This window comes from Phyllostomus discolor, chromosome 10 (genome assembly GCF_004126475.2).
Source record: "Phyllostomus discolor isolate MPI-MPIP mPhyDis1 chromosome 10, mPhyDis1.pri.v3, whole genome shotgun sequence".
Lineage (NCBI taxonomy): Eukaryota > Metazoa > Chordata > Mammalia > Chiroptera > Phyllostomidae > Phyllostomus > Phyllostomus discolor.
This window is the reverse complement of record NC_040912.2, coordinates 19,358,689-19,480,584: the sequence shown is the minus strand read 5'-3', so window position 1 is coordinate 19,480,584 and position 121,896 is coordinate 19,358,689. Positions and strand designations below refer to the sequence as shown.

Genomic DNA, 121,896 nt, shown 5'->3' with positions numbered 1-121,896 from the left:
CACTTAACAAAATACACAATCTCATAGCTTAGTCTCCATGTAACTCTCTGAGAAGAACCACAGTCCAATGTTCTATTCTTTGTCTCACATAAAAAAGGCAATTTTTCAGCAAAGGGGCAATATGAGAAAAGGACATTACCTGCAATAGGTTTTATTTTCCAAAAATACAGCATTTCCCATCCTATGTGCTTTCTGCAGTGTGGCCTGTAACCTGCCCATCAAGAGGTGAGGTTGTGCCCTCAACTTGAGTGTCCTTGGACCACTGGAGAATAGTGGAGGTGACCCTTCTTTGATTCTGAGAGCTGGTATTTCCTGCTCACTTTGGAAGATCCCTTACTATTATCTCTTTACATATTCCTTCTGCCCCCTTTTCTTTCCCGTCTCCTTTCCGAACTCCAAGCACACACATTCCTTGACTGTGTCCCACAGATATCAGATGCTCTTATCCACGTGTCACTATTTTTTCCTTTGTGTTTTAGTCTGAGTAATTTCTATTGACCCATTGTAAAGTTTAATTTGCTTTCTGTTGTGTCCAGGCTGTTGAAATCACATGTTATTCTGATTGTATTTCTCATTTCATTTTCATTGTTTCCAATAATTTTGATATTTCTGCTGAATTCCTCCTGTGTTCCTGTATGTTTTACATTAAGTCCTTTAACACATTTATCATGTTGAATTTTCAGAACCTGTCTGATAATTCTAACATCTGGGGCATCTCTGGGTCTGCTTCTATTGTCCATTGTTTCTTTTGACTGTATTTCTTTCTTGATCATCCAATTCTAATTTTTGGTGTATATCAGATAATGTGTAAAAAATTGAGACTGAAGTAAAGAATATGTATTCCCAGAAAAGAATAAATACTTCCTTTATTCTGTCAGGCTGTTACTGTGGGTGCCCGAGTTAGTCCAAGGTGTAGGTGAGCTGGATCTGGGTTTGTTAAAGGCTTAGTTAGATTCATTTCAGCATATTTGGTTTCAAATATTTTTAAGGGCACTATCAAGGCTTTCCTGTTGCAGGAAGGAGGTCTGCATAGAAATCTCTATGCTTTATAACCCAGCCGTCAGCTTTCTGAGCCGTGGGAAATACCTGTGCTTTACAAACCAATTGTTACCTTTCTGTTCATTGGAAAATGTTCTTTGATCTTCATTGATGTGCTTGGCTCTAGTCCTGTCCTGTGAGATCTCTTCATATCCTGCTGTATGCCCCTGGCCTTGAAGGACTCTTGCAGTATGCCACAGAGGAATTTTTCTCTTCAGCAATTCCCTTAGCCTTTGGCAGCCACTACCTTAGGTAAAGACCAGATTAAAGTCCCAGACTGCTTTTTAGGGCATTTTCTCATCTTTCCTGCCCTGAACCTAGCTTTTGGCTACTGCCATGTACTTGGAGAAGGCCTGTATGCCTTGATACAGTTGTGGAGGGAACACTCTTGTCTGACCACAGCCTTCGGGTTTATAACCCTTATACTGACTGAAGGCCCGTGGGTTAGAGTTGGTGAGTAGTTGTAGATTCACTTTGTGGTGGGGCTCTTTGTGTAACAAAATGCTTTGTCTCTCTGATTCAATCTTGTTCAATCCTGCTTCTTCTTAGTCTTCCGTACAAACCTGCTTATCATTAGAGGAATTCTGCTTGCAGCTTGTGGAGATAGGGAAGTATGTAGCGTTTATCAAAGATTTGCAAAGACTTCCTGACACGACTCACATCACCTACCACAATACTCCTAGGACACCTCCTTGGCCACCAGATATCTGCGATGGTCAGTCACCTCTTGCCTCTCCCATCTCCCATTCCTTTGACATAAAAAAGCCTAAACTCTGTACTTTCTTAACAGGGATTTGAGGTACCACTAGGGCCTCCACCTTCTCAGTTGGGGCCTTCTTGATCAATAACATTTTCCTTACTTCACACTCTGACATTTTGAGTTTTAGCCTTTTGAAATGTCAGACTGGTAACACTTGGATTATAAACTGTCACACTAGTCTACCTTTGGGCATTAAAAGATGGTTAAAATGGTCAACTAGTTTCTTTTTATCTCTTTCTGTAGTAGTCTTCCTCCTACAGCCAATCCCCAAGAGATGAAAGCAACTCTGGGTTTTCTCTTCCTAAGAATGTCTCCTTACTTCCCAGATTTTAGTTACTTTAGATGTCTTTGGGGTATCAGTGCTCTGATAGGTTTTTTAAAAACCTATGATTTTGTAATTTATCTAGCTCCTCGTTAGCAGAAACTAAATTGTCTTTTGTAAAATTCTACATCCCAATCCTAAGGAGAAATCCACTATGTTCATTTGTTTGTCCCCCTCCACCCCGCCCGCCCATTTGTTGTAGTTTCTGTTTCCTCTATTAAAGGCCCAACTCCTGTCAACTAAAGGTCCTGGCTTCTGTAACTGCTCCCTTAAGTTGCCCCTCAGACTTAAGAGCAATGACAAGTACCTGCTTTTGCTAGGTATGAGCAGCTTCACCATCTGTTGTTGGCTTCCTGTAACCTTGTTCATACTTTTGAAAAGAATCCCTTTATTAGACTCTTCTCAGTTATGGTATTTGATGACTATCTCCTTTCTGTTGGATCCCTGATAGGTGGCATATCTCTGAGAAAATGAGATTAAACCCACAGGGAGATGGTTGAGAGTATTATGAAGAAGGCAGAAAGGAAGTTGCCATAGTCGGTCAAATCTGTTGAAGTGGTTAGCAATGTTGGTGACCTCCAGAAATGGGAAGAGGAAGAATAGATCTTCCTGTTAATCCTTCTTTAGTAAGCCTTTGGCCTTTAAAATGGAAATCAAAGCACCAAAGTATTGTTGGAAATAGAGGGTCATTTCCCAGATGGATTTTTGGAATACTTCTTGGTATATACAAAAGGTTAATGTGGAATATGAAAGCTTAAGAATCAGTAGGGCCTTCTTGATGTGGGGTTTGGAGAGGTAAGAAGTAAGAAGAGGGAGCAGAGAATTCCAAGGAGATGAATTATTCTAATCAGCTGCTATATTTTATTTAACATATATTTAGCACTTGCTATCATATAGTTTACTCAACATGAATTCTTAGGTTCCATGTATCTTAAAATGTCTTTATAAGAACCTTTTATGGTGGAAGGTACTATGAACTAGCCTGGCCTGTATTGGTTTACTTTAGTGCCTGGAACATTGTAGGTATTCAAAACTGTTAGATCTACTAATACTAGATTTCGTTATTTGAGCACTTACCTTGTGCCAGGTGCTGTGCAAAAAGCTTGACATTGTTTTAGTAACTCAATTTATAGGTCAGGAATCTAAGGATACTAGATGCCTTTCTACACTGGACAATAAAGTGATAATGAGCTGACTGAGGTGAAGACTGTCATTTACAGAATTTTCAGTTACTTGTAAAAAAAATAATTGAAATTCAGGACTGGAAGACAAAAAATAACCTCTTGATTTTATTTTGCATGCTCTCATTCATAAGTTTATTAACATTTTGCAAATCCTTGTAGGATAAATCTAGCCTGACAAGAGTCACACCTACCTTTCTTTTTTTTCTGAAAGAAGCAGAAATTTCATACTCTCCTTATTTCATCAATTACCTTCCTTTCATTTTTCTGCACTTCATTCGCTCTTTTAAATCTTTGGCATTGATTGATTGATTGATTGATGTCTTCCTTCCTTCATTAATTCAAACAAGGACTGGTGCTTTATTTTAAAATCTCATTCAAAATGGTGCCACGTCATCTGCCGGGGCCGGGAACCGCGAGGTGCAGTCCCATTTTCTCCGAGCCAGCGCGGATCTCCATCGAGCCCCGCCCTCTCCTTCTCACCTGCTTCCTGGAAAACCACAGCGAGCTCGAGTCACTAGCTCTGGCCTGCGGCTTACTTCCCCTCGCCCCAGGGCTGCCCCGCCCCTCCCGGATCCCGACTGGCTGAGCGCATTTATTTGCATATTTCTACCTTTGTTCCCTGCTGGCAGCCAATCAGCACGCGGGGCGAGGCGGGGGTGCTGGGCGGGGCTCGGGCTCCAGCTGCGGCGGTCGCAGGTTCCCGAGCGAGTCGGATCGCCGCGGACGCGCCGCGCACTGTTACCCCAGCCCGGGGCCCCACACCGCTGTCCGCGCTGCTGCCTGAGCTCCGCCAGGCCCGGGAGGCAAAGACAAAGAGGCTGTGCGGGAGCGTCCGCTGGAGCCTGATTTACCTGCAGTGCCGGGAATCACAGGCTTCAAGATGGTTTGCGGGGGCTTCGCGTGTTCCAAGAACTGCCTTTGCGCACTCAACCTGCTCTACACCGTGAGTATCCCAAGCCCGTTCTGGGCCTGGGGGCTTTGCACCTGCTCGGTCCGGTGCTCCTTGGCTTGCCTGCCTGGACAGCGTCTCTTCATCCCGCTCCCCCTTCCCATCTTCCCACGCTTTGCGCGCCCCAGGCCTCGCCATCAGCCCCAGACGACGACCAGGAGCGGGCGCTTGTCGCAGTCTCTTCCTTTCCCTTACTGTGAAGCCTCTGTCTTTCTGGCTTGCTAGCCTGGTCTCTGCCACATTGCTCTACCCCGCCCCCTCACCCACTGCCTTGTCTTTCAGTTATTTAACCAGATCTTCCCACTTTCCTCTTGCTGCCCCTTCTAGTACTCGCTCCTGGCTTCCAAATCCATCTGGGGCGGGTGAGGAGGCTGAACAGCCGCCTCGGGTCTGAGGACAGTTTTTCATAATAGAGTAATCTGAAACTGACAAGGTGGCATGTGGACCCTGTGCATCTAGGTTAACTCTACGTGCTCCTGTGATTTTAATTGAGGCCACAGAGGAGGTTCACAGGATATCCGCAGCTTCCGAAGTTTGTTTCGCGCTTACATAAAGGGATGTCTTTTTTTTTTTTTTGGTCCAATTTTGCTCATACTGGATGCGTTTTCCATATGTCTCCTCTTACCAATATCCTAACTCCATTTTAAACGAAATCTTCCAGTATATACGTGAGCCTCCACCCAAGGTATTTCTTTTCCTGCCAATCAGCTTGTGTCTTTTAGTTTTAACACTGCAGTCTCTGAGATTTTTAAGGCGCAATTCTGGGTGAACAGGAGGATGGGAGAGCAGGTTGCCTTTAAGGATTGCCTAACACGTCCCAGGCTTGACATCCAAGGTTTTTGTTCGTCATCCTGACATTCATTCCAGGCAAGGAGCATTGTTTGAATCTGTAAGATAACAGACCAAAAAGGGTCTTTAATAAGTTTACAAAGCTGATAGCTGGCGAATCAGGAGTAGAACCCAGGCCGTGGAATCCAGATCTTTCCTCAGGCTTCTCTACCAAAGGAAAAAAACAAACAAACAAACTACATCATCTGTCATCATTCCTCCATCATATAGCCTTGCTTCCTTCTATAAATACACCTGGCGTTTTGCAGTACCCACCCGGAAAACAAACCCGGCTCCCTTGCAATAGCAGTGAGCTGGGCCATCTGTGCAAGCTTAGGTTACATCTTTGGAATGGAGAGGCTGCCTTGTGGTCACCAACGAGAGAGCGGCTGGGTCAGTTTACCATTGCTGGTCCTTTGTGAGTGAACAGGAAAGCTTTGAAGGCAAGAGAGAAGCTGGGATAAAGTATGCTTTCCTGGGTACTTAGGAATCTAATCAACATGGTCACCAATGGTAGACTTGGGGAAAACAATTCCGGAACACCTTGTGATACAGCTGCTTCTCATTGGAGATCCATGACAAGTTTCAGATTAAAATCCACCTTTGTTTTACCTGAAGCATGCTTATCACATTGATTATTTATTAAGTAAATGCTGACCAATACTGGTGTTTTCTTTTATTAGCATGTATTGTCTGCTTGGAACTTCAAACTGATCATTTTGTGCCCTGACCTTTGCATTCCCTCAATGATTCAGTCACCTGATCACCAGATACATGACCTTATAGTGCCTGTTTACCCACAGTAGAAGGTCTGATTTCCATAGTTACTTGACTGAGGTGTCTGTATGATTTGTGTGTCATATGTATATTTTTAAAGAGGCAAGTTATTTTTAAGTCTAATTTTCTTGCTTTTAAATTATATCCTTTCTAGTCGTATTTACAACTGTACTTGAAAAATTAAAAAAAAACCTTAAAAATAAATAAATAAATATAAAAAAAGGAGAAAGGTGACTCTAAAATAACATATTAATACTTTTATATCTGTTTTAAATTATTGACCTTCAAAGTGTATTCTGTTGATTTAATGACTATGCAGTAAAAATTAATTGGGAATTCACAGGACTATAAAAATGGTTAGCCCTTTTAAATCCTAGACTTTGTAGACAGAAGGATATTTCTTTAAATGAATTAGTGTCTTCTTCTTATACATTGTGAACAAGCTAAAATAATGTCAGCAGTTTAAGTTGGAGATGAACAAAAGGTAAAAGTTGGACCCGGTCTTAAATAGATGCTGAAAATGTGCCACGGCTATTATTTCGATTCTGCGTTTTTCCTGGTCTCTCCCTCAGTATTTTAAGATGAGAAATGTGAGGTGGTTGGGGCAGAGTGAGGTTGAAGACTTGGGAGATGTTTCTTTTTAAGACAAGACTAGGAGGACCCTTGGTAGGTTCTCATCCCACCTGAGTCACTGATTCTAAATTATGTTCAAAATTGCAGGATTGGGACTGAAGTCATTTCTAAAAGTGTTTAGTAAAACCAAAATTGCATATGGAGTGGCAGAGGTAAAGGCCACGGCCTGCTGCGTCATCTGTCACGTTGAAGCATTTTCTTGAGGAACTTAGGACTCTGACTCCACCAGCCAAACTGTCCATGTACTCCGGCAGTCTGCTAATAAGCCTGAGATTAGAGCATACATTCCGATCAGTCCAGAACACATGTCACTAAAACAGGTTGGAAGGAATGTTCCCCAAACCTGTCATGGGCATTGGATCACTAGACAAAGGTGCAATTGATTTTTGTTGTTGTCATGGTTCAGTTGCTTTAATGAGTAGGATCCTTAGTACTGAGCAACTTTAAGTGTAGTGAATACAGTTTATAAGTATGAGAAGAAAGGGAGAAGCTAATCTTCATTGTACACCTTCAAGATGTCATACGAAAGACAATGATTTGCTTCAGGACGTCCCACATTTAAAGAAACTGAAAGTTTCTTCTTGAGTCCCTCCTATGTGCTAAACACTGTTTTCAGTCTAGGACTACAACAGTGAACCAAACTGGGCTTTGAAAACAATATGCCTTTATTAAGCCTCTTCTTTATTTTCTGTATTTCCTACATATGATCTCAAGAGCTTTATTGAGTCAATAAACGTGCTACTGGGTTTAGTTTGCTGAGAACTGTGGGCAAGAATAAACACATGTCAATACATAGGCAAACACCTGTCCTGTGAAGACAGGATCTAGTTGAGATTCATGGAGTGGGAAGATTAAATGCTCTATATGAGAGGGACTGCCTCTAGGTTATATAACATTTATGGTAGATCTTGTGGGCTAGAGAAATTGGGGGAGTGAAGGTATGATCGTATCGGGGAAATGTGGAAATAACATGGGTCTTTTTTTTTTACAGTTTTGGATAGAAATACAAATTAAAACTATTTTGGGAGAATAGCGTATTTTATTTTTAATTGTTATTTCAAAGTAATTTTGATTGAAAATATTTTGAGTAATAGTGAAAAACAGCTTCTTAAAATTGTACTTAGTGATTGGTGGGGAATTTTAGGAAATACAAAATAAATTGATGCATATTACAATATCTATAAAATTTTGAAGATTTATAACATATCTCCTTGTGCTTCTTAAGCAGAGAAAAGGCTTTTAGGAATTGCACTATTGAGGTACTATGTAGTTAAGAGTATGTAGATTATATATGTGGTTTTAATTAAGAACATAAGGAACAAGTGTCTCAGGTTCGATTCCCAGCCAGGGTACATTCCTGGGTTGCAGGCCAGAACCCCCAGCAACTGCACATTGATGTTTCTTTCTCTCTCTCTCTCTCTCTCTCTCTCTCTGTCTCTCTGTCTCTCTCTCTCCCTTCCCTCTCTAAAAAAAATAAATAAATAAATAAAATCTTAAAAAAAAAAAAAGAACATAAGGAACAGAAAATAAGTTAAAATGTGCTCTTAAAACTAGAAAAGGCAATTTCAGAAGTTCAATTTTGTGTTCCTTTCCATTTTCATGCTGACTTCTAAAAATTTTTTTTCTATTGATTTTTTTCTTTTATATTTTTCCATACCTTTGAGTGCTTTGACAAAAATCCCCATGCAGATCAAAAATTATACTGATTTCTGTTCATTCTAAGATATATATTCTAATATCTCTGAAATTGAGATTTTCTCAAAATAGCTAAACATGCCATCTTTATCAGATAAAAAATATGTATCTATGGGGAAAAAAAGTACTGGGTTCGGGAAGAAAACTCAGGTTTGAATAGTAACAGCTCTGCAGCTTGCTTGGAATGTAACCTTGGGCAAACAGTTTACTTGAGCTTGGTTTATTCATTTATTTATTTTTCAAGTATAAACTGGTGATTTTTTTTTTTTACTCTTCCTTTATGAAGTGCAAGGGTAAGTTGGGAGAACGTGGATAAATGCTTTGGGTCGATGACAGAAAAGAAAATTAAGTTGTTACACCTTCAGGTGGAAGAGTTCAATTATTTTAAATTTCCAAATTACAAACTTGCTTTTATAAAGAAAGATTTACACTGTTGGGATTTCTAACACACTAAGGCCAGTGTTAACTCATGCGGGCTCTAGGGAGACAGGAGCTTATACACTCAAAATAGTAATATTAATCTTGCAGCTATTAAAAAGACTGAGATGTCTTAGGTATAAATTTGGAATGATTTACCTGAACTTTTTTTTTTTTTTGAGTCCTAGCCTGGTTATTAGAGCTCTCTAATTTTGTTCCATCGTAACTGCAAAATAAATGAAAACTCGTAGTACTTAAGCCAAAGAAAAATCTATTGACTGCAATGGCTTTCGTATTTTTGCATTTAGCATTTTTCAAAATTCTAATCATTTTCCAAAGTATTCTTGTTTGGCATTTTAGTGTGTGGTTAGGTTTATGTTACTTCTCTCTCTGTGTGTTTGTTCAAACTACTGAATGAATTTAAAATATGTAAGTGATTACTGAATATTGACTTACATTTTGAATTTTAAAGTGATTCATTATTTTCCCATGATGCTACATGAATCTACTTTTGTGCTGATTATGTTTGTAAAATTTCCCAACTTTTGATTTAAAAACTCAGTAACAAAAATGTGCCATTTATACCATTTCTCATTTGATATGTTATCAACTTTCACAAAGTTTAACTACATAATTAAGAAGCATTTGCAAAGAAGCAATTAATTTTGGGGAAAACTTGTATTTCAGCCCATGTTTGGAAAGTAAGATTTGAACATATCAGGAGCTTAATTTTACATACAGTTTCAGGTGGTTTAAAAATGGGCCATTGTCTGCCCTGGCTGGGTGGCTCAGTTGGTTGAAGCATCGTCTCATAAATCAAAAGGTCTCAGGTTCGATACCTGGTCAGGGAACATGCCTGGGTTGTGGGTTTGAAGAGGTACCGATTGTTTCTCTCTTGCATTGATATTTTTTCTGCCTCTCTCTCCCTCCCTTCTCCTCTCTCTAAAATCAATAAGCTCATCCTCAGGTAAGGATTAAAAAACAGTTCAAACGTATTCGAATTGCTGAAGAGAACAGGCTACATTGAGTTTCTCTTCCTTTTTTTTTTTTAAATACCACATTTCACCTGAATTCATCCTTAATGCTCTCTGATCACGGTAAAATGGATAATCCAAACCCACTTGTAATAATGGATGAAACTCTTTGAAAATAAACCCGCATTCTTTAGCATGCCATTCAGGGTCTGTCACCATCTGCTCCTCCCATCTGCGTCCCTTTATAGATTTCAGCCACAGAGGATTCCCACGTATTTTGCCCTTCCTTGCCTTTCTGTCTTTGCTGATTCTCTGCCACAGCCTAGAATGCCTTGCTCTATCTTTGTCAAGTTTCTTAAATAGAGCCTTTTCTTTCTTTAGTTGGGATTGTTTGCATAAATGTTCACTTGAGTATCTTAATCCTTGAACACAACCCCAGACTAATTTAATCAGGATTCATGGAGAGAGGGAGAGCACGTAATTATTTCTTAAAGCTTATTTTCTTTCTTTTTTAAAAAAATAGCTTCCTTGCTAACTATAAGTTACAGCAAGGATAGAGAGCCCACGTTGAAAGACTTTGCTCTGATTTGGCTTTGCCATTGACCGCACCCACACTGTATTGTGGTGGCTCCGTGCTTGCTGTACCGCAGGTGGACTGCTGACCTCTTGTTGGCAGAGATCACAGCTTCTCTTTGTTGCATCCTTCAGTGAGTAGTGCTTTCCTTCTCTTTCTTTTTAACACAGACCCTATCCTCTCTAAATACTTTCTGAACTGGATTTGCAGAATTGGCTATCCCCTTATCTAATATAAATGTATTATCAGGTGAGCCCCCCAAATTTTCTTTTATTCAACCTAATAATAAATATTGATTCAGCATCAACAGCAGTGAACAAAACCAAACAGGCTGCCTTCATGGATCTTACGTTTATGGGAGGTAGATGATAACCGTTAAGTGCGTAAATAAATTATATGTCATGGTGGAAGGTGAAAAAGTGCCGTGGAGAAAGCTGGAGTGGGGAAAAGGAAGAGTCGGGGGGCAGAGGGTGGGGAGGGGAGGGTAAATACACAGTTTCGTGTATGGTAGTCAGGATTCACCTGCTTGGATGAAAGACCTGGAGGAGATGAAGGACAAGCGCCTAGGAAAGTATTTAAGGTAGAGGGTATGGCCTCTGAAAAGAGCCTGAGGGAGGAGTACTCCAGGTTCATGCGAGGGACAAAGAGAGTCCAGTGTGACCAGGGCAGAGTGAGCACGGGTGGGGTGGTAGCAAATGAGCCAGAGCAGTCCTGGGACTCAGATTATGAAGGGGCTTCAGAGCGCTCTAAGACCCTCGTGCTTTTGTACAGAGTGAAATTGGTGCCTTTGGACCTGATTTTCATTTGACAGATTGTCTGGCTAGTGAACCGAGAAGGTGCTGTAGATGGCGAATGTGGAGGCAGTGGATGACTTACAAGGCTATTGCAGTAATTGAGGCAAGAGGTGAAGGCAGCTCAGACCAGTCTGACAGCCGTCGAAGCAAGAGAAGTAGTCAGATTTTGGATATATTTTGAAGACGGGCCAACATAATTTCCTGATGGATTGAAATGCAATATGAGAGAAAAAGTCCAGCCACACATTACTCATGATTTATGTGTGGCCTAAGCAACTGGCAGGATGGATCTGCTATTAAGAAGAATGGGGGAGACAGTGAGTGGAACGGGTTTAGGGAGGAAAATAAAGGGTTCGGTGTTAGATGGGATGCCAATTGGTTACCCAAGTGGAGATCTCAGGTGGTAGTTAGACTAGCAATGGAGTTCAGGGGGCACGAATAGCTGGAGGTATAAGGCATGAAGCCATCAATGTACAGAATGGTATTTAGGGGTGAGACTGGATGGAATGAACAAGTTAGTGAGGATGGATGGAGGATAGCAGTGGTCCATGGATTGAACCAAGGATGCTCTTAATAGGAGCTTTTGGAGACGAGGAGGAGCCAGCAAAAGAGCCCGAGAAGGGATGGTTGGTCAAGTAAGAGGAAAACCTGGTAGAGTTTGGTGTTTTAGAAGCCAAATGCAAATTGTTTTAAGGACACAGGATTGCACATCTGTGTCAAGTGCAGCTCAGTAAGATGAGGACCAAGACTCGATCCTTGATCAGGGAAGAAGCCATTAAAAAGAGCAATTGCCCTTTTGTTTCTCAGGTTATAAACTGTGTGCCTCTCAGCAATAAAGGCTCTGCCTGAGTGCCCCGCATGGCCCTGGCACGTGGCTGTCACTTAGTTACTGGCACGAAGGGATCCCTGCAGGGCTGTGCTCGAGAGTCCACTCACTGGTCTGCTCCGAAGCAGTAAGCAGTAGGGCAGGTTGGAAGTTTGCTGGCAGCTGTGGGTGCCACCTCAAAGTAGTTTTCCTTGGAAAATGACAAGTCAAGTTCCCTTACTTTCGATTCCCATTGTACAATGTTCTCCCAGGGGTTACTGTGTACTGCGTGTTTTGTGCCTCTGAGTGTAAAATAATCTGCCTGGCACCACGGAGAACATAAAGAAGAAGAATGTGTGACGTAGGCGTGGTAGGCTTCCAGTGCCATTTGAAGAATGAAAATGAAAGGAAGAACTAAGGTCTTGGGTTAAACAGTAAAAATCTGGATATTTAGCAATATCTAGATTTATTTATAGAATTTTGAAATTGCCATCCAGATGTGAGGCCTCGTAGGAACACAGGCCTGATCATCACTGAAGTTCTCTTCAGTGTTCCGGTTAGGCAGAAGTTCAGAGGGGCAGGTCGGTGTGCAGGTGTAATTCCGCACTGGGACTGACTGGTGAGCCATACAGAGGGCAGATCGTCCGGGGCCTGGTTCTCCTTGTATATCTGTGGGTGCTCTTACATTTTGGTGGTGTAGTCCTTCTAAATTTTAGTACTGTTTTAAATTTCTTACCCTCCACTGCCACCAGAACTTGCTTTGGTGCTGACAAAACCTTTTTTTTTTTTTTAATCCTCACCCAAGGAAATCTTTTTCATTGCCTTGTTTTAGAGAGGAAGGGAGAGAGAGAAACATCAGTGCAAGAGAGATGCAGTGATTGGTTGCCTCTCGTATGCGCCCTGACTGGGGACTGAACCCACAACCTAGGTATGTGCCCTGACGGGGAATCAAACCCTCAGCCTTTCAGTTACAGAACGATGCTCCAACCAACTGAGCCATACTGGCTAGGGCTGACAGCACATTTTTGAATCATTTAATGATAGAATTGACTCCAGTTTTTTCAAATGGTCTAGATTCCTTTCCTCCTTAAAGTAATTCACTTACCTTGTAGAATTTGCATGTTCAGAAAAAAAAGTAGTTGTAGAAATAATTCAGGTCTTTCTTTGCCTTTTGTTTTCAAAATGTGGATATTTGACGAAGGAATGAAAATCCACTTTATAGGTTACTTAGAGAAAGAATAATCTGGAACATCATTAGGCTAGATTTTTTTCCCTGTAAATATTGTATAAATTGGAATAAGCATTTGCTGGTCCTTAAAGCATGGTGAGTGAGATTATGAGTTCATTCTTCCAGCAGTGTATTTTGAGTACCTTTTCTGTACCAGGCACTTAACCAGGTGCTGAGGATGTCAGGTCAACCCGTGCCTTGATTGGGTGGCACTTGAAGTGTAGAAGAATTCAAAGAATGGCTGGAGGTGGGGAAGAGTGACTCAAGAATTACCTCAGAGGTAATCTGGGCCCTTTGCACTCTCCAGTTTGTCAGCCTGGGATTTGGACTTTATGCTAAGATTAGAAAGAGAAGGCAGCCAGTGTGGATGTGACCTGATGTCATTGGCTTTAAAAAAGGCCATTGAAGACTATGATGTTAGGAACAGGATTCAGGCGCAGGTAACAGAAACCCAGTTACTGCCATTCGGAATACTAAGTGTTGTTATTTTCACGGAGCAATGCGTCCAGAAGTAGGTCCTCCAGAGCAGGCACACAGTTCGAGCATGTTATCTAGTCCTAGTCTTCATCCCTTTTCCTCCCCCGTCATCCTTGGCACTCGACTTTCTTCCTTGTCACCGAATGACATCTGCAACTTAGGCATCGTGATGTGTTCCATACCAAAAGAAAGATGATGCTGTAAAAGGGTGTCCTTCATAAAGTCTAGTCTTTTTTGGGGGGTAGGGGAGACAGTTGAATTGAGGTATTGAAATACAGTAAGCTGCCCATGAAGGTATCAATGGGATGAATTTTGATATGTACATACATCTGTGGACCCATCCCCACATTCAAGACCTTGAAGATATCCACCCCCCCCCCCCCCCCGACCCGCAAAGTTGTCTTACCCTCCTTGGGAAGCCCTCTCTCTGCTCCCAGGCTGCAGTCAACCACTAACCTGCTTAGCAGTAATATTTAGGCTGGAGTTAAGTTAGATACATGGAGGGAGGATGTTTGCAGAAAGAAGGTGGCCTAGGGCATTGCTGTGGCTCATTGGTTCCCTTGTTGTTTTGTCTTTCGAGTAAGAAGTTTTAGGAAGGTCTTTTCAGTGAAAAGGGAGTGCTTCTGTTTTCAAAAAGCCCATTGACGAGGTGAAGGATTTAAAGTTAGTCCAGGTAGGAAGGTGGTCACCGTGGCGAAGGTAGACAGGGTCAAAACAGATTGGCAGGTATTAAAAAATTTATGATAAGGCCTTGCAATATGGAACTTACATTAACCAGACTTCTTCATGGGTTATAGATGAGCTCAAAAGAGCATGTTGGTGAGGTAGCACAAACTCTTAAAAGAAATACAATTGGACATCCAGTAGTTGGATCATCAAGTATGGCTGGATCAAGTCATACTTACTTGGATCATCAAGTAAGGGGCTCAGGAAAGGTCCGAGCTCAGCTCACCTTGTCTCTGCTCAGATTATTTTTGAGACTAGATCTTTACATGTGCAAGGTGGCAGAATCAATTTTAATTGTCCTTACAGCTTGCTCTGCCAGAGGAGCCCATTTTAAAAATCGTCCTATATCTGTGTATTACCCTATGGGATGCACTGATGGACTCTATTGGTTTATGGGCCCATCCCATGGGTCAGTCACTGTGGATGAGAGAATGAGCACCTATGACTGATGAGGCCTAAATCCTATGTCTTGCTGCTGCTGGTGGTGGGAGGGGGCCAGTGAGACACTGTGATTAAGAGTTTTACAAGAGATGTGTGTGCTGACTTGTAAAAGCAACAGATATCTGCCACAGAGGTCACTTTTCTGGGCAGCAGTTTGTCTGGTTCTTCTATTCCTAAATCTGAATTATTCTGGCAACTTCTTTATTATTTGAAAGGGTTAGTTGTAATAGTTTAATATACTTCAGCACCCACTGAAGCTGGATTAAAAAATATGTGGACAACATATTTTTTCCTTTGTTCTGTAATGGCGTTGCGTATGTCAAGCCAAAAGGTGCATAAATGCATGTTTATGAAACCATTTCATTTGCTACTGTGAGCACCATGATAAAGGCTCTTCGTCCTGAGTACAGTTTCCTGCCGCCTACTGCAGGCACTGCATGGCTCGCTTGTGTGTAAACGTTGGCACATGTGAAGAAATTCTAGGTGAGGTAGAAGAAAAATAAAAAGCACAAAGTGCGTATGGTATTTAACTAGTAGAAAACTCGTGTGAGTTAGAGGACTTTACTGTTCTTTTATCCCTGACTGTGCGACCAGGTCTCACAGGGAGTAGGTTAAAGAGATGCTGCCATTCAAGTGCACCTCTATCTGGCTGCGGAGAAAAAACTGTGGTTTCTTATGCAGTGTAATAATTGTCTTTAGTGTTATATCCCAGTGTTTAAAAATATTTAACCATATCATTAGGTGCTATGATAATGATGCTACAGGGAGAAAAAAAATGCACCGAGTCAAAAGACCAAAAAGCCAGTTCTGCTTCTATGTCACCGTCCTGTCTGCTCTGATTTGTCACCTCTGAAGCGAAGGGAACCGATGAAGAGCACTGGCCGAAGCTCTGTGCCTTGCTGTTCTGCTCTCTCGTGAGCCTTGACTGAGAACTCTGTTTCTTTACCTTCGTCAGAATCCATACCCTGTCAGAATCCATACCCTCGCTCTGATGTGCTTATAGTTTCTGTAATCTGTCTTTTGAAAGCTGCTTTTATGGTTCACTTTTCTTTGTTTTAAAGAGAAAACAGGAAAGGTCGGCTCTTCCTGCCCACAAAAACATTGCTATCAACTAGTTAACAGATCCATAATCTGTTTTTATCGGCATTCAGTCTGAAAGGAAGGAAACTATTTGTCATAGGTCTAAATTTATTTTCCATTACAATTGCCGCGTAAGGAAGCTGTTGTTACTGTTAAACAAAAGATTCTTGCAGTTTCTTTGTCTACCAAGTTCTAGTGACAAACAGAAGCTCTTAAATTATACAGTCGGAATTAATTTTATTGGAATTAATGATGTTTAGATCACTAGTTTGGGAGACTTCATTATAACCCCATTCTCTTCAAGATTACAAACCAACCATAACATATAATTACCACTACCCAGAAATAGTATCATTATTATCTTTAAAAGTTTTCCTTTATGGTAAAAGTTAAAGACACCGATAATTAAATCTACTTAGAGGCATATCATAAATCTTCAGGTTTTACATTTAATTTAAAAAGTGAATTATGACTACTTGAGGGATTTTTGATACATGTTGGAAACACCAGTCGCATACAAGAAAACATTTATGCTGTTTTCAATTTTTTAAGTAAAAAACCCTAACATTTTGGGGGACTCATCAGAAAATTATGAACTCAAATAAGTTTATGTTTGGACAGTTTCACTGTTGTGCTTATAAATTCAAAATCTGTTTTTGGGTTGGACATTTAGATTTTTCTTCTCTCCCACCTTAGAAAGGACAGTGTGTATTTGCGTGTGCGTGCGTGCGTGCTTGGGAATTGGGGACGAGAAGGGGGTGGAAGGGTGGCGTCTTGTTCCACATGTGGAAGCACCCGAGTGTGGTAGACCTTGAGCTTTGCTTACTTTCATAAATGAGTGGAGATTCAACAGATCAGTGCCTGCTGACTGCAGGTACACGCCACCTTCGTTTGAAAGCCTTTCTTTTTCTTAAATGGAGCAATTTATCAGAGAGAATGTGGACAGTACTCGAAGATGCAGAGAGGAATTGGTGTGAAATATTTGAGAGACCAACGAAGTGTAGTGGTGTTTGGAGAGCAGGGAAAACAAAGGCGGGGGGAGGAACGCTGGACAGACTTACAGAGGGACCCAAAGTAGAAGAATTCAGAATTGGTGCCCTAGTAAGAGAGGGGCTCTCACGTTTTCGTGGCTGGTTTCGATCAGGAAATGTTTCATAGGCGCAGGGAGTGATGTGGTAGGCTCTTGTGAACACAACAGCCTGGTTTCGCAGATGCCAGTGCTGGGCCACATCTCTTTTTTAAGAAGTTAGGTGTTACATTTAAAGGTGCACTGTCCTTCCCATTTTTTCTCTCAAAAGTAGTCACCACCCCGCAATCCACATCTGTTGATTTCCATGCATATTTATATATTTATGACAATCTGACCTAGTAATCAACCACAAAGAATATATAGTATTGTTTTTTTGTGTGTATGAAAATTATATGTAATCAATATTATACAATTTATTTCATGTTTTTGATGTTTGAAGTTACCAGCTTAGCAGGAATGGGTCAAAATCATTTGCATTCTACTGTGTGATCACACCAGAGTTCATGGATTCCCTAGTCACGGTGTTTGAGGTTTACGGTTTTTACTATTTCAAACAAGGCTGCCGAAATCCTGGTATGTGTCTCGTCGGGGACGTGGTGCTCCTTTTGGGCATTAACCTAGAAGCAGAATTGCTTGTTTAATAAAGGATACCTATCTTTAATTTTTACAGGTGCTGCCAAATTGTTCTGTAAAGTGGCTTCAACAGTTTGCCCTTGCACTAGAATGTGAGGTCTAGACTCCACATCCTTGGTGTCCTCAGGCTTAATTTTTGCCGTGTCCCATAGTCCATGTGACATGGTATCTCATTATTCTAAGATTTGTTTTAACACCTTGCATGTGTTGAGTGGCATTTTGGATTCTTTTTCTGTGAATTGCCTCTTAAATTAACTTTGACCAGTTTTTAGTGTGCTTATTGTCTTTTAAAATTGATTTATAGGTGTTCTTTAATGTCTGTGTGTGCTGGAAATACCTTTTTTTTAAGATTTCATTTATTTATTTTTAGAGAGGGAAGGGAGGGAGATAGAGAGAGAGAAACATCAATGTGCGTTTGCTGGGGGTCATGGCCTGCAACCCAGTCATGCACCCTGACTGGGAATCGAACCTGCGAGACTTTGGTTCACAGCCCTCACTCAATCCACTGAGCTACGCCAGCCAGGAGCTGGAAATATCTTACAGTCCTAGGCCCAGCCTATGTTTGTCTGGTGTTTGTTACTGTATAGAACGTAACATTTCTAATGCAGGGTGTAGTGTGTAGGTAAGAACAGAGAGTCTGCAGCCGGGCAGGCAGCCCGGGTTCACATCCCAGTTCTGTCCCTTCCTTACTGTGTGACCTTGGGCAAGTTATTTCACATCTTGGTGTACAACTTTGCCATTTGGAAAGTGGGGGCTATATTACTCCCTACTTCTTGTAGTGAAGATTAGTTCATAAACGTAAAGCACTTAGGATGCTTCCTTGCACATAGTAAATGCGAAGTTGGTATTATATATGCTTTTTTTGCTTCTTGTTAAAGAAATTCTGGGACAGACTGAGCCATGTGGCTCTAGGATGGGAGGAATTTTCCTCTCGCATGCCCGACCCGTGCAGAGCCTCCCCTTCACAGGGCCAAGTCTTGGTCTGTTTGGGCCTGATAAACTCTGCTGGCCTCACCCTGACAACTCCCTGAGACCCCACCCCACCACAATAGCGTGTTAGCATCCAGCCATTGGCAGCTAGACTTGGTACATCCTGGGACATTTGCTGAGTGATCTCAGACGAGCATGGCACCGGGTTTGAACCTATATTGGTCTTGTGAACACCCCTCGCCCCTACCTGGTGACTCATTGAGAACCTATCTCATGCAACGCAAGTATTGCCAGAGGCTCTTGCAGTGCCTGACTCTAACAGGCAGCTGTCAGATGGAGGCAGGCAGCGGCTGATCTCAGGATTCCTTGGGACTTCTGCTGTCCTGCCCCCAGGCCCAGTGCTGGTAAAAGCCAGCCTTGGTGCACAGTATGGTCCTTCCTGCACACACCTGGGCCCAGCAGAGGCAGCCACAAACCATGGATCCTTTTGTAGCTCCAAGCAGGTTGCTCAGGACCAGTCATAGGCAGTACCAGAGACCCTCCCAAGAGGCCTTAGAACCAACACACCCAGGGGCCAGCTTCAGACGACATCAGAGCAGGATCCAATCAGCTTCACAAGCAGCATGTCTAAAGGGAGATTTCTGCAGGCACCAGACCCTGCTGAGGCAAATTCCGCCCTGTGTGGTCAGCACTTGCATAACAGCTCACACACTAGTCGGGGTTGATTCTTGCAGTCAGCCAGCCTGAGGGCCTACCCCACACACAAATGAGTCAGTAGCAGTTGAGATTCATTCACAATAGGAGGGCCCACATACCCCACACAGGGGTCGTTCCTAGAGCAACTAATACAGGTAGTGGAGGAGAATGTGCTGTGGGTCCCACAGGACGCCTACTACATAAGGCCCCCCCACGAAGACTGGGAATCCTAACAGATTTACATAGAAGCAAGCACAAAGAGGCAGCCAAAGTGGGCGAGATAAGGAAACCTGCCCCAAATGAAAGAACAGGAGAAATCACCAGAAAAAAGAGCTAAATGAAATGGAGGCAAGCAATCCATCAGATATGGAGTTCAAAACAATGTTTATAAGGAATGCTTAAGGAACCGAATGAGAATGACAAGGAACTTAGTGAGAGCTACAAGAACAGGAAAAAGGCCATAGAAACCATGAACAACGACATAGGAACCGTAAGCAAAAGAACCAGTCAGAAATGAAGTATACAATGTGGGAAATGAAGCATAATACACTAGAAGGAATAAACAGTGTGTTGGATGAAGCAGAGGATTGAGTCAGCAATTTGCAAGACAAGGTAGCAGAATATACCCAATCAGAGCAGCAAAAAGAAAAAGGAATTTAAAGAAAATGAGCTCAGTTGAACGGTCCTTTGGGACAACATAAAGTGAACCGACAATCTGCATCGTAGGGGGAGCGAAAGGAAAAGAGAGGCAAGCTTGGGATCCACAACCTATATGAAGAAATAAAGACGGAAAACTTCCCTAACATGGTGAGGGAAAAAGACACACAGGTCCAAGAAACAGAGTCTCAAACAAGATGAGCTTAAAGAGGCCCATACCAGGACTAATCGGAACTGCAATGGCAAATATTAAAGACAAAGAGAGTCTTAAAAGCTGGAAGAGAAAGACAGTTACCTATAAAGGTGCTTCCATAAGACTGTCAGCTAATTTCTCAACAGAAACATTTTAGGCATGAAATACTCAAAGTGATGAAAAGCAAGGACCTACAACCAAGGCTACTTTACCCAGCAAGGCTAGCATTTAAAACTGAAGGAGAAATAAGGAGCTTCCCAGAGAAGAAAAAGCTAGAGGAGTTTGTTACCACCAAACCAGTTAAAGGGCCTCCTTTAAGAAGAAGAAGGATGGAAAAAAAATAAAAACCAGAGGAACATAGTTAAAAGACTAAAATGACAAATACATACCTATCAATATCATTTTAAATGCCTTAAATGTTCCAATCAAAAGACATAGGGTAACTGAAAGACTGATCAAACGTGTCAGACGTGGTTTGTGAAATTTCGTGCTGGAGATTTCTTGCTGGACGATGCTCCATGGTAGGGTAGACCAGTTGATGTTGATAGTGATGAAATCAGGACATGAATTGAGAACAACCAATGTTATACCACACAGGAGAAACTGACATACTCATAATATCCAAATCAATAAAGTTATTGGTGAAAATAAAAAAAAATGTGTTTTTTTAATGGAAAATACTATATGGACTTTTTGGCCAACCCAGTCAAATCAATCACAAGAAAAAAACTGAAAACACATGAAGACATGGAGGTTAAATAACTTGTTAATAAACAATGAATGTGCTAACAATAAGATCAAGGAAGAAATCAAAAGATACCTTGAAAGAGGTGAAAATGAGAACACAACACCCCCAAATCTACGGGACACAGTGAAAGCAGTCCCTAGAAGGAAATTCATAGTATTACATGCCTAACTCAAGAAACAAGGAAAATGTCTGCTCTGGTCAAGTGGCTCAGTTGGTTTGGAGCATCATCCCGTACACCAAAATGTTGTGGGTCCGATTCTTGGTCAGGGCACATACCTAGGTTGTGGGTTCAATCCCCATTCAGGGCGTTGACTGGGAGGCAACTGATTGATGTTTCTCTCTTACATAGATGTTTCTCTCTTTCTCTTTCTCTTTCTCTTTCTCTTTCTCTTTCTCTTTCTCTTCTCTTTGACTCGGTGTGATGAACACACAATATAATATATGGATGATATATTATAGAATCGTACCCTGAAACCTTTACATTTTTATTAATCAGGGTCACCCATATTCAATAAAAGAAAAGAAAGGAACTGCTTTTCTTTCTATGGACAATAGCTTAGAATTTGCTTGCTTTTTTTTAATTGTCATTGTAAAAAAGAAGAAATTCTTTAAGCACCAGGTCAGGACATTTTTCTGTGTGTTTTTTCCTAAAAGTTGAAATTTTGCTTTTTAAATTTAGGCTTTAAATTTATGGTGTGAGGTAGCAGCTGCTACTAATCTTTTTGAAAATACTATGGTAGTTGTTACAGGGGTATTAATTAAAGCCTGCCGTTTCCCTACTGGCTTAGAAGTCCATCTCCCTCCAAGCCTACCCTGTTGGCTTATTGAGATCTGTGTCAGCTCCTTGGTTTTAATTACTGAAACATTAAAATAAGTGCTGATACTGATGTGGATGATTTTTAACTTCTTTAGTTCTTTGGGTTTTATTTGCATATTTACTAGTTTTAAAAATTTAAACGTGTCCAAAAGATGCAGAGTCAGCCTCGGTTTTGCAGAATATGGTGAAAACGACAACAAAGAGGGTTTGGGCTGTTTGCTGGGGGTGGTGCGTCAGAGCGGAGAAAAAATGCAGCGAGTAACATGTCCTTCTTAATCTTAAAAATGTTTGTAGCTCTTTGGTGACATTTATTCTTCCATGCAAATTAATGGATCATTGTATAGAGTTTCACCCCAAACCCTGTTGAGACTTTGACTGGAAATTGAAGTTGTAGGCTCAATTGGAAATGAATTGGTGCTTTATTATTATGAGAGTTCCCACCCAGGAACATGGTATATCTCTTCACTTAATTTAGGTCTTTTTCATGTTCTTAAATTCATTTCACAGTTTTTCTTCCGTAAGCTTTTGTAATACTTTTGTTAGATTTAGTTTTATGTGTACCTTATAATTGGGGGCCTATTGCAAATTGCATCCTTAAAAATGCATTAAAATTTTTTGATGCATCACTGTGCTGTTGATTTTGTATATTGACTCTTTTCTAGCAAATTTTCTGGCTCTTACCAGTTTTAATAATATTTGCATTTTCTTGGATTTCCTACATAGATACCCCTATTAATTTGCATAACGACAATTTTGTTCTCCCCTCAGCTTTGTTCTGTGTTCACTCCTACTCATTTGTCTAAGACCTCCACCTTAATGCAAACAGACATGCTGATAAGCTGGCACCCTTGTCTCACTCCTGAATTTTGAAAGAAGTTTTCTCAGGTTTCACTATTAAGTTGTGGTTTTTGTTTTGGGTTTGTGATAGCCATTTTCATCAGCTAAGGAAATTTGGGGGGTTTTACTGTTTTTTTTTTCTTAAAAATTAATTTTGCTGAAGGCCTGTCAATTTTTTCTTTTTCAATGAAGCTTTATCCTTCCTACTGTATGATTCCGTTCTTTCCATTTTCATTGGATTTACTCTGTGTGGCTCTTTTTCAGGGCTGCATTTTTAAATACAGTTTTTTCCCCCATGTTGTTTTTATTCTTTTTACCTTCCTAGTAAGTTGAATTTTAGTCTCATTTATTTGGTTTTATTACCTTAAGTTCTTGGGAATGCTAATTCTTGTTTTGCATCTCTGTCATGGTAGATATTTTTTCTTATGTGTTTTGTGATTTTTGATTGCCAACGTAAGTTTTCTTTTTTTCTTTGGTTATGGCATCAGGATTAGGACTCAGAGATGCCTTTCCTGAGTCATTTTGACTGTTTCTGTGATTTTTTTCTCTTCTGTCGTCCCCACTGCCTGCGTCTAGCTTTTATGTACATTGCTTGGTTTGTAGACTGCTGCGTGCCCGGGCAGTGTACATTTAGACTCCAGACACGGGCATGGTGGCCTTGACATTTCTCTTTCTTGCTGTAGGCTTTCCGAAGAGACTCAAAAATCTCTGCTGGCTTCGTGGGTGTCCTGGTGCAGTTTTTTCCATAATCCCTGACACCAAAATCATGGCTCTCTGGAGGTCCTAGCCACAGAGGGGTCTCAGTTCCACTTCCCAATTCTGCCGGGTTTAAAACTCAAGTCCTTCCCCTTGAAGGGTCCGTTCTGGTCCCAGGAACGTTTTCCCACCCGCTCCTGGGCCGCCACAGCACCAGCTACGTACTTTTAGTTCTGACTTGCAGTTCTCCCTTCCTTTCTGGCCTGTGGGAATTACCAGTAGTTTTTCTGTGCTCAGCCATGTATTTAAACATTACAGCAGTGTTCAACATTTTAATGTATTTGTAGCAGGAAGGATTCTATGTAACTCAGTTGCCCCCGTGCCCAGAACCTTCTATGGCTGGCTGAATAATATCCCTCTCCCCCATAAGGCTGTATATCCCAATCCTGGGAACCTATGAATTTGTTACTTCACATAGCAAAAGGGATTTTGCAGATGTGATTAAATTAAGCATCTCGTGCTAGAGTGATTATTCTGAATTGCCTGGGGGAGACCTGTGAAATCACAAAGGTCCTTATAAAGGGCGTGCAGGAGGGTTCATGCAGAGAAAGATGTGCTAAGAGAAGCAAGCTGTAGTCGGAGAGATTTGAAGATGCTACGCGACTGGCTTTGGAGATAGAATAGGGGGTCGCAGGCCAAGGCCTACAAGTGGCTTCTGGAAGCTACAAAAAAACCCCAAAGAAATGGATTCTCCCCTGGAGCTTCCAGAAGGAATACAGCCTTGGGGACACCATGATTTCCGCTTAGTGAGATCCATGTTCCTTGTTGGACTCTGACCTCCAGATTTGCAAGAGAATTTGTGTTGCCTTAAGCCACTAAGCTTGTGGTAACTTGTTAAAGCAGCAACAGGAAACTGGTAACGTCTTCATTGTTTTTGGAGGAGGGGTGCCTGGTATTAGTGATATGTATAGACTGAAAATTTTATTAGAGACACAGCAGAGTGAACTTGGTGAGGAATGCATACTCTCGACCGAGAGATACAGAAGGATATAGCCTCCTTCTTTTCCTACCTAGAAAAAAAATCATAACAGAAATATTTATGAATGTTCTAGTAGTGTTTTCAGTAATAGCCCAGCCTGAGACCTGAAACTTCTCATAGAAGGGATGAAGTGCCCTCAACCCCCACCATTTAGTACTAAACATTATTTTTCAGAGGGGAAAAGATTCTCATCCTGAGTGAGCCTGTAAGTTGGTAGGTGGGGGAGCAGAGAGCAGTGTTCTCGTGTTGCAGAAATGCCGCTCTTGTAAATGAAGGATTTGTTTTGCTAGGAGGATGCTGGCAGGATCCCCGAGTGCTTCACTCCAGCTGCATGTAGGGATGCATTGGTGGTAAAATGTTAATACCAGGCAGCTTCCCACGACAGCCAGACGTTCCCAACCCGTCCAACTCCAGGTGTGCGAATTGTCCTGTTAGTTTCCTAGGGCTGTGGTGACAACTAACCGCAAATGTGGTGGCTTAGAAACAACAGACGTTTATTCTCACAGTTCAGGAGACCAGGAGTTCCAAATCAAGGTGGCCACGGGATTGCAGCCCCCTCGGAAGGCCCTGGGGGAGAATCTGTTCCTGCCTCTTCTACCTTCTGGTGGCTGCCGGCATTCCTTGGCTTGTGGCCACGTCAGCCGCTGCCAGCTTTACATTCCCGTCTCGTCTCTGTGCGTCTCTCTACTCTCCTTCTGGCTCTCTGGCATATACTTGTGACGACATTTAGTGCTCCCCCCCATGATCCAGGATAAGGTCCTTCTTTTAAGATCCTTAATTTAGTCCCAGTTTTTACTATAGAAGATACTATTCATTTTTTTGCTGTATAAGGTGATATTCACAGTGGGGTCCTTTTTTTTTTTTTTAGCCTGCTACTTGCTCCTTTATTGCATTTTTGCAGCCTTTGGCCTATTTTAGTTATCTGCATATTTTGGGAGATTGCCCTATGCTCTGACCCACCTTTAGAAAGTCCCTGACAGAGCAGTTGTTGGTAGGGACTTGTAAGTTCCCACTCTCTTTACACCGACATCTGGAACACGAGTGAGCAAACTACAGCCCACGGGCTGCATCCACCCCACTGCATGTTACTGAAAAGCCTCCCCACTGAGAATGGTTTTATATTTTTAAATGATTGGGGGGAAAATCAAAAGAAGGATATTTTCATTACACGTGAAAATTGCACACATTTACATTTTGTGTCTTTAAATGAGGGGTTACTGGAACTCGGCCCTGCCCATTCAGGTGCACATTTTCTGTTGCTGCTTTCCTGTCACCACTGAGTAGCTGTGGCAGAGGCCGTGGGATCTGCAAAGCCAGGTGGGGACTCTCTGGCCCTTTACAGAGAAGGCTTCTGACCTTTGTTCCAGTCAGGGTATCTTGTCTTTGGCTTTAGTGCATAGTGGACACCAACCATTTGTTGATGGATGTTTAACTCGTGGTAAGAATCTCATTATGTAGTCAGGATTTGATATGAGTCTCAAAAGGATTCTTTAAAGCTATAGGGTTAGAAGAATTTATGCATTGTATCATCACGCTTCAGAACTTTTGGGCTCTAAGACTCAAATAAAGCAATATGTCCTGCCCCTGAATTTAATTGAATTAATAAACAGAGGTCATATCCAGGACATGAAGCTGGCACGTGTGTTGGTTAATTTCATTGTCAGCCTGGCTAGGATGTGATGATCAGGTGTGTGTTCAAACACTAATCTAAATGTTGCTGTCAGGGAATTTTTTAAGATGTGACTAACATTTACACTGAATTGACTCTAACTAAAGCAATTATCCTCTATATTGTGGTCCTCATCCACAGCATTAAATATGAAAACATTAAGAACAAAGACTGGAGTTTCCTAAGGAGGAAGGAACTCTGTCTAATAACGGTATCAGAAATCCCACCTGAATCTCCAGCCTGCCACCCTGCCCTACAAATTTCAGACTTGCTAGTCCTCACAATTGCATGAGCCAAGTCCTTAAACCAAATCTCTCCCTCTCTCTCTGAATACGCATCCTATTGCTTCTGTTTCCCTGGCGGCCCTGACTGACACCGCAGGTCACTCGGATGCTGTGGAAGCGTGGCCCGGCTTGAGTGTCTGGCACCGCAGTGCAGCGAGGGTGAGAGGCCTGTCCCTGCGGCATCTCACCCTTCTCTCTTCACACCTCCTCCGGGCTTCTGCCTCCTACACCTCGTGAAAGCAAACACGTTATATTTGGATGCCGCAGAGTCGGAAATAAGCTCGCTTGTGATGGGGCAGAGAGGACTTTTTCGCAGTTCAAGGTTGTGCGAAGTTGTCAGGAGACTGTGAGATGATACCAAGGAGAGGCACGTGGCCCTGCTGATAAGAAGCCAATGAGAAAACGGGAGGGACTGGGCAAAGTCCTGGGCGGCCCAATTTGTGAGATGTTTGCCCCTCCCCGTGCCCCTCTGCAAACGCAAGCTTTCTGGGTGTGCACACCGCACCGGAGAACGAACGCCCAGTCCGTGTAACTCCGTGACTTTGTTCTGTCGTGCTGCGGTTAGTTTCTCTCGTGCTCAGGTTTTGCTTCTTTATAATAGATGAATAACAATGCAAATAGATGCAGTCTTTGTCAATGCTTCGTAGTGGGACTTGTGTCTCTACATGTGTATGAAGTTTTATATCCCAAGACATTTGAAATTTGAGTTTAATCACCTGTGGTTACATGTATAAAAATCACACATTTGAGTATAAAAGATTCAGTGAAGTGAATTGTGGTTTGTTTGTTTTTTTATTTTGAAACGAAGCTGTTATTCAGCCTTGAAGTGGTGCTAAAAATATATTTTATACATTTTGATTTCTCCCAAGTGGGCATTATATTCTCAGCTTGCTCCGGGAAATGGTTGACTTCACTGAGTTGAGGATACTATCTCCTTCCTATTTCCCCACCCCCATCCCTCCCACATACCTGTTCGAGCTATATTTTCTGTCAGCGAATTATAATCTTTATATGGCATGCTATTTTTGAAGTGCTATTTTCAAGAAATAATTGTAACTTTGAGTTTTATAGGTAATGACCAATTCTATCTCTTGACTTGCTTTAGTTTTATAAATATATAAATAAAACTACTGGGATATGAAATAATTTCTTACTCAGAATGCCATTTGTACTCTGAATGTCTAGAGTCCCTTACACTCTTCATCCTAATCTAATGGTCTCTATCTACACAGCGGGTCCTTCAGCAATGCAGGGGTTGGGACACCATCCCTCTGTGTAGATGAAAATACATGTGTAACTTTTAACTCCCCAAAACTTTTCTTTTAAAGGTTTTATTTATTTATTTATTATTAGACAGAGGGGGAGGGAAGGAGGAAGAGAGGGAGAGAAACATCAATGCGTGGTTGCCTCTCACATGCCTCCTGCTAAGGACCTGGCCTGCAACCCAGCCATGTGCCCTGACTGGGAATCAAACCACTGACCCTTTGGTTCGCAGGCTGGTGCTCAGTCCACTGAGTCATACCAGCCAGGGCTTAACTCCCCAAAACTTAACTAGTGACAGCCTACTGTTTGGCCAGAAGCCTTACTTCAGAACATAAACAGTTGATTAACACGTATTTTGTATATGTATTTACATACCGTATTCTTAAAGTAAGCTAGAGGAAAGAAAATGTTATTAAGAAAATAGTAAGGAAGAGAAAATACATTCACAGCACTACAGGTATGTACTGAGAAAAGTCGACACATAAGTGGACCCGCACAGCTCAAACCTGTGTTGCTCAAGGGTCAAGCGCATAGGAATTCTGGTGGACTATGTAGTGGCACCCGACACAGTTTACTTCAGCAGCAACTCCATGAGAAAGTTTTATTGTTTCCCCATGACCAGGTTCTGTGACAGGTTCTGGGGAGGTAAATGAAAAGATGGGGGAAGGGGGTCCTTCCTCTCAAGTTGCCCAGAGAAGGGTGCAATTAATTCAGTTTGTTGGGGACTAGGAAGGCATCACGGAGTAAGTTACCATCCAACTGGACTTTGAAGGAAGTGATTTCCATGTGAAGAAATCAGCATGTTAGACTGAGATGTGTTGGAATCTCGAAGTTTTACATATGCTGTTACTTCAAAAAGTGAAGTAGAACTCAGTTAGACTTAGCATAAACCAGAGGACCTCTGAGGCTCCATAGTAATCATGTAGGTTATTGTTAGTTTTTTAAAAGCATGCCTGAGGATTGATATAATTTGTTAGAGCAGTGCTGTCTCCTGAGATCTTCTGTGTGTTCTAGTGTTGAGTATTAGCAATCATTCGTACAATACTAAGTGGGTGCCTGAAAAATGTTCTTGTTATTATTTTATCAAAGTGACGCTTTCCCCTCTCTCTCCCCTCCCTTTTTGTTTGCTTTTGCAGTTGGTGAGTCTGTTGCTGATTGGCATCGCGGCATGGGGCATTGGCTTTGGGCTGATTTCCAGCCTCCGCGTGGTCAGCGTGGTCATTGCAGTGGGCATCTTCTTGTTCCTGATCGCCTTGGTGGGGCTGATTGGGGCTATGAAGCACCATCAGGTGTCGCTTTTCTTTGTATCCTTTTCAAAAAGGGTTTCCCCCCCCCTAGTTGGGGTTGTTCTTTTTATTGATTGCTTCTTAATAACTGTAACTAATTAAAAATGATCATTAGGAAATTGTCAGAAACCCCTAGCCAGCCCTGTGTGCATGTGTTCAGCCAACATGAGGAGCATTCTTAAGGCGAAGTTATTGTGTGTTTACCACACGTTCCCACTCTGCACACCATGAAGAATGTGTTTTGTAAGTTCAGTATAGTTCTGTTCATATTTTGCAAGTTCAGTTACATTGAGCTGATTCAGTAACCTCTTTGCCCTTTCCAACATGGTAATATCTGGTTGAGAGTGTCACAGTGATATATGCTTACCTATTCTTATTTGCCATTTTATATTTGTAAGAATGTTACTTTACTCTCAATGAAATTCTAATACATCTTTTAGATAATATTTATTATTGTTGTCAATATTTTTCTCTCTGAACTTACAGCTCATGTGTATTATCGAAATGATACTTATGTGTAGCCTTGTTGAATTTTCTCTTAAGTGCCATTGTTTTTGTGTTTTCCAGGTGAATTCCTTATAGTGCATTCTAAAGTTGTCAGTGTGCCTGTTTTATGCTATTTTAAGAGTGTTGAGAAATACCCTTAACTGTCATTCTCAGTACATGATCATTCTCTTACTTGTATTTATCGTTCAGTTTTCTGTGTCGTGTGCTTGTTTAGCCCTGAATGAGGGCCAGCAGGTAAGCAAAGACTTTTTCATTCTACTTCTTATGCCTCATAGTATCTGTAGGGAAAAAAAGGGGAGAAACAATTGGAATATAAAACAATCGCATCTTAGGCAGAAGGTCATTTACTCTAGGTAGCTAAAATCTTTTGTTCCTGATTGTATTAATGGGGCTGATTGGAGCCCTAAACTTGTTGCCGTATTTTTGCATCTTTTAAATAGGATTTTGCCTGCACTGGGTAAAAAGTGATAATGCTAACAGATGTTCAGCAGTCTTTCCTCACTATTATGCAATGAAACAGTTACTCTAGAATGTTTTTGGTTCCATTCTAGCAGTTAATCTTTTCAAACCTATTTGTAGAAGCAAATGGGTCACAGTCTTGGGGCAATGGAAAATTTTCCTTGTTACACTCTGACAATTATGCCTTTCAGCCAAGTAAGTGGTGCTTTTAAATTGCATGCAAAATTTAAGACTTTTTATTCTTCGGATAGAAACAGTGCCTTAATTTTTGTTGCACATTGAGGGATAACCCTTTGAAAAGTTTTAATGATCTTATAAAGAGTATTTACTTTAGATACATACAGGATTAAAAATTGCAGGCTACCGATTTATACAATTTGTCCAGGGATGGCACATTTTAATGTTTATGTGAAATGGATTTCCTAGGCCCAGCTTCTGGAAGTTGGTTGGAACAATACAGCAAGTGCTCGTGATGACATCCAGAGAAATTTAAACTGCTGTGGGTTCCGAAGTTTTAACCAAAATGATACTTGTCCAGCTGTAAGTACAAAGTGTAGCATATTTTTGGGGGGAGATGTGTTATATGCAAATGAATAATGATGAACATAGAAGAAATGGACTTCCTCATGCTCAATTGTGTTTTTGAAATGCTTTGCCTATTCCGTGTACACTACAGGACCACTGGTACTCAGATATCTACTTCTGAGAGTCCTGAATATTCCCAGGTCCTGCCAAACACAGATGCTCTCGGTTCTTTGCCCCTTAATTCCTTCCCATTCAATTCCTCTTAGAACAAGTTGTAAAAGAGGAATCACAGCAGATGAGCATTAGAGAGAGACCAGAGGAGGCATCTATATACCTGTTTTGAAACATATCGGGGCAGTAGGTGGTTTATACTAAATTGGGCTTCTTAAAGTAAACAATCTCAGGGTGGAGGACACTTGAAACTGGTATTTTTCTTTGTCCCCCTTCTTCCCCATCACAACTTCTTGCTCTTTTTGCGGGGGAGCTGAGCCAGTAATGGACCAGTGAGAGCCACCCTTTCGTCCCAGGCCAGACCTGTGACCCTCCAGATCCAGCCTGAATTTGCATGAGGATGGACTTGGAGTTTGGCTCTCTTAGGAAGTTCACACATGTTTATATTTTGGGGAAACTCCTCTTACCAGTGCTCTGAGCTCTGAGCTGGATATGTCCTCATGGAAGTTTCTTTAGTGGGACTATTATTTTTCTATTGCTGTGTAATGCATTATTACAAATGTAGTGGCTTAAAAGAACACCCATTTATTATCTATTTTTCCATGGGTCAGGAGTCTGGGTGTGGCTTAACTGGGTCCTCTGCTCAGTGTTACCAGGATGAAACCAGGGAGGTGGCTGGAGCTGCAAACTCACCTGAGGCTTGGGGCGCTCTACCAAGCTCAGTAGTTGTTGGTAGAATTCACCTCCTGGTGGTCGTAGGACTGAAGTCTTGTCTCCTTGCTCGGTGTCTCTGCGCTCCTAGAGGTCTGAACTCTGCAGCCATCTCACACCTTGGTGGCTTCAAAGCCAGCGCGATAATGTTCCCGTTCTGATAAGATAGTTTCTAACACAGTGCAACGTAAACGTACATGTGACTGCCCATAGTACTCGAAAATCCCAGCCACACACACGAGGCTGGTTATTCAGGGCCTGGATGCTGGGAGTGGGAATGTTGAGAGCCACCTTAGAATTTCAGACACCCTGAATAACCAAGGCCCCAGACTGGGTATAATACCTCAGACATTAATTTTTATGTGGGTGCAGTTGCTCTCTGCTCTTTATAAATGTACTTTGAAATAAAAGCTTTCTTCTTTCATTGATTCAGAGTTGTATGGAAAGTAGCTCCTTCTGCCAACCGTGTGCTCCAATAATAGGAAGATATGCGGGGGAGGTTTTGAGATTTGTCGGTGGCATTGGCCTCTTCTTCAGTTTCACGGAGGTATGTGCAAATAACTCCTTCCTTTCTTGTAGGGACGCTGTTGTGTATGGCATTTTACTGTAGCATGTCACTTAACCTGAAATGCATCAGCGGATGTTTTCATTGAGAACTAGTGTTGTAATAGGAGGAGCCCTGGCTTGAAACCTGAAGACCTCATAGGTCTAGCATGAACTTTATGCAGGGTGAAATGCTTGATCATTAAGTTATATAAAATTTAATGCGCCAGTGAAATAAGGAGATTAGACTCAGTTACCTCTAGGATCTCTTGTGTTTTTAGAGTTTCATAATAAATTATAATTTTATTTTTTTCTTTTAAAAAATTCTATTTAAGTTGCTAGTATGCAGTGTTATATTAGTTATGTTAGTTTCAGGTGTACCATATAGCAGTTTGATGTGTTTATAGCATGCAATGCGCTCACTCCACTAATTCTAGTAATCATCTGTTGCTAGGCAACCTATTCCCAATATTACTGACCATATTTCCCTTCACTTTTTTCATTCATCCCCCTACCTCTCCCCTCGGTTAACCATCCCTTTGGTCTCTATCTTCTATTCTTTTTTTTTTATCTTCATCCAAGGACATGCTTACTGATTTTTTTTTTTAAGAGAAAGGGGGAGCGAGGGAGGGAGAGACAGTTGGAGAGAAACATCGATGTGAGAGAGAAAGATTGATTGTTTGCCTCTCGCACACTTTCTGACCAGGGACTGAACCTGCAACCTAGGTATGTGCCCTGACTGGGAATCGAACCTGCAGCCTTTTAGTTTACGGGATGACATAAATTATAATTTTAAATTGGATTTTGGAATAGGTAGGACGTTCACGTTGTTTTAACATATGTGTTAATATATAATACATGTACATATACAGGTTGTGGCAAAGTAGGTTTACAGTTGTCAGTATGTGAAACAGTTTATTCCTGTATTTTCATTAATGATTGTATTATTTTCCATATGAACAACTGCAGACCTACTTTTGCCCCACTCCGTATATAAAGGTCCACGTCGAAGAATTGCCTTCCAAACCCATCCCTTACTTCCCTTTGTTCCTAGCCTGCAACATTCAGGTAACCAGATGGCATTTCTTTTCTACAGAAGTTCGTGTAGAGTATCTTTTCGATACGGCATTCATACTGTATTAATATACTTATTATATTAGTATATTTATATACAGTATATGATTCTGTAAGCCAAACCATATTTCTATTATTTGATAATTTTTGAGGAACACTGATTCCTTCTACTCAACTTTCAATAACCATGGACTTCGTTGCAGAGTTGGCAGTACGTATCACAATGAACATTGTTTTCTTTTTCTCATAACTTCTGCTGAGAGCGCTTTATTTCATGGAGCTAATCATGATAATCATGATAATTTGATTTTGTCAAATTTTGATTCAACCCTTAATTCTAGATGTTTTCATTTTAAAAACTGTGTTTCAGTGTGATAGGTAAAAATAGTGTTATAGTCTGCCTATTCTTTTGAAACCGTTCCAGTGAATTTGACAGTAGACTCACGTGTGTTGACCATTTGCACTTCATGTTTTGTGAGCGGCCCCTTTACTTCTGTCTTGGTGGAGGCCCTTCGGATCGCATGTCACAAACCCAAACAAGAACACACGCAAAAGGGGAATTTAGCGTGTGAGGACCAGGGCGGGTCTCAGGGCCTGCAGCTGAGGTCAGCACCCAGCTGGGGGTCACCAGAAGGTCTGAGAACCTGGGCGCACAAGACTGCTCTCCACTCCCCTTTCATTTCCCCCATCCCCCCTCTCCCTTGCACTCCTCCCTTGCCTTTTTTTGGTTCTGCTTTCAGTTTCCTTGGCATTTATTTTTTTTTATTATTATTATTTTTTATTGTCGTTCAAGTACAGTTGTCTCTATTCCCTCCCTCCATTCCCCACCCCATCCACCACTGGCATTTATTGAACTTTTTAACAACCTTTAAGTAAAATTTATAGAAGATTTTAGTTTTCATATAGTTAAATTTATAGCTTTTTTTCCTCTGTGGTTTATCCAGTTGATTTTTATGCTTAGAAAGTCCTTCTGATTTTGATTATGTATGTTCAGAAATGATTGAAGAAGAAAATCTAGGTGATAGCAAACTGTAATACTTCATGAAGAGGACAGTCTCCTTTCAGAAAACTGCAAAATGGGGCAGAAAATAATAAGCTTTTATAGGATAAGAAATAAAGAACAAGGAGGAGAAAAATAGAAACTATGTGATTGGCTGGGGCCACAGAGTCAGCCTGGTTTGGGGTGAGAAGGGAAGGAGCTGGCTTAGCTTGGGGCCTGGCTGACTGCTGTACCGCGTTTCTGCTCAAGTGGAGCATTTACAGGGCCGAGGAAGGCATCTGACCTGAAGCCCCCTCCCCCTCCGTCCCCCCCAGCAGCAGCAGCGTTTCTGAGGCAGGTCAGGGACACGATGCTTGGGTAGGTTGGGCATGTCAGAGGAGCAGCTGTTTGACAGTAGGGGATGCAAGTATGTCAGGGTTGTAACAACCAGCAGAGCTGAGATGTAGGTGAAATGTTAGCCAGAGAATAGCAGTGACCAGTAAGGAACACATCAGATTCTCACATAAGACCACAAACACAGTTAAGAGCATGGACTTCAGATTTGAACCCCGGCTCCACCTCTTGGAGCCTGTGTGAGTGTTCCCCAGTGATTTAAGCCCTCCATGCCTCGGTCTCCTCACTGCTAAGATGAGGATGATGACAGTGCCTGTCTGGCAGGGTGTTTGGAGGGCTGTGGATTTGTAAAGCGCATGAAACAGCCTGTCGCGAAGGACTCTGGGTGTTGCCGTAAATCCATTTTTGCCCCAGTCATGTAGATTCCACACCAGACTCCACTTCCTTAAATCAGGCTTAGTTTTTCTTGATTCAGTTCACAAACCATAGTTGCATAAGCCCTCACGTGTTGTAGCTAGAAACATTACCAGCCATGAGTTGCGCAGTGACTCAGTGATTGTCTTATGTGAGTCGAGAAAATTGGGGGCTTCCCATAATTCTCAAGAAGTAGCGTAAGGAACTAATGAGTAGTTATGAAGTCAAATGAACCAAGTTTGGATTAAAAGTTGGTGTAGACCAAAAGTGAAAATGTAATTTGAAATTTATTTTGTTCCAAAGAATTGTGTACGTTTTCAAGGACTGTTTTATTATTTTAAGTAAATTAACTTTGAGGTAACAGAAGCAGAATGAACATATTTCTTAATTTTTTTGAAAAAAAATTTGTTAAAGGTCTTATTTATTTATTTTTAGAGAGAGGGAGGGAGGAGACAGGGAGAGAAACATCAATGCATGGTTGCCTCCCACACACTCCCTTCTGGGGACCCACAATCCAAGCATGTGACTGGGAATCAAACTGGTGGTCCTTTGTTTTGCAGGCCAGTGGTCAATCCACTGAGCCACACCAGCCAGGGTACATATTTCTTTTTTTTTTTTTAAGATTTTATTTATTTTATTTTTAGAGAAGGAAGGGAGGGAGATAGAGAGAGAGAGAAACATCAATGTGCAGCTGCTGGGGGTCATGATGTGCATTCCCAGGCATGTACCCTGACTGGGAATCGAACCTGCAACACTTTGGTTCGTAGCCTGCACTCAGTCCACTGAGCTACGCCAGCCAGGGCTCATATTTCTTAATTAAAACAATGATTAATAGGGGGGATAAATGATGATGGAAGGAGACTTGGGGTGGTAAACACATGTACAATATACAGATAATGTATTATAGAACTGTAGACCTTAAAACTATATAATCTAAATAAATTCAATAAAAAATAAGTTACATTGGTTAAGTCTTTAGTGGAACTGGGGGGACATGGCACAGTAACAACTTGCTTTCTAAAATTGTAGGCCCCCAACCCAATCACCCTCGGAAAGATAGGAATTAAGACATTTTTATGATGTCTGTTAGAAAATTTATTTATTATAGAATTTTTATTATTACCTAATTGTTGCTGAGCCCAGTTTGTTTCTGAATTATTAAAACCTGTGATATTTAGCTACTCAGACAATTCAGTGTTCATGTTGGTTTCCTATTGCTGCTCTATCCAATAAACACAGATGTAGCAGCTTGAAGCAACACATGTTTATTTTATACTTCTGGAATCAGAAGCTAAAAGTGAAGGCTTCTCCTGGAGGCTCTAGGAGAGAGCATGTTCCCTCGCCTTTTCCAGCTTCTAGAGGGGCCTGCCCTCCTTGGCTTGTGATCCCTCTCTCCATCCTCAAAGGCAGCAGTGGTGTAGCATCTTCTCCCCCGGCTCTGCCTCCAGCTGCCTCTAGAAGTCATCACGTCACCTCTTCTACAGCTGTATCTCTCTCTGATTTTATCCTTCCAGTCTCCATCTTGTAAGGAGCCTTGTGATTATATGACCAAGCCCACAAAGATAGCCTCCCAACCTCAGCACCTTTAACTCAGCCACGTCTGTCGAGTCCCTGTTTTATGAAGGTGACATCGCAGGTTCTGGCGATTGTGATCTGGATATCCTCGGAGGGCCATATTCTGTCTACCACAGTGTTTATAATAATTTGTCTTAGGGCCTCTCTTTTGGGTTACTTGACTACATTTTAAGAAGCAAAATGTCTCCCTTTTTGAACAAATAATGCTAAATGCTTCAGAGGTTCCAGTTTACTTTACTGATAAACTGAATAAACACACGCAATGCTTACTTTCTCTTCTTTTTTTTTCCTTTCATTCCAGATCCTGGGAGTTTGGCTGACCTACAGATACAGGAACCAGAAAGATCCTCGTGCTAATCCTAGTGCATTCCTTTGATGAGAAAACATGCAAACAATTTCACATGCTGATCTTGTTCACAGCTAACTTTAAGTTACACTAATTTGCCTGTTCAAGAAAAAAAAAACAGTATCTGGAAAATTACATTACTGACAGTGGAATTATATATTTTTACTCTTACGTTTCTCTAAATGTTTTTCTTTTTCCATTGCTGAAAAAAAACAATAGAAACGTGTGGTCTCCTCTGAACCTCAGTGGTACCTGTAATCTACTGTATTCACAGTGTCTGGCACTGTCCACTGTGGCCTTTCTTAGCATTTTTACCTGCAGAAAAACTTTGTATGGCACTACTGTGTTGATCTCATTGTGATTCTAAATCTGCATCTTACTGGCATAACTCACTGTATGTGGTGCCGTGCTGTGTAGATAGTTCCTCCAGGAAAGGAGAGTTCAAGTCTGTCAAAGCCAGTAAGTGTGAGATTCTATGACGTTCAGAACGGAAAATCAAGTTCCCAGCTATTTGTCTTTTTAGGAAGTATGTATTATGATGACATTTAACACAAAAGTGGTAATGTAGCGCTAGTGGTCCTTTATGATTACACTAATGTATTCTAGAAGTAGCTCTGTGTTTAGGAAAGTGTTGTTTAGTTTTTTTTATTTTTACAGTTAAGTGCAAAGGAGAACTGGTCTTATGGATGGTCTGTCATGTAACAGTTGCCTTCAGCCTTCAAAGTGGAATGAGTTTGAGCAACTCAGAAAGTGTATCTGTGTAATCCTGATGTCATTTTTAATAATTTGAAGTCTAAAAGACTGCATTTTAAACAAGTTACTATTGATGCATCGGCCCATGTAGCAAAAAGATATTTGATTATCTTACAAATTGTTAAATACCTTTTTCATGAAATCGCTCAGTATTATGACAGCAGCTTGTCAAATCCAAGCATATTGGAATGTGACCTTCCATAATTTGAATTTGAAATAGTATGTGGTTCTGTATATTGTGTTAAAAAATTAAAGGATGGCAACCTTTCTTCGTGTATGAGTGTTTGAATTGAGAGAAAGTAATAGAAGAATTGACACATGAATTAAGTGAAATGAAATTCTTTTCTTTTTGTGTTGGGTTCTCTTTGATCTAGAACTGAGTATTGCTACTTCAGTGTATAGTCCAGCTATGGAAATGAACTTTTAGAGCTAATATCTACTGGTAGTCATCCCCAAAATCCTTTCTTAAAATGTTTGTGTTTACTATCTTCTCCACAGCAAGAACTGTTTTTAAAAAAGGAGTCATTCATATTTATTTGGGAAAAATATGTTCTTTCCTGTTACTGATAATTACTCATTTCTTGTCTTGCATTTCTATTTATGGTATTTTATTGGCAATTGTCTTGATGGGTTTTAGACCAAGAAAGAGAGTAAATGGTTGCTCTGTAGAATTTTAGAGTATTGTGTGTCTGAGAGAATGTGTGTGCGAGGGGGGACCCCCCAAAAATGGAATTATCTTCTAGAAGGCTTACCCCTTGTAGTACAGGCTTCCCCTGCTTGGTGAGTGTTCTAGGAACCCACATGTATCGGTGTACTAGCTGGTGTTGTTGTGAGAGGCTGCATTCAGCTTCAATGAAAAATTTTTTAAGACTCTTTCAATGTGTTTGCCGATTTCATGATGGGTGACTTATGAGCGCACCTGCCCACATTGTTCTGAGTGTTCAGTAGTTCTTGACCAAAAAAGGGGACACCCATTCCCCACCCTCCCTCTTCACCCCATCTTGCCCTGAGTGACCTTTGTTTGTTTCCCCAGATGAAAAAAGTCCTCACAGGGAAATGTTTTGCCAGTGTGGAAGAGGCAAAACAAACAAACAAACAAAAAATGGCGGAAGCACTAAAAGACATCAAAATTGATTACGTTCAAAAACTGTTTTGCATTAAACAGGGAGTACTTTGAAGGTAACTGAAGTTTAAACATGTAAGAATAAATACACAATTTTTTATAAATTCTAGTTTTTTGGGGGGCCCTTGTGTGTGTGTGTGTGTGTGTGTGTGAGTGAGTATGTCACACGTAGGACTGGAAGACTGGCTGATCTTTCAAGAAAACTGAAGCGTGCGATTTCCATATGTTGTGGGGAAGGAAAAATAATTTTCCCTCTACTCTTTTGAGTTCTTGACTGAGACCCCATGTAATAAAAGATAGATTAATTTAAAAAAACAAATTTATTCACATGTATGCCTCGTGTGTACATAGGACACACCCCAGAAAACTGAGTAACTCCCCGAGGCGGCCCACACTACCATCTTAAATACCATCTTTAGCTAAAGACAGGAGAAGGGGGTGTGCGTGCTCGCTCGCGCGTGTAGGCCAGTTACGGGCGGGGGCAGCACAGCAAACACAGGTAAGGAACTAAGTCAGTGACTTACTCATTGATACCTAGAAATGGAGATTTCCTTTATCAGTGTAAATTTCCCCTATGGAAGGATAAGCTTCTCTGTTTTCAGAGCTTCTCCTGTGTCTGCTTGTCAAAAATAATCAGCTGAAAATAATCTTTATGCCCAAGAGGCATATCGTGGGTTACAGACTCTGCTACCCTTTGGCGTCATGGGGAGCCCTGGCCGACCCTCACAGTCTCCCGCCGCTTCCCTGAGACGGGGTTCCGAGTGCCGCACGGAGGAAGTGAGATTTTTGAACTGCATCTTCCTTTAAGGGATTTTGTTTGTTTAGTGCCCTGTTTACTTTGTGACATGTTGAACTTCACATGCACTTCTGGAATCTTCTCTATACAAATATTCTTGGTACAAGTGATTATATGTGAAAAGGCTATTTCAGAGAGAGGAACAAAACCGTAGCCTTGGTTTGTGCTCTAATTGCAAAGGCCTTGAATTGGGTCAACCTAGTGTCAAGTCAGAGCCTGGGAAGCATGCATCTTTAGGGCTCTAAACTATAGAACTATAAGAGTGGGTAATAGCAGGTGGTTGGCCATTCAAGAAATAAATGCACTTTTAAGCACCTGGAGCAGCCTTGTCAGTTAATCTAAGCTCCCTGTTCCCTTGGGGAGATCTAAAGGTGGTATATTATCCAGCTGCTTCTAGGAGGTCTCCTGTGAGCTTTGTGTCTGGGTGAAGAGCTACAGCTCCCCCCACACCATGTACCACAAGCCTGCTGGAAAGGCCTCTCTGCACAGGTCAGTCCTGCATCCCACGTGGCCGCCCGTGAGCCCCGGGGAGTCAGGCTGACGTCAGAGTTCCGGGAGGGCCGCTGCTGTGTGCACCGGGAACACCCCCACAGGCGTATGGTGTCAGCAGGGGGTGAGTTTCAGATCAGCCTGTCTCTGGATTACAACAAGTGGCTGTAAGGAGCTCCTCTCTTCTAAACCTAGCATTTATTTTAAAAAACAAACTACTACTTTTATACATTTCTCTTATGCCCCGTTCACGCATTCCATTCAGAGGACTATTTCGTAGACCATTTGCCCAGTCAGCCTTGATATTAAAGGTGAAATTTTAGAGACTATAATGCTAGTACAAAGGAGAAACAACAGACGATAAATTCTAGCATCTGAGCTCACGTGGCATAAATTCAGCCCAGATACTCTTTTAACCAGCAGTGAGCTTGGGATGAAGACCAGCTGTGCACGTTCATTCTGAGTGACGTGCTGCTGAAGAACCTTTCAGAGACGAAAGGAAACGAGTGGCTTTTAGCTCTTCGTGTCCTTAGACCGAAATCTTCCTCCTGTGTTTTCCACAAATACTTATAGAATCCTATTAAAGTTTATTCATCCTTTTGAAAAGCACTGAGGAACGTTAGGAAACTACTTTTTAGCTGGTATGGAAAAGTTAAAACCACATTTTTACATCATGTTTCGTAGGCGAAAACTGCTTTCAGGCATTGCGGTCATACAGGTGTGGTCATCCACGTGTTCATTGTTTTATGGGAGATGATCGTCATGTGACAGACCAAGTTGCCCAGTTTGGGGTAGGGGAGGTGGTCTGTGTAGAGCTGTTCTGCCCTCAGCGTGTGGGGCAGGCGGTTAGGTTTTACTCCTGGCTCTCTGCCAAGTGCAATTACAAGACATGTCATTGGTGAATGTTTTCTACACCGTTTTAAGGGAGCAATGAGCAATAACTGCACCTGACACCAAAGAGAGAGAGAGATGGACAGAGAAGAAGAGAGAACAGAGTTCTTCATATCGAAGTTTTTCTGGAACGTCAGACCTGGCCATTGTAGTCACTGAAATAGCCCTCGAGACAGTGGAAAGGGGGGAATCAAGCCCTCCTGCCCCGTGCCAGGTTCTTCTCGTCTGCTCTCGGGAAAGCAGCTTTGGGAATTCATTTTCCAAATGAGGGCGTGAGGGAGTTGCCTCTGAATTAACAATATGTGTCAAAGAATGGACTTTGATATCACTTGGAGGGTGGACACACTTTTGATTCTTTCATATCTTGCTTTTTACAGGTAGGTGATGTCACAACTTGACAAGTGGCTTTTGAATAGGTTAGGATGACTCACCTTGGACTTTGAAGTCCACCTCGTTCGTGAGGCACTGAAGGAAGTTCCATTCTTGCCTTCGAGCTTAATGTGGAAAAACATACATACAACTTAGCATTGTAACCTTTTTCAAGTGTGTAATTCAGTGTCATTAAGTACAGCCACATTGTCCCACGATCCAATTCTTTAACTTCTTCATCCTCCCAAACTGAAAACCTACACCTGTTCAGCAGTAGCTCACCATTCCCCCTCTCCCTTCAGTCCCTGGCCGCCACCAGCCGACTTTCTGCCTGTGGGTTCGGCTGCAGTAGGTACCACACGTAACTGGGATCACAGAGTATTTGTCCCCTGTCACTGGTTGACTTACTATAATGTCCTCAAGGTTCATCCATGTTGTAGCATTATGTGAGAATTCCCTTCCTTCTAAAGGCTGAATAATATTCCATTCTATGTGTGTAGTACATTCTATGTATCCATTCATCCATCGATGGACATTTGGGTAGCTTCCACCTCCTGGCTGTTGTGAACAGTACGGCTGTGAACACGAGTGTACAGACACCCTTTCCTTGCTTTCATATTTGGGTACATACTCAGAAGTGGAATTACTGAATTATGTGTAAGTTTTTGAGAAACAAGTTACATTGTTTTCCTATAGTGGCTGCACCATTTTACATTCCCATTACGTTACCAGCATTGTTATTCAGCATTCTTTCACTCCTTTGTAGTCAGAGAAGTAGTCAAGAATGCTTTCATTTAAATTTATTTACACGTATAGGAAAGACTGTGAGATGGCAACAAAGGATTCGATAGGGCAGACCTTGCTAATATTTCCATGAGATTAGAACAACAGTTTTGATGTTCGCATCTTCACTTCTCTTTCTAACTTTATGTGCACACGTTTCCTGTAGTTGCAAAGAGTGTAAAAATGTAAAATTCTTCTTCACTTATCCTTTTTGTTTCACCACGTTTATTACATGTATAGATGTAAACATACTGCACTATGTGTTAATAAACATATGTGATCATTACATTCGGATGTCAGTTTTTTTTTTACTTTTGGTTTGTTTAAATAATGTTGTCATTGGCGTCTTCACTGAACTGCTTCTCTCGAGTGACTGATTTCCATAAGACCAATTCTCAGAAATCGAGGAGACTGAGTCAAATTCAATCAGGTTTTTTTTTGAATAACTTGCTCTGTGTTTAAAACTTTTCTAAGGGCGATTCATCTTCCTTGCAGCCTTGACATTTGACTTCCCAAAGATTTACTGATAGTTGAAAAATTATGTGTGTCGTTAAAATAACATTTTGTCATTCAATACATTTTAAGGACTTAATCTCATTTCACATCAGCCTAATGAAAAAGTAAACATTATTTTTCTGTTATAGATGAAACCTGAATAACTTAGAGTTGTCATTTAAAATGTATTTTTATACAAGTGAAGACTTTTTCCTCATTAACCCTCATAGAACTTTCTAAATGAAATATTTACTTCTTTAAGGACATGTAGATTACCTAGTAGGTAATCTAGCATGCAAAAGGCCCCCAATCCCTCTGTTGACATTTTTGCTGAAGATTTGTATGTCATTAATCAACCATATAGTCATAGACTCTATTAGTGAATACCTGTCAGAGTACTATAAGCAAGAAAAGTATTTAAAATACTATCTGCCCTGGAAATGTTAATACGTGATGGCAAACACTCTATTCAGAAAAGGACCTGTCTTTAAAAAAGCTATTCAAGACAAGCAATAATAATATGCAAAGCATTGTGCAGACCACCACAGCCATTCATGTAACACAAGGTCTAAATAATTCAGTGGACTGCGTAATAAACAATTCCATATAATGACGAGCATGAGATAATTCACTATGTAGTGAAGAAATTAATGTGGTTCTAACTTTTGTCAAGCAGAAGAGAGTAAAAGGAACTAACTCTGCTCCCCTCTCTGATGCCATGCCCTCTCTCAACTTTTGTAAAGAGGAGTGACCTCTGATCTTTACCCCATATATAGGATATCGCTCGCCTGTGCGCTCACCTTTTGGTGATGAAAATGGGAACAATTCAACTGACTTTATTCCAGGCCAGGACTCTTTAAGACCTCAAGAGACCTGGTGTGTTCTAAGGCTACTCTTCAGGATTCTCTAGCATGGGTTCAAGGGTGCAGATGCTCTTTGAATGAGCTCTTCACAAAATTAGTCTTCTGAAGGGGAAGGCTATGTGCCAGAGGCCTTCTCTGAGAGCGCTGAGTTGGGTAAAATCTGATGAAAACTAAATTACTGAAGTAAGTATGTACGTAGGAGTTTCTGGCTACAGTGGGGGGATGTCTTCCATTTAGGTAGCTGATTTTCTTGGGATGCCTCTCTATGTTCTCACACTAACGTATATTCTGTTCGATGCTGCTGTTGATTAAACTAATGCCTACTTCCGTCACCAGGGAGACACTGTAGTGAGCTGAGAAAGCTTTGTCTTTGGTTTAAATACTTTGTCTTTGGTTCACTGCTGGAGCGATTTTTGTCTTGCCCTTGCCCCCTCTTTGAACGTTTTGTGTTTCAAAAGATCCTACTTGGTGAATGAACCCAATAGCTTTTCTGTAAAAAACCAAGTTGAGAAAAAAAATAACAGTTTAACACCCCCAAAGGATTTATTTTTTTTAAAAAGCGTGACTCACTATGGTAGTGTACAATATTGTTTTCATACATGTATACTTGGAACCAAATTAAAAAAAAAATAACTGTTGTAACATTCAACTATAAGCTGGCGAGCATGTCCACCGTGCTGCCGCCTTCTCCAGGGTCTTCTGAAACCCCCTCTGGTTCCCGGTCTCATGGCCCAACGAGAGGGGAGGACTTGCAAACTTTGTTTTCTCTCTACAACTCAGTCTTCAGCAACTTGAGTGCTTTCTTCATGTTGTCGAGAACTAATGGACAGAAAAGTTACATGGAAGGGTCAAGGCATGACCGGAAATTATATTAATAGATACAGTAAGCCCCCAAACTTGGGTATTCTAGTCATTGTTTAATGGGGTGCTATTGTAACATAAGGTGAGAAGTTGGTCATCTCATTGTAATTTTTTTCTAAAATTATGTGAATTTTAGAAATTATGTGAATTTGTAATGGCTTTCATTACAATCCAGTTCTCTTACACTATTTATTAAATGCCTTTTCTACACAGTACCATGGTATTACCTGTGCAGGATACCTGCTTGAAGGAGTCCAAAGTCTTATTAAGATACATGCTCTTATCTTGAGAATGGTCAGTTCTGGGGATGTGCTTCCCCTGGTTCTCTTAGCACCCACTGACAGCATTGCTAATGGGCCACAATAATCTTTCTGCCCAGGCACCGCCTCCAAATCCTTCCAAAAATGATGAGAATTTTTACGTGCTGCCCAATGAGAATTTCTGTGATAATGAAAAATACTCAGTGCCTTTGCACTCAGTACTTGAAATGTGACTAGTGTGACTGAGGAACTGAATCTTAAATTATGAGGAATTTAAATTTACTAAACAGCTACATGTGGCTAAAGGCTAACATATTAGGCAGTGGGTGCTTCCCTAGGCAGCCACGCATCACTGAGCAGAGTTGGTTCCCAGGACAATTTTTCTTCCCAGAAGGACTAATTAAGTGTCACAAGTCGGTACAGTCTCTCATTGAGGTGCCTCATCTTCCTTGAGCCAGTCCGTTTCTCTCTGGGGAAGTGAGTCTCTTGGCAACTGTTCGGAGCTGTTTGGGACCATCTTTCGTCCTGATGTTTAAAACTGAACTTGAATTCAGCGTCAACAAGCTGGACGAACTTATTTCACTTTCATTATTAGGAAAGAAATGTTTAACAAAGCACACAGATTACTGCAACTCTTGTACTCAATTCTCTGATACAAGGAGTTGTGTGTTGGTGTGCCTGAGAGATCAACCTGAAAAGCAGGTAATATGGTCACAGAATCTATATCGAATTTAAATTATTCAGCTTCAGTTCAAATATTTTTAAGGAATGAGACCAAAGTAATGACTACTTAGTCAAACTGATTCTCTAGGCTCCCTGAGCAGCAGTCCCTGCGTCCGTCACAGTCACGTGGCCTCTCCTCCCGCACCACCGCCAAAGAGATGGTCAAGAACATAGAGATGAACAGAGATGTTCAGGTAGCACTTACGCAGAGCTGTGTCCGACGGTTCATAAGCATAGAGACGATTTGAATATCTTCCTGTGATGTCAGCTCTCACTGTCAGAGATGGATCTACAAAGGAAAAGCAAAAGGGGATGCAGTGCTCTGTTTGCAGTAGCGCTATTGCGGGACAAAGCCCATGCATTTGCCCATCTCCTGTGAAAGGAACACAGCTGAGTCCCGAGGGACTGCTCTGCAGGAGCCTCCGGCAGTCAGCACCCCCAGAGCCGGCCGGGAGCTGTCAGCAGCTGTGCTTACTGTTTGTGCAAAAGGTTCTGAACCCTGCTGTCCTTTCTAGAGCAACCTGAAAACAGGATAATGAGTATTGTTCGGCTGGTCTTTTTCTTTTGGGTGAAAACATTGGCATTCTCTACTAAGGAGTTACTTTAAACTTTTGAAATGATTATGTTGTGATTGAAATGTGTTACTACCAAGAGGAACCTAGATAATTAGAAACCCACATCCAATACCATATCTATTTATCTATCTATCTAGCTAGCTAGCTAATCTACCTATCATCTATCTTTTAATGAGTAAAAGAAGGTAAGCCCTAAGAGTACCAAAGGCCAAATAACCATGTAGTACCCCTTTCTATTTTTTACTTATTTAAAAAATAGAGATTTATGAGTCATCCCTTGTGTATTATTTAAATCTATTTTATCATGTTTCATATTAACTTGAAATTATCAGTGAGACAGAGAGGTAGCTTTAAAATAAGACGCATCCAAAAGGGAGGTAGCACTGGGATGCACAGGGGCCTAGAGACCTTTTCTTGGTAATGGTGACTAAGAGCCTAAGGGAACGTCCTCAGATCTAGGTGCAGAGGACACGGGAGAAGCGCCTGCATGTTTGCAACGTCTGTCTCCAGCATTTGAATGCACAGGCTCTGTCACTTCAGAATACTGCACTGGGACCCACATATATTACAAGAAGCAGACATTCTTTTGTTCAGCAAAGACTTAAGACCTGCTACTGCTTGGTGCAGGGGATGCAAACACCTGGTCTGATGTTGGTAATGAATTAACATAAAGGCTTTTAACCACCCAGCCATTGGCTCATAACCGTGTACCATGGAATCATCTGGAGAGCTTTTATATATATATATATATATATATATAGAGAGAGAGAGAGAGAGAGAGAGAGAGAGAGAGGGCGCCTATTTCCCACCCCCAGACATTCTGTTTAATTGGTTTGAGGTGTGGCTTGGGCAGCTTATTTTTTAAAATCTCCCAGTTGATTCTAATGTGCAGGGGACGTGGAGAACTACGGAGCTGGAGAGCGAGCTGCCTCAGGGTTGGAGTTGGTTCTTAGGGACTGAAGCGACCAAATGGATGTGGGTTAAAATGCCCCTCGCTGGGAATGCTGGGAACAGAATTCATGCACCAGGTAGGCCTGGAAGACCTATCAGGTCTCTCTGAATTTCAAGGATTCTAAATTGTCTAAATCCTAACCACATGAAATCTAGAAAGCTGTTGTTCAGCCATCCTCCTTTCTCCTTTCACGATTTCTCTGCCTTCTTTTGTACATTTAATATGAACGTGGAGGAATTACACAGGTGAGCTGCTTGATTAGAATGAGGTCTTTTTTATGTGATGAGTTTAATCATGGACTCTCTTTAAACCATGATTTTGATCAGAGCCAAACTCAATTAATTTGTTCAGTTATCTAAGAACTATTTATGGTGGGCCCACCAGAGGGCCAGGCTGAAATTACCATGATGAGTGGAGACAGAAACAGTCCCTGCCACGGAGCTTGTAGTCCCCTGGGGGAAAGTATTTATTAAACAATTACCTAATGATTGTAAAATTATGACAGGAAAATACGGCCATTGAAAGTAACATGTGCCACAAAAGCATGTGTTTGTGGGGCTGTGGCCAGACCGTGAAAGGTGGTGGTGGCTGGGGAGCTGACTTGGTGACAGGTCGTTGCAGACAAGAAGAGGAAAAGCTCTCCAGCAGCAGGGACAGCATGTAGAACATTCCAGGGGCAGGAAGGGGCATGGCAACTCCACTTATTTTTTAACTCATATGCTTAACTTTCCTAAAATAATGATCAACAAAGTCAGAAAGAAATATCCAACACACAAATTGATAGTTTGCCTGATTAAAAATAAGTGTTCACAGACCTGATGTACAGGGATGGACAAAAAGCAGGTTTACAGTTGTGAGTATGTGGAATAGAATTGTATTATTATTTATTAGTGATTGTACTATTTATTACTATTATTAACCCACTTTTGCCAACCCCGGTATTTAGGAAAGCGATCAATACATTTAATCAGTTAATGGGGTGCTTCCTTCTCAGATGTATGCATGGCAGAAGAGGAAAGGTTAAAATTAGCATATGAGAAAAATGGCCTCTGTGGAAATAGCAGGAAGCTCCCGTTTTCCTAATGAAAATACCTTGCAAAACTTCAGGGACTGTTAAACTGCTCACTAGGGCCATGGTGGAGCGACAGATGAGGGTCAGGGGAGGGGGGAGGAGGGGCCATGGCCGAGCTTGTGTCATTGTCCGACTGTGTTTCATGTCCCTGTCACTTCTACTTACCAACAAACATAATCCTGGGGACATACTGGCCATCAGGAGAGAGGTGCTTGTCTGTCGTTTCATACTAAGATTAAAAAAAAACAGCTTTTAGTTTGTTTACTCTTTAATTATTTTCAAACATGTTACTATGAAAATGTATCCATTACTGGGCTACGCATCTCAAGGTCCTGTAAGGCACATCGCTTCCACAAAGAGTGATAATATAACTGTAGAGATAAGCCATATGCATGAAAAAATAAGTTAGCGCAAAACGTGAGGCAGAACAGCAGGTGAAGAGCTGAATGTAAGTGATAAAGAGAAAAAAAAGTTCAAGAAGGAGAATTCAGAAAGAGTTGTTGTGCTTGGCAAAGACATCTTTTAAGAAGTAGGAGGAAGTAGATTAATGAAAAAAGCAGAAGTCACTTTCGGAGAAAGTCACTTCTGTAGAAAGAAACACAGGGTTATTTTGAGCTTTCATCTATTCATTTCTCAAACTTTTATTTAGATTTTTTTTGTAATTTAGCAATACACAGCACTTATCTCTCATGGATGCACACTCCATTGGGAGCTACAGGTAGTGAAATGGAAACGGGGGACCCAGCGTCCGAAATGTTATGATGGAGGATATACAGATGCCGTGGGTGCCCAGGGCAGGACATTTAACCCAATATGCAAGTTCTACTTGGACTTTTTGAAGTGGGTAAGGAGGAATCTTGAAAAAAATGAAAGAAGTCAGTTACATGGAAAAGGAGGTCATTCCAGGCAGAGTGGAGAGATTGCGCAAGGTAGAGGAAGTGCATAGCACTTTCTGATACGACCAAGTGCTTGGAAAAGGCCGAAATAGAGGGGACGCAGCAGATGGTGGGGACACAAGATGCTGGAGACCTGCTTCAGGGGCCAGCTCTCCGCGGAGGGATCTGAGTGGAGGTACTGTGATCTCAACTGGTCTTCCAAGGGATAGTCCTGCCAGCACGGGGGATCAGATGGAATTTATCTTATGGGCATGGAGCCACTTAGTAACGGTGCAGTAAGCAAAGCAAAGTGAACAAGTCTTATGCTAAACTGATGATCCTCAGTTTATAGGCAAGTGACCAACAACAAAAGTATTTAAAAGTTGGGACCCCAAGTCTTGACTGCAGGAGGTGAGTAGCGGAGTCCCATCTAGAATAACCCTTGGGATGAAATAGAGAGTAGAGAAAGAAGTGCATTTTGAAAGGCCTGGACCACGCTGAGAAACTCAGTTGAACATGTTGCATTTAAGTTAATTATAGGATACCTGAAACATGGTTGATACACCAGTTGGAAATTGTGGCATGTTTGGGTAAGATGTGGGAATCACCAATGTGTGGGCATTGATTAAAGACAGATAAAGATGACGTTGTCCACAGAGGATATACACCATGAAAGTGAGAGAGGAAGTTACACAGAGATTCACTCAGTCACTTAATATTTCGGGATAGGTAGAGGAAGAACGGCCTGTGGAAGGGAGGTAAGGAAGAAGAACTGCGGCGGATGCTCTTTGAGGAACCACCTGTGAACCTACGAAGCAAAGGAGAGGGAGAGACCCGGCTTGAGGGTCAATCAAGGGAGGCAGAAAGCGTTGAACAACATCAGAAGGGGTGGCGATGGGGAAGTCAGTGGGAGGCAGGAAGCTAAAGCACAGTGGCAGGATTCGATGTGGACAACCAGAGAGCTGTCCCTTCCAGGGAGAGAGGGGACAAGGACTAAGAATGGGTGTAAGGCATCCAGGATGGACTGCAGGAAGGGGCACAGGAGGTAATCTGCAAACTACAGAAACCTTCCAATTATTACAGCAACAGAGACACTCCTAACCACAGGAGAGTGCTTTTCAGGCACTCTAAAGTTATCCATTGCTTAATAAAAACATTAACATGAAAGGTAGATTACTAATAAAATAAAGTGCCATTCTTCTCTCAGTCTCTGAGATGAGTGTTTGGAACAGACCCAGCTCACCCTCTATGTGATTAAGAGGTGTAGGAAAAACTGACTCATCCGTGTGGAATAATGAGCCTGGGGGAAATGTCAGTGAGGAGGAAAAAGGTGACTTACAACCAGATTGAGGAGGACAAACTGTTCTGCCAGTTTCTGGATTTCTTTATTTTCGGCAAATGCTTTCTTTAAAGCTATGACATAAAGAAAAATCATTAAGCATCCCTCTCAGCACCTGTTAAAGCCATTGTTCTCAACTACATTTTAAGTGGAACTGTATTTTCAACACAATGTTCAACTTTGCCCTTTTAGCAAATGCTTAGTGTGGTACTATCTAGGTTATTGGCTACTTTTGCTTCTTGCCATTCCCTCATTCATTCATCCACCATCCATCCATTCAGTTGTGTTTCTCAGCCTGTAATTAATTACTGAGTGGCTACTCTATGGTAGGCACTGTTTTATGTCCTGGAAACAGAGCAGTGAATAACACGTCATGTGCTTCCTTCACGGAGCTCAAAAGCCTGTGTAGAAGCAGATCATAAGTAAGTAAACCAATACATGTCTGATAATTTCAGCTGGAGATGTGTACTTGGAGGAAAAATAAAGCCAAGCAAGAGGTTTAAGAGCTATCGAGTGGTCAGGTTAGACCTCCCTGAGGAGGTGACATTGCAGTGAGAGAGTGACCCATTCGAAGATGGTGGGAGAATGTCACACTAGGTGGCAGGGACTCTGAGAGCCATAGTCCCGAGGTGGATGTTTGAGGCAAAGCACAAAGGCCAGGCCCAATGGAGAGGACAGTAAACAAGAGGGGAGTGGTAGGAAAGGAAGGGGCCAGAGGCCAGATCGTGTCCAGCCTTGTAGGCCATGGTCAAGATCTGGATTTAACTTTACCTGTGAGTAGAAGCCACAAGAACACACGACTGATAGGATCTGGTTTGTGTTTACCAGCTTTCTTCAGGCTTCTGTATGGGGAACTGACTATGGGGTGACAGGCAGGTGGCTGCTAACAGTACTCTAGATCTCGGGTTGGGCCCAGGCAGCAGCAATGAGACAACAGGATGTGGCTGAATTTGGGCAGGACCTACACAATATACGGAGCCCCGGGCAACATAAAAATATGGGGTCCCTTGCTCAAAAATTATTAAGAACTTGAAGACAGTGACTATAGAACTTTAAAGCAAGCATGGGAACTCTCTAAGCACTGGGCACAGTGCACAGCACAGGTTGCAAGCCCCCGAAGCTGGCACTGGCCTTAGGATGTATTTTGGAGACAAAGCCAATATTCTTTGCGGATGTTTTGGATGTGGGATAAAAAAAGAAGGATGTCAAAAATGAATCCTGGGGCTTGTTTTTTCAAAATGTGCACAATTGGTTAACACACAGCATGGCACCACTTGAAGTTACTTTACGTGTCTTTTTACTACATGAAATATTATTTTTTATTCAACCTTGCTAGTTGCTAAGGGTATCAAGATGAATGATCCAACCCTTGGCCCTTAAGCTAAAAGCCTATAAAGGAAATAATTTGGAAGAATAAATTACCTTGACTGTGTGGGCATTCGTCCAAGTGATGAATAATCATCAAGGGTCTGTTGCTTTAAAAGAAAGAGGGAGATTGGGTCATTTTTACTGAGTAGGATTTCCTGCATAGCTAGTGCCACTAGATGGCGCCCTTGAGAACTTTCGGACTGCTGTGGGACCGTCCTCTTTACCTTGTCTTGGATTTGTATAAAGCTTCTTCATATGTCTGAGTCCAGATGAGTTGGTCACCCCAACCTAGGACAGAATGAACCGGTATGTTTAAAGCTATTTAATTTCAGCCCCACAGCTGTTGAAAAGTGATGATAATGACTGGGATACACACTTGATGTTAAAGAAGAAAATCCTCTAGAGAAAGTAGAAATAATGATACATTTTGATAAATCTAGAAAGAACACACACACACACACACACACACACACACACGTGTCCAGCAGCTAAGTCTCAGCTTCCCACGAAGCAGTGTGGGAAGCTGCCGAGAAGCTGGCTCCTACCTCTGGAGAGGGTCTGGGGCAGTTTGGGTGGGAGGACCTTCGTGTCCTTCTTAGCCCCGGGTTTGACTGTGGCGTCTTTGGCCAGAGTGTAGGAGAGGGCCACGAGGAGTAAGAACGTCGACACCGAAATCTTCTCCATGGCAAGTCTGACAATGGAAAGCGAATAGGCAACAAGTCAGTAACACAAACAGGAATGAGCAGTCTTCGAAAGCTTCATATGGTGGATTCCAACAGGAATGAGGCCTAGCTGATATCGGAAACACGCAGTCGGAGTGAAAACAATGACCTTCCATTGAATTTCCTGTAAATACATACTGTGAGTAACTTTGTTTGTTTGTTTCTATCTCCATACAGATATAAACATACTGATGTAGATCTCCATAGAAATCTACAATATAGGTATAGATATATTTTAAGAGTATAGGGGATGTGTATATTCTTATACCTAAAGGAATCTGCCCTTTAATTTTATTTTTCAAACATTCAGTACTGAAAGGTACCCTATCAGCTATCTCATCTTTTCCTACTTCCCCAGTGCCTCATTTTATAGATGGAGAATCTAAAATTCAGAGAGAGGAACTTTTGTGAGATCGTTGCGGAACGATCTGGATCCCGTCCCTCGGTTGTGCTGGCCCCCATTTTCCCATCCCGAAACAGTGACCCTAATCATACAAACTTCTTTAGACATTGCCATCGAAGTATAAGATCTGAGTAAACCAATTCCTTATTGGAAATCTGTCAACTTTGTCACTTAACTGAAAACTTGCACCCACACAATTCTTTCCCCGTGTAATGTTTATTCAAAATCGGCATATAGTTCTGAATTGACTGAACTATATCAGAGCAAGTTCCTTCTACTGAAACAACTCTGACTCCTGCAATGGGCCTGCACAGGTAGGGGGTTGTGGGCACGCACCTGTGTGCACAGAAATATTCTATGGGATACGGAACGCAGAGAAAGCCGCCCCAGGGGTCTCTTTGTTAGATTTTTTTTTTTTGTCTTTTCCAGGATTCCACAGTTAATTCTTAGGGAAAGTCGCACTGCTGTGAAGTAGGTGGCTGTGGACAGGAGAGTGAGTGACAAGAGAAGATTGGGAGGGAGGGAGAGAGCAAGCCAGCAAAGGGAACTGCACTAGCAAATCACTACATTATCCAGGGACCGTAACATGCAAAGCTGGAGACTTGGGATTTTAGTAAAGCCAAAGACTGAAATTGCTTGAAAAAAAAAGTATCCACTTCTAATACCTGTATTGGTGTAGGTTTGGAATTAAATTGAATAAACTACAAAAAAAGGAGGATGGACTTTCAAGGCTTAGGACTTTTAAGGAGGAAAGTTTTTTTTTTACATTCTGATAGCTTAAGTGGGAACCTTTGCTAATTAAAAAAAAAAAGTGTTGCTAAATCACAGCATTCAGATGATACCTTAAATTGGCCAATTATTGTCCAAGTAGTAGCATGTAACCACAAAAGGTCTTACACAAAAAGACATAAACAAAAAGCAAGGATACATTTTCTTCATTTTTGTCACTGACAAGGATGTGGAAATGCCAATAACAATGGACATGCCCCAGCGTTCTGCGGAAACAACTCAAATGTACTACAAGTCACCAATTCCCAGCTCTTTTAGTATAAAGACTTGTTTTTAAGATTTAAGCACACCAAGAACTTTCATGTGAGCACAAGTGTACTTTTTGAATATTAGCTGATTTAGAAACATTGTGGCAAATAGCTACTTGGAACTTATGAGCATTTGATTTTGTATTCTACATAGGCCAACAGCGTCTATGTACATCAAGAAGACTGTCGTAAACTGATAATGAACCATTTTACCTGTTTAGCCCACTGACAATTCTTGCTGTTCAGGTGGCCCCGAGGAGCCCTTGCAATAGCTCCACAGCTTGCAGGTTGGAACTATGGATATATTTACACGTGTTTTATGGCAGGATGCCTCCATTTCGCCTAATAAACCTCCTGCTGTACAAACATCCTGCTGCGGGCTGACTCCCTGAGACTCTCTATTGAGTTTCCATCATATGAATAGACTCTGCTCTGCAAACTTCCTGCATACACCATCTCAAAACAGAGGCTAACTGTGGGAGCCAGTGACCACTTGGACACACACACGCGCACACACACACACAATGTAACCAGCTCTTTTTCTTGTTCACTCTATCTCTGTCTTCTTATCTTTAGCAAGGAGTAAAGTTGCAGGAGGTTTTGGTGTCCCTCCTCATAAATGTTTCAGGAAAGCACCCAGATTTCTCTTGTATCTGATCCCCGGAATGTAAAGATGCAACAGGACTCTCTTTATACCAGACGAAGAGAACTGGTTTTCTGATTTGCAGTAAAATTCTGAACTGCAGTGGCCAGCGGGCAATCGGAGCTGAGGTTTCCCACAGCTGCAGGCCTTAGCTTGAGGCAGTGGGAGAGAAGCAGAGCGTTAGATGGTGGTGCACAGTGCACCGTGCCAGAAGACTCTGAGCCTGTCCCACACTTGAGAACACCTAGGGTTTACCCGCTCTCAAACCTCCTGTTTTTTTTTTTTGTTTGTTTTTTTTTTTTTTTTTTTTAAGGGAGAAGGCATTACCTTGAACCAGCCCAGGAACGTAGTGCTCTGCCACCTCAGGCCAAAGACAGGCCCCAGTAAACCTTTGCTGAAAATGCCATTGACTCCCTCCCCAAATCCCATTTCGTTGCCCTTGACACTAGCTTTCACGCAGTAACCACAGGCCAGAACTTACTCTAGTGAGTGCCCTTCCGACAAATGTGATTGTCAGGAGTCTTACCTGGCTTTCCCCACCCACCTGTCTGTGGAGCCAGGTGGCCTTGATGTGTCCACGCTTCCTAGTGTGCTAGCTCAGCCCAGCCTCTATTTATGCACCAGAGCACAACTCAATCCCACCCACTGGTCTTGGATTTACATGCTGCAGCCTCAGAAAGGAACTTTCCTTTTCCCATGTGATTGTTTGTCTTTCCTGAGCTACAAAGTTACTTCTTTTAAAAAATAATGTTGCAAAGGACATGCTGTTGTAGTGTGCATGTTTTTAAGTGTTTGTGAAAGTACATTGTTAAGGGATTTGGAAAAGATGGGCAGAGTGCCAAATCCAAGTAAGCTTTAAATGAAGACCTTTGATTTGCCTGAAGGCTGATCTGTCTTTATGTGATTGGATGCAGTGTGTGGTTTGTAGATTTTTTCTCTCCCCCTTCGGCAGACTGCCTTTACTTAATCACCACAAGAGATGATTCACAACTCTGACCCCTACGATCATATAAACTGCCATCCTCTGTTAGGGTACAAATTATTTTCCATGATGTACTCCTCTCTTCCTGGCAAACAAAATGTGCATTCATTATAGATAGGTACCACATGCAAATCAAGCACTCAATTAATATTTTGAAACTGAGGAAGTTGCTGAAAAAAGATGCCCTAACACTATGAGTTTTTAATAATTACCTTGCAGTTGAATATACACAGCAACTTCCCTCCAAAGAGCTCAAAGACGTTTCACAGTTACTCTTACTCATTTGATGGCGAACTTTCATTCCAGGCAGCAGGGAGCCATTCGCTCCATTTCTCAGACCTAGAAACTGAGGTCTGCAACTACTTTTTTTTTTTCAGTCAAGACTATGCAATTATACACTAAAGCCTACGTTCAGATTTTCTGTAAAAAACCCCACAATCAGTCTTGTGTTTGTTCGTGAAGCAATGTGCAATTCTTTTTATTATTATTATTATTTATTTTTAGAGAGAGGGAAAGGGAGGGAGAAGTAGAAGGAGAGAAACATCAATGTGTGGTTGCCTCTTGTGTGTCCCCCACTAGGGACCTGGCCTGCAGCCCAGGTATGTGCCCTGACTGGGAATCAAACCAGTGACCTTTTGATTCTCAGGCCTGCACCCAATCCACTGAGCTATACCAGCCACAGAGCAATGTGTAATTCTTAAAAGCTCAGAATGCAGAAGCCTTTAAAAACAGAAATTAACTAATGGGATGCAAGCCCTATAAACACTACTTTTTAAAATTAAGTTCATTCTATTTTAAAGCACTTTAAACCATGTATATTTTCTGATAGAGATGTCTCTGGGCAAAACAGTGATTCCCAAAGTACTGAATTTTCTTTCAATTCTAAATAAGTTTACAGAGATGATTTCTTTAGGACTTTGGAATCAATGACTTAAGCTAAATTTTTAAAACTGGGAAGGCATTTAGATAGACCTTTAGTCCCATCAACCCTTAGAATATTTAATTCAACCCCCCTCATTTTGCAGATGACAAAAACATAGGCGGTTAAAAAAATGAATAACTCTGAAGGTCCCACATCTGGCTGAAGCCCAGGTGTCCTGTCATCCGACCCCTGCTGAGAGTGGAAAGTCGGCAGGACTTGGGGTCATGAGCTTCCAGCCTGAGTCCTGCGTCCTGGTGCTGGCTCAGTGGATGATCTCAGAGACATCACCTACCATCTCTGAAATGTCAGGGGCCCTAGCTACAAAATGGGGAAAATATTACCAGACGTGATTGTTTTGAGCGTGCAATTAGATTTTAATAAATTAAGAAATGAGAAGGTACTTGGTGTGTTAATTAGTGGTCCAGGTCTTCTGTAATAAAGTACCACAGACTGAATAGATTAGACAGCAGAAATTGATTTTCTCACAATTCTGGAAGCTAGACGTTTGAGATCAAGGCGTCTGCAAGTTTGATTTCTTCCGGGGCCTCCTTCGCTTCTATTGAGCAGATGCCATCTGCTCTCTTTGTCTTCATGCGGTCTTCCTCTGCACTCATCTGTGCTCTAATTTCCTCTTCTCGTGAGGATACCAGTCGTCTGGGATTAGGGCCCATCCTGAAGCTTTATTTTAACTTAATTACCTCGCTAAAGGCTCTGTCTCCAAATATAGTCATAGTCTATGACACTGAAGGTTAGGATTTCGACACGTGAATTTTGGAGGGATGCAACTCGACCCATAGCACTTGGTAATTAGAAACATCTGGGGCTTATTATAATTCATTACAATGATGTTATAATTTTCTACTGTATTCCTGTGCCTACTCTCCTGTCAGTAAAAGCCCAGTGTTTGTCTTAGTGGCTAAGGTATGGCAGGGAGGAAGTAATGATTAGAACGTACCCTCCATACACCACGGTCACTGTGGATCCTTGACGCCCGAAACTGTCTCAGTGTGAAGCAACCAGGGTGTTGTAGATGGTGCAGGTTTTTCCTGTATTTTATTAAACATCAATGCTTTTAACTGTAATGTTATATGATCCGTCTTTGGGATTTGCCTGCTATTGTAAAAATCTGTCTTTGCTAAATAGCTATTTTGATTATTTTTTCTCCTGAGCAGGAATTGAGAATCTGATAGATAAAATGATGTTTGGCAGTGAAGCTAAGTGTAGAACTCATGACCCTGACAACAGTGTAAGTAAGGGAATGCTGTGTTTTTGTGTTTTCTGTGTTCATGTCACTGTCATTTAAAGAGGCTTTTATTCCAGCATATTTTATAGTAAGTTATTCTCTATTTTTGAATAAAATTTGGAGACTTATAGTCATAAGAACTTGTAAATATTACTAAATATTATTTTTTACTCATTCACTTTTCACCAAATATCCTTTGAGCCTATTTATGTAGCAAATATTATACCAGGCATTAAGGATGCAATGATGCAAGAGAAAGTCAGCTACTGAAGTAGCCAGACACATCCGGAGGTAATTTCAGCTCAGGGTGGTAAGCCATCCCTTGGGAAAGTACAGAGAAGTTGAAGATATTATTCCTGCCCTGAGGTTGCTTATAACCTGTTAGAGGAATTAAGATAGAGCCACACTAAAAATTAACCATTCTTGTGAGGAGAGCATGCCGTAAGAGTCAGGTCAGTGGTATAGACGTGAGCTGTTACTATTTTCCAGAGGAGCTGGAGATAGGTGTCCACTAGGATGCTCAAACTGGTAGTAGAAGCAAGATTCTCAGATGGAGACAGTGATTTGGAATTTGCAAAACATTTTTGTTGGATATTTGGTGGGATTGGCTTAGCTGTGGTGAGAGCTGCCTGGGTGATTTATAAAGATGATCGGAAAAGCATTTGGGGGCTTTAGGCCTGGGGCCTTTAACGCCATTCTAGGAAGTCTGGACTTCAGTCTCAAGGAAGTGTTGTCTGGTGGTTAAGAGGGCCAGGGATAGATCCAGGCTGGTCTGAGTTTACACCGAGCCTTACGACTAGTCCATACTCTCCTAACCTCTTCAGACTTCCCTCTCTGTGATGTGGTTGTCTCACTTGTGAAGTGGGGATAGTAAGACCTACCATATAGGATTTATGGAAGATTACATAAGATAATAGAGGTGGAGTGCTTAGAATGGTACATAGCACTAAAGAATACTACTTGTTATTACAGAATGTGTCACTGGCTTCTCTGTATTATAATCATTTAGGTCTCAGTCTATTAATTCACTAATACTAAGTCTGTCAACTCTGTGACAACAGAATCATTGATTCTTTTTGCATATAGCCTATTGTGAGGCTTAAGCTTTCAACACATATTCTTGAAAAAACTAATTTGTCATCATAATAACCTCCAAAGACATCATTATTTTCTTTAAAAAATAAGGAAATAAATTCAAATGTTCAGACATAATTGGCCCAGAGACACAAAACCGTTAAGAGTAGAGAGAGGCCTGAAATCTCCCATAATTGCTGGTAATTCGGTACTCCTTCCCATCTACCGGCCTGCTCACTGATGTTAAGAAGTAAATACATAAATCTGTAAGCAAATGTTAACGTCACAAAACTGAATAATGATGAGCCTTATTAAGAAAAAAATCAGGATAGCTTCTTAAGTACTCAAGGACTTTGCCACTAAAAGAGCTTTTTTGAAAACAATCCATCAAAGTACTTAAAACTCAAGACCAAAACATAAAAATAAAAAACCCAATTAAAAATGGGCAAAGGACCTGAAGAGACACTTCTCCAAAGAGGACATACAGATGGCCCACAGACATACGAAAAGATGCCCAATGTCGCTAATCATCAGAGAAATGCAAATAACCACAGTGAGATACTATCTCACACCTGTCAGAATGGCTAGCATCAATAAATCAACAAACAAGTGCTGGTGAGGATGCGGAGAAAGGGGAACACTTTTGTACTGTTGGTGGGAATGCAGACTGGTATTGCCACTATAGAAAGCAGTATGGATATACTTCTAAAAATTAAATGGATCAGCCTTTTGACCCACCAATCCCACTTCCAGGAATATATCCAAAGGAACCCAAAACACTAATGTGAAAGAACATAAGCATCCTACGTTCATTGCAGCGTCATCTACAATCACCAAGATGTGGAAGCAGCCCAAGTGTCCATGAGTAGATGAGTGGGTAAAACAACTGTGGGACATTTGCACAAGGGAGCACTACTCGGCTGTAAGAAAGAAGAAAGTTTTACCCTTTGCAACAGTGTGGATGGATGTGGAGAACATTATACTAAGTGAAATAAGCCAAGTCAGAGAAAGAGAAATACAATATGATTTCACTCATATGTGGAATCGAATGAACAAACTGAACTAACAAGTGAAACAGAGACAGACTCATAGGTGAAGAGCAGATGACAACTAGTTGGAGGTGGGAGTAAGGGGGTAGACAGATTGAACAAAAAGGAAAAAAAACTCATGGACATGGACAACAGTGTGGTGATTGCTGGGGGGAGGGGGGTATAAGGGGACTAAATGGTAATGGAACAAAACAATAAAGATTACATAAAAAACACAAAACAAAATGAAACAAAACATGCCATCAGTCCTTTATATCTGGAAGTTCTATATCCATGGATTCAACCAACCACAGATGGAAAATATTTGAAAAAAATGTTACATTTCTGTTGCTGATATGTACTATGTAGTTAGACCTATGATAGTTGTGTCCGTACTCAACACGTACAGACATTTTTTGTTTTGTCATCATTCACTGAACAATACAACTACTTTCATGGCATTTACATTGTGTTAGGCATTATACACAATCTAGAGATGATTTAGAATACATGGGAGGATATACCTAGGTTACATGTGAATGCCATACCCTTTTTCTATACGGGACTTGACCACCTTGGATTTCATTACTCACGGGGGTACTGGAACCAACCCCTGTGGACACTGAGGAATGACTAAGTATCTACTTGCAGACCAAGTTGCTGAGTGAATAAGCCCCTGCTGACTCTAACTTAGAGAGATAAACGGATAGTATCAGAGTCCGACACAGAGGAAGATGTGATTGCCATTGAGTGTATCTTAATGTCCGATGGGGGCTTTTGTGTACAAAAGTGATTGGTTCCCACTGCTTGGGGTTTAATTGTTATTCATTGTATTAAAGGCAAAACTGTAAAACCCAATTCTCCTATATCCACCAGTTTGAGTTTAAAAAGATATGAATTTTGTATACTTGTATAAATATACAAAAAATATTTTGTTTTTGAAGATAGTAAATTGGTGCAAAATTGAAAATATTTTTTAACTTGTTTCTTTTTATCATTTGTGCTGTGGTAAGAAGAGATAACATGAGATTTACCCTCTTAACAAGTCTTAAAGTGTACAGTACGGTATTGTACACAACTTTGTACATAAAATCTCTACAACTTGTTTCTTGATGCTTAATTAGAGTGAATTTCAATAGATTGAATTTACCTAAATTAAAAAGATTTCAATAGATTAAATTCAATCGGTTAAAAAGCCCCTTTGTGAACTTTGTTAATAAAATTCCCTTAAATATTTCAAACTATGTTTATGGGTTTAATACCAATATATCTAATTCTCTAAAACTTTTTGAATGCTCAAGAGGGCAGATTTACAAATTTCATTAGCAACACCTTTCTAAGCACACTAGCAATTCTTATATCATAAATAATACTTACTGAATAGTAATTTTTCTATTGTTCATATAAATACTGCTTACAAACCATGAAGTATATTTTACTATTCAGTTAAAATCCTAATTTTAGTCATATTTTAAGTAGAGTCACAGACTAGTAGACTAATACTCAAATTCTCTAAAATTTAAGCTCCTCTTACATCTTACAAACCCATGACAGTTATTCCAATATTTAAAAAACTTCTTGCTTAACTTTACATAGAAGTCTTAATATTATGAATTTGAGTAACTTCATCAGTTTACTCCTAGTTTAGGACTGTGATGTGGGTCTGTTAAAAGTGTACAATTAGTTGTATAATTTCTCAAGGACAGTGTAGAGCAGAAGGCTCAGCTGCAAACCTTGGAGACACGCATTCATTTAGGAGGATGAAGAAAGGAAGTCCTTGTAAAGCACAAAAAGACTCATAGAAAAAAGTCGGAGGACACTCAGGCCAGTGGCAGGCACTGAATCCGAGTTTAGTGGGAACTGCCAAGCCCAGGGTAACAACCAGCATCATCCAGTGCGGGGCGAGAGTGTGGGACTGGAGAGAGTACTCTTAGGTTTAAAAGTTTGGGGATGGTTTCCAAAAGCTATCGGATGTGTACCAGACACTTGGAGAGTCCAGCTGATTGTGTAAAATTCAATCGCCATAAACAAAAATTCATGAATGTCTCTTGAGTTGAAATAATGAGAAGCCAATTCCCTGGTGCAGTAGCGTATTACCTTCTTGGGGTGTTGATAAGGTGACTATACTTCCCATAGTGCCTAGGAAAGCCTCATTTTAAGCCTCTTGCTGAGCATAATAATTGAGAACATTTCATTTTCAAAAGTATTATAGTTTCAACAATAAATTATATGGTCTAGATGATGAGATCTTTCAATGCTTTCTCCAGGAAAACTGTGCACACGCACGTGTGTGTGCACACACGATTTCACAGTTATTTTACAGGGCCCATTTATATGCTGAACCTAATCCAAGGAGCCCTCTGCAGGACCCACAGACCCAGGGTAAAGATCTCTTGCTGGAGTGCTCAGGCCCCCGTGCTCAGCCACTCTCAAAGAGCCCGCAGCTTTAGAATCTGGTATTTCAGCTCTCTGCACTTGTTTTATAGGACGAGCTAATATTTCCTCCTGGCTATCAGAAATGTCGTACCTTATAGTAAGCTAAGGAGTCCTGATTTCACAGCCGTTCACATCTCTTGTTTCACCCGAATAAAGGCCCACATTCGGCAATCCTTTTAGATCATGGTGGAGGTAGGCCTTACAGGGAAGGAGGAATCAAAAGTAACATAAACCGTGTCGACATACAAAGTGGTTAAGTAATTTCTCCAGGACTTTTCACGTTTTTGAAGATAAGTATTTATAAAGGACATGTCAACATTCTTTTGGAATTTGGAGTGAATAACCTCACACATATTTAGAACTTCCCTTTGAAGTGACATTCTACTCCTGAGTTTGGATAGGCTGCAAATAGGTGTCATTGAAAAACTGTAACTGGATCTAGCCCCGGCTGGTGTGGCTCAGTGGGTTGAGTGCTGCTGGCCTGTGAACCAAAGGGTCACATGTTCGGTTCCCAGTCAGGGCACATACTGGGGTTGCAGGCCAAGGTCCCCATTAGGGGCATGCGGGAGACAACCGCACATTGATGTTGTTTCCCTCCCTCCCTTCCCCTGTCTCTAGAAATAAATAAATAAAATCTTTTTTAAAAAAGATTTTAAAAAGTAAAAAGTAACTGGATCTGGTGACTCCTTTAGCCATACATGAAAGAAGGGTTTCAGGTCCGTTAAGGAGACGTGTCCTTAGCAGTTGGAGTCTGCCCCTAGAGTCAATATTGTGACACGACAAACACACTCCTTAGGGCGCAGCCCTGAGCGAGTGGAGACGCTGTCGGCCTCCTTGGGCACGCCAGTGAGTTTCTGAAAAGCGTGATCCTACTTGCTGAGATGGCTTTACTTTGCCTTTAGTCCCATGAAACTTTTTCTAGTAATTCCTCTCACACTCACTCCTTTAAAAACTATTACATCATTCTTTTATTAACTAATATAAGCAGATTGTCTCGTGGTCCTGACTAGAGTTTCTTATTATTTAGCCAAATGTATACTGAAGTGGCAGGTGTTTTATAAGAGACAATGTTAAATGAATACTAACTTAACATGTAAATAGTAAATACACATCAGTATTATCTTAGTAAATATAACACATAGTGCACTATACAAGTATCATGTATTCTAATTCTTCAAAGTTTGTAAAGTTTTTTTTAACAAGCAAAACCCCATAAATTTTAATATTTTGAATCCACAGCAAAAAACAAATTAAACAAATGGGCTCAAAGGGAAAGTGCCATTATGCTTATAATCTCCTCATCTGTCAAATAGTAATACATGACATTCCAGATAGTAATAAATAACTCATTTTCTATGCATTGAACTGCATATATTTCTTGGAAGATCAAAATAGTCTTTCTGTGACCTCTGATTCCAAATATGCCTTGAGTATTCTTGCATGTGTCTTCTATACTAATTGAGTCTGTGACATTATTTGTCCAAATGAAATAATGGGCTTCAAAAATCAGAGTTTGGGTCATTTGGAGGTCTTCAGAAAAACTTCTATGGTTATTTAAAGAAATACAATAACTTCTTGCTTTCACAATTATGTTTTTGGGACACTTTGTACTATCCAGTTCTTATGTTTTATCCTCAAAGGTAATTACCAGTGGAAGAATAACACGTACTTATATTCTCAGTATTCTTGTGTTTGCCTATGTTTTCCGTCTGACTCACTCTGTAATAACCCTTATTCTCACAGTCCTCGGCAACAGGTCAGCCCTGAAAGCAAACGGAAAGGAAAGCTGTCTCAGTTACTTTCTTCCTGATTTCCTTAAGACCTCGTCATCATTTCAAGAAGACTAAGTTGTGCTGTGTTCACCACATGGCATTTTTTTCTAATCTGTGCTTTACAGGAAAAGGTCGCATTTGTTCATTATTTATAGGCTTCTAGACTCTGCACGATGGGGATAAATGGGTTCCAATTCAGTGCATATTTAGGATGTAACTTTAGAAGTATATCTTCATTACAGTTGAACCAGTTTTCTGTCATTCCTATTTCACATGGGGTTGCCAAATAAAAGTCTCTCAGTACAAGAAATTCTACCAGCTAATTACTATTAACATTAAACCATTTGGTGAATTTCCTGAAGCTATAAAGATGGTTTGAGAAATATTCTAATTTTTCCAGAGCACAAAATACAGACATTTTGTAGGGAGATTTCCATATGGAATCTATTAGGTCACTTTGTTTAAAAAAATAGTACTGGGGTCTGACTGGTGTGGTTCAGTTGGTTGAGTGTCATCCCACGAACCAAAAGGTCACTGGTTCACTTCCTGGTCAGGGTGCCTGCCTTGGTTGTGGGTTCAGTCCCCTTTCAGGGTGCATACATGCGAGAGGCAACTGATCGATGTTTCTCACATTGATGTTTCTCTCCCTCTTTTTCTCCCTCCCGTAAGAAATAAAATAAAGTAATACAATTGGGACGAGGGTGATTTTTCATTTTTTAAGTACCAAATTATGCATAGGAAATTTTAAAAAATTTCAAGTGAATATATGAACTTCTTATTTATGACTTAAAGATTAATCTTATCTGATTCATTTCACTAGCCAGACACGGACTCTTTCTGTCCTGCTCCTACAGGAAAACCTCCATGTTCTCATAATGCTTTCAAAAGACGTTTATGTGACAGTCCAAGATGTGTATCGTTTACAACTCACATCAGTTTAGAAAACTGGGATCAATGGTTTCCTGAAGATGGGAAAGAAAATAAGCAAAAACAGCTGTGAAAATTATTAAAATTTCTAAAAGACCACAATTTAGCGGATTATTAGTCACCTTTAAAATCATGATTAATAGCTATAGCTATGACTTCTGAAGTTGTATTATGTTGCTGATTTATTAAGTACAAATTCTCAAAAGAGAATTCACCTCTCTTCTTATGTTGCACATTCTCTTGCTTTGCAGGGGATGGGTTGGCGTAGTCAGATCGCTTTCCTTGAGCTCCACTTGTCAGCTTTTATTGTGAGCTTTTCCTGCATGATTTTGTCTCCTAGAGCCATTTAGTTAGTTTAGTACTACTGGACTCTGGGAAAGGGAATACAAGGACCTAAAGTAATTTTGGGGGGATTACTAAACTAGCACATGAATTTTAATGAAGACTTTTTTCCTACAGAATTACTCTCGTAAGTAAATTTTTATTTCTGTTGGTTTTGTAACTGTTTCAAACAGCACACATTTATGAATTTTGGCAAAACTGCCTCCTCCTGTTGACTGACTACGTATTCTGAGCTAATGTAGAGACTATGTATGAAGTAATATAATACTTATCCTGGCACTTGTGATCCAAGAAAGATTAAATTGAAAAAAAAAAGCTAATCCCCAAACCGTATCATACCAGAAACAACAGTACTTCCTTTGACATCTTGTTGCTTGCAAATACTACAGGTTTCGTTGGAACTGAAGATCAAACTAACTCACAATTTTAAGAAACGACCGCTTTCACAGGGAGCTTTGCATGCCATTCTGAGGCCCTGATTTTGTGGTCGCTTCCCCCTTCGTGAGGGACCCCGCAGGACCATTGCAGGTTGGGCAATAACACGACAAAGATTTATTAAGCTCAGAAAAGGAAGTTTGCAATGCAGAAGTGGTGCCCAGGGGGCCAGCTACGCCAGCGCGGTGCCAGAATTATGATGTGATGCATAAGTACAAAGAGTTTTATATTTTATTTCCAACCACAGGTCGGCATCAAAGATATGGCCACACATATGCACTGTCTCGTTGTCTAAAGTCCAAGAAAGAAGTGGTCCGGGGATCACACCTGTACTCAGTGCTTAAGGCAAGAGAAGAAGAAATAAGATAGTGTTTTTCCCATTCAGGGGGTCTCCCCAGAAGACCCCCTGCCCCTCTCTATGTTCCCAGCGTCTGTCTCAGCAGCTAGACTTGCTCTCCTCAAAGCTCCTCTTCCAAGGATGCCTTTTCAGTGGGCAGAGCGCTGTGTTACCAAGAAGTTGTGAAACCAGCAGAGTCGGGATTCCTGTGTGTTGTTCTGGTAACACAATGCCCCTGGGGCTCTGAAAGAATTGTGCGTCCTCCGCGCCCGAGTTAGTGCAGAGTGCTCTTTTTGACATCCTTGGAAAGTTTTCCTTTTATCAGAAATGATGGTTCCGCTTTCACCACTCCAGTTCCTGGGCCTGGCATGCTCTCATCATTTTTACATAGTTTATTTTATTCTTAGAAGTTTTATTGCATTTTCTCAGTCCACCTGCCTATTTTTATAGCATTCTACCTTTCTTCTTTCCTTTTAAACATTTCTGTAATAATTTTAAACATACTTGTTTGAACTGGCAGTGCTAAACTAACCTATTTGTTTTGTTTTTCAACCCTCGTTCGGGAGGAATTTTTTTTGCAAAGGTCTATACTTTTCCTCTGTGAACGCACCATCCCCTGGGATTATTTTTCTGTGGGACTCCAGTGTGCTGGGTTATACAGACAAGTTTCTACAGAGGATTTTTGAATTTTTGTCTGGCAGGTGCCTGAGTGGCATCTCCAGTTCGGGGTCATCCCCTCTAGAAGCACAATGAGAACAGTGTAAACTTCGCACTCACACATAGGACAGGTATAGAGTGGTCTTTTACAAGACCATGTTTATTTGATTTTTTTTTTCTCTCTCAGATCTTTCCATAAAACAAGTTGCTTTCCTTTGTTTCTTTCCATGGGGTGGAGTTTTCCAGCACCTTCCCCAGGGCCCTGGCTGCAGCAGAGTCCTCAGTGTTAGCTCTCTTCCTTGCAGCGAAGTCACTTTGCACAAACCCACGTGGCACTTCTGAAGGGTCCCGGAACTGTGGGCTGGAGATGAGTGGGGTGTAAAAGCAGCCCAGTCTCCTGCAGTCTCTAGGTCTGAATTGATTTGTGTTCACTCATGCTCTGGGGATTACTTTTTACTCATATTGGCTCCCTGGAAAACAGAGTCCAGAGGGGCAGCATGAAGAGTGTTGTCTAAGAAGTGATTATTAAGGAGCGATTATCACCGTGGTGACATGGGAGTGGCTTTATTTAAAGTCCCGGTGGAGCCGTCTCTGGCTTTACCTTCATTGATTGGTGAGAGGGAGACTAAGGAAGAGATGTAGGCGGGGTGGTGGGAGCTTGGCAGTGGCCTGGGTGTGGCTGGTGGTGATTCAAATGTACGGGGCAGCAGATGGGTGCCCCGACAGAGGCCTGATGTGGGGCGGGTAGCATGACAGCACCACCTAATTCCTCCTGGGGAGGTGGAAGAAGGCTCTACTTCCTGCTTTTGTATATTTATCCTCAGAATGAGAAGTGATAACATTCAGGATATGTGTGCCCTAGTGCAAACATCTAAGAAAGTAAGCTGATCAAATAGAGGGCGAATTAGGACATTTCCCAGAATGTCCCAAGCACACCCAGTGTTTAATATTAACCGTGTTCTTAAGATGGCTAATATCCTGTCCAGGCAGGTATATGTGTATACATGTGTATATGCACATGTTGCATACATATATGAGGTCCATTCAGAAGGTATCCAGCCATATAATATGAAAAATAGAGACATTTATTAAAGAAGATACAAAATATAAGAACTGTTGTACACAGGACAATGATACCTCAGTCCTCTTCAAAGTAGGCACTTTGGGGTCTCACACAGTTCTCCCAATCACCATCAACTGCCCTGTCATATTTTCCTGAATCTCATTGATGGTCGGAAATCTCTTCCTTTCAAAGGTGATTTTCTTTTTGAGAAAAGCCAGAAGTCGCAGGGTGCCAAATCTGGGCTGTATGAGGTTGGGAGTTGGAGAAGGAGAAGATTCAAAGTAATCATGAAATGATGAGACTCAATAAGGTTGTAGAACAGAAGTCTGACAGCCAGGGCCCAGCTGAGGTCAGACAGTGTGACTCTGAAGGGTCCTCAGATAGCTGGGGTTTATGATATTTTTTCAGAAAAACAAATTGTTTCTGAATAGGAACTCATACAGTAGAGTCTGTGGAGTTGCAATTCACTCTTAGTGACTATTCCCATTTGTTTTTAACCTAAGGATTTTAGTAGCCTGGTTCTTTTCCTTTCCTTTTTGTAATTTTATATTCATATGAGATAAAGTGATGGCATATTTTATAGATAATTTAGCAGATAATTGGGATCAAGGGAAAGGATATTAAAGAGATAAAGAAAAATTCCTTTCATCTTAAGTAACAATGATATTTTTTATTGCCAGTCACTGGATTCATATTCTACTCATATTCTGAGCTGTTTTTTTCCTTGCTAGGATTAAATCTTTTTTGCATGGTCAGTTATACTTGGGGACAAAATATAAAAAAAAAACTAAAATGCTTCTCAGCTTGATGACTTCGCACTTGACTAACAGTAAGCATAATGTGGGCAATCACAACTGATGGATGGTGTACCCACCGGGTCCTCAGTTCCTTCGTTTCTAAAAAGAGTATGGTAGTAATGAATTACATTGAGTTGCTAGGAGGAAAATAAACAATGAGATGGTAAAGGGCTGGCTAAACATTAAATGCTATACAAATACCTTTGGTACTGCCATTCAGGAAGTACTCATGACCTTTTAGATAAGTTTTACAAGATTTTTAAGAGAAGAAAATAAGCGAACAACAAAGCAGGCATTGCATTTGGAAATCAGTCCCTGAATACTTTACTGATAAGTAGACTGGTTTTTGATTAAATTTTCCTTTTGAGGAAATGCAAACAGGTTAGTAACAGGTCTTATGAATAGTTCTAATCTCTTGAAGCAGAAGGCCATTTTTACAAAGAAGGAAGCTTCAGCAAAGGCTGAAGTGACTTGAAAAGGGTCAGCAATATGGCAAGTGCAGAGAAAAATTCATATTAACATCTGCTTGTGTAGGTAGTAGGTCAGCTGCTCCATAATTCAGCCAGGATGGCGCCAAGAGCAGCTACTGGTACCTGGTACCTACTGGTGCTCAGTAAATGTTTGGTGCTTGAGTGAATATTGTTTGAAAAGATCCTTATCGTCTAACAACCAGTCTGTTAATTAGTGTGAAATATGTTCTAATTTCATTTGCAACAAAATATTTGTTTCTGACTCTGGGTTTCCTATGGGTTTTGGGGGTAAGACTGTAATCCTGAGGTTATGTCCCACAAATAACATAAGCAGAGGTCTGAGTGGAATGACAAGCAATTTCTTTCCTGAGTGTTACTTGTTACCATTTGCAGAACAGCTTTGTATTTGTTTTCTCCGTTGACTCCATCAGGTAAGAAGGGTAGTATTTGTTCTACTTTTCCAAAGAAGAAGGTGAAATGTCCGAGGTTATGTCCCTACCTAATGTGTTTCGATTAGTACTTTGTAGAGGTGGGACAAGAAATGAGGTTCATATGCCTGTATTCTTTTTCCTCCCTGGAAAGATCCTTTGGTAAAAACAGATACTGAATACATAAATAGTATATGAGGGTCAGGCCTTTAATAAAACTTCAGATTAAAGTAGTGAGACCCTCTGTAAAATGAAAATAAATTGTCTAGAAAAGGTCTATCACTAATACTCCTAATGGAATATCATGTCATATTAGTTGGAATAATAAGAATAGCAAATACTAGTTGCCAGTCTCATAAGTGCTTAAAAGATATTAAATAATTCACTCCTCACAGCAACTCTATGATATAGACACCACAAATATTCCTTACTATCATTTCTTCTTAGTTATCGAGTTTGGGTTTCAAAGTTAAATAACAAGGGCCACAATACTGTCCAAATCAATTTGGTTCCTGACTTCCAGACAACAAGTAGTGGGAGTTTGGATAAAAAGTGTTTTATTCCAATTTATTTGGTTCTCAAATTTAAATAGTAAGGACATCTATGTTGTTATATTTACTCAACACTGGAAGGAAGTGAAGTTACTTGCCCATGGCCACCTAGCTGGTAAATTGTGGATGCTGTACCTAGAACTTGAACCGAGGCAGGTGGGTTGTCAGGTGAATTCTTACTTATTATAAACCCTCTATTACATACCAGAGAGTGCAGGGCCTTAAGTTTTGAGTCGAGGAGAGAAGGAAATAGAACACGGGCTGTTACAATGTGGGTGGGGAGGGGTAAGGACAAAAAAGCATTGCTGGTGATGCGGATGGATGAATTTGGGCCTCATGACATCTGTTTACCTGTGGTTTTACTTTAAAACTTGGGAAGCAAAAGGTGTCGTTTCCAAAATATCTGCTGCCCAGAAGCCCTATTTACTTTAATGTTGTGGGAATAGGGATTAACTCAGCTGGAATCAGCATTTGCTACTGAACCATCTTCCTGCGGGTCCATCTGGAATCCCAGCTCTGAGGCATATGCTGAAGAGGTCCTGCTCCATTCAGCAAGTTGTACAGGAAGAAGTGTTTTGTTAGTGCTGTTTCCTAATGATACTCACTGGGTGTTAGTACCAACAGATGTTCCTTAGGAAAACAGCTCCATAGTCAAATGAGCCTAAAACTCTCTATGTTATACAGTGCCCACGGAGTACTGCACATTCGCATATTAAAAGATTTATTGAGTTTTGCAGGAAAGAAGTCTGTTCAACTTTGCTTAACCAAGGTTTTTTTTCAGGCTATTTGATCAAAATAAATTTGGAAGGGGTTTTATTGTTGTTATTTGCATAATATTTATTAACAGTCCATGGGATATACTTCAGGAAATCTTGAATTAATATAAAAAATGTTTCATCAAGATAGATGTTTTATAGAATGAGATCACTGCTTAGTTGATATGATAATGTGCAACCTATTCCTAGAAAGATAAAGCTATTTCTACTTTCTGTATAAATTCTTATGTATACATTATATTACCTGAGTTTTAAAACCACTGTTTGAGCAAGTAGGGAAGCTTTCCTCGTCTCACTTGACACAGGGAAATGTGACAGAAAGGGTAGTGTCACGCTCCTCAGATATCCAGAGCTGCCCTCACCCATGTGGTCACCATGTGCATAAATGTGTTGAGTCACTGTTGGGGGTCCTTGTGCTTTAAGTTCTATTCTTCATCATGGTGGCTGGTTTGTGTTGATTGATCACCTTTTGTGGTGGTCCTGCTGTGAGATATCTCATATAACATCCATCTGCTGTGGAAAGGCAAGTTTATGACCTTGGAACTAAAAATAGAAAAATAAATGTTTTATGAGAAAACAGTGGCATCAATGTATGTTCTAGACATTTAAAATAACTAAACAATGCTAAAACACTTTTAAAAAATTCGGAAGGTTGGGTGTTGTGAAGTTGTGTGAACTTTCACAAAAATTACCGGAAGTAGAGTCATCCCCTGGAAGCCAAGAGGGATTACAAACACCATATTCTTCAAATGATCAGGACTAGAAGTTTGTCTCTAAAATGTTTTCCAGAGGATCATGGGATTTTCCACTTGACAATGATTTTAGAGATACATTACTCCAGATTCCTTATTTTACAAATGGGGAAAGAGGTTCAGAGGAGTTAATGAGCCTGATGAATTCTCACTGCTTTAGTGCAAGAGTGGACTAAATCCCAAATCATCTCACTTTTCAAGAAAGTGCTGCCCATTGCAGTGAGACGGCTTGGAGGAATTTCCAGGGCCAGATCTGGATTGCTTTTGACATGCAGCTATGTTAAGGACCCTTGAGAAAGTGAATAGCAAGCCAGCCACTGTAGAAGAATTTATTCAGAAATGCCCCTTCACTTGTTTCCTTACCTCCAGTAGCATTTGAATGCCTGCTATTCTACAATTTCTGGAATTCCCGTACGTTTTTGGTTCCTGCCTAACAGCACTTAGGAAGCTCCTCCTGTGTGAAAACCTATCCAGGTAGTTTGATGCCTCCTCCCTTCCTTCCTGGTGGCTGGAAGGATTTCCCTCATTTCTCTCCATTGGGTGTTCAGAGATTCAGTCCACTCTCCTGGCTACTCATCCTACTTGCTTTGCATTGTCTTTTTTTTTGCTTTTTGATTTTAATTCATGTTAGCAATTATACTCTCACTTAAACTCAGACTTTCCCCCGGTATCTCCTCTTAATGAGAATAATATGAAGTCATAAAATATTCTTGCAATAAAACTATATAGTCACAGTCTGAGTGGATTGTTATAGGGATTAATGATAATTTATACAAGATATCTGGTACGTAAGAGGGGCCCAATCAATGGAAGATACCAGTACTGTTATTAATATTTGATGCAGGGCCATCTCTCTGAAAAACCTTTATGTCAATGCAGCTGATAACTTTATACCAAAATGAACAGTAAAAGCTATTTTGCATATGTATGGGGGAGAAGAGGCAGGGGTTTAACCAAGTGTAGTCCAAGAGCCCCTATTCTAACCATCTTGTTTGATCCAGGGTTAAATGGACCCTCTGGGAAAACAGGCCTTTTGTTTTTCAGTCAACCCTGAGCATTATTTTCCTCCACACAACTTTCGATTAATATTGAATCCAAGACTGTGGGGCCGAGTAATGGGACCCACTGAGTCCATAGACCTATCAGCTGTCACGTTAGAGGGAGGCTGAAGCTGGGTCACAGCTTGTTCTGGTGAAGGACATAACTATGCCACCAACTATTTCTATTTGAATCTCAACAGAGTAAGATCTTCTTTTTTCTGTTTTATTATATGTTATTTGAACAATTTTATAGAATTTTATTTTGAGTTATGTCTAGTATTTCTGAGTGTATTTGTTTATATACATTTTCTGTTTGTTGCTCTACTATTATGATGCATATACACACTGTTGTTTGCTGGCGTTGACTTTACCAATTGAGTGAATGGTAGAAACTTTACCTTCCTTCAGGTCCCTTTATCTTTGTGTTTTTATAATAGTCTTAAATATTTTCTCTATGCATCTTGGGCATCACATGACATAATTTTTGCTTTAGGCATCAAGCATAATTTGGAAACCTCAAAGGAGAAGGCAGATATATATATATATATATATAATATATATATAATATCTATCTATCTATATATTATATACATTATCTATATATAGACATAGATAGATAGATATCTATATATTATATATAGATATATATAGATATAGATAGATAGATATCTATATATTATATATAGATATAGATAGATATATAGATATGTATAGATATAGATATATATTATAGATATATAGATATAGATATCATATATATTATCTATATATATAGATAAAATACATATATATGTATTTTTATTCATTATGTTTTTCTTTTCTTCTTAAAGTTTCAAGATTCCTTCTTTTAACACTTGCGTTCTATTTCAAGGATTTTTTCCCCCAGCCATTCATTTAGAGTAGGTGCTGGCAACAAATTCTCTGTTTCTTTTACTGGAGAATGCCTTGATTCCCATTTAATTCCCAAAGAATATTTCACTGGGTAAGGGATTCTGCGTCCACACATTTTTTTCTTTTAACACTTGAAAAATGTTGTCTCCTTTCTCTGGCCTCCAGGGCTTCTTATGAAAATCTGCCATTTTGATTGTTTCCCCCTATGAATGGGTATTGTGTTGTTTCTCACTCTGCTTTCAAGTCTTTGTCTTTTGTTTTTAGAACTTCAATTCCCTTATGTTTTGGTGTGGATATCTATAAACTTATCCTGTTTGGGTTCTGTGGGTTTAGGTCTATTGCAAAACTTGCAAATTGTCAGCCACTATTTTTTCAGACTTTCAGTCCCAACATTTTTCTTCTTTCCTTCCAAGATGCCAGTGACTTGGATGTTAAATATTGTGATTTCCTAGAGGCCCTTGAGTCTTTCATTTTTTCCAGTATATTTATTCTCTGTTGTTCAGACTGAGTGATTGTTTTCCTTCTGTCTTCAAGTGGTGGTTTGTCTTGATGCTAAGACACAAAGACACTTGCTCCAAGCTTACCTTGTTTCGTTAGCTCTCTCTGGAAAACCCTAGGGTAGCTTCATGACTCATAAGGAGAAGACATCATTATTATATATCATAACTTCTCTCTGGTCCCTTTTTGTTCTTTTATTCCGAATCTTGGCCATGGTGGGTCTGAATTTCTAGGGAAACAACAGAGGGAAAAGAAACTTTGGGTTGGTCACTTTTCATAATGCAGCTACATAAAAGGTAGATGAAAGGGGTAAGTACCCCTTTCAAACAGCACCTTCTTGTTACCATGAAGTCAGATGTCAATTATCATTAATTTGGGCTTCATGATAATGTATATCCGGCTAGTTTGACGTTAATCTTTGATATGCCTTTGCAAAAGCAAGTCTCTGCCAAAACATTGGTGTAAATAAGATTTCAAGTGGGAACATTTATTTATTTAAGACAACAAACTAGTTAAAAAACGTGAGCAGTTTAACATAAAACCTAACATCAGCAGTTCGAGATAAATGCTTCATATGCCATTCAGGTTCTATTAAAGACAGACTGATTTATCTGTTCCCTGGGGGAAGCCTTTAATAGCAGTTGGATAAGCTAGATCCAGTTGCTATCTAAACTTGAAAACAAATGATATTTCTTTTTAAGCAGTCTATTTTATGTTGTTTCCTGCAGTGTGAGTGAAGCATTTATTGGGTATTTGAGGGAGTTCCAGGTCTGTTCACCAATTCAGCCACCTGCATCAGCCTGTTGACTGATGGTGTGCATGGGTGTCTGTGACGCCCTCTGGGGGCTCTGACGGTAGAAAACAAACAACATAAAAAACTATTTTTAGGAAAATGGACAGGAAGACTTTGGAGTATTTCTAACCCAAGGGGACTCTCCATCTTCTTTTAAGGTTTATAGTTTCTTCTGAAAAATTCTTCTAAAATTTCTTAGTTTCCTATGAAGCTGTGTGCAGCAGATGAGGGTCACGTTTTGCTAAATAACTAGTTACTTTCCCCTTGGGTCCCTCTTGTAGTTCCACATCCAAGCTTGAAAAATTTGTTCAAATTATATCCTACTTAATAATCGGCTGAATTTAGATCCTTAGGTGCAAATGGATAATGATGCTTATTTTTTTAAGGAGTATTTTCCCCATTTTTGAGGATAAGTTGAAGATGATGAAATGTGGCCCTTTGAGTCATCATCATTTACAGGAGCATAAACATTTGTCAAGTATCAGGGTGTGAAATCATTATTTCTCTTTTTAGGGAGTAAGTTGCAGCAGCCAGAGCATTCACATGAGACAGGGGGTGCTGGATGGGTCTCTGGCGATTTTGTTCAAGTCCATCCATCCTGGGTCAGGTAACAAGGGGCACAGACAGATCTTCCAGTAATCCCCTGAGATCTGTAAACATTTTAATTGCCTTTCCCCCCTAAATGATAATTCTCACTCTGATAAAATGGCAAAGAAAAAAAAAACCCCACTGTCCATGGTTACCGTAGATTTTAAATACAAAGCTGAAAAAATCAGGTCTCAGATTCAAAAGGTCTCAGGTCTCAAAAGCTAGAGAAGCTTTTGAATAGGAAACATTTAAAACCATCAGTAAATAGCTTTAATAATATAGAATGTGCATAAAAAACAAGAAAGATACTACTTTGCTTCTGTTTCCTGACTCAGTCCATTGTGTGTGTGTGTGTGTGTGTGTGTGTGTGTGTGTGTGTGTGTTGTGAGCCTGGGTGCACTGAAAAGGACTTTCATGTGGAGGCTTTCAAGTGCAATGAATAGCTTGGGTAAATTTAGCATTTTGTTATAAAATGGTATGCATGAACTGTTACTTGCATGAACTGTTACTGGGAGAGGCTACAACAAAGGGCTCCCCACTCCCCTCCAAATAGTCAGAAGTAGCTCATTTGTGGAGAGAATGTGGTTTCATATTCTTAATTTGCTATTGCATATCTTCCTATAGACCTGAACATAGGAAGTTGTTTTCACTTCTTAATATAAGAAGGAAAATATTTCCCTATCTTCTTCAGCAACATGCTAGGTAATAGCCAACTTTATAAGAGAGCTCTATGCACTACTTAGATGAAGGTATCCGTACTAGATTACGGATCTAATACGGATACCTTCTAATACCAATACCTTCTAATCCATAATAGATTATTTTTTATAAAGTTTAGTTCTGTAATTTGTTTTGCACTGTGACACATATTTACAAAAAGTATCCAGGTTTCCTTTTGGCTGAAGTAGCTAGCAAACCATAATAAAATTTCCTTATTGCACTATCTTGAAAGGAATATTTCCAAGTAAAAAAAGTTTCACTAGCTCAATACAACACTTTATCATCTGGAAGAAATCTGGAAGGGTGTGTTCATAGAGACAGTGAGAAAAATGCAAATCCAGCAATGTCCCTAAGGAAAGTTCAGGTTACAGCCTGAGATGTTAAAGAAGGATAACAAAAGAAGTGGGCCATGGGGAAGAGTTCACTTTGCTAAAACTTCTGAAACACTTTGCTGTCACTGTCTCTTTCTTAATGGTGACAGTGAGCTCCAGAGCCATTGATTTAAGATCTATATTTATTTTTCCAGCTAATTAACCCAGTCAACTTCAGATTTGTATTTATATTACTCATCTGCCCCTGGTGAGGTTTGGAACTGCCTCTGAATATTTATACATTTTTGTTTTTTAAAAAATGGGTGTTTTGTCTCATTAAGACATCTCCCCAAGGAAGCCTGCTTTCTCCCTGCTTGAAGTTAATTACATTTCCCTCTTGGTGTATGCTCTTCATGGACATACTTAGAGTCAAGTTAGACCCTGTATAATGCAGCCCCTTTCGGGGCACGTGGCTTCCAAGATCCATCAGGCCTGTCGTTGACTGGGGACATTGAATGCTGTCTTCTTTAGATGTTTTTTAGTGTATTAAAAGTAAAAGCTTTCTATAGTACTCTGAGTTCTATTTTCCTGCTTTAAACTCTGGCCGGAATGGTCTGTTTGGTACTTTTAACTTAAGTATTGCCCTAGAAGATAATTTTATAAACAAATCAAAAGCATTGTGTGGTAAGGGAAAGTGTGTAGAATTTGAATCAAATTATTTGGCCTCTCTCAGCCTCAGCTTTCTTTTCTGTAAAATGGGATTAATTATACTAATCTCAAATGGCTGCAAAGATCAGACATTAAAAAGTAAACATTCTAATAGAGCATTTTGCACATAAATGCACAATATAAGCTTACTATGTTTTTAAAAAATTACTTATTTATTTTTAGAGAGAGGGGAAGGGAGGGAGAAAGAGACGGAGAGAAACATCAATATGCAGTTGTCCTTCTTGCACCCCCAACTGGGGACCTGCCCTGCAACCCAGGCATGTGCCCTGAACGGGAATTGAACTGGTGACCCTTTGGTTCATAGCCAGTGCTCAATCCACTGAGCTACACCAGCTAGGGCTTGAAACTAGGATGATTTTTTATGAATGATCTGATGCCATATTGAACTGGCAACATTTTAAATTGTTTTGGGTTGTTTTTAGTGTTATACATAAAATAATGATCTTTCGTACAGATCATTTAGTGGATTGTGTATTATTTTCATAAAATATACATGTTTTACATTTTCAACCTACCAGATGCTGGCGCCTGCTGTACTGTTGCAACAACCCACACACATAAAAGGAAACAAACGGCTCCAGAGTCCGTCTAAATCAGCGACTTTCAACCTTGTCACTCCATGGCACATGTAAACTAATTAATAAAATGCTGTGGCACACCGAAAACATGTTATGTTTTTTGCCAGTATGATAAAAAATAGGTATAATTTGGACTCACCTACATTGCACGCTACTGTTGTGTTGGCTATTGTCATTTTTCAAATTTGACGGGAGAAGAGGCCAGTGCCCCTGACAGGTTTGAAAACTTCTTGTGGCACACCAGCAGCACACCAGCAGCACACCAGTTGGTGATCGCTGCTCTAAACGACGGATGCAATGCTAACCTAGTCAAATATTGTCAAAGATCTGGAAGGCTTTCGAACGAGGCCAGTGTTAGTATCCCATCATTGGCTTGCAAATACGTGTGTTTTTCCTCAGAGAACTGTCATCATGTATGGACACCTGGTCGTGAGTATTTGCCTGGGTTTCTGCTGGAGCAGGGTGTCACAGCGACACAGCCAGGACCCAGTGGAACTTACCGGGGCAACTGCCTGTATTGCAGATTATTCCCCTGTTCCGCAAATAAAGGCGTTCCCTGTATCGGGGGTTTCTGGTACCTCATTTTAGCCTAACATTTTTCTTGTAAGATTTATTTCTTCCTAAATCAACGATCATTACTATTTTTCCAAAAGACTACAGCATATTTGCAAGCTTTTTTTTTTTTAAACCTAGCGATAGTTTTTAAATCAGTGCAGTGCCAAATGTGCTGAATGTCGCTGATTCTCGTTTTCATCCACAGTATCTAATTTTCAAAGCTTAGTCATGTTTTGAAGGTTCCCTTAGATATCTTATCGACCACAATGGGCCAGTCTGAGTTCCTGATATTCAGGGAAAGAGTGATCATGTAATAGGTAAGAGTTGGGATTCCTTTGGACAGTGCTTGCAAAAGGAAGACGTCGCCCTGACCAGCTGGTGAAATGGCTGTTTGTAATCAGGGCTGTTCCCTCTGTGGCCATCACAGGCATGACCTTGACACAGTGGCCCCCAGATTTGTTAGTGCACCTTCCTTCAGTGGGGTTGTTGCTGGAACAGCAGGATTTCTTGTCTGCCGAAGAAACGAGGTTTCAAGATTGGTTCCTTTTATGCTCCTCTGAGAGTTTCCTTTTGTTTCAAAGGGGAAGATAGCCAAGAACTAATTATTTTTAAATTAAATGAAACCTCTGTTTCAATCAGGGCTGGACAGAACATTGGAGAGTCATTGGCTCATCAGATGTGAAAGAAATGGAATTAGAGGAGATAACTTAGGGAGACAGTGTAGGTATAAAAAAAAGAATGCCTTGTAAGGAGCTTTAGTGCTTTTGAGGTTTGGGGGCTGATCAGACAGCTTTGGAGGGTGGTAGGAAAGACTGGTCAGAGAGGCAGGTGGAAAATCGGCAGTGTGGAGAGTTATGGAACCGAAAGGGAAAATATTTCTAGAGAAACGTCCACTCTGGAGCTTTCCTCGGAGTCTGAGTAGGCAGGAACAGACAGCTGTCCCTTTGTGTGAGCATGATGGAATCTGAGCTACTGGAAGGCTCTCAATAATCAAAGAGTAATTTTTTCCTTAAGACAAGTATGTTCTAATATCTGTGCTTTGAACGTGATAGTTCATGGAGGGTGAATCACAATTAGGCAGGCTGTTTGATCCAAGTAAGAATTCTAATTCAGACAACTCTTAGGCCCTGTGAGGCTCCATCCAACAAAATAATTAAACATGATTTCAGTTTTACGTGAACTTCTCAACATTAACAAAGATCTACGTCAGGACTCATGGCTTCGATTTTAAGTCCCGTTTCCATTCTTTTCTAATTGTCTCAAACTCATAGCTGGGCCGGTGCGGGTGATGAGAGCGAAACAGAGAATGAGAGAGAGAGAGAGAGAGGGAGAGAGAGAGAGAGAGAACACTTGTGTGTTACTGTCTCTCCCCTAATATTTCAACCGCATCTTTCCCAATTACCCATCCTTGACTTTTGCTTTTATTCCACCTTCCTGCATGCTCGCTACGCAGCCTTGTCCCAGGGGTTGCTGAGATTTTTGATCCTAGTACTAGCCGTCTTTGTCCATTCTTGAGTGACTAGAAGGCCAAATTATTTTTCCAGACTTTCTTTCTGGAGGGAAATGCAAGAAGCCCCATGGAAATCGTATCTTACTCTGATTGTTTTTTCCTTGTGGAGAAATTCAAATAAATCGAATTATCTTCCTTCTTAAATTTAATTTTCCAGTCACGGTGGATGAGGTTTATGGGTCAAACTATTTGGCTCTTTGGATGAATATTCATTTAAACAAGTTTTCCCACTGTTAATTTTCAAACATCAAAATACCACATCTTAGAGGACTTAAAACATTTACTGCATTTGTGAAATTTAAAATCATCCCAAGGGTTGACTCTTGCTTTTTGGCTGTTGCTGTAGCTGCTTTGGAGAAGGTTATGTGTTTATCCATAACACCCTTGGAATCAATCTGTCTCATTCCCCCTGCAGTGGGGCAGCTCTTTCAAGTTCAGCAAGGAAGGCAAATAAAGTACTAACCCCTACCGTTTCAATCAGCATCTGAAAAACAACAGCAAATACCAGCCCCACATGGAAGAGACCACTATGCACACTCGTGCTGTAAAGAGAAGAGACACTAATATTCTGTTAAACTCATTGAACACTTACTCAAATTGCTTCATCAGCATATTCACATGTAGGAAAAAACATGAGCAAATTCTACTGTGGAAAGAAACTATGCATTATTATAGAAAGAAAATGGGATAGGCTACAGTTTCTGGCTCAAGTTGGGAATTAGATTATCATCCTTTCATTAGAGCCAAAGGACGCTTACACTGCACACTTCAAAGAGCTCTCCAAGTGAGAAGAATCCAGTAACTTCCAAATACACTCTGCCTTCCGACCTTTTTCCTGTATTGGTCAGGCAGGTTTTAAGCAGAAGAAAATGAAAGATAGGACTCATGCTTCATTCACTCACTTCCTACAGTAATTTAAATGCTGAGGTGTCCTAAAACTTGGGATAGTCTTTGGAAACTAAGCCAAGGAATTTTTTTTCATGTTTATTCTGGTCCAGTGCAAATATTTGTCTATTGAGAAATATATAATACTTTAGAATTGTAGACCCACCATCTGCTTAAAGTGAGCCAACACCCACCTGCAAGGAGACGGATACAGGCTGGCATCCTGTTTCCGACGCCTTGCAGCCCTGGTTTGTTTGAACTGCCCCACACTGATTTCCTGATGAACTAACAAAAGGGCATGCACACTTTTGCAGCCCGCGAAGATTACTTTCAGGTTCTCTTCTGTAATCTTGTCACGAAATTGGGGTCAAAAGGAGGCTAAAAAAATACTATCAGCCTTGGGTACGTGGGTGCATCTGTGAATTCTTCATGCTAATGATCTAGCCCAAGGAAGGATGAATAAATAAGTCACTCCCGTTTTGCAGTTACACGACAGCAGGTCTGACTGTCCACATTAGCCAAGAGAGAAAGAGATCTTCATTGGTGGAGAGGGTGATGGCAAAACAGGCACCCTGCACTCAGGGGTTCGTCTTTTTAAATGACCAGAAGTCCTCATTTAACTGACAAGGACATTGGGCTGACACTTGACCTTAGAGTTCCGCCTGAAATACTTGATCCCTACTTAACAATAAACTTATAAAACCCGGGAAATGAATCTGCGGTGGAACGTTGTTCCTTGAAGCAGCTGCCATTTTTTTTCTTTCCCTTTCTTTTCTTTCTTTTTCTTTTGGCCATTTCTTTTTCAAGAAGCCCCCCAGAGGACAAAAATTTCAGGATGAACGAACATCACCTCCCCTGAAGTGTCCCCCTGCAGGGCTCCCCTCTGTGATTGTCCTTTGGGAAGACTTGAATACAAAATGAAGACGGAAAGGTGACTGGTTATTATATTTCAGAGCCTGAAAGCTTTGAAACCAATTACCAAGGAACTTCTATGAAGGTTTTAGAGTTGTATTAACATGCTGGAACCATGAAACCTGATTGTCTAAGACCCCTGGGAGGACTTATACAGGTTATTTGTCAAATCTCATCATGAAAGCAATTCAGCTATACCTTAATTATACCTTTTGGGCCACATTGCTTCTGTCTGCAATTTTTCTTAGCATACCAAAGAGTTATATGTTTACTGTAAATAAAATTCTTAAGTGTCCCTTAAGATCAATCCAATGAGAAGAGAGTGACTTCAATGTGGTACCAGATGCAGGTTTTTTGGTAAATAGATGGTTTTAAGGGGTTGTTGAAAGACCACTTATCGTTATACCTGGAACCTCTAAAACCTTAATCTTTCCAGCTTTCAAGCATTAAATGTGGAAATACAGGTGAAGGTGTTAATTGTGAACATCTTATGGAGGACAGTGAAAGTTGCTGAAATGAGGATGTATCTAGAGCCAGCGCAGCAGAGAGAGGCCTTGCTTGTGGGTAATGTCATGACGACAATGTAGAACTCAAAAGAGATTTTAAGAAAGTACAGAATGCCACCAAAGGTATGGTCATCTTTAACATTTTTCTCTGGGTGCCATGCATAGCATGGTAATGTGAGAAACATAGGTCATTTCGATCAGGGGTTGTAAATGAGGGGGCATGTGAGGACATGCCTCCTCTCCTGGCCCCCAGGATTCTCAGGTTGAGCATCAGAGTCGTCCTGAGTCACCAGAGGCTGATGGAAGCTTGTTCTTCGGTTGGTGAGGGGTCGAGGCTCAAAGCTGGTAATGGCAACGGCGCCTACAGTTCTTTTATAAAACATTATTTGAAATCAACGTGAACTGTCTTTCTTTTATGAAGGACATACTCTGAATATTTTCAGTTGTTGTACAATGTCAGTTTTGGTTGAATCTTGTGGTTTGACCACATGAAACTCTAAAGCAGAATAGGATGGCGGTGAGGTGTGCTGACCCCAGGGCCAGACTCGCTGGGTTTGAGTAGTGGCTCTGAGAATTACAGGTGACCTTTTTTGAAAAAATAAACAAAAACCAAACAAAAAAAAAACAAGTTATTGGACATCTTCAGGCCCCAGCTAACACATAGGTGGAACGAGGGTAATAGCATTTCATGTTTGTGGTGGGGTATTCGTGAGATACTCCAGGCAAAAGCCTCGGCACAGGGACTGGCACACATAGACATTTGTCATATACTTGCTTTAGTAATGAGGAAAAGTACCTTATATTATATAGTCAGCTCTTTCTCTGGGAATGACTCTTGGTTTTGAACTAGAACCACAGCATTAGCTTTAGGTAGTTCCTAAGCTCGACTAAATGAATTTATTTTATAAAACTCTTTGGGTCTTGAAATAATATTAATTTGGGCAGAAATTTATTCGGAGGATGGAACGAGAGCCTGACAAACTTCCTGTGAGAACGGACTCATCGCGTCCAGCTGGGCCTCTCTGAGAGTTGGGATGGGAAGTTGGCCTTTCCTTACCCACAGAAACTGTGCGAATAGGGGAGGGCAGGGGAGGGCAGGGCATTTGCACCGCTTTGCTACAGCTGCAGTGAGGATGCCACACAGGGGCGAAGTAACAACAGAAGGGGATTGCCTCAGAGTTCCGGAGGCTAGAGCTGAGGTCACAGTGTTGCAAAGACTGGTTCCTTCTTGGGGGCTCCATACCTGTCATCTTTCTTCTGGCGGTTCGGTGGCAACCTTTGGCATCATTCTTTGGCTTCTGCTATGAGGTCCAGATCTGGGCCTTCATCTTCTCGTGACATTCTTTCTGTGTGTGTGTGTGTCTCTTTCCCCTTCTTATGTCATGTTAGATCAGGAGTCCACTATGCTCTAATAGGACCTCATCTTCACTTAATGAATTACGTAGTCATGACTCTATTTCTAAATAAGCTCTTATTCTGAGGTTTGAAGATTTAGGACTTCAGCCTATGAATTGGGGGAGAGGTGGATACAATTTAAACCATAACAGCATCCTACCTCTTCTGGAAGTAACTCTAAAATACTTCCAGGATTTGCAGTAATCAATACTCGGCAAAAATCCAATCACATGATTATAAAGTTGTGGACAGTAGATTTGTTTCATGTCTTATGAGATTATGTTTATAAACTGGATAAAGTTAATCACCGAAAGCAAAGCACCAGGGGACTTAGGAAAGGACGGCATCCTGCTGTCACTGCTAGTTCAACACTTGTGATTTGTTTTGTGAGTATGTGTGTGTGTGTGTGAGTGTGTGTGTATAGGGAAAGAGAGTGGTTGCTTTCAAGGGCTTTCCATTTAGCAAAAAAAAAAGACAGACATTTTATCAAAAATGATTTTTTAAAAAACAGAATTAAGCTTATCTTTCTTTACTTAGTAAGGATGTTTATGAACACACATATCGTGTATTATGCCTCAATTTTAGTGCGATGTGCTTTAAAGAGTTCTACTCCAAACTCTCAAGCAAATCTCTGCAAATCTTCATAGGATGTAAATCAGTATGTTGAAAATGGTCAGTTTGCCTGAGCTTAGCACAGCATCTTTAAACCTGATCTAAAATTTTGAAAGGTTCTACCAAGAAAACCCTGCATACCCTTATATTTTGGAGTTAACCCAAAGAACAAGAGGTTTTTTTTTAGCCCCAGCAGTATGCCTTATTGTCTCTTTCATTATATCGATTTCTATATGGTGGAATACATTCTTTTGTCAGTCAAGATTCACAGGTGCTACATCTGTGCGAAGCCTGGCAGCCCTACTGGAAGGTGGGGTGGTGTCCCCACTGCTCCCCCATCATCCTGTTACATTACTTAAAGAGGAGTTATTTTCATCAGTTGTAGATCTTACCACTGGGCTATGAATGTTACAGGGGAACAATATCGCCTTATTTTTGTCTAGTTCATCTTTCAGCTCATGATACCGATCACAACGTTTGGTAAAGAGTATACAAAATGAGTAATTGGCAGGCGATCAAATCTAAACCACTAATTTCATACAGTGGAGAAGTTAGAAATTCAACTACCTTATAGAGTTTCATTGTTAGGGTAGAAAACTAAATTGGTTACGAGATTACACTGACTAATATAACTTACCAAATAATTGTATATATTACATATGTATATGAAGTATTAGCATATATAGAATTATACTCATAATTAAATTATATATAATAAAATATAATCATATGTGTATTAAAACACAGAGGCACATACATTTTTTATGTTAAAGAAGAATCAATTTATTACTTAGTAACATTTTTATACTAATGCAGAAGAAGTGAACATTTTATTTCACTTAGTAGTTCTTAAAACAGCACTAAATTGTCAACAGGCCTTTCTTAGTTCCCTGGCATTTTCTGCCTCTGCCCTATCGGTGGCACTGTGGAGTTAGCTATATTGCTACAGTCCTCACGCTTTAAATTCTCAAACCAGAGCCTGCCACTCCACTATGATGTCTTAGCATTCATTAAAAAACCAACTTTCAGACTTTGATCTAAAATGAAATATAAGATGTTTAATATTATTTTGCACATAGATACCTAGCACTGACATCTAGTTACTGGTCAAGTAACCTACTTTTATCCAAATAAGTTAGTTATTAAATCTGCTTAAAATGAATGGAATAGTGATGACATAAAACCTGGAAAATACTTTTCTTTCTCTGACTCATGAAACAGTGGAATTAATCAAAAATCTATACCATGGACATTGCATGTCTATCTCATATTAAAGTGTACTTTTATATCTCAAAATAATTCAAAATGCAATCAAATCCTAGGGGGAGGAAAATTTTTGTCTATCTGAAATATTCTCTTGCTTCTGAAAATGACTCCCAGCTGATCATAAGAATTTTTGTTCCATTAAAAGATTAGGAATTTTTGTGGTATGTCAAGGAACAGAGGGCATGGTCCGGATCCTCCAGAACTTCGTGGGAAGGACTGAACTGGTGGTTAGATGTTCGGTAATTTCAGATGGGATGCAATCCTCTCCTGCCAGTTAACTGGAGAAAATTTTTGGTCTTTCAGAGGCAGTTACACTTTTCTTTTTTTTTTTTAAGATTTTATTTATTTATTTTTAGAGAGGGAAGGGAGGGAGGGAGAGGGAGAGAGAGAGAGAGAGAGAGAGAGAGAGAGAGAGAGAGAGAGAGAGAGACATCAATGTGTGGTTGCTGGGGGTTATGGCCTGCAACCCAGGCATGTACCCTGACTGGGAATCGAACCTGCGACACTTTGATTCACAGCCCACGCTCAATCCACTGAGCTATGTCAGCCAGGGCTTACACTTTTCTTAAAATTATTAAAAGTATTAAATATCTTCCCAATAATATTAAGAAAAATACATAGTTAAATTTTTGAAAGATATATTTGATTTATAGTAATTGGTTTTAAAATGTCTACTTTAATTTAAGGCAGAAAAGAAATAAATGGTTAACTCTGAAATATGCTGTCACAAGTTCAAGTAATAAGTGCACAAAGCTGCATGCATTTGCTCCGGCAACATGCTCATTATTTATGAACTGCTCTAACAGGCTCAAGACAGCAGATACAGAGGAGAAGCAGATACAGCGGAGAAGCAGATACAGCGGAGAAGCAGATACAGCAGGTTCCCTGGCGGAGTGCATGTGAAGTGAAAAGAATAAAGGCAACCAGTGCAGGCCCCTCTTATTGAAGGCCCCTCCTGTCTCTCCCCTAACCCAGCTCTAGCTTGTGACCAGTTTTCTTTGTTACTCTGGCAGACAGCGGGCTAACTATTACATTGTCATGCTCTGGTTTTGACATTTATTAAACTATAATTTTGCCTTCATAAGAATATTTCAGACACATGTAGGAGGGATAAATGGTAATGGGAAAATTACAATAAACAAAGTATTAAAACAATCTAACTAGTAATGTTACAGAATCCATATACTTGCACATTTAGTATTAGTCCATTAAACAGAAGGTGGTCTTCATGACATTTCACCTCTTTAAGGTAATCCCTTATAATTCTGATTGAATAAGTTTTAATGCTTTCTTCATGTTTTCTATCACTGAAATAAAATTACATATATATTATTCTCTTAGTAAATGAAAGTATCAAATATAATCTTATAACTGAATCTAAAATTGGCCCATTTAAATTAATAGCTATGAAAATATGGGGATTTATCTACCACATTAAAGAATATTGCCTTCATGGACCTCATCTGAACCCCCACCACCTAATAAAGTTTCTTTTCACACACACACACACACACACACACACACAAAGAATATTATACTAAAGGTATACATGTAGATATATATGTTTAGGGATTGTACCATTGAAATCTGGTTCATCAACTTTTGTATGGTAAAATAAACAATTTTATAAGAGGGTTTTTAGGGAGCATACATTTTTTAACTGATCATTTTGTATCTGTATCAGCGAATCTTATTAAATATAATTGACAGTGAATGCTGTAAAAATTAGATTAAGCCCTGGCCGGGAGACTCAGTCGGTTGGAGCATCATCCCATGCACCAAAGGGCAGTGGGTCTGATTCCTGGTCAGGACATAGACCTAGGTCATGGGTGCGACTGGCAGTCGCACATGTGGGAGGTAACCGGTTAATGTTTCCTTCTCATTGATGTTACTCTCTCTCCCTTTCTCTCAAAATCAATAAACATATCCTTGAGTGAGGATTTAAAATGAAAGGTTTCAAAGTACCCTAGAAATTCTGATTTTGATGGTAGCTAACATTTGAAATCCTGCCATCCCTCCCACCCCAATGATTCTGATTTGCTGATAGCCCTGTTTGTGGGGAGGCACCGATGTGGAGCATCATGGACCATCCTAACAGTCATGCATCCCCTAGTACCACTGCTCAACACTATTTGTGAGTGCTTACGTATTGGTAAATCCCGAGGCTCATATGTATACAGCCTATTAGAGTATCTTCCAGTTATATCAGCTCTGACTGTCAAAGAAGGATCTGCAAAGAAAGCACAATTCAGTCATGCATTTTATCAAAATTGTTCTTAAAATCATTCTTGCTTCTTAATCTAAAACAAATCAATGTTAGACAAATTTATAATGAGTTAACCTGATTTTTTTTTAAATTTTAGTGTGTCACAGCTTTCTGTCAATGCAGTTTGAGGAACTTTACTGAAGAAAGTACATTAGGATATTGATTTAATGGCATCAGTTAGTTTAAAAATATTTAAATTTACATATTATAAATACAGTGCATTTCAATTGTAGAACTAACAAGAGTTGACACTGAGTTAGAAATGGCTTCCCCTGAACTAGCATTTAAAGATAAAGAAAAGCAGGAATGCTGTCTGTTTTGTGAACCTAGTGGAATGAGATCACACACATACCCACAAACATGATTCTGGGCACATATTGTCCGTCTGGTGATAAATTTTTATCTGTGGTCTCATGCTAGTAAGAGAAGAAAAAATATTATTGGATTGGATTGTTTTCGATAGTCGATCTTGAAAATAATAATTCAGGCGAACAAGGTTTTCATAAATTGTATGTTTTGGCTCTTCACAATTTCATGTAGCATTTTATATCCATTAATACTTTATAGCTCTTTTTGTCTTGAAAGCAGAAGAAAAGGGATTAAAATTTTCCAATGAATCATATCAAGAAAATATTATAGACATCATATACCATGAGATTCAACATGATGAAGTTATTTTGAGCCATTTCTTGTATTTCTTCATTTTGAGCAAACACTTTTTTGAGAGCTGTGGGGGAAAACGTAATGAACATCAGTCAGTTTTAAGGATAAAACACCTTCAGTGTAAATAACAACATAGCACAGTAGAAGTACCATTTCCATTTGCATCCGTATCTTTGATGCAAACAGTCCACTGGCCCATGGCCACTTTGTGTCTCATTGGGAGGCAACGATGGACAGAGTTGTCCATTATGATATTGGGGATAACCTCATTAATGAAGCCAACAGTTTTATAACTGCATGTAATTCACTAGTTAAAACAGCATGTTCAGCAACTTTTCCCACCTCTTCCCTTTTTTTTGTTTTTTGGTGGGAGGAAGAAAGAAATAAAATTCTAAAGAGCATATAATATAAATATATTCAATGGATTGCTAACAATAATTATAGTTTTTAAGCACTCGAATAAAATGATGGTATGGCAGTTGTCTTTTTATTTTATTTTTTTAAAGATTTTATTTATTTTTAGAGAGGGGAGGGAGAGAGAGGGAAAGAGTAAGGGAGAGAAACAACGTGTGGTTGCCTCTCATGCGCCTCCTACTGGGGACCTGGCCCGAAACTCCAGGCATGTGCCCTGACTGGGGAATGAACTGGCGACACTTTGGTTCGCAGGCCTGCGCTCAATCCATTGAACTATACCAGCCAGGACTCTTTTTATTTTTTAATGGGATTTGCTGACTGTTGCCTTAACAATGTTCACCAGGTCAGTTTTTCTAGTTCTTTTGGAAATACAGTAAGAGCTCAGGAGCTGAAGTTACCTTGGCAGTACTGGCAGTCCTCCAAGTGATGAATAACCATCAACGGCTTGTTACTAAGCACAGAGATGATAATGCAGGGAAGTGATTAACTCTGAGTCAGATGAGTAGTGAAGTTAGATTTCAAGTTTGCACACTTGCAAGAAGACTTAAAAATATTGATATTATTGACAAATCATAGCAATGTAGACTGTAGTAGCCTCACTCAACACACGGCCCCAGGATTTTAAGCATTGCCTGGTAGCTCAAGGAAAATGGAAATTCTCAGGCTCCATCCCAGACCCACCCAGAGCCTCTGGGGTGGGGGCCAGGAATCTGTAGCTTAACCAGCTCACCAGGTCATTGCTATGTACACGGTAGTGTGGTTATAAACATCCAAATCAATTCCGTCTTGAGAGGTGAAAGGATATTATGAATAAGACATTAATTTCCAACAAACACCTGGTATGAGGGTTCAGGAGAGGCCCATTTTTAATTTAGGGTGTTTTCTTAGTTTTCACAAAAATTCTATTACTATTTGACTATTTTCACATCCTTTCATTCTTGTAACAACTCACAATATACAAATAATCTCAGTGAGAGTTCCCTCTCTCTGTGTTTTTCAGTTTTATTTTTATTTTAACTCCCTGAAAAAGTTTTTGTGGTAGCTAATTGATTTTCTTGCTTGTTAGACTAAGAAAACAATTATGACATTAACTATAATGAAGGAAAAAGGAATTATGGTTTGTATATATAGGATATTTTTTAAATGTTTCTTTAGTTTTGAGAGGATGCTGGGTACCAAAAGAGATAGAGTCTAATGTATGAGTATTAACAAAAATATTTTAAGAACAACAGATAATTATGTGAAATACTTATCACTGAATGAACCTATTTTTAAAATTTCTTCTCAAACATGTTAAATAACAGACTTTGAAATGTTATGAATTTTATTTAATCCTCAAACTTAAAATATAAGTAAATTTTAGGTAAGAATAAATCCTAAAACTCGCCTTTAAGCTTTATGGCAGATACAAAGCTAGCCATTTGCCAACAACTTCAAACCTATTGATGAAAAAGCAGACTAGAAATCCGATGAATGAAATATTATTCCTGCTTTTTAAGTAAACTAACCCTAAGAATATTTATCGGCATTTTTTTAGAGCCAAGTGTAGAACTCAGTCCTCCTACACATCAAGTGGGAACACTTCTACTACATAAGCCTTCCTCTGGGTGAGGTCAGGCAGGTGAAGGGGTCCTGAGACAGAACAGCTTAGCGGCACGAGTCATTCTAATTTCTTCCTGGCACCTGCCCAACAGCTGGAAATGAGGACAGACAGGTGTAGGGAAAGACATCGATATCACTCTTGCAAAACTAATTTCTGCATCAGATTTCTGGGCAATACGAGTCCAAGGAAAAAGTTATCAAGACCACAGAAATCTCAGTCTTAACAGTTCAGCTATGAATAGGTTGTTCAGGTATTCAAACCAAGACACCATTTCATTTCAGGAAAAGTAGAGAAGTGTTTTGGGCAGATGCTGAAGTAGGAACAGTCTTTAGAAAAAAGGGCTCTTTCCAGCAAAGAGGCGAGTTGTAAATATTTGAGGTTTTGTAGGCCATGGGGTCTTATTCGTAACTATTCAAGTCTGCCATCATTGCACAAAAACAGCCAGGGACCGTATGTAACAAATGAGTGTTGCCGTATTCTGGTGAATCTAAATTTATGAATCCTGCAACTTGAATATCATGTAACTTTCAAATACTCGTTTTATTTTTATTAAAATATTTTAAAAGTAGAAGTCATCGTTAGTTTACAGATCAGATAAAATCAGGTGGTTCTTGGTCTAAAATGTCATGAACGGGCCCACCAGATTGTGATAAACTTTAGTTGAAAGAAAGAGAAAAATTGTTTGTGGCTGTACTTCTGAGACTCTCTAAAACCAGCGCCTACCAAGCCCAGTTTATCAGCATCATTTGGTGAATAATCTTTTAAAATTCTACTGTTTTTTTTTTCTTTTAAAATGGGCCACAAATACAAATAGTTTAAAACCCAGAAGTTAAAAGGTAAAAATTCCCCGCCCCAGCTCCTGCCTTCCAGAAATAAACAGTGCTACCACTTTCTACATGTCCTTCCGGAGGTGTTCAGGCCACGTGCCTGAGTATGTGTGTGTACATGGATACATGCATGCTCATGTATATAGTTAGCATATGTATGTGTTTATGTGTGCATAGACTTCTGAAAATGTGTGAGATTGTGTTTCTGCACATGCATATGTCAATGTATATGTCCATATGTATGCCCCATGTATGTGTGTGTGTATTCCTTTCTTTAAAAAATAAATATAACCATGCTATACCCATGTATTTGCATTTTGCTTTTTTAAAACAAGTTTCCCAGCTTCATCCACAAAGATTTGTTAAGTCAGTAAGGATAAAACTTGGGTCCCTGTTGGTCATTGAGCATGGAACAGTGCCTGGCACAGAGCAGTGGCCACTCAGTAAGTATTTGACTGATTGATCATGAATATGGATTTTAAAGAAAATTCTCTGAATTGTTCTGATCAGACAGGCTCGGGAACTGTTATTCTAAGCCAGCTTCCTGTGTAAACTTATATAATGATGACCAATATTGTTCTTTTATACAACTTATACTAAAAAACTTGCTTGGCTAATTAAGAAATTAATATACAGTATTTAGAGCTCTTGTTTACTAAAACACATTCTAATGGCAACTCTTAGTTGAAAGAGTATACAGTAGCAGAGCAAATACTTGCGGTATCCTTTTAAAAAGCTAACTTGCTAGTAGATTTTCTCTTCTGTGAGGAGGTCTCTGTATGATCCGTCAAAATTAACTGAGAGATATGTTACCTTTTTTGAATATGGAAGAGACCTTCTTCATAAGTCTGCACCCAAGTGATGTCATCGCCCCATCCTGAAACAGAAGAGAAGTCAGTGCATTAACTCAGCACCGCAGAAGAGCTCTGAACAGACTGGTGACAAGCAGACACCTATTTACACATACTTAAGCTGCCGAGCAGTCGCTTGACATGTGGTAAAGAGGATAATTAGGTATCCTCTACTAGAAGCGGTATCCTTGCAGATGATAGTGCTGAGGCTTTGTGACTGTGTTTCGGCCCTCCAGGTCCATGGCCTGGAACCCAGTAAGTGCTCAATAAATGCTGTTATTAGTGATGATCGAAAAGAAACCTCTGGAGCATGCAAAACCTCTGGTTTCAGAATGAACAGCAGTCAGTAACAGTTACTCTTTGCATAATTTGTAAGTCTATTAGTAATATTTTGGATCATGCTATATAGTGCCCTTCTGTCTCGGTGCCAAGAAATGCTGACTTCTTCTAAGTCATATATGTCGTGACCAAAGGAATTCCTAATTTTGCTTTGAATTTTGATTCAGAAAAAATCCTAGTGTTTCATGGTTGAGAAACATAATAAAATACAGCTGTTCTAGAAGCACCCAGAAGAGGGAAGGAGAGGAAAACATAAAGCAATAAAAACATAAAATAAAAAAATAAAAAAAACAATAAAAACAACAAAAACATAGAGCAAAGAGACCCACTATCTTTTAAAAAAAAGTGATACGGACAGTTGGGAAACTGTATTAGGTATTAAAGAATAAGATTGTTGAGGAGAATGCCCCAAAACATTCAGAAATACTGCAGAGTATTTTCAGGAAATATCTTAGTTTACAGATGAGAAGATTGAATTGATTTGAAAATAGGAGTATGTGTAGGCTAGTTTGGGCCCAGATTTTCTTGTATGCTTCACATGCCGTTAGACTGCAGTTTCTGGTTCTGGTACCATGGCGAAAAGATGGCCGGAAATGATAACGCAGAATTGTGCAGTGAGATAAAACACATTTCCCTGGCTTTTCTTGTTTTGTTTTTGACTTGTTCACTTTTTGGTAATAACTGTATTAAAATATAATTCATATACAAATATGGTTCATCCATTGAAAGTGTACAGCTTTTTGTATATACAGAATTGTGCAACCATCACCATAATGATCAATTCTAGAACATTTCCATCACTTCAAAAAGAAACCCTGTACTTTAGTTGTCACCCCCAATTCCTCCTTCTCTCCCAGCCCTGAGAAACACCCAATCTCCTTTCTGTCTCTGTAAGTTTCTTATTCTGGACATTTCAAATAAATGGAATCATACAATGTGTGATCTTTTGTGAGTGGGTGCTTTTAATTACTATAATGTTTTCATAGTTCATCTGTGTTGTGGCATGTATCAGCACTTCATTCCTTAATACAGCCAAATATTATTCTGTTGTATGGCTGTACCACGTTGTATTTACCCACTCATCAGTTGATGGGCATGGGGGTTGTTTCTGCTTTGTGGCTTTTATGAACACTGCTGCTATGAACATTAGTACACAACCTTTGGTGCAGAGATATTTTTAATTTCTCTTGTGTTACATACTTCGGCACAGAGTTGCTGGGTCACATGGTATCTACATTGAATCATTTGAGGAACTGCCAGACTTTTACTCAAGTGTTTGCACTGTTTGGCACTCTTACCAGTGGTGGTGTTGGTTCACTTTTGCCTGATTTTAGTATCTTAACAATGGAAAATCTGTCATGTTAGTTTTACAATCTATTTGTAATAATCCCAAAAGATTTTCTTTACAACTTTTCTTGAACAGATGTAGGAACTTCACACCGTATTCTGCATTAGATAAGAGTAATTCCAGGAACAGCCAGGGAGACTGGGCTCTTACTTAATTTTTCTATTTTGTTGTAAATACTACTCAATGCCAGAACTTCAGCGACGGGAGGAATTACTGTTCTCCACTCCTGTTCCGCTTAGTCCCATCAGCCTTAGAGGAACGGGTGCTGTGTGCCTTAATCCTCTGGCACCGGGAATGTGAACGCGAGATAACACTGTCCCTGCTCTCAAACAATTCATCGTAGGGGAGCCATATTGTATTATAATTATTTGTTATATACTTTATTCATAATCACAATAGGTCAAAGGTGATACAAGAGTTTGAACTCTCTCCAGGGTCTTTGTTCATTACCATAATGCTATTCCCAGCTATGCCTGTTTGTCCTCAGGGATTATATTTATTCATATAATATATACTTACTGGGCACCTACCATTAATATATGCCAGACACTGGGCTGGGTTTTGGGTGCTGGGCAGTCGTTTTGACTCAAAAAACAGGATTTTGGGGTCACTGTTTTATTTTTCTTTTAGGAAACTTTTATTGCTTTTTCTCAATTATCTTTTCTCTTCTTTCTAACATATTCTCTACTTAACGGTTTGGCGTTGCCCCCTGTTCTAAGGAGCTCAGCTCCGTATATGACTGTGTACACTGTACCCAAACTCCTCCCTCTTAGCCTTGCCATTAACCCTCATTCATTCTGGGCCCCGTTTTCTCTTATTTCCTACATGCTAATAGGTGGTAAAAGGCTTAACCAAATGTAAACCAGTTCCTAGTGGTGGAGTTCCCTGCTGATATCAATCATCTTCCCTATTAAAATAGTTTTTAAATAACTGAAATAGCAGACTCAACAAGTTGTTTAAAATTTACCATGTATGTTGAGAATATTTCTCATGAAATTCACCAAACATTTTAAAAATAGATGTTTGAAAATCAATGCACAGAATGTTGGTGACTTACGGTACAGTGGCAGCATTCTGTTTAACTCAATCCTGGAGGGTCTTACAGGGCAAGGATAAATTTAGTATTCCACACTTTAACACTACTGAGCTAACTGCTTTATAAATACTGTGATTATATAGAGAGATACATAATAAATTATACTTAGGAAAATAGTTCCTCCCTTTAATTTATTTCTTTCTAAAAAATGTACTGGTCATTTTGGTTTCTAGTTTCTGTGGTTTTACACTGAAGTAGAATGAATTAGCTCGGCTGTGCTTTGATGAGCAATTGGCTGGTACTCAATACATCTGTTAAGAAATGAATGAACTTGGAAAGTCAATATTTTAATATTTGAAATGATGTTATAACTGGTTTCCATTTGTTTGCTCCGTTCCAAGGAGTGGTCAAGTGTGGTGTGGTTTGTACTACCAAGTTTTCAGTTAGCTCTGTGGAGGTGAATGGTTTTGTTCCCATGTCCGTTACCTGGAGATGCAGGAGCTGATTTTGAGAGTTTTCGCTACAAATTGTTTCTTTACAGATGAAGATAAATTTGTTTCTTAGGCCAAAGGAAAGCAGTAGTACAAAATAGAAATGTTTTCTAAACATGTAGACCATAATAGATCGAGATTATGATGTCAAAACCTCCGCAGCTGTTTTCTGGAGTCAATATAGCAAACACTTGGTTAAACAAGATACTCAGAGGGCAGGATAAGATATCATTTTCTGGGGATTTTTGTATAAAATAATTCTGAATTATTATTATTATTTTGCCTGGTAGAGGACAGGGAATTGGAGCAGATTTTAAGGGATCTTAATTGCCTTTAGGACATCATTATGACACATCAATTACTATTTTTTACCAGGACTGTGCTTACCAAAGTTACAGGCAACCAAGCCAACTCCCCACTATTTCTGTAAAAGCTACAGCAAGTTTTAGTGTTTTTCAGTTGGTTTGGTTCACTCTTAAGAGTCAACATATCCTTTCTGGGTTTTGTTTTTGCCTACTTTAAAGTGGTAAGTAACAACATGTTCCAGTTGGCTTTGCTTTCTAAGCAGTGTTTGGGTAAGAGACGAGGAATTTTAAAACAACCCAAACGGCTGAGTGTAGAAGCTGAAATGAGATGCTAGTACCTCGTGCGAGTGTCTGAGGAGGCCTCTTGCCCTTTCTGATGGCGACGGCGAGGTTGGAAGAAACCGCGGCGAGCACGAGGCAGAGGGCCGAGGGTGACGGCAGCATCACGTGCTTTGGAGGGGCCCGCGGCAGCTAGACGACGGAAAACAGCTTTTAGAATCCAGGAGGTTCCCTCCAGCTGTCATTTAAGATTCAGACCACACCTGTGCTCACAGTTTGCTCTGCTTGTGTGAGTTGACATCGTACAACTTCCTAGAACTTTCATTCACGTGTTATTTAAAAAATATTTTAAAAATGGAATCAACTCAATAAATGCCCACTTGGTGAGAAGCCACATTCTGGGCATCCTGGGAGCTGTGGAATGAAGTTGAAAGAAGCCTGGACTCGGGCGCCCTCACAGCTCACTTCTGACTACACTTTGGGGCTCACAGCACGGGAGTGAAACGCAAATAAGATCGGGTTTATTGAAGGTCTTTCAACCAGAAAGTACAAGGCAAAGGTGACTTTTGGCATGCATAAGTATTCTTTTGATTCTTTTTGGCCTGATGGATTAAACCAACCTGTTAACTCTATACCAAGATAAAAAAAGATTAGGCGTGAACAAATACTGCTTACAATGGAATTCAGAGAAAAAAATAGAATATGGAGGATTCTTGTTTTTCAAGTCCTGTCATTCATCATTCTCATTCTTCCACCAGTTACTCCGCCTTTTGCCCTTCAGTTTACAGCCCAGCTCTTTAAAAAACCAAGTTTATTGTCACGTTGCTATAAATTAGATACACATGTAAAGAAGAAGAGACTTGCTGTATCTGTAGTTCTCTCTTGGTTTGCTAGAATTCAAGTAGATTTTAAAGTCAATGTGCTGTCCCTTATAGTCTGCATGTTAAGACATAATCAAAAGTCTAAAGCTGGATCTGAGCTGGACTTAAATCATTTGATAAATGTCCTCCATGGAGTGTTTAATGCTTGTGAGATGTTCAGGTAGAGCATTTGTAGCATATAAAACCCTTGTGAGCTCTGGCTGGTGTGGCTCAGTGGATTGAGGGCCAGCCTGCGAACCAAAGGGTTGCTGGTTTGATTCCCAGTCAGGGCATATGCCTAGGTTGCAGGTCAGATCCTCAGTAGGGGGCGCATGAGAGGCAACCACACATGATGTTTCTCTCCCTCTCTTTCTCTCTCTCTCTTCCCCTCTCTCTAAAAATAAATAAATAAAATCTTTTAAAAAATAAAAATAAAACCCTTTTGAAAAATAGTTAACATATGTAATTTTGAAATCACCAAAAAGTATGAAGTAAATGTACAGAAGTCTTTTATGTTTATTTAAAATTCCTTCAACGCAGTTTTCCTTTTGACTTACATTATTTAGTAGTGAATTCCCACCTATAAAAGGGTGAATGACTGTTTTGTGATTCTGTTCAAACATTTGTATTGCTACATGTACTGTACTAGGCATTGTGGAAAATTGAAAGATTAATAAGACAAATACACCTTAAAATAACTTACTCTTTGACAGTGGAAATAGGCTCATTGTGTATGAGAGCAACCATAGCCATGGAGAGAACAACCTGGTGGTGGGGAAGGGTATAGATTCTAGTTTTCTCCAGACACTGCCTCACTCTTCTCATCCTAGTATCTGTTCCTTGCCAGCGGTGCATCCCTTCAGTCCCCCTCTGGACTGAAAAGTGTTGCCACTGCAGGCCAACCCCATTTAAATGATTTCCCTTCCCCATCTGCAGTGAACCCATTTTTGAATTTTTGTGTGTTTCATTATTGAACAACCCTGTAAAAAATAACCATGGTGACTGATGAGAACGTCAAGTCAAATCCCTGTAAGTAATTAATACCATAAAACATTCAGATTGCCATATTTTACCTGAAGGACTGGTCATCTTGTACCTTAAAAAATGAAATAGAGAGCGGGTTGGTTTTAGTGGGGGATAGAGAGCGCCGAATCTGGAACACAGATGCAGCATGGGGAGCGCAGTCTCTGTCGGGTTGAAAACTGCAGCAGAAGCCTTGGCTGGCATAGCTCAGTGGATTGAGCGTGGGCTGCAAACCAAAGCATTGCAGGTTCGATTCCCAGTCAGGGCACATGCCTGGGTTGCAGGCCATGGCCCCCAGCAACCGCACATTGATGTTTCTCTCTCTCTCTCTCTTTCTCCCCCGCCTTCCCTCTCTAAAAAAAAAATAAATCTTAAAAAAAAAAAAAGAAAACTGCAGCAGAGAAATTGAAGCAACCACCTAAGGCAGGGCCTTCACCTGGAACCAGCGACTTCCAGAAAGTCAATGATTGAGTCACAGGAAGATAGAGAAACCCTGAAATTATATGTACACTTTTATGTGCTTCAGTGCACTTTCCTGAGGAAGATGCCTTAAGATTCTTCCAGGGGTCCTGGTTAGGAAGCAGAGTTAGGAAAAGCCAATCTGAAGACAGCATCAGAAAAGGTTCTCCGTGGTAGCGACAGGTAAGCAGGTGACATCTGTACTGAAGGAGAGGAAGTGCAACATCACCATTCTCCTGGTCTGAAGCTGCCAAGTTTAGAGTTGAGTGGGAACCAAACTTTTAAAAAAAATGTCAAATTATTATATATTATTGTCAAAGACTGCTCTTAAAAAATAAAAACATTGAATTTCCATTTTACATTATTGGATAGATTGTAAAATAGATATCGACTATATTCTATGATAAAGCTGATGAATTTATATATTTTTATTTTTGGATGAACATGTTTTCCTTGGTGAAATAGAATGCGTAGGCTGCTGAGGGTTCTTGAACCCCAGATGCACGGTTCAGCTGCTCTGGGGACACAGATGGAAATGACAGGGTGACGGCCCCAGAGCAGCCTGCAGTGCATTTGGGAGGCTGGCCACCAAAAAACGGCCGTATTAGGTGTTACAAACCTTGGCCAGTAGGCGCTGAGTACACTAACATGTTACTTTTCAAAGGTAATTTAACACAAGCCATTTACTTAGATGATATATAAAAATATTTCCTATTTTAAAATAAAACAAAATTTAAAAGAAAACAGAGAAGAACCACTGCTATGTGTAGCATAATTTTTGAAAGGTCCTTTTTGGTCAATGCTAGTTTATTATAATATCATGAATATAGATAGAGACTGAAAGTATGAAGCCAGCAAAGGAAATCCAGTTCATTAAAAGAATTACATGCAATTTCATTGAGTGTTCCCTACCCTTTACTGAAGACCTCGCTTTCGAATAGCAATCATACATGGATTATTTACATAGAGCACTGATTAAATAATCGGGAAATTTTGCTTGCTTACCTGAACTGGCCAGTGCTCTTGCTGGAAGTGTGTTCTGGATGTTTCTGGTTAAAAATGGGTGTGAATTGAGAGACAGAGGCAAACACACACCCCTGACCTGCAGCCCCACCTGCACCGACACAAGAGTACGTTCACCTGCAAACTTAGAAACATAGGCTTGCCTGAAACACCCTGGACTTCTTTCCAGTTCTCATGCTTCTCATGCTGAAAAAGCCTGCTCTCTAAATTAAGTTGGAGTGTCCTTCTAAAAGGAGGCCAAATACAGTCTTTGGGGTTTTTTCTCTTCTACCTTTTACAAGGTAATTTAATGTTTGGCTGCAGTTCAACACCAGAAAAAATAAAAAGGGAGGAAGAAAGGAACTGGTCTGAATGCAGGAACTTGTGTGTAGATCATTGTTCTCAATGAAAGTTCAGCCAGGCTTGTAGATTAGATACAAAGCAAACAGAAATTCCTAAGGGTTACTCTGTTTACAGGAATGCAATTAACAGCTAAAGAGATCAGGTCCTATTTTAGAGAGAGAGAGAGAGAGAGAGAGAGAGAGATGCTGTTTTAGAATTTAACATTTTAATAATGTGATTACTCTTTGCAGTCTTTCTATAAAATTCTTCTACTGTGCAAACAATAGAAAGACAGGCAATTAGATAAGTTTGTTTATATTTGTCTAATAGTTAGAGTTAATATTTTTAATAATTAGTCCATGGTTATGGAAAAACATTTTTAAGTATAGAGTTGTATCAAAACAAAAAGTAAAGTTCTCCCATCTCCACTACTGGGTTTCCCTGTGCTCCCCACCCAACGTGCGCACACACCCCCTTCAGTTTCACTTCCTGGAGCTAATGACAGTTAAAATAATCCAAGGCAGGGTTACCAGATCTGCCCCACCTGTTTTTGTATAACCCAGGAGCTAAGAATTATTTTTGCATTTTTAAATAGTTGGGGGGAAATATCAAAGGAAGAATTATATTTTGTGACACGTGAAAATTCAAATTTCAATGTCCATCAATAGAGATTACTGGATGGAACTCAGCCACGGTCATTCCCTTAGGTATCATCTGTGGCTACTCTGGCACTGTGAGTGCTGGGCTGAGTGCTGTGACGGGGACTGTGTGTCCAACAAGCCCTGAAATATTTATAGTCTGACCTTTTACGGGAAATGCATGTGGATTCCTTATGTAGGATACAGTTCCATAATGTTTCCTTCCTCTCTCCTTCCCTTCTCTTCCTCCCTTTTCTTTTCCCTTCTCTCCTTCCTTGCCTTCTCTCTTTTTGTCTAATTACTCAATATATCAACAAATGTACTGCTGAAGAGGGGTTGATGATTGTTTCGCTTCTAATATTAAAGTGAATGTGCTTCTAGTATTTTAACTTTAGACAGAGTTCTGGTTTGGTTGACCACGTTAAGAAGGTAGCCATTGTGTATTCCTATACTACATCTCTCAAAATCAGGAATGTTGGATTTTGTTTTATAGAGATGGATATGGTAAATCTATGGTTTTCCTCACCAAACCTTCTTTTTGATCTTGGAAACCCCAGGTAGCCGGGCTGCAGTATTCTTGTACTACACCATGAGTTGTGCATTCGTTTAAATTCTGTTTTCTTCCTTATGAAGAATTCTCAAAGGGAACCTTCCTTGGGACATGCTATTCCAATGGAATTAATTCTGTCTGCTGAAGGTGAGGAAACTTGTGGTACAGTTTAAAATTTTAAACCCAGAATTTACAAAGCAAAGTGAGTCATGGTTTCCTCTTTCAGAGGAGGGTGGAAACATGTTCGCCTTGTTCCTTGCTGAGCAGTCTTTAGGAAAAGCTCAGAGGTGCCCGGCGTCCCTGCTCAGCTCCTCACATATTATCTGTTTTAATGGATAATGCGGTGAACATGAGAAAGAAGTCAAGTACCTAAGGGGGAGGGAAATGAGGTCCCAGGGTGTCTGAGGATGTCCCATGTCATTGGTTCTCTCCCATTGGTGAGACCGTGTATTGTAGTTCCTAACCAGGACAACTTGGAGAATAAAAAGAGGTAATAAAATCATTTGGAAGTACATAATTTAAAAATAATAGTCTGGAATAGGTATATGTCAACTAAAACTGTTTTTTAAATATAATACATTACAAATAGTTCTATTAAAGATTATTCTCAATAGTCACATTTTTAAAAAAGATTTTGTTTATTTATTTGTAGAGAGAGGGGCAGGAAGGGAGAAAGAGAGGGAGAGAAACATCGGTGTGAGAGAGCAGTATCTATGGGTTGCCTCTTTTATGTGCCCCGACTGGGAACTGAATGAACTCACCACCGGGGCCTGTGCCCTGGCTGGGAATCGAACCGACGACCCTTCGCCTCGTGGGAGGATGCTCAGCCAACTGAGTCACACCAGTCAGGGAAACACTAACATATAAAAAGTGCATTCATGTACATTATGGCAAAATTTTAAAAAATATTCTTTGTATGTGTTTATATTAATTAGTTTCTTAACTGTACTTGTCTCTGATACCAGGAGCTTGGTATTTTCCTGATGATTTTTCTGGTATTATTGGTGTTTAGTTTTCTCAATGGGTTCTTATATTTATTTATTAATAAAATTGTCTGTAATCACTTTCAAAGCTGTTCCTGTGGTAAATGTACTTGGGATTGTCATCAGCTTCTGTTGGCACCTCTCTGCAGGCCATACTGTTTTTATTTATTTTTTTTCCATTTTTTTGTTTCTTTTATTTATTTTTAAAGATTTTGTTTATTTATTTTTAGAGAGGGAAGGGAGGGAGAAAGAGAGACAGAGAAACATCAATGTGCAGTTGCTGCAGGCTGTGGCCTGCAACCCAGGCATGTACCCTGACTGGGAATGGAACCTGCGACACTTTGGTTCGCAGCCTGCGCTCAGTCCACTGAGCTACGCCAGCCAGGGCCCATACTGTTTTTAATGAAGAACATAATCTTTCTGTAGGAGCTTGGTTACCTGGTAAGTTTAACCAGGTAAAAGAAAATTTACTTCAGTGGAGGATAGTTTCAATTCTAATTTCAATCTTATTGAAAAGTTATTCTGTGTTGAGCCTCTGTTAAGAGTCCCTTCCTCAAGAGAAAATTTTATAAGATGAAACATGTAAAATAAGTTACTGTATTACTCTTCATTATCATTTATAATGCTTCATTAAATCTCCACACTACACAATTGAAGGTGCTTTCTATTTCATTCTGTTTGGGAACAGAATATAAATTTGCCCAATTAAATAAAGACTCTTTGAATCAATCAAGATATTCCATAGTTGGGGCTAATTCTTTCAGGAGTAATGGCCCATATTTTTACAAGATTAATTGGTTTAGGGTTAAGATTCTCTATCCACTTTGTGTGTGTGTTCATTTGTCCATACTGCTATGTTTCAGTTTGTCAGTCTCTAGAATACATAGAAAATGAACAGTATGAAAAGGTCAGCAGTAGAATAGGGATCTCCCTCCCACTCATCTTCCAGCTATGGGCCTCCTAACTAGAGACAATAATTATCAACTTCTTGACTCTTCTTCCAGAAATATTTTCCCTATATTCAAGTATGTCCCTATCCAGTTTTTATCTATGGACCTGTCTATTTATCATCTTTGTGTATATCTACCTATATATTTTTATTATTAACACAAATGGTGCCATTCTACCAATACCTCTGACACTCTATAAATTGAATATTGCACCATAGCAAAACAGGTATTTATGGAACTACTTAATAAATCAAAGAGAAAGAACATTCTGTAGAGAACATTTATCTGTCTTTATTTTCTAAATCTTGTAGATGCAAATAGTAACTTTAAAAATGTCGGTTTCTGGGGAACAAAAGCCTACACTCTTTGAATTAAAGGAATAGGTAGGTATTCTCCAGGAGTTGTTACTGAGCAGTGGTGTTTTATACCAAACATTTAAGATCTAAATGTTTTTATAAGCCTGTCATGTTCAGTGTCTGCAGTCTGTAGATTCTTGCTTTGTCAAGAATGGTTACACTTCCCATCACAAAATGATAACTTGTTCATTAAGCATCTCAAGTCTCTTTTTCAGGGTAGTACAACTAAACACTTCTTAGACATGAGGTGTTTTCACAGTATGAATATAAATGGAATTTATTCCTTGGATCTTGCCCTGTGGACCAGATAAGATTAAATAGATTTGTGAATGTAGCTTCAGGATTATTGATTCAAGTCCTTCGATCAGGTTCTGTAGCCTGTGGGGGTAACACTTTATCCGTAAGAGGTCTCTGTGCCTTGACTAGGCAGAGCATTTTTCCTCCTACAGAAGGAGATCGGGGACCTAGGCTGGCCTCTCATTTCCCTATCCAGTTAGGAGAGGGCCTGCTTTAGACATTATGGGTGAAATTACAATGGAGAGTGCCCAGCTGGGAGGCAGCCATGGCCAGTCTGCAGAGGGACCCAAACATGGTTTTCAAATGGGTGAAGTGCAGTGCAGACTCTGGGAAGAAGGAGGCGGAGCCAGCGTGCCACAGAGCGGGAAGGAGAGGGAGGAGCCGTGGGTCTGGGAGTAAACAGGCAGGACTCTCCGGTGATGTGTGGACAGCAGTCCATTTAAAGAGCTGGAGAGAGAGTGGATGTGGCCTTGTCATAGGATTAGAGAATAAAGAATCTTAAGATGGCACATTGAATGTTTATAACGAGATAAATTTGAGTTTAAAAGCTTATGATTTAATCCGTAAAAACTGAATTCATAAGCTGCAGATGTGAAAGCACCAAGCCACAGAATCAGTTATGTTTCTAGCGGAATTGCACATCTTTGTGTAGGGAGTCACTTTAGTTTGATAATTTCAGGAAATATTAATGGAGGAACGTTCCCTGAAAGAAGATACAGCTCCTCCAGCTGATCTTTCACTTCACAAAGTCAAGTGCAGCACTTGGTCAGGGTTCGTAGGGACTAAGCATTGTACAGAGAAATCCACAATGAAAATTAATGCTTAACGACATTCTACAAGTCAGCAGAATTGTATGTCATAATTTTCTAAGTACACATTTTATTTTGTGTGCTTGATGAGTGAATCATATACTATTGGTCTTAAGTCCTGCTAAAGCTCCTTATTCATTTCCCCTCTCTTTTGTTCCAGATAATACGGGATTTTAATTTTGCGTTTTACACTCGCTATATGTCCCTTGAAAGGAATTACCACACTAAATACTGTACACTATTTTTCTTTCACATAGGCCTCTTTTCTGAAAGACACTGATTTCGTCCTTTTCTTTGTGCTGTTTTATATTCAGGGGAAGTGGGCCCCATACCTAGCTCCAGAGGGAAATCTTTATTATATTCCAGTGGCTTTCGACCAGGGAAATCTGGCAATGAATGGGTACATTTTCGGTTGTCACAACTGGAGAGGGTTCTACTGGCATTCAATGACTAGAGGCCGGAAGTGATTTTAAACACCCTAGTATGCACGGGACAACTGCCACAACGAAGAATTATATCCAGGCCAAATGTCAACAGTGCCGCGGTCGAGAACTCCAGGTCTATTTTAATTCAGTCGCCGTGGTCCCATTCTAATCCAGTGTTGGTTTAGCATGGACATGTGATATGATTCTGGCCAATGAACTATGAGGAGAAATAAAGAAAAGGGATTTTTTTCCTCAATAAAAATTAATAAATAAAATGGCCCCTTTTCCATTGTATGTGATAAAGTGGTGGCCACCTTGTTATAGTAACAATGGTTAAGAAGGACAAAGTTGATGTGCTTTGAAGAGCCTAATAGAAAGATGGAAAGAATCTGTGTGTTTAAATGTGAGTCACTGCTTTAACTGTTCTTGGAACCATTGTGACTGAGGGTTTGTTCTATAAAAAAATTAAACTTGTCCTTACTGTTTAAGCCCGCTAGGTCAGAGTTTTCAGTCACTCTCAGTCCTTATCATCCTAACTGATGAAATTATTTAGCATTTGCTTCTTTCATAATTAAACTTTCCAACGGTTTTGACATTTAGTGTCATTGGCTTCATTTCTCATTGACATTTCTTTCATGTCATATCTTTCTCAGGGTGTTTTTTTGTTGTGTTATAGAATTTTAGAGTAAGGGTACGTGGGTGATACACATCGACCTGTGTACGTCTGAAACGCCTTCCAGGCCCTCTCACGGGAGTGAGAGCTTCCTGGGTGTCCAAGTACTTGTGGTTCAGTAAATTCAAGATGCAGCTGTTTCGTGTTCTAACTGTTTAGTATCTTCTACTGTTTAATGTAGAAGATTTGAAGGCAATCTGAGTGTCTTGTAATTAAAAAAAAGTTAATCAAGGCATAGTAAAGTATATATTTCTATTCTCTAACTTTGCCTAGAACTCAATGAATTTGTTTAACATAAATATACAAATGTGTGTGTGTGTGTGTGTGTGTGTGTGAGATTATGTAACTGGTTGTTGATTTTCATTCTGTTCCACGTTTTCTTTCTGGAAACCTTGTTGTGTGTATATTGGGTCTTTGATGCTGTCATCTATGTGTCTTTAATAATTTTTCATTTCTTTAGCCTCTTCCTCAGAGGTCAGAATTCCTTAGGTTTGTTTTCTGACTAACTGCTTTGCTTCTTGTAGTATTCAATTTGTTGTTGCTTCCATTGATAGGTAGTATAAAAGTTAGCAGTCACACTTTTCAATGATAAACCTATTTTCCATTTTTAAAATTGTTCTCTGTTTATCACTATGGATATTACTTTTATACATTTAAGATAAGGTGCCTTTGTAGAGGTGGGTCTAACCAGATATGAAACCCTCGGGGTGATCTCAGCTTTCTGAGCCAGATTTACACTGTGGGTGCCTTCGTGGATCCCCCACTGTATGAAGACTCCAAGTTTTACTGCACTTGCTGAAAACTCCAGAAAAATGGAAATTTGCTCCCACCCACCCTCCCCTGACTTAGCCTTGGTTTCAGGTGTCACTGCAAGCTTGTTAGAAGGGTCCTTTCATTTATGCCCCTAAAGGTTTTCCTTTATCTCTTGGATTGTGGGCATATTTTTCCTTCTTTCACTCTGGTCTTGCCTGTACTCTTTTATAGAAGGGTGCTTTGGATTTTCAGTTTCGCTAAGAATATCTTTCTGTGGTTTACAAGGAGGTAAAAATTTCCCCCCTACAACATTCAAAGGAGAGTTTAGAAAACTGTGGTTCAGGTTGCCATCTTGAATTGAAAGTCACCATCTATTCCACTCAAAGTTCAGGCTAAAACGGGTTTAGTGATTTGGCCAAGCTCACAGTGGCAGGGACTATGATCTTGCAAACTTAGATCATTTGAACCCAAATTTGGTGTTTTTTCTATTAATCCTGCAGAGGTTTCGGTCAAAAAAATTACAGCCTAAGTCGTGTGTAGTCATGAGATGCATTCATTACCAGTAGGTGCTGAAATGGGAAAAAAAAATGAAGTAAAATCATCACATATAAAATGTGATTTTGATTTGTTTTTAGTTACAGTCTAGAAATTATTAAGCAAAGAAATATAAGAACATAAAGAATAATTTTTTTCTCTCCAAATAATGGAAACATGGATATTGCTAAAAAAAAACAACAACTGAAAAACATCATTAAAGGAGGCATCATTCACAGTGGTTGAGAGTGTAGGCCCTAGAGAAGAGGAGTAGGCAGGCTCTAACATCTGGAAAAGGGGTCCTGTTGTGGGCCAGGATGGGGAGCTCATTCGCCAAGGCTGATTGGAGGGGAAGCAAGAACACGGAAAGGGAATTGTTTCCTTACACACTTCACAGTGGGACCGCTGATTTTAATCACAGATTCCATAAGGCTTCCTCTAATATTTGCATCAATGCCTTGATAATTGTCGTGACAACGTCCGGCCTGCAGGGGTCCCGGGAGGAACAGCGGCTGCGGGGCCGTTCGACCTCTGCACCCAGCCTCCAGAAGTCCTGCTCTAGGACCGCGATGTCCGGGTTCAAATACCTGGTTCATAGCGCCGTGGCCCTGAACAAGTTATTCACGTAAATAGAAATGATAGTAATGTTCATCCCACAGAGTTCTTGAGAAGATGAAATGAGAGTGAACACCAAAATTGACAGAAAGTGCCTTCCCAGACATGTCCTATGTTGCACCAGGCTTTCTTGTAGTTACTTGAGGTAAGACAGAGGGCAAAGGTCAAGTTGCTTTCCTTTTTGGAAGATATAATGAATGAATATTAAAAAATGGTGTTTGATTAATTTCCAATAGATATTAGTTTTCTTATTTATTGTTATAACTATTATTCAAATGAGGCCACTAAGCCCAGAAACGAAATAAGAAAACCATCAATTAGATGGACTGATTGGGTGTTAGCTATAAAACTATTTAGGTAAAGTGGAAATGTCTAAGAAACAGCCAGTTTTTAAAAGATATGATTTAAAGAGTTTGAATCAATAATCCCATTTTCATTTTAAATAAACTTAACTCAGTTTTGGTTGTGTTTTTAATGGCCCAACAAGTTCTTCTAACAAGGTTATAAACCAGAAGATCCCAGTCAGGTGGGAAGCTTGCCAGGGGCTGAGATGACAGTATTCTCCACTTCTGACACTAGGTGTCGCTGCAGTAAAGGAAAAGTCACGCAAGCAGGATCGGCGACGTGCCTCTAGAACGTGGAGGGGCGGAGTTATTGTGCCGCAAAGCACCGTGCCGCAATGTATTTGGAGAGGAGCCTGTGATGTTAAGATTTACGTATCCACATTGCCCTGGCGCGAAGAAAGCACATGTTAATGTAGGTATGGCAATAACCTCCATTCTCCTAAAACATTGTTTAGAAACCACTGCTAACTATTTTGCATATCTTGCTGTTTCTCCCCCTAATTCCTGATAACATTGATAGAGCTCTCCAAGCATTTGCAAAGCAGAATAATCCTGGTAGGTTATAAATGAGAATTCCACGCACTGGCTCTCCCAGAGTCTAGTTCTTCTAATGAGCTTGAAGCTTAAACATTAAATTTTCCTTTAAATGTTTGTTTGACTTTTATTGGCAATGTTTTTATTTTTTCTGTATTTATTTATTATTTATTGTTCACACTATGACAGACGTCCCCCATTTTACCCCCCTTTGCCTTCCTCCACCCAGCCCAACCCCCTCGCCCCCCTGCCCCTTCACCACCTTGTCTGTGTCCCTGGGTTGTGCACATGTCCACGCATGCTCTTTGGCTGATCTCTCCCAGTCCCCGCCCCCTGAGATCTGTCAGTCTGTTCCATGTGTCTGTGCCTCTGGTTTTATTTTGTTCCTCAGTTTACTTTATTAGATTCCACATACGAGTGACATCATATGCTATTTGTTGAATATTTTTAAACTGTATAACTTATCAGGTGTTTAAAAGTTCCTTTGCTTGAGAAAGATGTGAAGAACTGAAAGATTCAATGCATTTGAATCAAAAATGTATTTCACACTTGGGAGTTCTGACATTTGTGTGTTAAGTGAGCACTCGCCAGGTAATCTGCATTTGTTTAAGCAAAATCTCTACAGACCATTGGAGGGAATGGAGTCCCCTTAATGTTTCCTTTTATCATCAGGCAAGTGGTGAACTGAAAAATCTATCCTCCCAAGAGATGCTGTATTAAGTTTGCTTTCCCATGTGTGTGAGTTGGCACACTCTGTTGGCACAGATTCAGGGTATCTAACGATCGATATGCCATAGGTCCCAACGAATCAATGGATGCTAACTCTGCTGGTGCCTGGGAGCCCGAGGGGCAAAGGAGGGGGCTCCACACTGTGTGGGAGGGGACATTTGGCAGCACCTTTTATCAACTCATGCAGGAAACATTTCAACATATTGACAACTGGAATGATGGTGTGATGTCTACTGGTTGAATATCAGCCTTGTGTGTATTGAACTTGGCTTATCAAGGACTCGCAGGAGCTCTGATTTAGACTCTACATACAAGTATCAAAGGTATAGTTTGTTTTCCTCTTGATAATGGTCCCTACTGCCAATTTTTGCAGAGAAATGGCTTTCATGATGGGAAGGTTGCACCTGGGGAGAAACTGAAGGATTTAGGGAGAAGCCTGGTCTGTTTACATCCCTATAGCATCTTCCTTTCTCAAGCTGTGATGGGGGCCTTGATTCATCTCCTTGCGTAATCCTGATGGGCATCACGAGCTTACACATTGCTGAAGACTCGGCAAGCCAGATGTGTGTCTGACATAATGGCATGAGCTTGGTGGTCCCCAGGAGTATACTGATATTGGGGACAGGAGTGGTGTTCTCAGTACTGGTGACAAATGTAGTTCATTTAAAATGTGTTGAAAACTCTTCTTTCCTTTGTTGCACCTAGTCACTAACATACCAGCTTGTATTGTCTACAAACCATTGCATTTATACTGGTTGGAAAGGAAAGACCAGGTGGTAGGGGCCTGGTGTTTCTGCATCATTTGCCGTGCTTGGGTTATGAGCCCATAGAAGTTGTCCAACTCTTATTTGATAGTTGGCGGAGACTTTTGTTTCCTGTTGACTGTTCTTGTGTTTTGAAGATGATTTGACCTATGCTTAGCCAACATACCAGAACTAATATCTAAAAGAAGAAAACTGATGGGTTGGCTGCCGAGGGTGGGAAGGGCAGTGCAAGGAATGAATAAACTGGAAGCTGTGCTTTTGTGGGCTGGGGCCTCTTGGGGTTGCTTTTGTCCCCAAGTCCCTCCCATGAGATTTGTGTCCTCGATCATGCATAGAAGGGCCTCGCTGTCCTGGGAAAGCCTGAGAGAGCTTTCTCTCATCTCAGGTCTGTCCTGGTTTGCTGCTGAAAGGTAAAATGTCAAGGGCCAATGTTCAGGGACACTTTCTAGTAAAGGAAAGGAGTTGGTTTTTGTGTTATGGCAGAGAAACAAGAGAAGGAATGTAGTCCAGTCTAGCTCACTAGATTCTATACTAGGTGCCAGGGGAGAAAACCTTATTCAATGTATTAAAATAGTGTCCACAGCCCTGGAGTGCCCCTTCTTCTCCCACAGGTGGTGGCATTCAATGACTGAATGAGAATACAGAGTAAAGGGTTAGGACAAGTCCCCAGTTTATCTTAGCGTCAGAGGTGACTAGCATGTGTTGTTTTAGATTGAGGGAGAACCTCTTACTGTGTTGATTTCACTTTTATCAGATAACCTTTATAAATCGACACATGGGATTTGTCTATCACAAAAATTGCGGTGCTCACTCCTGTGCCTTACTAGGTTTTCTCCAACTGTTGCATTCTGTGCTAGCATTTTACCGAGAATTGTGTCACAGCAAACTGCTGGTTTTTCCCCTGAACAATGCAGAAAAATATCTGATCGTGAAAAGGTCAAGCTTTAAGTATGCAAACATACTTTTTTCTCCTTTTTTTGCTACAAGATGGAACATCTCCTTAATTTAGCTTCACACACTAAGTGCAAGTTTATATCATTTCTGTGTTGTGGCTTGGCTTTTATTTGAATGTCGTTCAAGGTCTTTGACCTAGCAGTTTAACTCAATGGGATCTCACTTTTCTTAATTGTCTGAAAATAGAAATAAGGTCAGACTTGTTTTAAACTTTGAATGAATTCTGGATACAAGCAGCATCTGGGAGTTAAATCATATTAGCTTTTTAAATGGTGTGAATTAGGGCCATCAGCCTGTTTGGTGGTTTAACATTGCCCAGCTTAGTTACTGGAGATGTCAGCCCTCAGTTCAGAAACCTTGGCTCTTGAATTTGGCAAAGAAAGAATTCAGAGCCAAGAACTCTAATGCAAAAGGAAGTTTATTTAGCAAGTAAAGCAAAAGTACACTCAGAAGGAAGAATGGAGTGGGCTGCTTAGAGGGCTGCCTGGGCCTTTTAGAAAAAAAGTCACGGAGGCAGAAGAAGTGAGCCAGCTGGGCTGCATGGACTCAGGAAACAAGTTTCAGAGGCAAAAGAAGGGCCCTGGTAGACAGGTTCAGGGGGTCAGCCGGGAATGAGCTGTTCCTGGTTGTAAATTTCCTGGGAATCTTTAGAGCTTAGGAGAAACCAAAGATATGCACCTGAGAAAAGAAGGGGGGAAAGGGTTGAGAGAGAGAGAGAAAGAGAGAGAGAGAGCGAGAGCGCATGCATGCACACTGGGTCCTTTGCCTTAAGGGTTTTTATCTGTTTTCTAAAGGCAGAATTTTAAAAAAAAATTTTTTTTTTAAAGATTTTATTTGTTTTTAGAGAGGGAAGGGAGGGAGAAAGAGAGAGAGAGAGGGAAACATCAATGTGGGGTTGCTGGGGGTTATGGCCTGCAACCCAGGCATGTACCCTGACTGGGAATTGAACCTGCAACACTTTGGTTTGCAGCCCGTGCTCAATCCACTGAGCTATGCCAGCTAGGGCTAAAAGATAATGTTTTAAAGGCCCTTTTGATAGGGGACTCAAGACTTGGAAAACTTTAGCTTAAGGTAAAAAGTTATAAATCTAGCAAGTAATGTGTACATTAAAGCTTTTGTTTCAGAAACTACAGATAAAGCCCATTGTGGCTCCTGGGAAAACAGCTGGCCTCTTGGGGCACTGATTAATGCCTGGGACATCCAGACCTTTTGTGCTCCAGGAAAATACAGATGACCACCATCCTGGGAACAGCTAAGTGCCCAGAACAGGAATGCTACAGCTTCCCTCACCTCATCCCCCCTGAATTTCAAAGCCCTTACCACACCTTGTTTATCCCCCCCGCCCCACCACCTTATGAAAGGTCTGGCCTGGAAAGAAAAGACGAGATGGTTTGTTAGGGTATGAACTCACCATCTTCTCAGATCTCTGGCCATCTGAATAAAGCGCTCATAAAGATTCAGTCGCTGTCATTGTTTATTGGGTTTGGTAGTGACAGGTAGCCCGAACGCCATTGTCTTTTCCGGTTATACTTTCTATGTGGTGATTGAATTCAATTTCTTAGAATTTCAGAACTTTGGAGGTGACTCACTAATGTCAAGAGTGGTAGACTTTATTATAAGCACAACATTGGTACAAAAAATAATAAATTATTCCAAATATCCTATATGATAAAGGGATTAACAAAGTGGACATTGTCACCTTTTTCATTTCAGTGATATGTTGGCATGATTGAAAAAACATTTCTGGAATATTTGGCAAAGCAAGAAATGTAATCTAGTCTTTTTTTATTTTTCGTGTCTTTTTTCAGCAAGGATGGGTCAATCTGTCATTTTGTTCACTTAGGAAATTTAACTTTGTTGACGAGTTTGGTGACATATACCTGTAACATTTTTTTATAGTCACCGTCTTTAAGGAATGATTCCCTAATGGTTTCATCATTAACTTTTTTGTCCACTTAGCAACTGACTCTTATTATCAAGGGGTTGCAGGGGAGCAGAAAGTAGCACCCCAAAATATCCCTCTTTGACATAAGGATTATTTTAGGTTGGTTATTTTAAAGAAATAACAAACAAGAGGATAGCTCTGAAAACCAATCACAAGCTAGACTTTTGTAAGTGACATTTACCTTTGTAAAGGAAATCTCCATGGGTAATCATCCTCCATTGGTATTAGGAAGAAAAAGCTGACTCCAAATTTCTAGAAACTCTTGCCCTTGAGAAGGCAAGGATTTAGATATGCATAACAACTCTACCTTTGTTGACTGTGCTTTTCCTGGTAACCTCCTGTAACTGGCTTCCCCAACTGTGTCTTCTTTTGTCTTCTGCTGAGGAAGGTATTTAAGGTGGTGGCTTAGGCCATTACTCAGTTTTTCCTTGGTATCTCCTTTGTGTACAGGAGGTATACATTAAATGTTTCTTTTTTTCCCTATTAATTGTCTTTTATTACAGGGGGTCTCAGCCAAGAACCTACATGGTTGGGGTAAAATTGTTTTTTCTCCCCTACAATATCTATTTTTTTAAAAAAATTTAAGCTATCTTTGATCTCATATTAAAATTGTAAAATGAAAGTTCTGTGCAGACCTAAATTTTGTATAGTTTTTCTCACTCACTGAGAGGCTAGTCATGAATCAGAGTAACCTGCACAAATGTCATTGAATACTTCCTTACTCCTTTTTACAAAGCGAACTGTATGTAGACAACAGAGTCCCACATGAAAGGAATCCTGGTTCTGATTCTGATGAATTGTGGAGAGGTTTATGTGTTATGCATTCTAGACTGGACCCTTGAGAGCAAAGGAATAATCCAACTCCCAAAGCCACTTGGAACAAAAACAGGATTTGGGGTGTCTGCCAATGTAATAAGTTGAAGTGAATGTTTATAAAATGTGGCAAATAAATGAATGTGCTACTGGTATATGAAATACATTTCCAATAATCATTTTTATTGTGGTACAATTCACATGACATGAAATTCACCCTTTTACCCTGCACAATTACATGGCACTCAGTCCATTCATAATGTTGTACAACCATCTCCGTTATCTGGCTCCAGAACGCTGTCATCACTCTCAAAGGAAACTCTGGACCCACTGGGCAGTAACTCCCATTTTCCACAACCTCTGGCAACCACTAATCTGCTTTCTGTCTCTATGGATTTGCCTACTATGAATATTTTGTATGAATGGAATCACAACATGTGGCCTTTGTGTCTGGCTTTTTTCTATTAGCATAATATTTTCTAGGTTCATCCACATTGTGGCATGTATCAGGTCCTCATTCCTTTTTCATGGATGAATAATATTCTGTTGTGGGTATATACCAAAATTTGTTTAGCCACTCGTCTACTGATGGCCATTTTTATTATTTCTACTTTTTGGCTAATGTGAACCGTGCCACTGAGAACATTTGTGTACATGTTTTTGTTGGAGCACCTATTTTCAGATTCTCTTGTAGATTATACCTAAGTGTGGAATTGCTGGGTCACATTGCAATGCTGTTTAATTTATTGAGGAACCAGCAAAATGTTTTCTGTGAATATTTACCTACCTTCCACCAGGCATGTATGAGGGTTCCAAGTTGGCCATATCTTTGATACTTTTTTGAGTGCAGTTGCCCTAATGCATGTGAAATAGTATCATTGTAGTTTTGGTTTATATTTCTCTAATGACTTTGGGTATCTTTTCAAGTGCTTCTTGGTGATTTGTATAGCTTCTCTGAAGAAATGTCAATTCCTTTGCCCTCAATAATCTTTTAAGGGCAGATTATTGACTAGGGTAGAGACTAGATTAAGAGACTAGGGCAGAGAGAGAACCATGATGAAGCTTTTTAAGATTATAAAGGAAAGAACCTACTCAGCTCATCTCCAGTAAGTTGTGGTCATTTACAACTCCATGGAAAATAAAGAGGCCCAAGAACCAATCCGAGAGACAATCAAGGTCTCAAGAGGAACTGAATGCAATTTCTTACTGTTCATCTACCCAACACTTATTTGCACAGTTCTCTGTGCAAGGCCACTGTAGGCATTGGGAATCATGGGGACGTGTGCCTACCCGGTCCCTAGAATTTGGTACCCTCTGCTCCCCCTTCTATTCACTCTGTCTTCTTTGTCCCTCAGCTTTTCTATCTACCTTTTCTTTCTCCTTTTACATCCCTCTTTTTTCAGGGGGAGGACACTTTTACTGCCTTCTTGGTGTCTTGCACTCAAAACTCCCTAGGAGAGGATCTGATTCCTTTGGCTGGTCACTGTCCATCCTGGAGCATCTCACTGGGCAGACTTCACATGTCTACCTTCCTTATATCCTTAGGCTGCCGTTAGTGTAACTCTAATGACCCAATCAGGTGCATCCCAGCCAATGGACAGCTTGCACCTGAGGAACTGTCTGAGCAGTATGCCCTCAATCTGTGGCTGAGGGTGAGGCAGCCCGTGAAGATGTTTTATGGTCTGTTTACTCCATCTCGGACTTTCCATACATTTACAAGTGGGTCTGGTTTAGGTTTTCTTGTTGCTGTGTAACAAATTGTCATATTCTTGGTGGCTTAAAACAACACAAATTTCTTGTCTTACAGTTCTGGAGGTTAGAAGTCTGACATGAGTCTTACAGAGTTCAAATGAAGCAGTTGGGAGGGCTGGTTCCTTCGGGAGGCTCCACGGGGGAGTCTGTTCTTGGTTCTTCCAGCTCCCAGAGGCTGCCATATTGTTGGCTTGAGGCTGCATCACTCCAGTCTCTGCTTCCATGACCTCTTCGCCCCCTCCCATCCCTGACCTTCCTGTGTTCCTCTTATGAGGACCCTTGTGACTCCATTGGTCCCAGCTGGATAATCCAGCACAATCTCCCTGACACAAAACCCTTGACTTAATTATATCTTCAACATCCCAATCTCCACTTAAGGTAACAGCCACATGTCCTGGGATTAGGTGGCCGACATCTTCAGACAGCCATTATTTAATCTACCACCCAGTCACCGTAAGGAAACACTGGACAGCTATTAAATCAAGGGGCTTTACTCTTTAAAGCATTCAGTGGAACAATTCAGGAAAGTGAATGTAATTCAAAGTTTCTGGTGTTTCTTTTAATGTTTTATTTGCCAGGCTGTGGTTTGCAAACAATGTGGTCGCCTTAATGTGAACATTTTGGAAATGAGCCATGAAAGGTCTAACACAGGCTGAGTGTTGCTTGGCAAAATTAATGAAGTGGATTACTCACAGGAATTAAGCAGTTCTGAAAGCAATCAGGCCACCCCAGGGGCTCTTGGTACTTGTGCATTCATTAATATTTAACAGGTCATCCTGCAGGGGGCGCCAGCGCTTCCTCCAGGGCTGCGTGCATGGGCACACCTCTCTGTCTTTCTGAAAGAGCTCGGTAGTCCTGGGTCTCAGATGTAACCTTTGCCCTGAGGGTTAGTTTCTCAAGCAAGACATTTCCCACAGCATTTACCTTTTTCACTAGATAGTCCAAGCCCCCAGGCCGAGAAGAGATGGGGTCAAATCATACAAATTGTGCAGCAGCCCATAGGCATTTGCCTAGTTAAGACCTTTTGTAGCGCCTGCCTGTCTCAGAGAAATGAGGTGAAGTGTTATCCACACAAAGGAGAATTTGTTTTCTTTCTGTTTGTTTAAAATATTTGCCCAGGGAGTAGGCAGGAAATATATTTTATTGAAATATAAGTTCAAAGTGTTTCTCTAGTGAAAGACTGATTTTTGTTTCTGCTGATATGTTGTTCCGCCTCCACTCCCCGTATCTATAGGACTTCTAGCCCAAGTGTAAGTGCTTTTCTACACAAACAGATGGACACAACCTTTCATTTCAGTCGGTCACATGCGTCCTCTCCACACCTCCACCTACCTAACCCTACACCTGTACACACAGAACTTTCCTTTGTCTCTGCTCTAGTAGTTGAGGGCTTGGTTTCATCTCTGATCCCTATCTATTATGAGCAAATGGGGACTGGTGGCCTTAGCCTTTGGATCGTCTGAGCACGCCTTATTGTCAAATCAGCATTTTGTGGCTTTCCTTAGCTAAGATCTGTGTCCCCAAGCAACACAACTCATCCTCTGAGACACCCCAAACCCACTTCTCAGCTTTCCCCCAAAGCTGTCTTGGCTGGTTTCATATGAATTCACCATGGTAGTACAGGTCTGTCCCAAGGCTGAGTTCAAATTTCCACTTCTGGTAAATGTATCTTTCAGTTTCTATTCTTCCTACTGTCTCTTTTGTGGTCTCAAAGGTGTACAGTCAGAGTATAAGGTCAAGGTGCTGGCGTTCTCCACTCTTGCAGCTTCTGCATGATAAATGTGGGTTCTAACACACCCAGCCTGGGAATGAGACCTCAGCTTAAATCCTACCGTTGTTTCTTCTCCCATTACAGTTTACGGGAGGTGGTGGCAGTATGATGGATTTCTACTGGAACCAGACCTACAGGGCTGTCTCCAGTGGCTGGCTCCTTGGCCAATGAACACAAAAGCTTCACTGGTACTGTCGCTTAGGATCCACTCTTCAGCTTTGAAGTGGAGAACATTTGATCCACATTTCTCCACATTTGAAGTGGAGAACATTTATCACCCTTAGGGCTGGACTTGCAGGGATTAATTCACAGAGGTCATGGAAGACTCCCATGTAAAACCAGAATGTCCGTTTATTGATTGATCATGAAAAAACAATTAGTATCCAATGGAGCAGGTTAGGAGACCAGCAGTGTCTCTGAGAAGCTGATGAGCAACGCTCCTAGACTGTGGTTTAGTCAAATGGGCATAAGTGTAGCACACTCAGCCCTCCACAGCCTCAGGTTTTGTATCCACGGATTCTACCAATGGCAAACTTTGAGGTAGACAGAAATATTTTCTAAAAAACAGGACATAAAACATTAATCATGAAGTAAATTTTGATAATTTGAACTACATTAAAATTAAGAAGTTCTGTTCATCAAAAGATGCTGTTAAGAAAGTGAAAGAAATGAACCAGACGGGCAGAAGGTATTTGTAATGTGTAAATATGACAAAGGACTTGTCCAGAATACAGATAAACAACTCCTTGACACCAATTTTTTAAAAATCAGACAACCCAATAGAAAAATGAGCACATTCTTGAACTCCCAGAAGATAATATTCAAATGAACAGTAAACAATAACAGCAAGACAGCCTTATTGTTCACCAGAGAAATAGTCATTAAAACTGCTGACCATCAGCTCTGGCTGGCGTAGCTCAGTGGATTGAGCGCGGGCTGCAAACCAAAGTGTTGCAGGTTCGATTCCCAGTCAGGGTACATGCCTGGGTTGCAGGCCATTACCCCCAGCAACCGCACATTGATATTTCTCTCTCTATATATGTATCTCCCTCCCTTCCCTCTCTAAAAATAAATAAATAAAATCTTTAAAAAAAACTGCTGACCATAATAAGACCTGTAACAATACTAAATTTTGCTAAGAGTATGAAGCAACTGGGACCCTCCTAATCTACTTCGGAAAATCCTTCATTACTATCTACTAAAGCTGAACATATACATACCCTATGGCCTAGTAAATGCACTCCTAAATATATGCCCAATGTAATGCACATATACGTTTGCTAAATATGTATAAGGCTGCATCTATAGGAATGTTTGTAGCAACACCGTTCACAATATTCCCAGACTGTCAACAACCCACATGACCATCTGCATTAAGAGATAGATGAATTGTGTGTAGTCATACATCACTGACAGTGAACGCGCCCTCTGCTCTGCATAGCAATGAGAATAACTTTCTTAGCATAATGTTCAGTGAAAGGAGCCAAACATTAAAGAGTACATACAAGACAAAACAAGCAAAAAGTGAACTGGAGCATTAGCAGTCACGGCAGTAGGAGGTTGGGATGGGACAAGGCATGAAATAATAGCCTATTTCTTGACCTGGCTAGTTTCACACCATTGCCTAGGGGGATGGATGCCCAGAAGAGGGAAAGGGTCGGCACTGATTGCCCCCGCACAGGGTGCAGATCAGCCCCTGCCCAGCCAAGAGAAGAGTGTATCTGTCAATGTCTGAAACATTCAAATGTGTAGGGAATTTTTGTGAGTTTATTTGAGCCAAACTGATGACAATTACCAGGAAACAAAATCTTAATGGATTGGAAAATGGCAGTTTTGCACCTTACTTTATATATTACAATAGGAAGAAAAAGGCATAAATAGGTTACATGAAATGCATTGGTCATAAATTAGGGAGGCGGGAGAAGGCAAAGCAGGGTGGGGAATACCTTTGGAATTGGATAAAAGGTGAAACGATAGACATATACTTCTTTTGCATAGGTAAGTATAGGATAGTTAACAGCCAACAATTAACACGATAACAACAACAATGAGGGGCGTGTGGTTTTTTTTTCTGAGGCGCTTGTGCCCTGACAATAGGCTCAGTTCAGGTACAGATCTGAGCCTAGGACATGAGTATCTGCCATAAACTGCTTTTCATGAATAAGTTTTCATTTCAGACCATCCTGTGTGGTTACTTCAGATCTCCGAGTTGGTAACGCTGCCAGGCGGGTCTCCCCTGAGCTTGTCAGGCTCAGCACGTGGCCCCTCTTCCATTCGCATATCTAACTCCCGCCCGCAAACTCTTTATACTCCCTGTAAAGGTTCTTCCCTGGATTCCCTCTTGGGAATAGGAAACTGTTGGCTCCTAGCAGAAGCACTTTGCTAATTTTCTAGGGCTAGATCCCTAGGGAGCGCCACATGCCAAAAACTGCCCCACTGTGTGCAGTTTCTTCCCTTTACACCCCATTGCACCCCAGACAATCACTGAAGTCTGGTTTTACTGGCCCTGGCCATGGTTCCAGCCTCTCCTTCGTGAGAGAATTTTCATTGCTTCAGTGTTCAGCAATTTTCTTTTTTCTGCCTCCCTGTGTCTTGATAAGCATCCCTGGAAAATACAGATGGGACTTCAAGAACATCCCCCCTCTGCATTTACACGGTATCGCAATAGTAAGAGTCACGTGACTTCTATGAAGGTTTACATTCTCCCCATGGAATTTTGTCTGGGCTAACACAGGCTGGTCTTGTAACCCTGTGAAACATGCTTGAGCCAATACAGAATGATTTTATTTGGTCGAACCCGTCAAAGTGGAATAAATGGCCTACAGGAACACATTTTCTTCAATCCCAGCTAGATGTGACTATCGCATTAATTCCTGCACTGTGATTCATTTTTGATCACCTAACATGCCTTGTATGCAGTTTCCAAGGGTCGCCAAACCACCCCAGCCACCTCGGCCACCTGATTTGCAGACACGATTGCTAACTTACTGCAGGTCACATGGCTTCATTATCATGATTACTGGGGGCAGCAGGAGGTCCCTGGAGCTGATCAACAGGAAAAGAATGTACAATGGTTCTTATTCCTTGTACCTGCCTCCCCTCCATTCTTCCTCTCCCCCTCCCCACTGAAAACCCTCCATGTGGTCTCCATTTCTCTGGCTCTGTTCCTGTTTAGTTGTTTGCTTAGTTTTTGTTTTGGGTTTTTAGGTTCAGTTGTTGATAGTTGTGAGTTTGTTGTCATTTTACTGTTCATAGTTTTTGATCTTCTATTTCTTAGTAAGTTCCTTTAACATTTCATATAGTAAGGGCTTGGTAATGAATAACTCCTTTAACTTTACCTTATCTGGGAAGGGGGATAAACGGGAGAAAAATACTGGGCAAACTACAATAGCATAATCAATAAAATCTACTTAAAAAAGGAATGTATCCTGGAGCAAGGCTCAGGGATGGGGTGAGATGGAGTGGGGTGTCTTTTGTGGTTATGTTTCAATCTTCTTTTTTTAAAGAAAACTCAAACTTTACATTTTATTATTGTGTCTGCGTGGAAGTCTGTTATGCCGAAACCTCAACGTCAGCTTCAACCAGCGGGCATCAAGATAACTGTTATCAGGGTCACATGCTGTGATAAAGAGCCCGATTCCTTTGAAACGTTTTTTAATGTTTCTGACAGCTTTTAAGCCTCACACCTCCCGCTTCTCCTTGTGGGCAAGCTGATAAGAAAGTCTGGTGCTCTCTCTCCTTTGGCACCAGCAAGGTGTTCAAACACACGAGGAATCCTCACCTGACCGGACCCCCACACATGTAGTACCCCCAAGCAATCTCCTTTCCCTGCTCTCTCCAGCTATTTCTGACCTGTTCAGGAGCCACCCTACTCTCCCCAGTAACGGACCTTTTCATGCCCTTCTGTGGGTGTGTGATGTCATCAGTCTCAACATCCCAACCAAATTGGGGTCGAGGGTCCTTCTATTTCTCCTCAGTGGCTGCAACATACATGTGCAGCAAATGTCTCATCTCAAACACCCAAGTGGTGTTAAATGACACAATCCAGTGTAATGCATTTGAAGATCTAATTGGCTCTACCAAGCGATTCCTGAATTGAGCAGCATCCCAGTTAGCAACTAGAAGGGACGAAATGGAAGGTTTTTCTAGGGAGAAGGGTGAGGCAAGGGAGCTATTAACAACAACAACAACAACAATTATTATTATTAATTTATTTTTTGAAAAACAATCCTTTTTAAATAAAAGATTAACTTTAGACCTGGACAGCTTCTTCTGGGGGGAAGGAAACAGCAAAGATTTTTATCACGTGGATTGTCTCTTCTTTCTATTGGGTTGGGGGTGGAGGATGGAGAGGGTCCACATGACACATTACCTCATTGGTATTGACCAGAAAATGTCATACTAGTTGCTTAAGATTATATTTCTGGGACTTGGTGACACTGCAGTTAGAACAGGTATTAAGTCTATGTTTGTTATCATGGGCTGTCAGCAAGAGTGACACCCTTTGGGGCCTGTAGCTTTCTCTGTAACAGTAATTAATTTGTGCAGATGTACTAGGGTTGAAAGTAAGCCCAGATGAAGACCCCCAAATGAGCTCCATCTGTCAGTACAGAAAACGGTGAGTTTTCCTGAATGCCCAAATCACAGTGCTTTGAGTTGGCACCTGATTTGAGAGCAGGACCTCAGCTCCTCTTTTCCCAGGCCCCTCCCCCAGATATCTCTGGAAGCCCCCAAAGGGGCCCTCAGGTGTGTCTGCAGAGCTCAGTCTCTGCTGGAATCACCTGGTCTTCCTCTCATGCCCCTGCAGTTGCATGTTGCTGTCTGCTGCCCACAGAGTTACTTCCAGGAAACTCCCATTCTTTGCTGTGATAGAGGCTGTTAAAAAAACAAAGTTCAACCCAGTAAAGGTGGAGATCTAATTGGCTTTATGAAGTGATTCATGGAACAGGCAGCATTCAGTCTAGCAACGAGAAGGGCACCCCTGAGAGGTTGTATAAAATGGAAGGTTTTTACAGGCAGAGAGTGGCACTAAGGAGATGAGAGGGGAATACTTGGGGCAAGGACGCCGCCCTGTAGAGGAAGGCAGGGGTTTGTCACATCGATGTTTCTCTCTCCTCTCTCTCCCCTTTCCTCTTTCTCTAAAATCAATGAAAGCATGTGCTCAAATGAGGATTAAATAATAATAATAAATGTAAAATGCATACACCCTTTGATAGAATAAGTTCACTACTAGGAATATAGTGTGGTTCTCTTGTGCAAAGGACTTATATTCAGAGATACTTTAGGTTGTTTAGAAACAATCTAAACGTCCCTCACCAGGGGGTTGATTAAATAAAGAAATGAATGAGTTAGTGACAAACTGAAAAAGAAATGAGCTCCGCCCGATAGCCGCCAAGGTTCCTGGTCTGGGCTCATACAAGAATCAACCAGTGAATGCACAAATAGGTGGGAGAGCAAATGAGTCTCTCTCTCTCTCCCCTCCCCCATCTCTTTCTCTCTCTGTAACAACAGTAAATAAAAACTTCAAAGGATAAATGTAGAGCATACTCCTCTGCCTCCTACATCTCCTTAAGAAGATAAACAATAGCCCTGGCTGGCATAGCTCAGTGGATTGATCGCGGGCTGTGAACCAAAGTGTCGCAGGTTCGATTCCCTGTCAGGGCACATGCCTGGGTTGCAGGCCATGGCCCCCAGCAACTGCACATTGATGTTTCTCTCTCTCTCTTTCTCCCTCCCTTCCCTCTCTAAAAATAAATAATTTAAAAAATCTAAAAAAAGATAAACAAACACCATATTTTTTGGACTATAAGATGCACCTAGGTTTTAGAGTAGGAAAAAAAATAGGAGGCTCCTGCCTCTTGTGACCCCGCTCCACCACCACACCCTGCCCCCTCCCCCCCTCCCAGCCAGCCAGGTAAGCTACATTCCGACTATAAGATGCACCCCCATTTTCCTCCCAAATTTAGGAGGAAAGATGTGTGTTTTATAGTCTGAAAAATACAGTAAATAAATAAATAAGAAAGAATGACTTCCAAGGTGAAATTTTAACCCCTTGGTTATGAGTCACATAGAGAAATTATCCCTCTGTTTGTATATCCCGAGAAGGACATCCGAGAAATGATACTAGTGGACAAACATGAACAAACCACTGGGACCAGCCCTACCACTCAGAAGCCACACCAGCTCAGGGGTCAGTAGGTGACATCTACTTAGCATCACCTGTGAAAGGGAATAGCACAAAGCCCTTTGACTGGCCTCTGTCTCCAGCATTTCCACCTCACTACCAGG

At 40.5% G+C, this 121,896-nt stretch overlaps 3 protein-coding genes and 3 long non-coding RNA genes across 8 annotated transcripts; 3 read left to right on the top strand and 3 right to left on the bottom strand.

Annotated features, from left to right (window-relative positions):
- Positions 1-3,957: 3,957 nt before the first annotated feature.
- TSPAN13 (tetraspanin 13) lies at positions 3,958-37,159 on the top strand. The gene is made up of 6 exons (XM_028526121.1): positions 3,958-4,247; positions 28,331-28,498; positions 29,141-29,221; positions 29,873-29,986; positions 31,287-31,400; positions 36,094-37,159. The coding sequence occupies exons 1-6, from the start codon at positions 4,185-4,187 to the stop codon at positions 36,166-36,168; spliced, it is 615 nt and encodes a 204-aa protein (XP_028381922.1). The 5' UTR covers positions 3,958-4,184; the 3' UTR covers positions 36,169-37,159.
- LOC118497056 lies at positions 10,982-20,494 on the top strand. The gene is made up of 3 exons (XR_004899607.1): positions 10,982-10,992; positions 16,702-16,705; positions 20,292-20,494. It is a non-coding gene; the product is annotated as an uncharacterized LOC118497056 (long non-coding RNA).
- Positions 37,160-39,128: 1,969 nt separating the features above from the next.
- Positions 39,129-47,599, top strand: LOC118497055. The gene is made up of 3 exons (XR_004899606.1): positions 39,129-41,216; positions 43,611-43,615; positions 47,586-47,599. It is a non-coding gene; the product is annotated as an uncharacterized LOC118497055 (long non-coding RNA).
- On the bottom strand, positions 43,467-54,212 carry AGR2 (anterior gradient 2, protein disulphide isomerase family member). 3 transcript variants are annotated; one of them, XM_036010547.1, is made up of 8 exons: positions 54,075-54,212; positions 51,271-51,416; positions 50,950-51,013; positions 50,780-50,832; positions 49,358-49,431; positions 47,309-47,372; positions 44,750-44,833; positions 43,467-43,519 (listed from the first exon to the last, which is right to left on the bottom strand). In XM_036010547.1, the coding sequence occupies exons 2-8, from the start codon at positions 51,407-51,409 to the stop codon at positions 43,470-43,472; spliced, it is 528 nt and encodes a 175-aa protein (XP_035866440.1). In that variant the 5' UTR covers positions 51,410-51,416; positions 54,075-54,212; the 3' UTR covers positions 43,467-43,469. The 3 variants fall into 3 exon arrangements, with proteins under 3 accessions (XP_035866440.1, XP_028381956.1, XP_035866441.1); XM_028526155.2 differs by having other exon boundaries at positions 54,057-54,165; XM_036010548.1 differs by lacking the exon at positions 54,075-54,212 and adding an exon at positions 53,858-53,882.
- A 29,597-nt stretch (positions 54,213-83,809) lies between these two features.
- Positions 83,810-98,222, bottom strand: LOC118497054. Its single transcript, XR_004899605.1, has 3 exons — positions 98,210-98,222; positions 95,496-95,500; positions 83,810-83,926 (listed from the first exon to the last, which is right to left on the bottom strand). It is a non-coding gene; the product is annotated as an uncharacterized LOC118497054 (long non-coding RNA).
- Positions 84,883-98,361, bottom strand: AGR3 (anterior gradient 3, protein disulphide isomerase family member). The gene is made up of 8 exons (XM_028526221.2): positions 98,081-98,361; positions 94,793-94,925; positions 90,898-90,961; positions 88,053-88,105; positions 87,228-87,304; positions 86,930-86,993; positions 86,458-86,541; positions 84,883-85,618 (listed from the first exon to the last, which is right to left on the bottom strand). The coding sequence occupies exons 2-8, from the start codon at positions 94,896-94,898 to the stop codon at positions 85,569-85,571; spliced, it is 498 nt and encodes a 165-aa protein (XP_028382022.1). The 5' UTR covers positions 94,899-94,925; positions 98,081-98,361; the 3' UTR covers positions 84,883-85,568.
- Between the last annotated feature and the right edge of the window lie 23,535 nt (positions 98,362-121,896).

What these genes read in the sequence shown, in the direction of transcription:
- TSPAN13 (XM_028526121.1), top strand. Translation starts at nt 4,185, where the DNA reads ATGGTTTGCGGGGGCTTCGCGTGTTCCAAGAACTGCCTTTGCGCACTC. An exon ending in ATCAGGTGTCGCTTTTCTTT is followed by an intron (nt 28,499 to 29,140) that starts GTATCCTTTTCA and finishes TGTCATTCTCAG; the next exon opens with TACATGATCATTCTCTTACT. An exon ending in TCTTCTTCAGTTTCACGGAG is followed by an intron (nt 31,401 to 36,093) that starts GTATGTGCAAAT and finishes CTTTCATTCCAG; the next exon opens with ATCCTGGGAGTTTGGCTGAC.
- AGR2 (XM_036010547.1), bottom strand. Translation starts at nt 51,409, where the DNA reads ATGGAGAAGATTTCGGTGTCGACGTTCTTACTCCTCGTGGCCCTCTCC. An exon ending in GCCCCAGACCCTCTCCAGAG is followed by an intron (nt 51,014 to 51,270) that starts GTAGGAGCCAGC and finishes ATTCTGTCCTAG; the next exon opens with GTTGGGGTGACCAACTCATC. An exon ending in CCCCAGGATTATGTTTGTTG is followed by an intron (nt 44,834 to 47,308) that starts GTAAGTAGAAGT and finishes TTTCCTTTGTAG; the next exon opens with ATCCATCTCTGACAGTGAGA.
- AGR3 (XM_028526221.2), bottom strand. Translation starts at nt 94,898, where the DNA reads ATGCTGCCGTCACCCTCGGCCCTCTGCCTCGTGCTCGCCGCGGTTTCT. An exon ending in GGACTGCCAGTACTGCCAAG is followed by an intron (nt 87,305 to 88,052) that starts GTAACTTCAGCT and finishes TTTCCCCCACAG; the next exon opens with CTCTCAAAAAAGTGTTTGCT. An exon ending in GCCTCGGGATTTACCAATAC is followed by an intron (nt 85,619 to 86,457) that starts GTAAGCACTCAC and finishes ATTTTATTTCAG; the next exon opens with TGATAGAAAACATGAAGAAA.